This window comes from Chroicocephalus ridibundus, chromosome 1 (genome assembly GCF_963924245.1).
Source record: "Chroicocephalus ridibundus chromosome 1, bChrRid1.1, whole genome shotgun sequence".
Taxonomy (NCBI): Eukaryota; Metazoa; Chordata; class Aves; order Charadriiformes; family Laridae; genus Chroicocephalus; species Chroicocephalus ridibundus.
The window spans coordinates 21,596,462-21,740,640 of record NC_086284.1 but is presented as its reverse complement, the minus strand read 5'-3'; the positions used below and the strand labels follow the sequence as shown (position 1 = coordinate 21,740,640).

The window sequence follows — 144,179 nt, the reverse complement described above, 5'->3', positions numbered from 1 at the left end:
ACATTTGGATCGATTAAATGGATAAGGAGAGGAAAAAATCAATGCGGGTCCTCCACTCTGGGGTATGACTGTGAATGCATTACTCTTAATCCTCCAAGGACACTTGCCAAGCAAATTCCCATAAGGGCATTTCCATCTTTCACTAACTGCCCTCAAAATGAAGCCCATTCGATGAACTCAATCACAAGGCAAGATTTTCCAGGGAACCTAGATCCAAGAAAATCAGCCTGCTATAACTTCCAAGCACAAAGCACAGACATCAGCTCTGGCTGCAGGTCCTGCGTTCATCCCCAGGGTTACTTGAGATGCTGGTTTCTGCACAGAGGTTGGGTGCTTCACCCGATCTGAGAAAGAGTGGCCAATGAAAGGAACAGTGAATTTGGGACATTGTGAATGAAGCACGTTTCAATAATAGTGCTAACCAGCACCATACCCTTATGACACAAATGTTTAGACAACATCTGGTCTGCTAGAGTTCATTTCTATTAAGAAGAGAAAATGATCCTACCATGAGGTTTTAATGTTGAACCATTCTGTTCACTCATTAAGGCTAATGAAACTCTGTTTCTCCAAAAGTAGAGAAACCAAATAGCAATCAGCCATTTCTTTGCTCTGAGTTTCAAGCCTCTGCCAGTTAAACCTCAGGCCTAGAGGTCTCCCTTTTAGCTTGTTCTGGGACCTATAACCTTCCACTTTTTTTTTCACTTTGCCATAAACCTTTGGGAAAGATAGCCAGTGACATTTCTGCATTAACATGCCATTTTGTTTTAGTGAGTTGTGCTACAGAAGCCACTGTTATTTCAGCTATTTGCGTTCATAATGGAGCGTAACTCTTCCTTGAAGGTATCATGAGAGGATGTCAGCAGTTTATACCCCATCCATAATGCTGATTCAATAGAAATGGCCAAAATACCTCTAAAGAATTAGCCATAAACTTTGTCATTAGTCAAGGTGGATTGCCAGGGACACTAACCCAGAAGAAGCACCCTAACAGTCACAGAAGTCAGTCACTCCATCACAAGTGACAGCAATACCTGATTAAGCAAAACTGGTGAAATATTTTAGAAGTCTCCTCAAGACAAGCCCAGTTCCAAGTTCTGCTACCCACAGGCTTCTGAACAGTAGATTTCAACTGAGATGAAGAGTCAAATATTAGAGAGTCCTCTTTTTTTTTTTTTTCATACCAGTAAATAAACCAATTTTTAAAAATTGGGGCAGTGCTAATTTTGTTTGTTTCTTTCTTTGAACTTTGTCCAAATGCAGTACCTTTCATTTTTAAGTTATTTTCATTGTTCTGTAATTATTTTGCCAGTGATGCTTGCTTCTCTTCTAATTTATAGAGCTGCTCCTGAGTGTTGGGATCATGGTAGACAATAAAATGGAAGCGTTAGCCTTCTTTTTCACTGTGCCCTCTCTTTTTCATCCAAGAGAAATTAAACTCTGTAAGGAAACCTGTAATTCTTTTTGCAGCCATTTTCAAATGCTGTATCTCATTCAATGTTTTCAGGTGGAATAATGATTCTTTAAGAGAATGCCCAATCTGTTTATGTGTTGTGAGGTTTTAATTGGACACCTTGAAGCAACTGCGATGAATCGCAGTGCACCGGCCGTTGCACGGGGGAGCAGCAGGTCTTGCAGCCAGGAGAATGCCAGTATGAGACCCACCGCCCGGGATGACAACGTGCTGGGTGGCTCCTGGAGAGCCACTGCAGACTGCCTGGGGCTGTAACACTTTATTTTGTCTGTAACAGATGAAATGTAAAGTTCCCTTTTGCCAGGAAGCCCTTATAACTCAGGTCTGGTTTATTCATTTGATGCTAAACTGCTCTGAAGGGTCAGTGCCTTATTGCTATGTGGAGCAGAGGAGGTCGGTGTGAAGGTCATGCCTGGTTCACAAGGCTGTGTGATGGGGTTCATCAGGACCCACCAGCGACAGAGGCTCACACATGTGTCACTGCAGCACTGGCATGACACATGTCTACCAAGGGCATCGCCATCTCTGTGGGAGTGCTAACTGTTTGGCCACTTATGTTGACATATTGTTGGAAATTTAAAAGCAGATCATGCCCAAGGCAAGGTTCACCCCTGCAACAGAGCATCAGAGAGAGCCTTGAATTTGCAATAAACAAAGTCAGAGCTGCTGACCGGAAAAGCTTGTAGCGTGCAGGCCTTCTCCAAACCTTTGGAGCTTGTGCCTTTTCCAGGTTGCCGTGAAGCTCCTTGCAAATGCACCTGTGCCCACGTGTATGTCTGTGCTGCAGGTAAGAGCACGTGCCGGAGGCTACCCTTAGAGCAGCGCCACAAGTATACTTAAGAAATGGTAAATAAGGGGATGGAAGAGTCCTGGAAAATGAATACAGGAGAATAGTACCTGGGAGAGGATGCAGAAAGGAAAACAGGGTCGTTCATATGAAGAAAACATGGTTTGGAGACAAAAGCACGAAAATGAGACGGAGTTGGAAGAGAGAGTGCAAATCTGCTGCGGGAAGCAATGGGGAGCTGGGAAAGGGCATGGACAGGCTGAGTATCTTTGTAACGTGCGGTAGTAAAGAAAGCCTGGCGACACCTCTCCTAGGAAATTAAACAGGCCTGGGAACATCCCTGAGCACTGCAACTTGACTGTCTGTACTAGCCCTAGCTGTTTATCGGGGATAGTTTGCAAATGGCTGCAGTTTTGGAGGCTAAGAGATCTACCTGTAGGCCACTCTGGGCCAGCTGGCCTTTCCTTCAGAGGACAGTCCTAGGCATATTTCACTGACCAGTACAGATACAGCCTTTTTGTTTGTGATTTTTAGATCACGTGCCATCTCAAGAGGTCCTGGGCATGGCTGAAGCGCCTGCAGAGGAGTGAAGCGTTGTCCTGCTTCATTAGGCTGACAATGTAGAGCCTGGTCTCACAGCTCGTGTGAGGTGGGTTGTGTTGTGTTTGTCTGTAACACGAGGCCGGGTCTCACGGAGCAGGCAACGAAGCCCCAGTCGGAGCGTGCACAGCAGTTCTGGTCCTTGCTGCCCCTGCAGAGTGCTGGCTGGTGCATGTGCGCAGTAGAAGCAGCATCAAAATGATGCTAGGTTGGCTCAGGGATTTTTCCAAAGAACAAGTCCTGCTCCAAAGGACTTAGATCTTACTGTTTAGAATAGGTTGAAGAAGTCAGGTTGGGAAACAGAGGGACAAAGGCTGCAAGATGCTGGATGGGATAATCAAAGCCCAACATGAAGGTGTGTTCCGAGAGATGAGGGGAGCCTCAGAAGAGCCCAGAGCCACTGAAGCATACACAGAAGAACAATCAAATATGCCAAAAGCTCCATGAGGTGAGAACAAGAATGTGAAGCTCACCAAAGACTCTGGAGGTTGCCAGCCTCAATGGTGCAGTGCTGACAAACAGTAACGTAGGGGATCAGGAAAGAGCTGGTAGAGGCATAGGGGGACAGGTCTGGAAGAGCTTACAGATACACGGAAGAGAGATGGCAGGGTGTTCACCGCAGATGCTTTGTGAGAGGTCATCAGAGGCATTTTAAGAAGCAATGAGAAGATGCAAGAAAACATTTGTCTGATGATGTTGAAGAGGGAAGGCTTTCTCTGTAACAGCAGTTACCTGAAATAGCAGTGTGATACTGCAGAAACTATTCTGTCCCTCCCGTAACACATAGCCATCTGTTTATCCCTTCCTTCCTTCCTTCCTTCCTTCCTTCCTTCCTTCCTTCCTTCCTTCCTTCCTTCCTTCCTTCCTTCCTTCCTTCCCTCCTTCCTTCCTTCCTTCCTTCCTTCCTTCCTTCCCTCCTTCCTTCCTTCCTTCCTTCCTTCCTTCCTTCCTTCCTTCCTTCCTTCCTTCCTTCCTTCCTTCCTTCCTTCCTTCCTTCCTTCCTTCCTTCCTTCCTTCCCTCCTTCCTTCCCTCCTTCCTTCCTTCCTTCCTTCCTTCCTTCCTTCCTTCCTTCCTTCCTTCCTTCCCTCCTTCCTTCCTTCCTTCCTTCCTTCCTTCCTTCCTTCCTTCCTTCCTTCCTTCCTTCCTTCCTTCCTTCCTTCCTTCCTTCCTCCCTTCCTTCCTCCCTCCCTTCCTTCCTTCCTTCCTTCCTTCCTTCCTTCCTTCCTTCCTTCCTTCCTTCCTTCCTTCCTCCCTCCCTCCCTCCCTCCCTCCCTGCAAACACGTACAGACTGGAACGCTGCAGGTCTAAGGCAAGCAGATGGTTTGCAGGCAGAAAGAGATGTTCAAGCTGCCTGGCCCAGAGGCATCACTACACATCTATTCAGACCAGGGTCTATTTTGGGCCTGGCCCCCTCCTTGGCACAGTCCCGAGCTCCTCCTGTGACTCTGCCAAACTGTGAGCTGAGTCTCCTTTTTTTGACAGAACTGGCACATGTTGTTCTTCATTCACAATCTGTTTTTTAGAGACATTTTTACAGCAAATAGCCAAAGGAAACATTTTATTACATATCAAGACAGCCCAGAAATAGTGAAATGAAGGTGAGAAACGTGTTATCAGGAATTAAATTAATCATTAAAAAAAGATGTTTGAGAGCAGGTTAGCTCATGCCTTTGTGTTACTTTTTATGACTCCTACTATTGCATTGTCAGGTCCTGGCACAGCACCATGTCTGGAGCTCCAGCCTGTGCTGCTGACTGCAAAATAAGCACTCGCTTTGGAATGCTTTTCTCATTTTGTAAATCATATTTCCCAAGAAAATCAATGAATAAGTGACCCAGACAGTTGGGTTTGCTCACTCCAATGGTGCTGCAAAGCCTGGGATGTCAAGGCCTGTCTGTGCCTGACGCCTGATGCTTCCACCATGCATTTGAACACTGGTTAAAAGGAGCAGGAACAAACCCACCTCCCCCCAGCCTCCCAGCAAGGTGTGCAGGTGAGGGCTCCTCTCTAAGAAAGGCACCTGCCCTGCCGCCAGGTTTGAATGAGCCACAGCCACTCAACTGCTGATCACAGAATCACAGAATGGCAGGGGTTGGAAGGGACCTCTGGAGATCATCTAGTCCAACCCCCCTGCCAGAGCAGGGTCACCCAGAGCAGGCTGCACAGGAACGCGTCCAGGCGGGTTTTGAATATCTCCAGAGAAGGAGACTCCACCGCCTCTCTGGGCAGCCTGTTCCAGTGCTCTGCCACCCTCAAAGCAAAGAAGTTTTTCCTCATGTTGAGATGGAACTTTCTATGTTCCAGTTTGTGCCTGTTACCTCTTGTCCTCGTGTCCTTCAGGCACCACTGAGAAGAGTCTGGCACCATCCTCTTGACACCCACCCTTTAGATATTTATAATCATTGATGAGACCCCCTCTCAGTCTTCTTCAGGTTAAACAGTCCCAGGTCTCTCAGCCTTTCCTCATAAGAGAGGTGCTCCATTCCCCTGACCATCTTCATAGCCCTCCGCTGGACTCCCTCCCTGACCTTCTTGAACTGGGGATCCCAGAACTGTACGCAGTACTCCAGATGTGGCCTCACCAGGGCAGAGTAGAAGGGGAGGATGATCCATATTTCCAGCACTGAGCTCTCCAGCAGCCCTGCAATAAACACAAAAACCGCTTCCACGTTCTTGTTCTTGAATATGTGCCACCAGTGGTTCCTGAAGTGGTTGCATATCTCCTGTCAGTCTGCACTGCTTCCGCACCTCACAGATGCTCCTCTAAGTGCCTCTTGCCAATGGCAGCTTTTCCTACAAGGGTAGTCATGGAGCAGAAGGGTTGTCCTGTGAGCCCAGGGGCTGTATCTGTGCTGGCACATGGGACATGCCCAGTGCTGGTGCTGAGGCCATCACTGAAACAACAGGATGCTTGCACTGAAATGGCTTATCGGGAATGCCTCCTGAACTGTGTCCAGTGACTGGGCGTGGTGGGTTAGCTGTTCTGCTCCAAAACAATGCTGGGATTGTGCTATCAACAGGGCAGACAGCCTGGGGTGTTCCCAGGCACTCAGGTACAAACCAGGCTATCTAGCCAAGTGAAAGGGATGGCTGTGCAATGTCTTCCCTGAGTAATGGGGTAACCGGCCCCTCTGAATTTGTGTAGGGCTAAGGCTCTGGGTCTCTCAGAGCAGACCAGCTGCAGGTTTCCTAGTCTTGGCCATCCTGAAATTTTGCCCATCAGGAAACCGAAGATCTTCAATGAAGGTAAGAATGGGAAGGAGAGAGAAAATTTTCCCTCCCCAACTCATTCCTACTTACAGACTTTGTTCTGCAACAGAGAGCAGTGCTGGCATGGTGAAAGGAATCCTTCTCTTGGGAGGTTGTGTGGATGGATGGATGGATGGATGGATGGATGGATGGATGGATGGATGGATGAAGGGATGGAGGACAAAGACCAAGTGAGAAAGAATATTTACAAAATATTTAAAGGCTGTAAATACAAACATAAAAGAAAGATAAAGATAACTAAAAGACTGTCTTTCTAGGACTATCTTTTTATTTACCCACCACAAGGCATACAGCAACACCTTCTAACTTAGGGACCCCTGCCCCAGTCTCAGCAGCTCTGGCCAGGCTCCTCTGAGGTCCCACAGAGAAATGCCCACTTCCAGCAGCCACATTACACATGGCATCCAGAGCAAGCACCGCACATTTGAATTTACTTGGGTTGGCTACTACAGACTAAACCTGTTTTTCTGGAGTCTCTCCAACCAGATTTCATGCCCACCTCTGTTAGGAGCGCATTTGGTCTTGGTGCCTGAGTAAAGCACATCTCGCAAGCATCCAGCAGATGACCTTTGGGGCCAGGAATGTAATGCTCCTGGGCTTTGTAGGCTGGCTAAAGCTTGTCATACACAGCCATGAGTTTCCTCTCACCGCTCTGTAGCAGCCACCAACACACTCAGTTTGCCCAGTCTGGCTTATGGGAGGTGGCATCTTCCTACCTGAGAACCCTCTTCTAACCACAGACCCCAGGTAACTTCCAGCTATGAACATGTAAACCAGTACCAAATAGGAGCGACTACTCTTAAAGTCATGGGAGCCATTTTGCATGTAACAGCAATTATTTTTAGCCTAAAGCTTATCTTCCCTACCCTTATATGCCCATAAATGTTCTTCATAAATGCAGACACAGTCAAGTACTGGTTTTACACAGGCCTGTTTAACACATACATCAAGAGAACTAAAATCAAGGGCATGCTTTCACCTTCACATGTTTTGTGGGAAAGACTAACATAAAGTGAAGTGAGTACTTTGCAATGAGCACTGCATAGATCAAATACAACATGTTTTGTTACAGACTGACCTTGGCTAGACTGGAGTTTTTAAGAAGGTTTCAAATCTCAATGAACTGAAGAATTGCAAGGACAGCTGGAGAAATTTTAGCCTCTAATTTTCCCGAGAAGTCTCCCTACTAGGAATTCAAAGTTCACAGTTTTGCCCACAGACAGGGTGATGTATGTGGGAATTCATGTGGTATACGCTCTAGTTCATTAAAAGAGTAATAAAACCTAAATCTTTCTGCAGTTGTAAAAAACTATGTCTCACCTGAATCACCACTGTAGAAGGTTGTGAATGTTTTCAACTGAATTATAATTGTAATATAAAATGTTATTAAATCAAAATAATTTGCAACCATGTTTGACACGTGTACACCAATACATCAGCATTACCATGCATGTCTTGAATTTCATCCATGTATTTCCTTTGCCTCTCTTTCATAGAATCATAGAATCATTTAGGTTGGAAAAGACCCTTGGGATCATTGAGTCCAACCATCAACCCCACTCTACAAAGTTCTTTCCTACACCATATCCCTTAACACCACATATAAACGAGTCTTAAACACATTCAGGGATGGTGACTCCACCACCTCCCTGGGCAGCCTATTCCAGTGTCTGACCACTCTTTCCATGAAGAATTTTTTCCTAAGGTCCAGCCTAAACCTACCCTGTTGCAGCTTGAACCCATTCCCTCTTGTTCTGTCGCTAATTACCCGTGAGAAGAGACCAGCACCAGCACCAACCTCTCTACCATGTCCTTAATGGGACAATGTCCTTAATGGGACAATGTCTTTTCTTTTTATTTCTATTATTAATTATTAAAAAAAAGAAATCTAAGAAAGTAAAAAGAAGTGTTTTGATTTCATGGGACTTTGCCTACTTACCTGCAGTTCTCCCACAGCAGAAGGAATACACACTCCTTTTTCTCTCTGTCTCATGGCTTTCAGCTTTGAATGACCGGGCTGCGTTTACTTGTGGTTGCAAGGAACCATGTCCCATCCTCCTCTCTTTCATAGCAGTTATGTGAATAATTTAATTGGTGGTGGCAGGACTATTCCAACAGGTAAGTGCTGGCCAGCACAACTTTTACATGACAATCTACAGAAAAATATCCTGTGCTCAGTAGCTGGATTAAACTGAACTCTCCTCATATAAGAAGTTATTAAATCATAAAATCAATTAATGACCTTATTTTCTAACTTTGGATATTACAATTATTGCTCCTATGAAACTACTCCAAACTGATAAAATAAATTTTAAAACATCTTTACTTGCATAATTCAAACCTGAACTGATTTTTTCTTAACTTCAAAATCTACATACATTTCTGGCTGGAAATCTTGCCAGACAAATCTCTTCTTTGAGTGTTTTTCTTTATTACTAACTTATATATTTCAGAAGGTACGACAGTGTTTCTAAATGTTAACATAACCTTAACTCCAGGCTCCAACATGACATTAGAATATTTATTCCTGTGGAGAAAAGTAATATGGAAACATTAGAAAGAACCAACATAATGGCTAACTCCATGCTTGTGCAATTAAAAAAAAAAAACAAACCAAGAGAAGGTGAAGCATAAAATGCTTCTCTGTTTGCAACAGAAGCTGTCCCATACCTCAGCAAGCTTGCCTGTGGTGACACAGAGCCTTGCAGTCTTCCACAGAAGAAGTGCCATGGTGGTGGGCTACCATAATGGTCTGAAGCATCCCATATTGCCACCGAGTAGACCATGGTCAGAAGTAGACCAAGGTTTCTGTAGTTGACATGAACTACTACTGGGTGTAAGTAACCCAGGGCTGAGCTTTCCCTCAAACCCAAGAACCTACCAATGCTTCAGACAGATGGTCGGACATGGGAGGACCTGAACCTGCCTGGTCCTTTGCAGCAGGCTGCGTCCGCGCTCCCATAGCCTCCGGACTGGGCAGATCTTGTGAGCAGGGACAACACATCATGACCCATCTTTGGGACCCAGCCAATTTTACCTAAAATTGGCATTTTACTGGGGGGCTGGGCAGAGATTGCCCCACTGCTGAGCTCTTCCATGGCCTTCCTTGGTGGCACATGAAGTGACTTGTACAATCTAGATCACAAACAAGATAAGGTGAAGCCGAGCACCAGCTAGACAGGTAGCCAGGAAGGGCCTGGCCATGGTTCAGGATCTGGGAAGAAGGTGGGGATGGTGGAGGCAGCAAAGGCAGACTAAGATTACAATAAGGCTTTGGTCAGTGTTGCTTTGAGGCAGGGCTTTTCCCTGGGGGAGCTCTTCCTCTCTCAGAGCTTTTGGGCAGAAAAGTCCCCCAGTTGACAGGGAAGATGGCAGCTTCCATGCTGGCACTGGGGCTGGATGTGGTGGTGGGGAATCAGGTGCCACTCCTGTACCAGACGTACTTCTTTGCACAGCAGGAATACATCAGGACAGAAATATGTCTGGATGCCTGCAAGTCAAGCCCAGAGCATCTGCTTGTTTATCTCAAACTCTGGATGTTTTTGTTCCTTCCTCTAACATACATGACCGCATCCACATCTTCCAATGCATGCAAGCATGTTGTACTCCCACTTTGTGCACTGCTCTACAGAAACATCAGGACTGGCGTTGCTGATTGGATGTTTAGGGCAGAGCTGCTGTGCTTTAGTGTTGTGTACTGAGGCGCTGTGCTTGGAAAAGACTGGGATGTGAGAAAAAAAAGGCATTGGCTGAATCCTGCAAACATCCCACTAATCATTCACAAGGCTGCCTGGCAGAAACCCATTAACAGCCTATAGTCTAATAAAAAAGGCAATTACTCTACATCTGTCTATACGCACAAGAGACAGAAAGAAGATCCAAGATGCATTTTGTCCTACAGAAGATGAAGATCTTACATTTTGTCTTTAGTCCTGGGAGATGCTGCTCCTGTCTCTGCCGTGGTCCTGAAGTGGTAAAGGCTTAGCTGATGCTTTCAGGATCAGGCAGGTCCTCTTTCACCCCAGGACTGGATTGCTGTTCTCACGCCTCTGCGTTCTCTAATGAATTTCTTTGTTTTTAGGAACATGTTTCTCAAGTGCCATCGTGCTGGGTCTTAGCGTGTGTCTGGGCATGCAGTGTAGCAACCACAGCGAAGCTGAACAAGCAGCTTGGCAGCAGAACAGGATCCCTAGGACTGCGTGCAGCAGGCATCCCTGAAAGAATGGGAACGAACCTCACACTGGGTGAGTGGGAAAGTATTCAATTGCGGGGAAACAAGCTGAATTTAACGAATGAAAATTGCTCCTTCATTTGGATAGCACAGGCTGCCAGCTTCTCTCAGTATCCACCTGACAATCAAGTCCTGCACCCAACATCTGGCATGCCATGTGTTTTCCAGTTTCTTGACTTTTACCCCAGCCTTTGACAGTGCTTCTTGGAGCTTTGGTTTCTCTAGCTTCTGTTTGGTGTTCCCCTCTGACTTGAAAGGTGGATGCCATTTCCAAACCTACTGCCACAGGCAGCTGACAAAAGCTGAGCCTCTCTCAGACAAGCATTACCTAATAGCTTCCATTTCTTATAGCTGCTATCTTAGGAGGTAAGGGTCTGGCATCAACGGCAGAGTCTTCTCTCAAGCTGTCTGAAATGTCTCAGCCCTCCTGAACTGTGCTCATGTTAAAACCTTTCACTTAAGAGGTTCATGCAGAACGATACTCTTGGAAAAATATGTCAAAGACATAACCCCGTGATTTTTCCTACATCTTTTCCATGCATTTTCCTTCATTGTAGTGCTTCACCTATCTCCTCATACAATCCGCTGTACATTAACGTTGAAATGGAAACTTGTATAACGTATTTTCTAACACAGAAAAAAGCAACTTACTTACATTGGTACTTGACATATCAATGTGTATATCATCCAGAGAAAATGTCAATAGTTGGGACCAGCAATTTCATCATAGGGAATGAAATTAAAGTGAGTAAATGTAATTGTAGCTAATTTCCATTCTCTGGAAGAACATGCTATTGAAGTTTGTTGTAGGCGAAAAAATAGCTTAAATTGTGAATGCTAACAGGCAGCAGATCATTGAGGGTGTGTGTGTGGGCACGTGACTGTCCAATATTGAACTTTTGAATGCTGAAGCAGAAACTTGCTACTTGCTAGCTGTGACTGGGATGGTCGGCTTGCAAATTTTGATAATACGTGAGCTAAAGAAAAGCAGCACGACCTGAATACTCCAGTTAATAAAGAGCTGTGAGACAGAGCCACCAGGTAGGAGGTTGAGGATGTGCCAGGTTTCTGCACATGGACCATTCGGGTTGGTAAAACCAGGGGCTTGGCATTCTGGAGAGAAGAGCTGGTCCCAAAAAAGAAGGGTGTCTGGCCATAAGTGATCTCAGGAAGAAAAAAAACGGAGAGAAGATCCTAAAAGTGGGAGAAGATCCCAGAGGTTAGGAAGATGGGTGGAACAGAGGGCTGAGGGTGTCTGGGGACCTTGGCCAGGAGGATGCACAGCAGGACCTGACCCAGCTTTCTGCCTGAGCATCGTGGGGCAGCCACGACCTGCCTGCGAGAGGGACGTGGGTGTGGGAGGTGATGACAGAGAGAAAGAGCTCAAATCGTGTCAGGTCTTAGATAAACCCCAGTGCCCAGATCCACTATGTGTTGTTCTTTACTATGTCTCAGTCCTGATAAAGCTGTAATTAAACCTTGAGAAGGGGAGAGAGGACTCCATAGATGAGTAATGTAAGGATGTTTCATTTAAACAGGCATCTGTGGAACAGAAAGGGGAGAATGTCTGACTGGACACTTTCTTTTATAAATAAATTTTGGGTTTTTTTTGAAATGGGAAACAGTTGGGCCAACAGCTGCCAGTTATTTGACTGCATAAGATTTGCAAAGTGGGATGAGCATATTTGGAATACATTTTTGCTACACTATTAAAAATATGTTGGCAGGGAAAGAGATGCTTAAAAGTACTTTTTAAAAGTGTACAGATTTTGTTTTCTACATCTGAAAACATTCTTATCTTGAAAGAGTCCTGTCTGAATCTGAAGCAAGTTGTATGGCAAGCAAATAAAGGCAAAATGAAGAACGATAATCCTGTGTCATAGAAAATGTAGGTGTGTGAAGTACAGTTTCATTCTGACAGGTCAGAGAAACCGAGCTGCTCACACAAAATGAGGCACCCCTCTTTTCTTCTGGGCAGCTTTACAGTCAAAGAGTGTCTAGTTTGTATAAGATTATTACTCATTATTTTTGCATTGAGAAGACTTGGGAACACTATGTAAGAAGATTGGTAAGCCAGGTAATAAGATATTCCATGCCTCAGAAAACTCATAAACGTGGAAAAGGAGGCAACCAGGGTAGCTAGCCACAGCAAGCAGGAAGGATGCTGGCAATGACACAGTCACGGCTGGCATGATGATCGCCACGTGCATCTCCCAGGTCGGCACATTTCTTAAGTGCTCCGGAACATCATTCACAAGGTGGGTTGATAGTGCCTAAAGCTGTACATAGAATCATAGAATTGTCAGGGTTGGAAGGGACATTAAAGATCATCTAGTTCCACCCCCCCTGCCATGGGCAGGGACACCTCCCACTAGATCAGGTCGCTCAGACCATCCAGCCTGGTCTTAAAAAAACCCAAGGATGGGGCTTCCACCACCTCTCTGGGCAACCTGTTCCCCTGTCTCACCACCGTCATGGCGAAGAACTTCTTCCTAATGTCCAGTCTGAATCGACCCATCTCTAGTTGTAATTCATTACCTCTAGTCCTACCATTACCTGACATCCTAAAAAGTCCCTCTCCAGCTTTCTTGTAGGCCCCCTTAAGATACTGGTAGGCCACTATAAGGTCTCCTCAGAGCCTTCTCTTCTCCAGACTGAATAACCCAAATTCTCTCAGTCTGTCTTCATAGGAGAGGTGCTCCAGCCCTCTGATCATTCTCTTGGCCCTTCTCTGGACACGTTCCAGCATGTCCATATCTTTCTTGTAGTAGGGCCTCCAGAATTGGATGCAATACTCCAGGTGGGGTCTCACGAGAGTGGAGTAGAGGGGGAGAATCACCTCCCTCGACCTCTGGCCACGCTTCTCCTGATGCAGCCCAGGACATGATTGCCTTTCTGGGCTGCTAGTGCACACTGACAGCTCATGTCGAGCCTCTCGTCCACCAGCACTCCCAAGTCCTTTTCTTCAGGGCTGCTCTCAAGCCAGTCACTGCCCAGCCTATATCGATGCTTGGGATTGCCCCGACCCAGATGGAGGACCTTGCCCTTGGTCTTGTTGAACTTCATGAGGTTGGCATGGGCCCACCTCTCCAGCCTGTCAAGGTCCCTCTGGATGGCATCCCTTCCCTCCAGCATGTCAGCCGCCCCACACAGCTTGGTGTCGTCTGCAAACTTGCTGAGGGTGCACTCTATGCCACTGTCCATGTCACTGATGAAGATGTTAAACAAGACCGGTCCCAGTACTGATCCTTGAGGGACTCCACTTGTCACTGGGCTCCACTTGGACATGGATCCATTGACAGCCACTCTTTGGGTGCGGCCATCAAGCCAGTTCTTTATCAACTGAATTGTCAGTCCATCAAAGCCAGCTTTTATCAGCTTGGAGACCAGGATGTCATGTGGGACAGTGTTAAAGGCTTTGCTCAGGTCCAGGTAAATGACGTCAGTTGCTCTATGAAACATACACTATGAAAAGGAAGAGGCAGGGGAAAAGGGCTGAGGACCAGCCCATACTTAGCACACACCCTGGCATGGTACTAACCTGTGACACTAGAGCTGTCCCCAACAATGTTTGGTGGCTCCTGGTGTGCACCTGGGACATGCTCACCCTGTGCACTCTGAGGAGCAGCTCAGCTAGAAACTGTGAGACCGAGAAGATGGGGGGCTGTGCAAGTGTAAACCTCTGGCAACACAAAGTAGAAGCCCAGCAACCCACCCAGAGCACACCGGCTCTGCCGCCCGCAGCTGGAAGGAGCAGCTGGGGGAGGTTTCACTATGGTTTGTAATAAGTAAACTTGAAGAAGTGCTCCGAGCTTGTGCCAATATTTGCCTTGTGCTGGATTACAGCATCTTTTTGCATGAACTCCCAATGCCTCAGCAGCAGTCAGCACGGCATCACTGAATTTTGGAAGGTGTCTGCAGAGCGACACACTCGTGCGCTGCTGTGCCATGCCACCCGTGCTTTTTGTCTCTTGGGCACACTGAGGGGTCTCAGGAGTTGCTGGGGCAAGTGTGAAGGTAGGTTTGTATAGCCTGGGTCAAAGCCTCAGTAATGCACAACTCCTATTTACGGTGTCTGGTCCAAGCCCTCCTTTTGCTGCAGTTAAGACAGTAAAATTGTTGCTTTAAAGTTATTATCACTCTGTTTTACTATCTGCCCAATGTTTTTTTCTGTTCTCCTCTTTAAGCAAGAAGGTTTATGTTTTTAAGTGAGGAAAACTAGATCTGAGCACCAGAAAGCTCAGTTAAACTTCCCCAGGTTTTGAGGTGGCTCAAACTGCTGTTGCATTAGTGACCCCAGACATCTGCACTTTTCCCCTTTTGCTGTTGATCAGAGAGGTTGGAAAGAAGCGTTACTTAAAATAAAGATCCTGCTGCTGGCTTTATGTGCCATTTAGTCTTGTCATTCCGGATTTTCAGATGGTAAAGTTGATCTACTCTTCACGTGCTGGAAGCCCCCCAGACACCCCCAGGAAGCTCCAGCTCCGCAGTGACGAGCTTAGGAATTTTTTCCGTTTTGGTCAATAATTTCTCCTCTCTCCTCCTCCACCATTTCCCACTGCAAGGCTTATGCCAGACACAAACAGCACCGCTTCTCAAATAACTCAACTCATAGAAGGAGGCGAGCTGTCTTTTATTTTATATCTTGCTCAAATAACTCATAATCTGAATGACTAATTTACCCTGTGCTTGGAGAAGGACAGGAAATGTCAGGTTAATGCAAATAAACAGACAGATTTTGCAAAGCCAACCTTCTGGCGGGCTAGCGTTCTCCATTTGCATTAATGTCCTGTCTGCCCCCTTCTCTCACTCCCTACATCCAGTGTACCCAGAGTTTCTCTCCAGCCTCAAAATGTTTTTGCACAGCTGTGTGCCAGAATGTGTCCTGTGGGTTGTGCTTCTCCTTATGACACTGCTTAAGTGCTACCAAAGTGGTGCTCAGGCTCTGTGCTGACCCACTGCAGGGGACACCGGGCGAGTTTGCCAAGCATGTGCTCTCAGGAGCTTGGGAAACCAACATTGCTCACGCAGAGAGACCCTGCAAATCTGCTGCTACTCATAGATGCTTTAATAAGCTGGATGAATGGCTGATTAAAGCCTTTGGTTTGTTACTCTGCTCTGGTGGTGCCTTGGCTTGAAGAAAAGTGCCTCCGGCAGCTCCATGGGGAGCCCCAGCACGAAGGTGTCACGTCCCGAAATGTCAGCAGGGAAATTAGCAACGATTTTTCTGGCTCTACAAAGATGGTTCTGCGTGTACTGCCTCGTATCACAGCAGGAATGGGCAGATGATAGACAGGGCTGGTGGGAAAAGCTATTTTCTCCTGAAGCTCACAAGGCCAGAGAAATCTCATGTCACTCCAGCCAGCTAGCGTCGTGCCAGCTCCTCAGATAAAAATCAGCTCCTTGATTGTGGGCTTTGAATAGCCCTTAAAAGGCATCACAAGATGTAAGAAGATTAAGGTGCTTCATAGCTTTCACTCGCTTGGAAATCTCTTGGAGCTTTCTCTCTCCCATAAGCCGTCCAGCATCCATGGTGGTGTAACGTCTTCCCAGCAAGAAAATACATGGAGTATCTTGGAATCATTCCTTCTAACAAACACTGCTGTACATCTTCACAGCCAGATTTGACACCAGTATCTGCCCTGAAGGCAAGATCTAATTCCCCTTCGCACTTTGAGCTCAAAAATTAACTGCCTCCTTGACGTTGGCTCCAGAGTGTATCCTTCTGGTAAGCGATACTGGCTTTCTCTTTATGTAGTTTTATAGTAGAACAATTCTGTTGGATTCAGTATTGAACCTGAATTTACTTCCCCTTTAGTGAGAGAAAAGCTGCCGCTTCATTTTTAAAAATACAGCTTTTGTTTCTTGAGTTGGCACTGCATATAGTAATTAATGTTATCAGTCATTTTACCTATCCATCAACTGTACCTAGGTGTGCAGACACACACATCCATATTCAAGTGCGATGCATTTAACCCAGTGCTTTTACCCGCATACCCCTGTGCGAGTAAAGCCCTGGTAGCATCCTTCCCTCCTCGCTGCCCCTCCCTCAGCACATGGGAAGGCTGTGCCATGGAACAATCATAGAATAGTCTGGGTTGGAAGGAACCTTTAAAGTCCAACCCCCTGCAATGAGCAGGGACATCTTCAACGAGATCAAGTTGCTCAGAGCCCTGTCCAACCTGGCCTTGAATATTTCCTGGGATGGGGCATCTACCACCTCTCTGGGCAACCTGTGCCAGTGTTTCACCACCCTCATCGTAAGAAATTTTTTCCTTATATCTAGTCTGAATCCTACCCTCTTTAGTTTGTCCACAACTCTCTCAGCCTTGCTTCATAGGAGAGGGGCACCATTCCTCTGATCATCTTTGTGGCCCTCCTCTAGACCCATTCCAACAGGTCCATGTCTTTCCTGTGCTGAGGGCTTCAGAGCTGTATGGAGTACTCCAGATGAGGTTCCATGAAAGTGGAGTAGAGGGGCAGAGTTACCTCCCTTGACCTGCTGGCCACGCTTCTCTTGATGCAGCCCAGGACATGGTTGGCTTTCTGGGCTGTGAGCGCACATTGGCGGCTCATGTCCAGCTCTTCATTCACCAGTTCCCCTAAGTCCTCTTCGACAGAGCTGCTCTCAATCTCTTCATCCCTCAGCCTGTAATGATATCAGGGGTTGCCCTGACCCAGGTGCAGGACCCTGCACTTGGCCTTGTTGAATTTCATGAGGTTCACACAGGCCCACTTCTCGAGCTTGTTCAGGTTGCTCTGGATGGCATTGCATCCCTCAGGCGTGTCAACTGCACCACTCAGCTTGCTGTCATCTGTAAATTTGCTGAGGGTGCACTCGATCCCACTGTCTGCGTCATTGATGAAGATATTGAACAGTACTGGTCCCAAAACGGACCCCTGAGGGACACCACTTGTCACTGACCTCCATCTGGACATTGACCTATTGACCACTACCCTCTGGATGTGACCATCCAACCAATTCATAATGTGGTAACGAAGTGAGAATTTTGCTCTGAATGAAGACCCATTTTCTGGATGCTGTCCCCACCCCCAGCGGTGACTTGGGGCCAGCCCAGAGGTGGGCACGCTCTCCACTGCCTCTGAGGATGCCATGGGTAAAAGGCAATGGGACACGATACCTACTACAGGCACAGAGGTTGGTCCTTCACAGGGAGACTCTGACTGTGGAAGATGCTTGCGCATATACGTTTTAATTAGAGCTGGTAGTGTCTCCTGCTGATAAGTCACACCGTTTGTGGCCAGCGCAATGGGGGCAATCCCAAGGTAACACTTCAAAGCAGTTTCTACCAGGATCTAGTTCTGTTTTAACACCCAAAAGGGTAAATTTTCTTTTTTTAAATATCGAAACAAAATATGGTTCATATTTAAACAGGCAGGTGCGGTTCTCCCGAGGATTAAAACCATGCTAAAATGTGAAAGATGGTGACTGAAGTGACAGCTATGTCAAGGTGAAAACTGTGATTACAAAGATCGCTGGAGGTGGACTCAGACTCTGAGCATGGTCTACCTGCTTCTTAAGGGTAACAAGGGACACTCCTTCCCAGAAAGGTAGCAACTTAATTCACAACAGCTGATTTTTTCCCTATGACAGTATTCTTCTCTTGGCAAAGCAAAATGAAGAAGAACTAAAATCCCACCACAGCGGCCACCCTGCCCCTGTGTTGTGCCGTTGAATGTATTGTAGCAGATGTCTCTGGTGCCCTCTTAGAACATAAGGACATGATTGTTTTCAGCAGAGCTGAATCCTTAATCGGAAGAAGAGAGCACAGCGCAGTGGCTGTGGGCTTCATGAGATGGACAGAGCCAGAAACAGACTGAAAAAAGGCAAATGCCACTCCCGTCTTCACAAAGGGCAAGGGGGAGGCTGCCGGGGATTGCAGGCTGGTCGGCCTCACTGCAGCTCCCAGGAAGGTTATGGAACAAATCCTGGAAGCCACATCCAGCATGTGAAGGAGAAGGTGGTGACGTCGATCCACCCCTACTGGGCTTATCAGGAGCAAATTGTACCTGACCAAACTGATTGCTTTCTACAGTGAGATTTCTGTGGTCAAGAGGGACTTGTTAGAGATTTCAGAGAGAGTGGCAGAGCCCGCACAAAATTCAATAGAGACAAATGCAAAGTCCATAGCTGGGAGGGAATAACCCTCTATCACAGTGCAAGTGGGGGTCCACTGGCTGGAAAGTAGCTTTGCAGAGGAGGACCTTGGGAATCCTGTGGACAAGAAGTTGAACATGAGCCCTTGTGTGCCCTTGCAGCAAAGAAGTCTAATGGCATCCTGGGCTGCATTAGGCAGAGCCTTGCCGGCGCGTCGAGGGAGGTGATCCTTCACGTCTGTTCAGTCCCGACGAGACACATCTGGAGTGCTGGGTCCAGTTCTGGGCTCCCCAGTACAAGAGACATTGACACATATGAGTGAATCCAGAAGGGGCTACCAAGCTAGTGGGGGACTGGAGCACAAGGCTATGAGGAGATGCTGGGGGAGTTGGGCTTGTTCAGCCATCAGAAGAGAAGCTTGAGAGGGGCCTAACTGCATCATTAGCAACCTAATGGGGATTACAGAGAAGATACAGCTGGACTTTTCTTGAAGGTGAACACAGAAAGACAAAAGGCAATGGAAACAAGTTGCAACACAAGTAATTTCTCCTGCATAAGGAGAAAATCTTCTGAGTGAGGACGAAGATGAGAACATGGGCCTAGAGAGGCTGTGACATCTCCATCCTTGGGGGGTTTGAAAACTCATCTAAGCAACCTGTTGTAACTTTCAAGTGGACCTTTCCTTGAGCAGGTGGTGGTGAACAAAGGTAAGAGATCTTCCCGCAAAGGGGAAAAAAGTTTCAAGATTTTGCCAGGAAGATACTACAGCAAATGGGTCCTATAGTTTATCAAATAGAGTGCTAATAATTTCACCGTTAATATTGTTTGTCTCCATATTCTCAGCAATGCAGAGATTGTTAGGGGTTTGTTGTGATTCACTTGGCTAATGTTGCCAACAGAAAGCAGAGCATAATGGTGTGACTATGTGACATGGAGCTTCCTGGTTAACTCTCAATCCTGTTTTGTTTTTAAGGCAAATCCCATTTCTTTAAAAACATGTTCCTTTATTTACTCTTCTTTCCCCACCCGAGTTGGGTGACACAGGCTCCTATGGAGTTCCACATGGTGTCTGTTGTCACTAATGGACAAAAATCAAATAACACAAAAGGAAGGGCCATTTCTGCTTTGTATTTGGCTTGACCTCTGGTTTCCTCAGCCATTAGGATAACTAATGTATGAAGGAAGGACACATGCACCCAGTGTACTGACTTCACACATGTCTGACACAACCAGGTTACCAGATTTGCCCTTGCATTCAGAGAGCGACTTGGCGATGTTGGCTTTGAAAACAGACGTGGAAAACACAGATCTAGCTCTAGTACAGCTTGAAAAATCCCGTATCGCGGGGACATTTTGTACTGATGTCAAGTCTGCTCAACATCAGTGCGGGGGCGTGAAGGCGACTGTGAAGCCTGTGGTTGCGAGCCGGGGCTGCGTACCCAGAGCGCGACGGGGAGCCGGGGAGCGAACCTCCTCCTCGGCTGCTGCAGCAGCATTTCTGCACTCCTGGGGCTTGCCGCCAGCCTGCTCTCAGCTGTGTCCTGCCGGCCTCCTGCCCGCACCTCCAAAATTAAATTGACAAATCACCAAAACTAAACATGTGCAGCTTGACTTGCCTGTATGGAAATAATTGAGCATCTGGATGAAGGAGTGCATTAACCCTCTGACGTCCAGGGGTGTCTGGAATTCTGTCTCCTGCAGATGAAAATTTCCTGGGGATTCTTGGGCTGATCACGGTGCTGCTGGGCTCCAACCTATAGAGCTGAACAGGAGCTTGACTCTGGGCCATCAGTTAACCCAGCGCATCCTTTTATTCCAGTAACAGTTGAGCACAGTCTGTTTCCTATCGCACCCTGGCCAAAGCAGGAGGGACACTTAACTTTCAAGAAGGGCCAATTTAGCAAAGCTGAAAATATTTATCAGAAACATTGACTGTAAGGAAAACTGACCCAGACAAATGTGAGCAATGTGTGGAAGTTAAGACCATGTTATTATGTGGCATAAAACAGCGATCCAACAAACACATTAGACACCTATAGAGGTAGGTTAAAAAAAGCAATGTGGTGTAGAAAGGAAGAGAAAGAGAGAATAAATGAGGAAGGATGGAAGTCAATCTACCTAATTTAGACACCTGACTGTAGGCAAATACCAGACAAAGCTTCCCTTGGCAAATCCTTGAATCAACCTATTTCCCACTGCTGGCTCGGGGGGACCCTTAGGCACCTACTCCAGGAGGGTTTGTTCATTCACTGCAAACTAGGGGCCTCATCCGGGCACCCCACTGGCTCTCACTGCCAGAAAACCAGTAAATGTTTAAGAGGAAGGTTATAGCAGTGAAGATATAAGCAGCAAAGAGAACAACAAGAGAAGCAAAAAGAAGCAGTGAAGGATTGGTGTCCAGTAAGCACAACAAGGAGGATGCCCTACTGAGGCCCCTTCCCGCCTGAGTGGTCCTGTCATACTATGACCTTAAACTTAAAAACACTTCGGGGAGGACCTCAGTGCAGTGCTAGACCACTGGGACACATGATCAATAACAACACAGACAGGATGCACGTGCTTAATAAACACTTCTCTGTTTCATTTAGATGATGTTTAGCATTAGGTAGTGTCAAGGAGTTACTTTCTATCCACTGAAAGAGATGTTAAACAGTAACTGCTAGCCAATTAAAAATCACTGATCAGTATAGTTTATATCCAAAAGATTGTCTGAGGTGCGCTGGCACTGAGAGAGCAGATGTTACCCTTTAATAAATCTTGGACACTGGAGGAGGTTCCGGCACATGGCCAGAAGGATGAGGGTGATGCAGTGTTTAAGAGGGGGAAATAAACACCCGAAGGTTTGCTAACACCACATACCCCTCGCGCAAAATGATGAAATACCTGCCGCCTGCTTGCACTCTCCAAGCACGCAGTAAGGAATACAGAAATACCAGGGAAAATCACATAGGCAAAATAACTTCTGTCCCACATTGTTAGTCATAGCAGTCACCATTCCACAGAGCCAAGGCTCAGAAAACAGAGGCCTGTGGGGCTGCCTGTATCGCACAGCGGTGCTCCTGGGGCAGTTTCGGGAGCCCCTGTGTCACCAGGAGCCATCGCCTTCCTTAGCAAAACAAGGGCGTAAGAAATGACTGCAGTTTTCTTTTAGGGATATGAGATGGATCCAAGGGGATTCCTAACTGTGTCAATCCTTTTCTTCTAGGACACCACTTTAAGCAAAGGCCATGGCACAATACGACCTTAAAATAATGTTGATTTCACTTGTGTTTGTTAACATGTATTATTCCGTACTGGTAGTGCAACATTAGTTAAAATGGCCAAAGCTCAGTATTTTGGGTAATGTTCTTTCCTGGATGCCCCTGTTACTAGCTTCTTTACAAACAAATATTACATCGGTTGTTTCTTGACTGCTTTTATGTACGTGTGCGTTTTCTGGGTGTTTGTATATTTGGATCCTATTTTGTTCTTTGTGTCCATTTTTAGAAAGCAAATATACTGTTTAAGCCAAATATTTCCATATTCTCAACAGAGACATTTTAATAGTGATTTGAACAACTTTCTCAAGAGAAAGAACAGTGTTGAGGCTGTTTTATGTTAGAACTTTCAAACACAGTTGTTTAACTTCTTTTAAGTGTCAGAAATTTATTCTTTAAATAAAGGAGAGTTACAAAACCCTAATGGGGACTAGACAAGTACTTAAGTGTACTGTTTAATTTTCACCTGTTTCCATTACGCGCATTGCAAGGAATCCGTGCAGGCTTTCCAGTAGCTGTGGTTTTTGTCTTGCGGTGCCACGCGCTGGTATGACACGGGCGTGAAGGCTCCAGATTGCAGAGGAGTTACCGTGATGTTTTCTAGAAGGACGACGTGTCTTGTAAATCACAGCATGTACTTAAAGATTGCAACTGTGCATTTCGGATGTCCTCAGTGGGTCGCCAGGTAGCAGCCAGCCAACAAAATAAAAAGCAGAAAGTGCCTTCAAAGAAAACGTGTTGGGGTCTGGCCGACCTCTGTGCGGAAGCAGTTGTCCTTCCCTGCTATGCGCTCTCTCTCAGAGGGCTGCAGCCTGTTCATGGGTTGGGGTAACTCAATGTCCTCCAGTTTGTAATGGGCCCTCGGATGTGGCTTCATGAGCTGGAGCAGGTAAGACCACAGCATATGATGGGGACAGGCTTTTTGGACCTCGTCAACACACAATGCTTTCTCTCGTGGCTAGGAGCAGTTCACAAATTCACTCTGTGCACCATTCAGTCCTAAAAGCTGTGAGATGTGGGACTGCTCTGGAGAGGCAGATACAAGATGGACCTCCCTGAAAAAGCAGCTGCTCAGGGACCTGCCGGGACACCACTGCGAATGGTTCTCACCCTGGCTGCCCCACCAACAGCAAAGAGGGGTAGGGAGGACATCTACCAAGGAAGTCTAAAGTGATGAAACACCTAATTTCAAGTGTTCAAATTAAGTGCTTACATGTAGGTGAGATGACTCTGGTCAACAGTACCCTTATTGCAAAATGCAGGGATTTAAAGATGTAAAGGACATTTTCGGCAATAAACCCCATAGGAAGTAACACTTCCCATACCACAGCTGAGGGCCAGAGCAGTGAGCTGGGCTGTCTGTAGGTCTTTGCTGGTCAGGGCTCCCATCTCCAGGCTGAAAGGCTTTTTCAGTGTCTTGGTGACTTCCAGCTCATTTTGCGCAGCACGTTAATTTAAGAGCAGGTTCTCATACTTTTATTCTTATTGAGAAACATCACCCTTCACGTGCAGCCCTGTAGAGTTACCTTAAATCATTTTTGTTGTCATCAGTCTCAGTAGGTTTATCAGAGACAGAGCTAATTCTCCTGTTTATACGCTACTTCCAGTTTTAATCTAGCGGATCTGCTGACATGAGCTGACATAGGATATGATTCTGTCCTTTGTGTATGTATATCTCCTGACTCTGCAGATGCATCAGTCTTGGAAGCTCCACATACCATTTGATTTTGCATTTTTCCATGTTATCAGTGAATTTTCTCTGGCTTTGGAAAAAAGGTACCAATCTTGATTCCTACTTCCACCCCATGGCTGCTGGGGCCCGCGGGCAGGAGGCATGCAGGTCCTGGAGAAGGGGCCAATGGCTACATGCTTGCTGTACCACCGTCTGCCTGATACAGACCAAGACCTCTTGACTTCTGTAGCACACCACAAACTCCTTCTCCCCGCTCTTGCCCCTTGAGAAGTCAAGAATGGGAAGCAACGAGAGACCCTGATGTTTTTTTCCTTTTCTTTCTTTCAATCCAGCCAGTCTTGTCTGTGCTTGATAGGTTATTTTGAAAACACACTTCTGGCAAACAGTAGATTTGCCAGAAAGTGTGCCCTCACATCATCCGGTAATTAAGCATAAAGCTAAACTGAATTCACTAGAGGGTTTAACTCTGAAAAATATTTCTCTAGTTAGGGCTTCTGTAATCAGAGGGCAAGACGCCATGTCTCCTTCATCCTAGGGCTCATTGCATTCCTCTGAAATACCTGAAGTCTATAATTAGTGCTCCTTGCAGCCTGAGAGATTTGAACCCTGCCCAAAGGCAGCTGTCTGCAAAGCGTAAGGTAGGAGGCATTCAGGGGCATCCCGAGATGACGTGCTTGTTCTTGGTGTGGAACACATTTGACCAGTGCCGGGAGTAGAAAACCAAAAGCCCATGTCTCCTCTGAGCACCCTGCTCCAGCATGGAGCTTTTCTGGAGCTCCGAGGTGGGTTGGTGGGACGTGGCGCTCCCCCGACTTGGGTATCCTGTGGCCGTGGCTCCTTGTGAGGGGTGGGAGCCCTTCACTTCAAACCATAGCCTCCACTCCCAAGAGAGGGGCTGCCACGCTCTGCGAGATGTTCATCTCTCTGAACATATTTGCAGAGCCGCACCTTGCCTCTGCTGGCCAGCTGCACGGTAGAGGGGTTTCAGAGTTACCTCGCTGCGACCAGAGCGCTGCTCTTGAGCATTCACTCCTCAGTCCAAGCAGGAGAGACAGAGGCGGGGGAAGATGCATCCCTAGCTGGGGTGGGAAGAGCTGTACAAACACAAGCAGCGAGGAGTGGAGGAACAGAACTGGTGGCCCTCAACCCCTCAGTGATGGACAGGTGGGACCTCACTACTGGTCTTGGCGTTGAAGAAGTTTTCTCCTACTTACACGTGTGTCAGGGCTGCTTTATTTAATTCCTGAGGGCAGCTCAGGGGCAGGCAGCAGCTCTGGCTCAGGGTGGGCTCCTGACAGCCTGTTTGGTACCTCCTGCACCTTGTTTCTCTGCCCCACGCCTCTGAGCTACCTGCAGAAACCGCACCAGGGGTGCAGAGCAGCCCCCACACGATGCCCTGCTCCACCTGGGATGCATGGGGAAAGCCGGCAGAGCTGCGTTTCGTTAGCACCCTTCTCAGAGAAAAACCGCTCTCCATTCACCCGGCAAGGTTTAATGGGCAAAGCAATGACACCCGCGTGAAAAATAGCCGCTGGGATTACAGCGAGGTAAGCGCGGCCGGCTGCAGCGAGTCACTTCCCACACCTCTGCGACGCTGCTGACTTTAATGGAGAGCCCTCTGATTTATAGCCGTGTTGGCGTAACGAGACTCAGAGCTAACATGTCTTTATTTCTTCCCTTTGGTCTGCTCCGGGTGCAATCAGCGCTCGCCGCTGCGGTCGGTGCAGCAGAACCTCAGTCTGAGACGAACCTCAGCTCGGCGCTGGTGGTGACCAGCAGCGCCAGTTGATGTAACTCTTTCTATGGAAGCTGATTTTACCCCCTCAGCTCCCTACCCTGTTTCAAAAATATTCAAGAAAATATAAAACCTAAGGTGCTGGAATGGCAGAAAAAGCTAGAAGCCAAAAAAAAAAAAAAAGAATAAATGCCAGCTCTTCCAAGAGCTCACCCACAGCTGCCACCACCAAAAGAGAGGGCATTAAACCAAACATCTTCAGCAAAACCGTCATGCAGAACTGACCTAAGCAAGTGGCGTAAACTCCTGAGGAACCCGCCTAAAAGAAATTAAGCTCCAGCTCCAATAACCACATAAACTTTTCATAAGCAATTTAAAAAATGTTCCTTTTCCTTGTTTTGTGAAGATGACGAGCTATAAAGCTGTCTGCTACAGTAATTACTGAAAGATGGCCTGTTTTGTCTGATATAAAACAACACACAGAAACGGGGTGGAGGTGATGAAGTCACCCACAGTTGGCCACAAACACATCCCCCGTGTTGAACGAAGGAAGACTTGGGGATCCAGCAGCATCCCTTGCCTGGAGTCCGTGGGGACGGGTGGTTGCCAAAACGCCTAACAGTAAAAGAGCTCATTTCTCCCATGCTGTAACATAAACAGGAGTGCACAGGGCTCTAGGAGCTGAGAAATTGTCCCAGACCACACATTTTCCGTGTGCTGGATGACCCATAAGCTGCTTTGAGTGAAAACAAACATCAAGGTAGATGTGTTCTCACCAGAAAACAGCCAAGGAAGGAAGCACAGAACGCCCAGGAACAGCCCCATTTTGGTTATGATTTTCAGGTTTATTAAATCAAACAGGGTCCTACCACAGGCTCGCTTTGCTCCTGCAGCACCCTCATCATGTGCATGTCATTAAAACTTACCAAGCAAAGATAAAACCTGATGCTGAGGAGCCCTTTTAGCATGTGTTTCATGTAACCATATCCCTGGGAATGCCTTTCCCTTTAGATCAAAGTCCTGCCTTGACCTGTCGAGGTGAATAATGAGGGGCAGGGAAGTATTTTTAACTCTGCATCGGGAGCTGCAGGCGCATCCCGGAAGGGAGATGCGGGGTAGCAGCGGCACTGCTCTATAAAAGGGATGGCCAAAACAGCCTGGCCTTGTGCTCGTGGCGCTGGGGGCAGTGACCTGGCTCTGCAGAACCCCCCTCAGCCCACTCCCCAGACAGGGACAACGCTGCGGGGAGTGAAGGGGATGTTAATTTTCAGATGGGGAGCCGATGCAAGGCCAAAGTCAGCGGGCACTGGGGAGGTGATGTACCTTGGATGGGGTGTGGGCACGCTTCCCCTGGCAGAGGTGGTGGCGTGGGGTCCCGCCTCTACCGGAGTCTGGGAGTCAACCGCCTATGCAGCTGGTAGCCAGCAGTGACCCCCTCCTGGCACGGCAAAAACGGGGACCTAAGGCCAAACTTCCAATTTCATATTTAAACATCTGAATACATGACCCGGCAAAGTTCCTTTGGAGCTGCCTGTTACTCAGCATCCCGGAAATCCAGATTTAAGTGCTGTTAGTATGAATTATGAAATTACTGTGAATGTAAGGGCCTAATTCTTGGCACCCAAGTTATGAAAATCTAAGTTTTCTGATCTAATCCATCATGGAGAATTCTCCTTTTCAGCCTTTGCCAGCTTTCTTTCCCAGTGTGGCTACATCTGAACAATGTCATATATTTCATTTTAATTTGTGAGACGCTTTGGGGGGCTAAATGTTACTTGCTATTAATATGGAACTGAAATGCAAGGAGCATTTTTAAACCAAATATTATGAATAGGAAAAGGGAAAATGGGGAGTGAGGGAGAGAGAGAGTGGAGACATGGCATTTTGAGCAAAGCAAAAATGGAAACAGTGGAGTATATATAGTTTGTGCTGTACTTATTATTAATTGGACAAATGAAATGAACTGCAGACGCGCTTCCCAAGGAGCCCACTGTGTGAGTCTAAGAGCGCTTTACAAGCACACGCGTTTCTCATCCCCCGACATCCTGGAGATTTGGGGATCGGTTGATTTACAGCCTCTGACTCAAGATAATTCTCTTTCATGGGCTTTATTTCAGTAATACGGGTAGCACTAAATTCAGTCTAGTCATAAATCCTGTGCTGGTAATTCAGTTATAAGTGACAGTGCTTTGTCAGCGCTCTCTGCGCGCCCTCCCCAGGGCCCCCACGCCATCCCGCACCTCCAGCCCCCTCTGCCATCGCCACCCTCCCTCCTATGCAAAAACAAAGGTCCTGGGGAGGGACCCCGGCCCGCCGGAACAGGGAGGACACTGCTGCACTCACGACTCAGCTATGTTTTAGTGGAGAAATGTTTAATTACAATATCGTTCTCACTTAGCACGAGAAACAAAGTCCCTTAGGTGGGAGCAATGTCCTGAGCACGGCCCTCCAGCTGACCCTGCCGGAGCGGGAGACAGCAATTTTTTTCCAAGGGACCTGGCTGTGGAACACGTTGTAGAAGGAGATTAAGTGAATTAAAAGCTGTTCTGCCCTTAGGAAAAGCTGCAACACCTTCCTTACCATCGAAACACCACTCATCTAGCTGCAGGCGCAATTCTTCCAGCACCTTGTCAGAACAGTCGCCGTGGAAAATAATGACAAAGCAAAAGACTATGGCCAAAAGAGGGATCCCAGGCAGAGAGCATATCCTGAAGATATGTCAAGGACTCCATGAGGTCTGTCCACCTTTCATGCTTCATTTCACACGAAAGACGCTCAGCTGCGGCAGTGGTGGAGGGCAGCGGGAGGCACGGATGTATTCAAGCAGTTTTGAAGGAAACAGCGATGTAAAATGGGACAAAGTGACAGGGGCTCCTTTCGATGCCCAGTCACTGACGGAAGTGTCTCATCTAACGTGGGCCACCCAAAATGTACACCTCGCGCCTCCTGCTCCGCCGTGGTCGGTGTGGTGCCGCAGGCTCCCCTGGGGCAGAGAGGGGTTGCTCTTGGGAGATGCCCCGCTCCCTCTGGCACCATCTGGAAATGTATCTTTAAATTTATTACCTTGCCGTTAATTAATTAATTAAAGTTGCCTTTACTAAAGAGGCAGCTAACTTTTTGACATTAGATAGCAGTTCACATTAGATGAGATGAATCTCTCCCTTGCTGTGTTTAGCTCAGATAAGGATACTGCAACCCCTAAAGAGTTAATATTTACAGTAAGCTGAGAATGAGGGCTTCCAAGACAACAATCACTGCAAAAGTTTTAAGCACAGTCATACAAAGGAACGGAGCCATAAATAGAGCCGCAGACTTTCCCATTTGTGGCTGGGGATAATCTTTTTTTTTTGGTCTTAAAAAAAAAAGGAAAGACCAACACGCAACAAATTTCTTCTCTTTGATGAGATGTGAGATTACATTCCTTTTAACTTTGAATTTTATGATATGCTGCCACGGCAAAGGGGTGATGAATCTTCTGTGTACAAACTGTTCCCAGCTGTTGATAAAACCGTGATCGCCAGCAGCTTGCCCCGGCCGAGCGCTGTACGCAGCCCCTGCAGCCAGATTTAGAGGAAAGGAGCTGCTGCTTTTGTCCAACTGGGGAGGCTGGTTTTACTGATGGGCTTTGCTGGGGCACGCAGAGAACTAACTGAATTTAACCCAGTCTACTAGTTTTCTGGAGCTTAGTTGGGGTTCACCTAATTTTTAAGGCTTAATAGTTCACACTTAATAGTTCACACATTTCTTTGAACATTCTTCCTTCATGTTTTCCTTTGAAGCTGCATGAGTACAACCAAAGTTATTCTCTGCAGCCCTCGCTCCTGGTGGCTGCTCTTTCCTGGGGTCACACAGAAGATGGGTTTTGTAGCCCCTTGTTTGACGCAGCTGATGGAGAAGGAAGAGTGGGATGACCTTTTTCATTGCACTCCTCTGTTGTAGGGGCTTGGTGAAGGAGCTGTGGTGGGTGAGACAGAGCAGTGGCACCACTGGGGACAAGGGGCAGTGCTGGCTGGTCGGTTTTCCAGGGTCTGGCATGGAGAGAAACAGCATAATTGCTGACACCCTATTGCTGGCACCCTACAAAAACTTGCACCTCTGCCTGCTCTCACGCAGGGCAGTGCCAAGAAACGTCACAATTGCTTTGCACGGAAGAAGCTTCTCAGGCTGAAAGGGCATCCGTGTCCACAGGGGACAGGACAAGAAGCTCTGATGCCTTGAAAGGCATCAGGGGCAGTTTGGGCTAGACGTGCAGGGCCAGTTTCTAATAGCACAGGCAGGGAGCAGTGGAGATGCTGCCTGAAGACGCACTGGCTTGTCCATTGCTGGAAACTTTTAATTAAACAGGCCAGAGGAACATATTGGGAGCAGCAGTTTCTCTCCTAGGGCAGTGGGACAGACTAGGAGGCAGCAGAGACCACAGATGCCCAGAAAATATATCTCCATAAAATACATCACATGGTCCAGAAAACAATGTTTTTAGGTCACTAATGCATCTTTCTTCTCCACTGAGGCCATTGCAGCTGTGGGTAATAACTGTGTCTACCTAAGTAAATGACTATGCTTGATTTTATTAAGAATTGCAGAACTGGGAGGACAATGTGAGATGTAAGGGGCTGTAGTGTCTTCAGTTTAACTCCTCCCTTAAATTGCACCAGAACACATTTATGCTGTTAACATCAACCAGAAAAGCCAAATTATTTATTGCTCTTTGAGTCTTTCTGCCAACAATAAGACCACATTTCTTTTCCACCCTTTTGGAGCGATGCTCTCTTCACTTTTAGCTCTCAAGTTTTACCGGTCGTAGCTATTTTTCCAGACTGTCCAGGCCTTTCACAGATGTCTATAGGCAGGTCACACACATTTCAATGACTTGAGACTTGCCTACCGAGGGATAACTGCTGGAGATGTTTATTTTAAAGTAATAGAAGGCTGAAATTCTGCAAAACATATTAGGAGCTCAAAAAAGACGAACACATAGTACTGCCATAAACTGGTTCCTCCCATTAGTGGGAAACCAAAGCAGGCTGTATGTTGAAGTTTCTATACTACTTTTTTAATATTTTTGAACAGCAATCATATTTGCAAAACACCTTTTGCTTGCAGTTCACTAACAGCAACAAAAGGTGCGTGTGTTGTGGGTTAATTGTGTATTCTGGCCACCCTGCAGTGGACCTGACATCTCCATTGTTGGGTGCTGGGGATCTTTGACTTCTCCGTTTTGATAAATGCTTTCTGACAGGGGAAATCTGAAGTCGGTGTGTCAGAAATTCGTCCCCTGGGACTCTTCTGAGGAACAGTGGCAGAGCGGGGAGTCCAAAGTGTGTCTACGTGATTGCTGACTGATGAAATTTATTCAGAGCTCTCCAGCCTGGAAAAGAGGTTAGACATGTCATGAGAACAAGCTGTTCAGTTCTTACCCAGCTTTTGGCCTGGCCAGTAATAATATAAAAACTCTGTCTTACTGTATATAACCTTATCTAGTCAACCTGCCAAGGCATGTGCGCTGTGCTCATCACCATGGTATTAGAGTGCTTCGGCTCAGAAAAGAGTTGTGGTGGTGTCACCAGGAGAGCCTCAGCCTGCAGGGCAGGACATATAGGAAGAGATCATAATATCTTTTATTAGATCAACAGACAGAGCTGGCAAAGTGTGCTCCCAGCCCACCCCTGGCTCAGAGCTGAAAGGGGGCTGGGGTCTTCCCATCTCTTCTCTTGGTTACATCCTCTGCTCTCCTGGATACCTTTTTCTGACTGTCCGACAGATCACTATAGTCAGACTAAACCCAAACCAGTCATTCTGGACCTTCATCAGCTCCTTCTGGTGTGGCAGTCCTAAAGAAAGCTCTGGTTTCCTCAAAGCTTGTGTTCTCCAACTATGTCCATCCATCTAAACAAGGTATTAGCTCTCCCTTCATTTGCCTCAGAGGGGAAAGCCACTCCAGGCCAGAGAGGAAACCAGGGCAGAGAGAGCAACGGGAAATTAAAGTCACAATATACAGTAATATTCTATTCAGTGTCTAGACCTGGTACACTGTGATTTCATCCCCTGCCTCTACTTGCAGATCTCTTGACCTTGCAGAGAGCAGCAGGCAGCTCTTCACAACCCGACGGAGGCTTAACCTTGCCGGTGGGTAAATTCAGGGTTTGCTGGAGCACTCAATGCAGCCCAGAGTCCCACCGGCTTCATCAGCCCACGCTGCAGAAGTGGCTTCGGAGCACGTGTGGGTCTGGGGCAAACCCTACCACCCACCCGCACGCTCCCGGATGGGCAGCAGCCCCGTGTGGGCTCCGGGATGTGCCGGAGGGATGGGAAAGGCACAGACATCCCATCCCGCCTGTCCCCAGGAGAGCTGGCTCCCGCCTGCAGGCAGCAGTGACAGATGAGTGTCTCCGTGAGTCATCCCACCGAGCACCCAGATCCCTGGGAGCTTGCACTGGCAGTAATAGAGGGCTTTATTTCAGTAACCGGGTTGTGCAAGTAATTCCTCTAAGAATTCCTCTTTTCTCCTTGTCAGTTTTCAGGGTGTTTATTTTTTCTCTCTCAGCTGTTCCTTAGACTTTATCCACACAGTTTTCCCTACTGATTCAGACATGGATGCTAGGACGAGCCATTAGGAGATCAGCAGGAGCTTTCATTTTGCTACAGCTGTATTCACGTAAATGCGGTGACAAAGCACAGGGCTGTAGCGCACTGCAGTTACGCTGCTCTGCAAAGCAGACGCCTGCGCTAGTCTCTGCCAGCACAGCCCTATCAGGGAGTCTCACCCCAGACCGACGGAGCTGAGATACTAATGACAACTCCTATACAGCCTGCGCAGGCAGGACGGTGCTGTCACAAGCATAGATTATTTTATCCGGGCGGAACGGGTAGCAAAGACAGGAGAGAGTATAGATCCACCTGCTGCAGGTCTGGAGTGTAGACTGCTAGCAGTGCACTACTGCTTTTTACACTGGCCTGGCGAGAAAGTGATCCCCTTTTGAATGAATTTGCTTACAGCACTATGAAATTACAGTTATTCCAGGAATACTGCCCTGAGCTCACGCTCCCCAGGTGACACGATGGAGAAATGCCTGCGGGACCATACCAGCACCCACCACTTGGGGAGCAGAATCCAGCCCAAAGCGTTTGGGAAGCTCCAGCATGGCACAAACACCTCTGCCAGCAGCAGAAGTTACTGGAAGGACTCTGATTCCTACGTAAACGCACATGAAATTTCATTCTTGTGTATATCTGATGGCAATACCTTTATTTACTGCAGTGGGTATTGCATGCCTTGCTGGTTCCTGTTATTCCGCCAGAGGTCTGAGTTCTGTTTATCAGCATTTCAGGCCAGAAAAAAAAATGTTTGTTTTTCTGTTTCTTTATCCAGTCTGTCTGTTTCTTTAAGCATCTGTTTCCCAATTGTACCCCTCTCGTTCTGCCCTGGGAACTGGCTCAAAACTAGGTAGGAGGTTTGATAGATACATTACATCCAGATCTCTCATTGCAGAAAAAAAAATTGAATTGGGGCTTGAAGGTGTGAGCTGCCTCTAATCAAAACAGTGTTTAGAGGAGATACGGCCAAATTCTGGCAGTGCCTGTATCTGGGAGAGGAAGGATGGCTCTGGTGCAGCTGTGGGAGCTGTGCAAGATGGGTTCACTTCCCTCTTACACGTGGGTTTTGTAGCCTTAGCAGAATGCTTTGCCTCAGTGTCCCCATCCCCATCAAACGTTGGTGGGTGGGTTTTAGCATCAAACACTCATTGCCGAGATACTGCAAGACTTCATTCATCATTGCTGGCAAAGTGCTTGGAGGAGACAGTGCACCAGGAATGCGTAGATGCATCTTGAGGTTTTAGGCAGAGAAGGTAAACTGCATCGCTCTTGGTACAGCCCCTGGTGTGCACTAAGTCCTCCTGCTTCCCCATCCACCTCGCTGCAGCCAGGCAGGCCAAGATTCAGTGCAATTCTTTATGGACTGCCAAAGAAACAAATTATTATGCACTGCAAAATGAAACTGGCATTTTAAATCTAAAACACATGACATCAGCATTACATGTGGAACCAGATACCATCAAATCACACGCCACCTCATAAATACTCAGGCTGGTGGGGCAAAAGAAATGAGAGGTAGATTGCCGGCCAACAATGCTCCCCGGGGTCCACTGCTTCGTAAAAGGCTTTTGAGCAATATGAGGAGCGTACATACAGTCCGCTTTGAATAACCCACGAGGAGCTGACCCTACGGCACTTGCAGGTTTGCTTGGGAGGCTGCAAGAAGGGGACTTTTTGCATCAGAGCACTGGGGTGGGGGGGATAAAGGCCAAGAAGCCAGCGGCAGGAACAGAAGTAATATAAAGAGCAAAGTCATTTGAAATCCCGGAGCGTGTTGCTGTTCAGCAACCTGCCGGTGCGTGCGGAACTGTGTGAAGGACTCTCTTTGCTACCCCTTCCCCAGAGCATCCTTCAGAGCACAGAGGGGCTGCTCAGCTTGTCCCAAAAAGCAACACCTGTGGAACGTGCTGGAGGAGGACGGGCCTTCACGTTCGCCTCGCCAAGGGCCCAGGAAACTCATGCAGTAGTTGGAAGTTATGGTTTGGTTTCCCAGAATCAGCCCCCAGCGCAACCCCTCCCTCCAAAGCAACTTCTTGGTATTTGAAAGCTAACCTGAATAAACTTAGCATCTGATTAAAATAAAGCTCACCGATTTTTCTTTCTTTTTGGTGGCATTGGAAAAATCTTCGTTTTCAGAGAAAGAACTCATCCAGACTTCAAAATAGCTTGGTACATGAGAAATGCGATTCTCTCATTATGTCTCTGCACAACCTCCGTGAGAAACTCTATTTAACTCACATTTACATAATTCTAAGAATAGACTACTCCGCTCTTAGTATTCGTCCACCCTTAATTTATTATGGGTTCACCAAATATTTGCCCTTTCTTTCTGAATGTAAAAAGGATATGAATTCAGACAAGTCTTAAAGCATAACTCGATGCTAAGCTTATGGAAGATTTGGAAAGCATACTTATTATAAGGCACTTAAAAATGGCTCCTAAGGGTGGTGTAGGAGGGTCTTCCAGCATTTCTGTAGTAACCCGTACGCTGGAAGCAATATACTGTAGTTATAATAACTGCTTCCTAATTTTTATGCTTTACTGGTAAAGGACTGTTCCCCAAACTCAGAGAAGACAAAGAGAGAGGGGACGAATTAGGGTTTTCTTTAGTCCTGCAAGATCTCTATCGATCGCTGCCACGAGCCGTGGAAGGGAACGATCCCCCTCCAGTGCTCCTGGTCACCAAAGAGAGGTATGGACAACGTGCGTTCCCACTGGATGGGGACGAGAGGGGCAGGGTGCTGCAGCTGGGGGACCTGACTGCAGAGACCTGGCAGAGTTGTCACATCCATGGCACTCCCATGCTGTTTTTGGCTCCAAAGGGGAAGGCAGGGAAGCTTTGAGGGAGCTTTCCAAACAACGGAGCTGTGTAGCCTCTGCAGCCCGACATCTTCACGCAGGGTAAACAGTGTGTTTCCAACAGCTCGGACATTGGATGGCGAGCAGAGCTGGGCAAAAGTGTGGTTTGAGCTAAAATTTAGTGCCAGAAAAAATGTTTGATTTCACCTTGAATGACCTTGCAGACACTTCTGCTGTCTGTGTGTGTGGCTAGAGGACAAGGAGTGGTGGTACCTGATTCTGTAGTGGTGGGCAGGAGATCCCTGTATGAAGCCAGGCTCTGCTTGGATAGGACCTTTATGTGGGTTTGAGGGACACGCTTACCTGTAGAGTTAAATAAATAGCGTATGCAGCTGTACTGTGGGCTGCAGGGGAAGCCAGGGCGGAGACAATCCTCCTGGCATTGCCCACAAACCAAGGTCCTCAGGGGTGTTTCACCAGAAAGGGGTGTCGCACACAGCAGAAGATGCCCCAGCTGGAAACACTGGAAGAATGAAGGGTGGTTGTGGTGGCCCAGAGGGGACTGCTGCTGGCCCTGGGCTGGGGTGTGCTGTGCGTTTGCCGTGTCCTGCACAGCCACGGCCAGGAGAAGGGCGGATTTCATTTCACTTCTTATAAACAGCAAATTCCCAACTACAAGGATTATCTGGAAAACGCGGCCCCGCAAAGGGTCAAACACCAGGAGGCGGGAACAAGAACCCGTTATTCATAACTTTTATGATATTTAGGGCCAGCCGGTGGCTGGGCGGCAGACCCGCCGTGTTTGGACAGCTGGGGCTGGGAGCACCCGCAGCCCCGGGGGGATTCTGCCCCACCGCAACAGCCGCCTCTCCCGTTCTAAAAGTGCACTCTCATTCATCATTAATAAAAATAAGGTGATTAAGGTGCACAGCAACAAACGAGAGAAAAGCAAGCAATGAACTCACTACTAGAAATCATAGCAAGGCAAAAAATTAAGCTCTCTTCATTTACATTTTACCTTTTGGTTCACATTTAGTTGGCTTACAAGTGCGGGAAGGGTCTCTGTCTTCTTCCCACCTCCTGGTATCATTTTTTAAAAGAAAATGTTTTTCCCTCTGCTACAACCCTACAACAAACCTCTGAAGAGGAAGAGCGATTGTAAATACAAAGAGGTAATTAGATGGCTGCCAAGAGATAGAGGCCTGTGTCAATGCACAAGCTCGGGGCCGGGGCCGGGTGGGGGGAAGTAGCAAAGAATAACAGAGACTTTTACTTCTGCCTTGTTTTCTTTTATGCCGAGCTACGGTTTTATTTGTAGCAAGGGAGAGTAAGCGATTTCCAGACAGAGACATGGTAATTTTTAAATTGACAGTGCCCTTGCGAGTACTCAGTTCTATTTCTAACAAATACATTTAGCACAGATCAAGAGAATGGAGGTGAATCTTTTATAAATATGGGTTTTGCTGTTCCCACAGACCTCTGGCTTTTATCCTTTTCCCGCAGATTGAAGGATGGAGAGTTAGTGGCCTATTTTCCCTTCCCTGCTGGTAGGACAGAAACCAAAACAGAAATTTTATTTAAAGAAAAATACTAAATGGAACGGAATAATATATAGTAAATTGCCATCACATTTAACAAGCGCAGAGAGGATTACAGAGGTTAATAAGGACATATTTTAGAGTGCCTGCTTATCCTGAGCTCCACTCGCAGTCAGTTGATTAATTCAAGTGGGAAGAGCACGGCCTGTTATGATTACAGACGATTAGAAGAAGCAACAGGAGAAATGCAAGAAACAACAAGATATATGCCGTGCCACAATGGTTCTGTTTACCCTACTGCTTTATTGCTTGCTCTTGACAGCGCTTTCCAGCACTTATTTCTTAGGACACATCTATAAACTTGCTTAACCATGGTTTAGACCCAGGCTTTCCCCTTTTCCCTGCCCGTGGGCGCTCAGAGGCTGCTCAGTTCAGTTCAGGGAGGCTGTGAGCATATGATTTATGGCGGCTCCCCAGGTTGTCGCCTACTTGCTCGGGCACCGAAGCAGATGAGCTGCAGCTCATCAGGGGCAAGGAGAACATTTGGTGAGAGGACCCGTGCCCCAGAAGTGTCGTTCCTACAGGAGCAGCTTTGGGTGAAGCCACTGGCAGCGTTCATACCACGGCATGTAGCTTGCTGGGGAAGGGATCCACCCGTCTGAGCGTGGGTGATCCCCACCGGCGTCACGGTGCTGACCGGGCTGTCGGCAGCTCAAGCCAGGACCTGGCTAACCCTGCCCTTGGCTGGCCCAAGGGTTGGGTAAGGTACAGGGACAATGGCCTGCAAAATATTCCCACTTGGAACAAGGGCAGAGAAGCTTTCATGGCGCTCGGGAAACACGTCTGCATTACTGATGGTGCTAAGGGAGCACACAGCTGAAGGCCGGTGCCTGCACGCTGTCACTGGGGAAGCTGTAATTCATGACCCTGAGTATAGACGCCATTATAATGCAAAGGGACATCATCAGCCTACCCCTCCGCACACACACACGCACACAGTCTCTATTTCCAATGACTTCTGAAACAGAGAGTGTCTCTGAAAATTCAGGCGCGGGGTGAGGCGGTGGCTTCATGCTATGGCTGAACCAGTGGAACCTGACGATGAAAGGGACAGCCCGGCCCTCTGTCCCCATCCCAGCCTGTTCCTTGCTGTGGGAGAGGGGAATGAGGAGGAGCGGAGGAGGGAGAACTGTTAGGCTATTAACAGCTGCCAGGTTTTCTATTTAAGCACATCCACGGCTTGGTAACATGGCATGGTGGGTGCTACTAGAAATAAAGTCCACGTCCGTCTGTGGCAAAATTTACTGCAATACTTGTAATATTTCCATTTAGCAGTGATGACATCACACATAGGTAGTATGGAAAATGTGCTTTTTTTCCTAAATTATTCCATTGCACATTGGTCCACGGAGTGCCTGACCATTTAATACTGGTGGGAGAAGACTGCAAGTTTCACTCAGAATCTCCTTACTTTTTAAGCTACTACTAGGTTCTTAATTAAAAACATCTGATGTTCAATTGTCACTGGTCCAAGTGACCTACCCACCCACCTTTATTGAAGACTTAAATTGTTCAGATCTCCTTCAAGATTTGTTTTCATTTATAGACTCATAGAATAGTTTGGGTTGGAAAGGACCTTTAAAGGTCATCTAGTCCCTGCAATGACCAGGGACACCTTCAACTAGATCACGCTGCTCAGAGCCCCGTCCAACCTGACCTTGAATGTGTCTACAACCTCTCCGTTCTGTTTTTCACACAAGTCTTTCTTGCAGAGGATGATGCAAGCACAGGGTGAGCCCTTCTCTGGACATCTCTGCCTGAAGCACAGGGGAGTTTTTCTCTTTTTGTTGTCAGATAGAACAATTTAAATGGATCTTAGTTTGAGGTAAGGGATCCTAATTAGATCTTGATCTTCAGGATGGGTCCTTAGCCAGCTCCAGGAACTTGCCTCTCCTGTTCTAACTAGCATGGGATATATGTATATATAAAAAATATATATATATTTTATATATATATATGAGATATATTTTTATATATATATAAAGATATATATCTGTATAATATACATGATATATAATTACTATATTTTATATATTATACATTATTATATATTATAATATATTCTATATAGAATATATTATAATATATAAAATATCTATAATATCTATTATATATAGATGATATATATGAAGTATATATCTATATATAATATAGATATTTTATAAATTTTTATATTTTTATATAATATATATTCTATATGAATAATACATATAAAATATGTATATAATAAAATAAATATATAATGTATATTTATATATATTTTGTAAATTTTTATATATAAATTTATAATATATATTTTATAGAGAGATATATAAATTATATATCTCTCTATATAATATCTATATTCATATATAGATATATATTTTTATATATAATATATATAATAAATTTATATATATCTATATATATCTATATAATATATACATCCATATGTATATATCTCTCCCTATATATATACCCTAACAGGCAAAATTCTTCTAAATTAAAGAATGTTTATTGTTATTTTTGCCTGATTTCTTTTAATAAAAAGGATTTTTAAAGTATAAGATGTTGGTCTAGTAGTGCTTTGCCGTTGACTTCAGTGGGGAAAACAAAGCACCTGGCGTTTGGCAGCTTCAACAGGTGTTTTCCAGGTGTAAAAGCTTCTCAGAAGTGACAACGGCAATCGCCTGTCTTACAAGATTTTTACTTTCTTCATCAAGTGATGAGGTTGCTCATCACCTCCGTGTCTCAGTGCACCAGACGCTTTCTGGATGGAAGTTTCACATTGGGATAGCTACAAGACAAATCTCAAAATCAACTCTAGCAACGCGTGATTCATCCCAAAGCATCTCATCAGTGAAATGAATGATGAGGCACAACTGGTACAAAAGAGCTCTCTGCGTGGTTACATGTTGCCTAGAAAGAGCACAATTTCCAAAACAGTCGTGGACCTTAAAACTCCGGAGTGCTGATGTTTCTCAGACATGCTAAACTAATTACAAATATGATACCCCTTGCTTCTTCTCTTGATTTAGCTTCAACACTGACCTTCCCTTAAGAATAGGATACCATGCGTAGTAAGGGTGAACATTTTAATTCAGGGTGCACTGCTCAGGGAAGAGCCATGATTTTGAAATCCTGTCATTTGGTTAACATTGCAGCAAATTACGAGCTAATATCCGTTGTTAATGACCAATTAATCACCAAGAAAAATCAATCAAAAGGAATTTAAACTTCTATGCTAATTTTCAAACCCCAGTTGGGTTGTGCTATTCAAAAATCAGCATGTTGCTCAGCTCCAGAGCTGGACGAAGACACCTGGGAAATGGCACGAGCTTTTTGGAGTTGGCTGCTGTGAGCGTTTTAAAACTTTCAGATTCAACCCTCTGTAATTTTGGTAGCCAAGAAGCAGTCACACTTCAAACTGTGATCATTTGTCTGAATCTGAATGCACAACAAGCATCCTAGATGTAACAACCAATTCCCCAAAACTGTCACATTTTTTCCCAGAAAAGCCTTACCAGTGAGCATACCTGTTATTGAGCCACAACCCTCAGCTCCAAAATGAGTTCAAAGCATCATTATTTAGGCCTGTTTTGATAATAATTATTCACATTTTGGCAGTGGAACATTGCACCTTGTCAGCTCAATCATCGAGACCGATGGTGGCTGAACAAGTGGCAGTCCCAGACAGACGGGTTTCCGTCCTTGCAGCTTCCAAACTTGTGTCTAATAGTTGTTTCTGCAAATTGCATCCCTTCAAATTTCCATCCATCCCATCTCTCATCCTGGCCTACCAGAGGGTTCCTCAGTTTCTGTGGCTTCTGTTTTCTTCAATAGCTTCCCAACACCCACATCAAGGTTCACGATGTGACCCTTCAAGTTTGCCAAAGAGACCTCCAAAAATATTCTGTGACTGATGGAATAATCCTAATTATCCATGAAAAAACAGGTCTTCGGTCTGAGATCCTGTGGGGACAAGTTAGACTGTTTGTTTCTAGGATTATTTCAACAAATCAATCAATCCGCAATCTTTAAATTAAGACTCCTGAACTGTCAAAGTATCTACTTTGTACATTTGCTGATATGTGAAGCCGTGATTTCCTTAGTGAACCAGACCACCTCCACCGCTCCCAATGGGCATGAACCCGTCAAACAGACTTTGCACCTAAAATATTTTGAGGGAGACTGGTATACTTGGTCATCCACCAGAGATATGGTGAAGCAAAAAGATCCCAAGGATCATTTCAGCCAAAATCAGCTATCTGCTCAGTAAATGCACAGCCCTTTCCCTGCTGGTTGCATTTGGTGACTGCTTTTGGGTAAGTGGTACCCCGGCTGCCCAGCACGTTGGGTGGTGTGGGAAAGAGGGAGGCCCGCCAGGACAGGATAGGGCCATTGGAAGAGAGACCAGTGTCCCTTTCTTGCCCCATTTCTTCTTCCCAAAGTAGGTGTCCAGAGGCTGCCTTCACCTTGAGCCAGTACAGTGCTGTAGGTGCTGCACAGCTACAGTCCTACCAATGTAGGTGTGGGTTTGTTACCTTGCTCTTATTACTCTGGTTTTGGCCACTGGGTATCTGGGACTGCTGTGGAAGATAAGTGTTATGATCCATTTTTATCTGAAGTGGCTCACAATCTCTTTGCTTTTGGCTGGCACGCTGCAAATCAATCAAATCAATTGAATATTCAGAGCTGAGTGGTCTCTGCTCAGGCCAATGGTTGCTTTACCCATCCATGGGCAGAGGTCAAGTAGGCAGGATCATTTTTCTTATGTCCTATGACATTTATGACATTCTTATGTCCCATGGCATTTCAGACATTTTCTTATGTCCTGTGACTTGTATTCTTTTTGCTACTGCACAAGGCTGCTTTAGCTCTCTTGGTCTGCCTTTCCCTCTGAATTACCGGAGTACATGCAAGCAGCCTGACTATCAGAAAAGACAGATCACTGCAAAATTGATGAAAACGAGACGTGAGTCAGACCAACTGATTTGATTTAGCCTGCTTATCGCAGTGACTTCTCCTTTGGGCCTTACTTTAGATGTGACTCATGTTGTACCTGTACTTGCAAAAAGCCTGCCTTGAAAATATTTTTATTTGGTATCTCAGGTAATTGGCAGATTTCTGTTAATATTGTGTCCTGCGAGTGCCAGCTGACCTTTGCAAACACAGTTCAGAGCAGGTAGAGAGGAAAAAGAGAATTCTGATTAAATTTGCCAGAGATGAAATACATGACACCAGCTGACGCAAAACTACCGCTGTGCCTGACCAGCTCCATGTTGTGCTTCTCCTTGTGAGGACACCTTGTGCTGTAGAAACACAGCCTTTCACAAGGTGGGCATTTTGGCAGTTAACAAATGCTTGATTAAGATGAGCTACTACATAATTAATTATAAGCCTCAAATTAAATGACCGGGGAATTGATTCAGGTCAGGAGCTGTGAAGCTAAATGAAAGTTACTGGGGTTACGAGCACTGATCTGCAGTGGAAACTGTTCAGCGCAGGAGGCTGGAAATCAGCTTGGTGTGTGAGATCTGAACATAGCACACCTCAAATCAACACGGTTTCCAGGTGAACATAACTGAAATTTCAAAATGTGATGATGAAGGGGATCCGCAAGCGGTAATCATTGGCGTCCAGTGAACTGAGCTTCTGCACTGATGTCCCTGGAGCAACGCTGATTGCTGTTGCATCAAGATCTGATGCCCTGCCCTGCTGTAATCTTCATCATCCTATTTTACGCTCTCAGTTGGCGTTTCGCAAGTCCTTCAGCCTTATGAAACGACGATAAGCTGTGAACGCCTGGTTGCAGGCACCACACCCGAGGGTCACCGTGCCGCTTGCTGCACGGCACAGTGCAGGGCACGGCCACTGGCCATCTGCTTGCACTCTTTACGGGCAGGTTCTTCTTTTGCAAGGGTCTGAATTTAATAAAGGAGAGCAGGAGAATAGAATATCTGGTCTCATAGTTGGTAATCCGTTGGCCATCCAGAAAACGATGAGAAGTTGAAAGCGGTTCAATAAGCAGATCTTACCACACAGTGTTCTGCGTGGCTGGAAGACTAGTTTTATTTTCCATAACCATTTCCCCCAAGTGTCCCCAGCCTTCCAACATCTCAGTTGTTTAGGAATCATAACATGCGAGTTGCTAGGGTAACCAAAATCTGCCTGACCCCCTATATCCAGCTGCCTGGGAGACTCCATGTTCCAGGACGTGGATCAGTCCTGGAAAGAAACCTTGGCCAGATGTGCCATGGTTTCCCCGTCACAGGCTCTAGCAAGGTGCTTGCAGTGAGCTGGGAGCCGTGCATGCAGAATGCGAGGAGGAGCACGACATTGTGGTTTCTGGCCAGGGTGAGTCTATGGGACAGCAGCATTTAACATTTGCACTCCTCCACACCACAAAAAGGCATGCTGGCTCTTTCCAAATGGTCATGAGCCCACAGCATGAAGGTCTCACTCTCCTGGGTAGCACCTTGTCACCTTGTCTTTCGTTTAGGGTGATGGCTGGCAAGCACATCCCCTACAGGGAAGAGTAAGCAGGACCTGCCCAGCTTTCTGAAAAGCCTCTGGGGGAGCAGCTGATACGTGCATCCCATCAGCTCAATCCACTGTAACTTCTGCAGGGTGCTGGCTTTGGCCACTGTTTCTTTTTATTCCTGCTCTTGAATCCATTCAAGTTTTAGAACCCATAAATGTGATTTTTGGTCTGGACTCCGGCTGCTGTGCTAAGGATGCATGCTCAAGGTTGAACTGAACTATTGCAGCACTCACTGATTGGAGGGGGTGATACTCTTGACAATATTTGGTATCATTTCACTGTTTAAAATTGCACAAGTCTCTGCTACACGCCTTAGGAGATGCGTCCTTGGAGACGCTGAAGACTAAACCAGGTACACCAACAAGCTGTGTACTACGTAAGTCATCACACTGTGGAAGAGGACAGGAGACAGCCTACCAGATTTCCTCCCACGAGGTCACTGCGCCGTCCCTCTGGAAGTTTTATTGCAGCTCAGACAAACCTGCAGGAAAGGACCCTCACTGCGCTGCTGCCCGGCACCTCTCTGGTGGTGGTGGTGGTGGTGGTGGAACCACCTTGTGGTGGTTTCAATAGATAGGGGTTTTGGCCCATCCTCTTTGAGAGCTCTTCTGGACTCAGCGTGGACCTCCAGCTCTTTGCCCTGCCTCCATCACGGGGCCTGACCTCCGTGCTGCCCTCCACATACTTTCCTGTTTCAGCAAGGAAGTGTTAGCCTCATATGAGAGATGGGAACACAAATGCTGGATCATTTGCACAAGACACTGAAAAATGTCTCGTAGGTAGGGAACTGAGTGCAGGGAAATCCTCAAGTACAACCAAAATCACTGGACCCTTCTTCTCTCAGCTTCTGATCAGTGCTCAGAAATGAGACTTCTGCAAACTCAGTAGGAAAAGGCATTAACCATTGGCTTCTCTGAAGTCTCTCAGAGCTTTATTTAAGATTTCATTGGAACCATGGGCTTATTCATCAAGATCAGTATTAACCAGTACTTCTGCATATAATGGATCCCAAAGCATAGTTAGGTGTATCATCTACAGCCATTGCATAATTTTCTTAATTTATGTTTGGTTTCTAAAGCACAGATGGATTTGTGAAAAGAGAATCCTACACAGTCCCTACCTAGGAGGTACGATGCCAGGTGGCACTGCTGACCCTGCAGCACACCCATGTCACCTACTTAACCTTATAATGTGTATCTCCAGATACATCACATGTCATGTCAGACCCCTGTCCTATTATTCTGCCCCAAAACCATTGCTGTTTCATTACTGGTAGGCTGAATGCTCACATAAATTTGGCAGATAGCGGCTAGCCTTTTTTCCTGACAGATGCAAAACTAGTTGCACATGTCCTCACACCACAAAGCGTGGGCCATCTTACAAATACAAAAGCAAGTAGATGAATTTTATCCCAGGAACGTATATTTTTTTAATCTCTGTAATCCTTCCTACCATGAGCTGCTAAACTATAAGGCACAATGAACAGAAAGTTTAATTTTGGGGGGCAGAGGGCATGAGCTGCACCCCTGGTGTCGGACTGGACCCTGGTGGTTTTCGGGACCCCTTTCCTGGTTGTTCTTTCATGCATATTTGAGCTGTAAGTTCTGATTTGGTGATTGCATGTTGGAAAGTTTCAGCCTGTCCCCTGAAGATACTGTGCCCAAAATCTTCTTCTCTCTCTGATTTTCAGAATTGATGTCATCCTGGTCCCTCTTAATTAATCTGATTGCTAGTGCTGTGCTACTGCTTTCGCAGTTATGCCTATAACGGCTATTAGAAGTGTGATGAATCATTTGTATTTTCCTGGAAATGTACTTGAATCTTCTGCAGAATTGTCTCCAGTCCATCTTCTCCCTTCCTGTCCAAAACACAGCATATGTCTCTGCTGTGCTCCGTGGCTGGAAAATGTTTCTGAGTTCAGGACTGAGCTGCTCCGAGCAGAAATTCTCAGAGTTGTTATAACAAGATGTTCTTTTGAAAAATAGTCATTTCCCCCACTTCCTCCAAAAAGACGCAGTGATAACAGGAAAAATGTGAGTTCCTTGCTCTGGATGTTTGTCCTGCAGGAGCATTTCAGCAGGCTGAGGGCCCACTGCAGCAGGTATTGTGTAAGCACGGTGCAGATGGTCCTAATCCAAAGCGCTTACAAGCTAATTGCCGTGTCTCTGTACTCATTAGCGTGTGGGCACTTTTCCCGGTACGTGGTGCAGGGCTGTGCGTACGTCTGGCCAGCTGATCCAGCTAACCACACGGGTCCTTCTCTGCTCTGCTCTCTCACCGCAGCCACTCGCCATGCTGGGCTGGAGCTGCCAACCCCCAGAGCTGTCTTCACAGCTCCTCCACCGCCCCCGCGCCGCCTCCTGCATGGGGACCTGTGAATCCTCACCATCCCCAACTTCTGCTGTGATGCTCATCAAACCAGTCTTCCTGGGACTGGGCAGGCAACGTGGCCATGGGGACGGCCCCTGCTGTGCTTGTCTGACCTTGTTGTCAACAGCAAGAGACACTTGAGAACTTACCTAACGGCGTGCAGACTGGCCAGGGCAATGCTCTCTCCTGTTATTACCCCTAAAAACATGCACGTTACTGTAAGCAGTGCTAGCAGTAAATGATAAATGAGCCTGTGTTTACCTAAAAGGCCAGTTCTATGCCCATTACAGATGGAGAATAGGTTCTCAAGATCCACTTTCCCTCCTTTTGTGGCTTCCTCCTGCTACGAGGGCTGCCCTGTTTATCTCTTGCTTTTTCATACTTCTAATTTACTTTCTCAGAAAAAGATCTGCAAGTAGTTAAACGGTGCTAATATATATCCACCAAGGGGTGCTCTAAAGTTTTTAAATGGTGATTGGGTGTTTGGCAGGCAGAAGGCGAATTGCTCTGTCTTTCCATGATCTCACACGTCACATAAGGGTGAACAAGGGATTTTCTAAAGTGCAAAGTCCCAGTGCTGCTGTCATTCCGCAAATGCTGGAGTCATACATCGAACAGCTCCTATTTTTATTGGAAATATTTCACTACAGTAAAAGAGGGTTGAAAACCAGAATACCATCCAGTTTCTCAGCCCCAGAGGTGGTGTTCTCCAGGTCAGGGTTGAGTGGCTCTGGAGGATGCTACGGTTGGGGAAGTTTGCACTGCTGTGCTGGGTGGATATGATTAGCACCAAGGTCTTATATTTTCCCTTTTTAGTGAGATGTGTTCCGCCCTGCAGGGATGGAAGCTGTCACTCTTCAGTGCCTTCGTTCCGGTACTTTAAGAAAAAAAATCACACTAATAATATATAGGAATAAATAACCTCTCTGTGTTGCATAGACCAGAAAGACCATAGAATCATAGAATGGTTTGGGTTGGAAGGGACCTTAAAGATCATCTAGTTCCAAACCCCTGCCCTGGGCAGGGACACCTCCCACTAGACCAGGCTGCTCAAAGCCCCATCCAGCCTGGCCTTGAACACTTCCAGGGATGGGGCATCCACAGCTTCTGATACTGCCACACAGATTGTCATGTCCTTGCTGTCACCTGTGCTACTAAGTATCACATGCACATCAAGCAAACAGGAAAATGCGATACGTGGTGATCTTTCACGTGCTTTCTGCTCTTAGCTGCTTCCATGCCGAGGGATTTCTCTTCCTTTTTAACCTGCACTGAAATAAACTAGCAAGGAGTTGGGATAGAGTGGCTGTATTTCAGCGGTTGTGGCTGGAACAGCTTTATGTTTATGCTGAGCGTATGTTTACATTAATCATAATGACGTGTAAGACTCATACCTACAAGGAATCACATCCAAATTAGTCCCATGCATAGGAAGCCGAGGGAATTACTCATCGTGCGTAGGGATAAATGTCTCCAGCAGGACCTTGGCTGGCAGGCCGCAGGGTGCGTCGCAGGTGCAGGCTGCATGGTGATGCTGATCCAGGGCATCCCGTCCCTCCGCGGACCCTGCTGGAGCTCCTGCGATGTGGTTTTGCTGCCCAGAGAACAACCTGCAAGGGCTCCCCCACTGCCAAGGCCAAAGAAGAGCTTTCTGCTGCTTCCAGAAAGCTCTGTCTTGGGTGCACACCCAGTAGCCCATTTGCTCCAGCTTTATTATCGGCATGGAGTTACACCTGCTTCACCAGTTGCTGAGCTGGAGCTGCACAGAGCAGCACCACGAGCCGGGGAAGCTTCCTGAGAAACCTTTGCTTGCTGCAGAGGGGAGAGGGTGAGAAGGGGGAACGTCACATCAGATGTTATTTCCTGAAGGTTTACCTAAGAGTGATTTCTTGGAAGGAGGGGAAAAAAAAGAACTTGTTTTGTCTTTTTTTTTTTTTTTTTTTTTTTTTTTTGGAAATGTAATCTGGTACATAATGTTCCAAGTTACCAGTGCCTCATATTGTGTGTTGCTTCATCCACTCTAAATATCATCTCTTTCTGCAGTCTGGCTTGACATATTTCTCTTAGATTATCTCATTTTGCTGTGTACAGATACATCTGTGGCTTTACCCAAAATTACAAAGGAAATATCATAAAAATGGGTTATTCAAGCAAGAGCAACCAGAAACTAAAGTTTTTCTTTAGTGTCTAAGCACAGATTTCCCCATAAGTACCTTTGGTATTAGAAAGCCAGTTTGTTCAAACTAAATATTAAATGTGGGTCACGATTCATCAAAAGACATTCTCAGCTTTTGGTGCACGGCTGTTCCTATAGGTGTCCAGTGAAATACATCGGGATGTGCTGAAAAACCTATTGAAAACATCCAGAACTTGGGGGTGAGTGCCTTTTGTGCCCTTGCTACTTGAGTCTAAAATAAAGGCCACATAGATCACAGCTTTTAGCTTCGAAAATGGGTTGCTGCATAGCTACCTTTAGCAGGCAGGGTGCGGAAAGCCGTGAAAGCCTGGATGCGCAGCTGCAGTGGACGGCAGCTACAGTAGTCCCACACTATACAGCCTGTAGTATCACCGACACATCCTGCCAAACCCCACGCTGCAGCGTTTCCAAGGAGATATTACATCACGTTAGCGTCTCGTAGGAGTTTGAAACCTGCTCCATCTGACTTGTTATTTAATATTTCCATTAATAGAGGCTTTGTGAAACTACCTATTTCTGGTCAAATTTCTCTCAGGTCAGAGACCAATAACTGCCCTAGCACATGGATGAGAGTTTTGGTGTTTACACATTAAAGGATGCAAAAACATCTGGGAGAAAGTGGAGAAGAGAACTTCAAAATGTTTTGAGGTCGGAGAGGCAACTTGTAGTGAGAGTCCTGAGCCAACTCCTTGGCTTGAGAGGGACAGAAATGAGAGCAGAGACAGTCAGAAAAATCAGGGAAATGAATTTGTTCTCCAAGTACTTTCCATCAAAAATGGAAATGTTTTGTGAAGGCAGCACTTTGCTCATCATCGGCTTTGGAGGGAAAATGGATAAAACGTTGACTTTTGCTGTATGAAGTTCAGTTTTTATTTTCTCAACAGTGGCATCACATTGAATGGTGATGAGCACAGAATATACAAGGGACGTGCCCAGGCAGGTTAGAGAAGCAAATTCATCTCCTGAGCCCACGGGAGAGAGACGAGTGGCGCGGCAGAGCTCACCTTCACGCTCTGAGATGCTAATTCATTTTCCCACCTTTCCTTATCCTCCAGAAAACGTGACTGTGTCAATAACAGTTTCACTGGTGGGGCAGTAATGAAATCCTTACTTTGGCCTGGATTTTGACCTCGAACCTCAGAGCTCCTCTTATCCGTTGTTACATTACCCCCCTGGGGAGCAGTCTGGCACACAAGAGGTAATCAGCTAAATTTGCAGCCAGAGACACTTAATTTTAAAGCTTTCTAATTATAAGGATAGTTAATGATTTTTTAAGGCCAGGTCAGAGAAACACCCGTCAGGGATGGGCTGTATGTCTTTCAGCCTGTTTCCATGCCTCCTGGTTGGGTTGGGTGGATGCAGCCAGCTCGGCTCTGGACGCAGCGTCCTGCCCCACCAGCTGTGCTGTGTAAGCCTTTTTCTGACGAGGAAGGTGGGGAGGGTCTCCAGGTATGAGAATGTTAAAAGCAAAGGTAATCTCGCATTGTGAACAACAGAGATGAATTTCTTCCCATCCATGCCAGAACAACTTGCGTGTCACTCCATTGACTTTAATTGTACTCTTACTTCACCCTGGAGAGCAGGACTGGGTCACAGACGGTGACCGCACCTGGAGTACTGTGTCCAGTTCTGGGGTCCCCGGTTCAAGAAGGACAGAGCTGAGATGCCTTCATGCAGCTCCTCTCTGTGCTAAGGAACTGAGCACCATCTTAATTTAGATGCTGATTTGCTGGAGAGGGTACAGCAAAGGGCCACCAAGATGATTAGGGGACCAGAACACCTCTCTTATGAAGAAAGGCTGAGGGATTTGGGTCTCTTCAGTCTGGAAAAAAGACAGCTGAGGGGGGATCTTATCAACACTTATAAATACTTACAGGGTGGGTGTCAGGAGGATGGGGCCAGGCTCTTTTCAATGGTGCCCAGGGACAGGACAAGAGGTAATGGGCACAAACTCAAACATAGGAAGTTCCAGCTAAACATGAGGAGGAACTTCTTTGCTTTGAGGGTGGCAGAGCACTGGCACAGGCTGCCCAGAGAGGTGGTGGAGTCTCCATCTCTGGAGACATTCAAAACCCACCTGGACGCGTTCCTGTGCAACCTGCTCTGGGTGACCCTGCTCTGGCAGGGGGGTTGGACTAGATGATCTCCAGAGGTCCCTTCCAACCCCTACCATTCTGTGATTCTGTTATTCTGTGACTGCAGAATTTGACTGCCTTTAGTAAACCCTTTGGACTGCATGCTTGTGTCTTCCAGCCTTGCGAGAGGCTCTTGTGTGAATTACCGTCACTCTCCAACGAGCAATCTAGGTCATACCTGATAAATGTGTTTACTGGATTAGTGGGTGAGAGGGAAACAGTAGGCATGGTTCATCCAGCTGCCAGGGGGGCATTTAATACCGCGCTGCACAACAGATTGATTTGCAAGGTCAGAAAGAATAGCATAGAATAGGCAGAAAAATACTGAAAGGGATTAAAAAATGGCTTAAGGGCAGAGAAACGGCAATGTCATTAATGGGGAAAATTTTACGTGAGTTATCTTTGTTATTGGACCCCTTTTTTTTTGCTGTCAGACCCCTTGAGGAAAGTACTGGGAAAATAAAGAAGGGGGAGAATGGTCTAGCCTGGGAGGACAGCAAAGGACGCAAACACAGAGCTGAGATGCCTTCACGCAGCTCCTCTCTGTGCTAAGGAACTGAGCACCATCTTAATTTGACCCAGATGCTGATTTGACCCAGAAAGCAGAAGCTGATGAGAAGAGGAGTCAGTTTGCTTCTGTGGGATACCAAGGTCCTGCTCGCACACGGGGAGCCACAGAAGAACTGAGGTCTTTCCTCTTCACTCTCACATCTTCTCCCCAGGGCTTCCCTGCTGTTTGAAAAAGACACTTAAGCCCTTGGTTTCAATTCATCCAATAAATAATTCTTCCTTCCAACAATGCCCAAAGGCTTGTCTTTGCCACCTGTGTGGCCAGGCCGGCCAGCGCTGAAGTGCAGAAGAGTTTGGGAAGACCGTACAGAATGACCCTACACAGCTCCAGCTCCTCTGCTTTGTCAGAGCCTTTGAAAAATTGGTTGTCATCTGCCACTTCGAACATACCCGGGCTGTAGCCCTCTTTGAGGAGTTCTGAGACCTTCTTGGCTTGAGAAAAAACACAGGCAAAAAGGTGAAAATGTAGATTCCCTGCAGTGCCATCTTGCCTCATTATTACCTTTCCTGACACCACTTTCAGATCGACTTCTGCATGAAATGGTTAGGAGGCCTAATGTGGCTTTTGGAAATTTAGGGCTTTTTTTCTTTCTGCTTCTTCCTACTTTTTAGGTTTAACACATTTTCTTTTTTCAGCTATACGCTAAGTAACATTAAACTGTAATGAGAGAGAATAATTTAAAAAATAACTTAAAACAGAAAAGAGTTATAAAAATAACAAATCCTGTGGGTAGCATCCAAAAGACTTTCTATCATGCTGACTGATTAGAAGGCTCATTTAATTGTCTGTATGCAAATTTCATGTCACCAATTCCTGACATTCAGAAATCTTGAGATTTTAAAATGTAAAGGTTCACATCACTTTTATTTCACTTTCAGCTGATTTTGGGACCTGCAGGCTCCATTGTTTCGATGTAAGGACTTTTTTCCTGAAAAGCTGAGGAAAAGGTGCATTTTTAATTCTTAAAAGCAAGCTGAGATTTGCTCACGTTCACTAGGTTTCAAGAACTGTGGTCCTAAAATATTGCAAGTGTTTGGCATGCCACAAAGGCTACAAGGAGCTATAGGAGTTGTTTGTTTTCAACATAAAGAAAATACACAGATTTCAGTTTCAAAAACTCCCTTTTTCAGTATTATCGCATTTCCACCAGGAATTGGACTGACTGGCTCCCACTTGGCCAGCATTGTGAAGTGGACAGAGCTTGGTAGGAACAACAGGACACACAACACGATTTTTTAAGGGCTGCATCCTGGAGGATTTAACATCTTGGTTTCACAGTCTCCTGAAATGACTGGAAAGGGTCTCACTGCCCTCCCCTGATTCAGGTCCGCCCATCACTGCTTGTCATACACTCCAGGAAGGTGCCCCATTTCTTTACAGTAGACTTTTAGGTACTCAGAGGGTGTTGCCACCTCCATCCCTGTCCATGTCTCCTGTGAGCATTTCCTGCAAACCTGGGCTGGACTCTGTTGGCTTCTACTCAGATGGGGCCAGGAGATGGACCCTGGGGAGAGCTGGGTTTCCTGAGGCAGATGACCCCAGACACACGGTGCTGGCAGAGCTGCAGCGTGGGAGCTGGACCCCCACCATAGCGCTGGTTCCTGGGGCAGAGGCCTGAAGCTCTGTGTGGCCGCTGCCTTCAGGGAAAGGGTCTTCAGGAGCACCGTTGCTGCAGTGTGCATTTGTGGAGACCAGATCTGCCCAGGGTCAATATCTCGAGTATTATGCAGAATTGGGAGCCAACCAGTTTATCTCCTAGTTTTTTCCCCTGTAGCTGAAGACATGCGCGTTAGCCCAGGGTGAAGAGTGGTTGACAGAAGCAGTCCCAGTAGCAGTTAACTGGGACTTTCTTTAAGTCCATAGCCAAACTTTCTTTAAAAGTTTATTATTCCCTTTTCAGAGGGTTTACTTAAGGCAGGGTCCTCCTTGACCAGACAGGTGGTGTCTGAAAGCTTGAGAGCCATGTAAAAGTGACTCAAGAGGGATAGAGCTGGTACCAACCATGGCTGGTATCAACCCTGGTACCAAACACGGCTGTGGCCGTAACTGAGTTTTGTGTATACCAGCATTGATTAAAAATGGCGCTCAGGCCAGGCTCCCCTTGATAAAGAGCAGCCAGATGGATGCTATAAATCAGTTGGAAAGCCCTGGGCCAAACTCCATGCTCGGACTGATTCAAACAGCTCCTTTTAATGTCACAAATGCGATTTGTCCAAACGGAATCCAGAGCAGAATTTGGCCTTTCATGTTTGTTTAGATTAAGAAATTTGGACAGTAAAAGCCCGTTTATATTCTGGCTAGCAGGCTGGGTATTACAGCGCTCGAATAGTGGGAAGCCCAGACAGATGGCTACATGAATCACAGCGAGGCAGGTCTGATTATCTTGATATTTTCCACGCGATAAAGTGGAGGGACGTGGTGCCATATGGTGGAATATGGCTGAGGGACCCTCGGCAGCTGGGCGGGATGTAAGCACTTTCCAAGGCAAGTGGCAGAGCGAAACACCCGCTCCAGCGATGAGGGGGAGGGATGAGGACGGGGTGGCTCTCTGGGACAGCCAGCCATGCTGAGCCACTGGAGCAGCAGCATCCTGATGGGAGGATGGGAGAATAAAATGGGACAGGTTGGTCAGGTCTGCCAGGGCAAAAGCACCTCAGGATGCGGGGAAACTGGGAAGGGAAAGGTAAATATGTGAGGGTGAAGAAGGGAAGCCAAAGGCTTCTGTGGGGCTGAGTGTCTACAGAAAGTGCAAAGGGAACAGGAGAGCGGCCCTGCCCGTGGGGAACAGGTCTGCTCTCTGTTTCGAAAAGGCTGCTGTTGTTTTGCTGGACCTCACAGTTATTTCTCACAGGCTACCCTGGAATAGAAACAGCCTATGGTTTGCTGCTCTGTCTTATCCCGAGAACTGCAAAAAAAAAAGGAAATTGCATAAAAGAACTGGATTTCCACAGACGTCTAAGAGATGTTTTTCAAAGTGAACTCATGCACAGAGATCATTTAGAGCCACTTCACTTTCATAATCTGTTGACTGGGGTGACTGGTCCAAGGCTTTCCATTTTGCGTGTGGGAAATCTATTTGCAGAATATCACATTTTAGAAAAATATGCTAGCTGAAAGAAAGGAAATTTACTCTTCTGAGGTAATCAAAGGATACAATGGGTTTATCCTTTTGAAGCCGAATGATAAGAGCTTTCCAGAAGATAGTGGCCAGGGCCAGCGGTGCACCAGGGCTGTGGGTGCCGATGGTGTGGAGAGCATTGAAAAGGTGCCACAGCGCCACGGGAGCCACCAGAAATAGCTCTGCCCTCACATCGGCACTGAATCCAGAACACAGCCCTAAAAAACGCATTCAGCAGTTAAAAAAGATTTTAGCAGCAGCTCCTTGGTTAACCAAGGGAGCAAGGGGCTGGTCTCCAGGGCCTGGGCAACCAAGAGGAGTGGTGGGGGCACGTGGTGCAGAGAGATGTGCAATGCCCATCGCAGTGTTTGCCAGAGACCAGCGTTTGCCAGAGAGGATGGTTTGGGGTTTTTTTGCAGGGTCTGGCAGGAAAATCTCACATGTTTAAATTGGGGAAGTGTTGTAGATGTTGTTTGGGTCTGGTCAGGGAAATGAGGAATAAGTTTTCTTTTGTTTGGGTTCTGCGGTTTGCTTGCTGAAGCCTATGGCTGGCTGTATATTTAGCAGACCTCAAAAGTACGGTTAGATACATCATCAAGCAAGTGGAAAAGTACCGGGGAGAAAGCACGCGAGGGCTGTCTGTGAGACGCCACGTGGGCAGGCTGGACTGCAGAGCCGGGGCACTGAAGCTCATGCCCCACAGCGCTGGATCCAGACGGGGACACGAACCCCACGGGACGGAGCGTGTGAGCCCCGGTGACGTTGTGTCGGTGGCCGTCCGCCCCCAGGCCCTCCACTGCCAGGAGCCAGCCCAGCCTGGCAGGACAAACTGGAAAGGCAGCGCTGGAAACCACTTTAAGGGGCAGAGTATCTATAACTTGAGCTGTAAGAAAACAACAGAGCAGATGACCCTAGCTAGAAGTAACTGGGACAAACAGTTTCAAACCAGGTGCCTAACTTACAGTCACGTGTAATCCGGCATGCAGGTAGCTGCTCTGATTTATTGTCATTAACTGACGTTCAGCAGCACAATTCCAGAGCGAAGCCATAATTTCCACCTTTTTTACAACTGTAGACCTCTCTGTAAAGGCTGCTGGGAGTACACGCGCAGACAGTGTGGCGACAACTTTTAATGTTTTCAGAGTGGAGTTACATGTTGCTGTTTCATTCTAAGAATAGGAGAGGACTGTACCTTATTGCTGTAAAGTCATTACCCCAGGAAAGGCCTGATTGCCTCCTGTGTGCTGAGGAAATAGCAAATGTCTCCTTTTTTGCTGTTAGAAGATCAGATGGACAAATTGCACAACAGAGGAACTGGGCCCTTTGCATGGAGAAGTAGCTGCGTGCAGTAAGTGACGGCCTTTTGAGTCAGCAGACGTCTTTGTCAAGAAGTATGGGGAACATTTTCAGGGACGTACAAGTGCCAGCGCTTGGCTAGCCTCTTACCAGAGGCAGGTAATAAGAGCAGCCCAAGGGAATGGAAGTGGTGAGGAGCAACCTTGTTATGCTCCCCAGGTGCGGCTTGTGTCACGGCACACCGTGTGAAAGGTAGGAATGATTAACCTTGGTTGTCAAAAAAGCAGGATTTAGGGTGACGAAAGGGAATTGATATCAGATTTAGTGTCTGAGGCATTTCGCAGAATGACTCTGGCAATTTGTTAGCCAGATCAACATATGATTTCTTACCTGGAGAGGAAATGTTCATCTCTGCTCGACATGCCAGTGTGAGGATGGATGTTAGCCGAGACAAGAAAAAGGACCAGTTTGCCACATCTGGCCTCCTTTTCCAAATGTCTTCACTCTCAGTAGTTTATAGCTTCCATCTCCTCTGTGTAATTCAGAAATATCTCCAGATAAGCCCCAAATTCAGAGGCCAAGCCATGAAATCCTGTGCCAGCAGTGACCCAGCACGCAGCAGACTCGGGAACCGGTCGGTGGCTGGTCCTCTGCTGCTGCCATGGCCAGCAAAGGCACAGCAAGAGGTGCAGGTCTCCTACCCGACCTTCTCTGAGCTCAGGGACAGGCGTTTGAGGGATTTCGGCACACTCCCAGCTCACGGGGTCTCACGCAAACCAGCTGCCTGGCCAGGCTGCGCAAAGCCGAGCTCCGGGCAGCCAGGCTGAAATGGTTTCTTGGAAAGCGATGCGGACTTGCCACTTCGCTGAAGTTGCTGCGACTGCACTACAATGCCACGTGTGCTGCAAGCAAGCGGCAGTTACCTGGATTCAAAGCAGAGGTCACTGTCTTTACTGCCAGGGATCCTCCCTGGCCATGAGTCATGCAGTAAATACTAACATCCATCCATCCTGCGAGTCCAGCGTGCAAAGCACAGCTTCTGAGGTTTGATTTTTAAGATGCTTGCCTTTACCCAGGGACTGCAGTAGCCATTTCCTGGTGGGGCTGCTCTCCTGCTCATGCTGACTGGTGTGCTGGACTCATCTCAAACCTGTGGAGAGAAAGTTGTGTGGGTTTATGAAGATCACATTGTTTGGATGGTGTGATGGCTGGTGGATAGTTTTGATGGACATCTCCTGTCTCTGGAGGCTGCCGGAGGGCTCAGTGCATGCTCTCTTCATGGCTGGAAGCTGAGACCACCCGTTTGGCTCCTGTTGCAGCTGCCCATGGTGCAACTGAGCAGGAGGAACATGAGAAGGCTTGCTGGGAGAGTGGGTTGGGAGCTTGCACACTGGGGCCATGCTGCCTCGTGGGCAGCCAGAGCCCTCAGCTGAAAACTGCAGGATGAAACCAGAGCAGGCGGAGGGCAGGAAAGTAATGAGACCATGTAGGCAGGTGTCTGTGCACATGAATGTGCGAGGGGCTGAGGAAGGTGCAGAGCCAGAAAAGTATGCAAGCAAACCCCCCAGCACATGCAGAAAGGATTACAGTGCCTTTGATTTGCCCAAAAGGAGATCCTCCTGTTGTGTCATGGAGAAAAGAAACATGTTGTAACTGTCTTATGGCGATTGAGGTAAAAATTTGTCCATCTGCCACTGTAATGATCCAGAAAGCTTGAGCTGATCTGTGTTCTGACAGATGAAGAGAAGCGAGATGAGAAATGCCTGAACACACCATGCTGAGGAGCAATCACACCTAGAAAGGACAAGGGAAGTGGTCCTGTCTTTTCTCGTGGTGGGAAGTGGGAAGCTCACTATGGACAAGCACACACAGAGAAGTTATTTGTGAACAGCTTGCCTGTGGATGACAACAACCACAAAAACCTGGAAAATATGTGTTTCTTTAGTCTTCCACACAAATATCACCTATTTTCTTTTCTGCATTTGCATATTCATCTCATGTTCTTTCACTCACCATTTCAATACATAGGAAAGACATCACCACCACCACCAAGTATTAGACCCCACTGCCAAAATTCTTGGGTTTTACGTAAGAAGCTAGATAGTCAATAATAATCACCTTCTGCAAAGCAAATTTAAGCAGCAGAAAGCTTGTGGGAGGGGTTTGAATTTACTTTTTTGTTTGAGACACAATCTTGGATAATAAAAGCAAGTTTCTAGAGTACTGTTTTTACAGAAATAGGTTTTCGTTTGTTATCTTGTGAGATTATTTACCTCAACAGCCATCACTGAGATGAGACGGGGCTGACTCACAGCATCCCTTGTCCGGGCTGTTCCTGCAGGTCTCCAGGGACAGGGACTGCAGCGTCGCTGGGAATGGTGCAAAATGACAACTGGGAGTCATGACTACTGAAATGCTTGTGCGATACCTTAGCAGAATACTTGATATTTCGGTTCTTTCTGAAGATTAGCCAAGACAAGCCATCAGAAGGTCCATGCATTTTTGCAACTTCTACCTATGTAGCTGAATTTTATGAATTAAACTGTATTTTATTAAGTTTCTTAACTAAAGTGATCTTCAGAATCCAAAACATTTTAAACCTTGACCTGCTTGGGCTGGGTTTTTTTGTTTTAAATAATGTGTTTAGTGAGTTAGATTTCCTTCAGACTTGAACCTGATTCTCCTCAGTTACTTCCCCTCCCTTGACATCACCCCTTCATTTCATAGAATCACAGAATGGTTTGGGTTGGAAGGGAGCTTAAAGATCATCTAGTCCAACCCCCTGCCCTGGGCAGGGACACCTCCCACTAGACCAGGCTGCTCAAAGCCCCATCCAGCCTGGCCTTGAACACTTCCAGGGATGGGGCATCCACAGCTTCTCTGGGCAACCTGTGCCAGTGCCTCACCACCCTCACAGTAAAGAATTTCTTTCTAATATCCAATCTAAATCTCCCCTCTTTCAGTTTGAAGACGTTACCCCTTGTCCTATCGCCCCAATCCCTGATAAAGAGTCCCTCCCCATCCTTCCTGTAAGCCTCCCTGTAAGCCCCGGCTTGGTACCACTGGTTTCCCATTCTGCTGCTTCTGACTGCAGCCCTGTGAGCTGAACTCACTTATCGGAGTTTTACCATTTCAGAACAGAAAACAGTTTTGAGATAATTTAGAGGCTGACTCAGCAGTTTTCCACAGGATAACTTTATTTAGAGGTGGGATTCGAATTACCCATCCCCGAGGTTCTGAAAAGTCTCTCACAGGTGACTCACTCCACGTCCCAGTGAAGCCCAAAGCCTGCCTGTCCAGGCACGTGGGATGGTGATCAGTGTGAAATTCGGTCTCTCTGCAAGTGCAACGAACTCAGTTGAAAATATTTCTGGCTAAACTTACAAAAGTGCTGAATTGCAGACAGCTGCTGTCCTTGCCCACAGGATGACTGACGTAAAATATTGGTTTAGCACAGGCTTGTCTCTAGTGAAAATCCCACAATGCCGAAAAGAAACAGTTTCTGTCCCGATGTTTGGTGTGATTATTGCTGCGGTGCTGTACAGCGCGGCTCTCACATCGCCTTGTCAAGTGGATGCCACAAACTCTAAATCAAGTAACATTATCTCTGACATCTTGGCTGTTATAGTACCAGATCAAAAGATTTATATCTTGCTCAACGTAAAGTTGTTACAGCTTGTCTCCGCTGAGGAAAAAGTCACAAACGGAATTTGACGTCATTAAAAAAAATTCAAACCCTGTTTATTATGGTGATTTAATTCAACCTATCTCCTGTCCTTACCGCCAGCTGCTCAGAGATGCCTACTCAGCTTTCAGCTAGCGAAATAAATCTCTCTAGCAAGTCCCACCAGTGTTTTCATGTTATCAAAGCAAAAATAGAGACTCTATTTGAAGAAATTCAACTTCAGACATATCAGAAATACGAGCCACCCCCTTCCAAACAACCAGTTCATTTTTATGTTACATACTGAACACACATCTTTCATCTCCTCAAACACGTTTGTAAGATTTCCAAAGACAAAACGTGTATATATACATTAACCCCCCCAACTTTCATAGATATATGAAAATATAATTCATTTACTTACCCCTGTCAGTTCTCTATTATGTATATATGAGTTTATTTCCAAGCCTGCTCTCCTTGCAGTCAGTAGTAAATTATGCAGAAGTAGCCGAGTATACCCAAAGTGATCAAAAACTCTGCAGAGGGAAAATTTTGGGGTTGAGATAACATATTTAAACCTCAGAAACTTCCATGCGTATGTACTTTGCATTTTCAGAAATGTACATATACCTAAAAGAGGATCAGAGGTCTATAAAGGTTAACATTGAAAATATATTTGACAAACTTGGACTAGTCTTTGTCAACATCCAAATATTTCCCAATTGTTACCTTTTTTCTACTTGCTGGGAATCTTGGAGAATAATTTTAAAAAAATGGAAATAAATAGAAAAGGTGAAAGAAACCGGGGCAGCAAATCTCTCCCACATCTCCCCTCCCCGCCCTAAGCACGGTGTTTTCAAATTGGCCAAGATTTGGTTTACTGATTAAACCAATTTAGCTCTTTGCTAAGACTGTGGCGTGGTGGTAAACCACAGCTCTGCGTATAGAAAGCTCTTGAAACCATTACTGCATTGGCATCGCTTGTGCATTTTACAAGTATTAGATCTGCGACGCAAGTTATGAGAGCAATCTTCTTTGGTTTGCGAAAAGTAATAAACATCTGGGGGAAAGGATGACCTTCTCACTGAGAATTAATGATAAAATAAACAAACAGCCTAAACCACATGGAAAATAGCATAGCTCCCTTGAAAATGTGCTCTGCGTTATAGGAAATGTGTATATGCATAAAAAATGGTTGGTCAGGTATGAAACAAATGTGTCTCTCCCCCTCCCCTCCACGTTAATGTAATATTAAGATTGAAAATATAGTCATGAAAAATCAAGAGGGCAGCGGAATTGTGTGCAATAAGCCACGCGTTTCTAAATAAAAGATCTTGCCAGACAGTCTTGATTACATTTTATGATGGAGTTTTACCATTGCTGGACAAAGGCAATGACGTAAAGGAAATATTCTGGGATTTTAGTAAAGCAAATGATAGGGTATCTCACACCAAAGAATAATAATCAAAACTGGCCTGGAAATGAACATTGTCACATGGATTGAAAGCTGGCTGGAGAGCTACAAACAAAGTGCTATGAAGGATAACAAAACATCTAGTAGAGAAGCCTCATGAGGGACCAGCGAGGCCGGCCTTTGATTCATTCTTACAGGAAAACTGGGTCCAACAGCTAAGACCGGGGGTTGCCAACCTGCAGACTGGGGCAATATCCTGCCCAGGACAAATTATCTGGCCTACAGCCTGCTTTCTGCTGCCAGCTGTCCTCAAAGTCCTCCAGGCACAGGCAGGATGTGAGCACCTCTGAGAACAAATGACTAATGCTAGCAGCTACTCAGAAAGATGAACAAACAATAAATTGGGATGAAACAAGGGAAAATATATTTTCTTTTTACGCCTGGGAAAATATTCCTTGCTGTAGGTAACCGCAGAAAGCAAAGAGGAAGAGGTGATTATGCCGAAAGAAAACTTTAACTTTGAAATCAAGTGAAACCAAAGTTCTCAGAGGTTTTTGGATACCACCATCCGTGTCATCCCTCACATGGCGCAGCTAAGACACCAGTGACTTTATACGAGCCACAATTATTCTACTGAGTTGCACTTCATTTTTTGTTTTATAATTATCACCGTCCTGTGAGGTTTTGTAGAGTATTGTGAGAATATGAGCTTTTACTCCAATAACTCTTTGGTACCACTCAGAAATGAACATTGCAACTTTACCGGTCAATATGAAGATGGGCACTGCAGCTGATATAATGCTACAGTCTGGGACCTGTAAATTTGCAATGCTTTCTGCAGGGAGCTGAGTGGCATTTGAGCCAAGAAAGCTCCTGGTTGGGATGATGTCCACTTGACATCAGTAACAACTAGTAGACAAAATGATACCCACTCCACATCGATCAACATATAGGCCAGAAAGAAAATCAGTTTTAAAATGGAAATCCTTCCACGATGTCATTTAGCTATTAGTTTAGCAGCAGGATACTATTATTCCCTAACATGGCATTTATTTTACCACCATAGTTTATAGTATTCAAAGCCCTGAGTAAAAGAAAGAGCTTTCAGTTATCAGCCTGCTCTGATTGCTAGCCTTTCAGTGCAACTCTCTGGAAGGGTAAATCATTGTTATTCCCATTGTTATGCACATTATTCATTAGCTAATGCTCATATGCCAATTACACATCAATTCATATATGCCAATTAAGCAATAAAGCAACCAAAGGAGCGGGCCGGCAAGACAAGCTCACCTTTGTTCCTGTAGTCTCTGACAGGGAGCTCAAATAAAAACCTTTTTGGGTTGGGTTAGGCAGCAGACGGAGGCATAGCTGAGGCAGTTGTCATAGAATCATAGAATGTGTTGGGTTGGAAGAAACCTTTAAAGGTCATCTAGCCCAACCCCCCTGCAGTAAGCAGGGACATCTTCAACTAGATCAGGTTGCTCAGAGCCTCATCAAGCCTGGCCTTGAAGGTCTCCAGGGATGGGGCCTCCACCACCCCTCCGGGCAACCTGTTCCAGTGTCTCACCACCCTCATTGTAAAGAACTTCGTCCTAATGTCTAATCTAAACCTGCCCTGCTCTAGTTTAAAACCATTGCCCCTCGTCCTATCGCTACATGCCCTTGCAACAGCCCCTCCCCAGCTTTCTTGTAGGCCCCCTTCGGGTACTGGAAGGCCGCTATAAGGTCTCCCCGGATCCTGCGCTTCTCCAGGCTGAACAACCCCAACTCTCTCAGCCTGTCTTCATAGGAGAGGTGCTCCAGCCCTCTGATCATCTTTGTGGCCCTCCTCTGGACCCACTCCAACAGGTCCATGTCCTTCTTGTGCTGAGGGCTACAGAGCTGGACGCAGTCCTCCCTGTGGGGTCTCACGAGAGCAGAGTAGAGGGGGAGAATCACCTCTCTGGATCTGCTGGCCACGGTCCTTTTGATGCAGCCCAGGATGCGGTTGGCCTTCTGGGCTGCAAGCACACATTGTTGGCTCATGTCCAGCTTTTCATCCACCAGTACCCTCAGTCCTTCTCCACAGGGCTGCTCTCTATCACGTCATCCCCCAGTCTGTATTGATAACGAGGATTGTCCCAGCCCAAGCGTAGGACCTTGCACTTGGCCTTGTTGAACTTCATAAGTTTTGCTTGGGCCCACCTCTCTGTCTTGTCCAGGTCCCTCTTACTCCCCTCACCAAGTGCGGTTTGGTCTATAGTGAGCAGCGACTGCTCCGAAACCCAGGCTGGGACACCCCAAATTTTAGGGGATGGCGGCAAGGGGAGGTGGGGATGGGGTCTGCTGGTACCGTGGGGTGGCCATGGCGGGCTGGGGGGTGAGACACCACCATCAGCTCTGTTTTCAGAGGGTTTGAAAGGGTGGAGAGGCAGGCAGGGTCTGCAATAGTCTGGCATATCTTGGTTCTTCAGCAGGTTAATGAGTCTGCAGGTGACCTTGATCTGCTGCATGGTGTGAGGAGATGGGGTTTAAGTGGTGGGCTTTTATGTTACAATTTACAGAGTGGACATTAAGAGGTCAAGACCGAGGAGGCACAGGAGCGGCTCCTGCGCCCTGCAAACCACCACATCACCTAGTGAAACACCCACCAAATTTCCCCGCAGAGAGCTGCAAGGCTGCAGCACAGCTTTGCATCCGCGCTCCGGCCTCCTCCTGCTCACCCAGAGCTGGAAAAGGGGTCTTCAATGACAGGCATCTTTCATGTGATGTGAGGAGTCTTTCACACCGCTGGAGTGGTGGAAAGGGGCTGGCAGCAGATGGGAAGCAGCACGGCTCCTGTGTTTTGGGACCAGGGCGGTGGAGCAGCCAGGGCACTGGAATTTGCAGTGTAAACTCCTCACAAGATGTGATGGGGGATATTTTATTATCCTGCCAATAGAAACTTTTGAACTGAAGAGAACAGGAAAGCACTTGCACTGATGTAATTCCGAGGGTTTCCACTGATAACACTGGAGGTATGTGAACGTCCACCAGGCGCAGTCCTTGCCCCGGCTCCTTCTCAAACACGGTGCTACGCTCGAGTCTTCATTAGCGTCAGATTATAAACCCCTGTTACAGAAATGCGATTTACGAGCATCTTGCGCGTGAAGGCAGAGGTGGACGTTTCCTGGCCCAGTTTTAATGGGTTTGCATTCAGGTGGAGGAGAAGGAACAGTAAACGAGGAAAGGCCTGGGCTGCTGACGATGTCCTGTGTGAAATAACCTTCATCTGGCAGCTTTTTACTTTTCCTCATCGATCCAGTGAGGTAATTGTAAAATTATGGCATCCAAATAACATTGCAAAGCATTAAATAAAGCATAAGGCCAGAACATATTGTAGAATAAGTGGATAATGTGACATCAGTGTCAGTTCAACCTTTTGAAACTAGCAGAAAAGTTCTGAGGACATAAAAATACGTGCCATTATGTCATACTGCAAAGCATTAAAAATCCTGCAAAACCTAAACTGTACATTTATACGCATTTTAATTTCAGTTCATTGAAATGGGTTTTTTGCTGCCTTGGTTACCAAAATTGGCCTGGTAAGCACATGACTCGGCCAAACCCCATAATTCACTCATTTTTCTTGACAGGCCTCTCAGGATCAACAGTTTCCACTGACCTGAAAGTCTTCAAGCCAACAGCAAACCTCTTTAGTGCAGAATTAAGCCGTGAACCTTGAACGGCAGCATGATAGTCCTGTGATTACTATTTCAGTTTCTTTTTAATAAATGCGCAGTGCTCTTCCTGACACTAATTTTAGCCTGTTTTTTTTATTTTTGTGGCCAACTACACATCCTCACAGCCAACTATGTTTTGATAACTGCAAATACATAAGATGTGAAGCTGGTAGGCTTGCATGTCGGACTGAGAAGGTGGTCCCCAGGCATCTAATTCTAATTATCTATGCTATGTGTTTTATTTTCTCTCCCAGTGGCCTATATCGCAATTATTTTAAAATAATTGTAAGGTGTTCTTGTAGCTATATTGCTGATGCTATACTTTATGGTGACCAGCTATCCAACCCCACGCCTGGGGGTCTTCCAGAAGGAAAGCCCCCCTGAGAACGAGATCGTCTCAGTGCAATATTTAAAGGCATCTGGTAAAAAAAATAAATCATGTTCCTTTAAGAAAAAAGCATAGCTTTCACTGAAGTCATTTGAACATGCCTCACATTAATTAGTTTTTTTCCACACTGTACCCTCGTAACAGTTATAATTAATGCGTACACAATATTTATGTTGCTATTTTTAGATTGCGGGAAGATCCAGTTGTTCCTTTGCCAAGCTGATGCTGCTCCCTGCTCGCCGGGGGGGGGCCAGGCAAAGTGGTCAGCAGCCATCCCATCCTCTCCATCCAGGTCACCAACCCTCCATGTGCCCGCAGCGATCTCCGTGACAGCAACCCAGCCAAGGCCACGCGGCTGCTGGGCAGACACGCAGGGCTGTGCCCGCGGTGTCCCTGCCGCCCCCTTCTCCGCTCTTGCTGCACATGGAGTTTCTTGACCCATCAGCACTGCGGCTGCCAGCTCTGTGTCCCCTCCGCCCTTGCATCTCCTTACCACCCCTTCAGGTCCTCTCCGTGCTGCTCTTCTGCCCAAATTCCTCAGCACTCATGGCAATGAACTTTTTCCAGCATCCCAAAGAAATTTTTTGTCTGAAATAGGTTAACTATTTTTTTCCAGATTATTTTTTCCCTACTTTGCGACTGAAAAAGTTTAAATTTTAACAAAGTTTACAAAAAACAATTTTTGTTTTTAAGGGTCTAGGAGTTATTACAGTAACCTTTCTTTTTTTTTTCTCAAGCTTTAATCCTAAAATAATTCAAGCCCAAAATTATCCTATGGCTTAGGTTTCCATCCAAATGTACGCACTTCAGTAGCAATCACCTTTCTGTTAATTTAAAAGCAATAACCATTTAGCTTTGCTTGATAAGCAGGGCCCGCATCGTGCTGATTCAGGAGAAATGCTGGGTCACAGCTTTCATATTGAGAAATAAGTGTGATAGGAATATCTGCTGGAATCTTATCTAAACTTACACTATCCAAATATTTTAATAGCTCTACGTATATTTTCTGGCTTACAGCAGTTAGAATGTCATTTAGGAAATGTGAGACTAATACATTTTTCCTTGCTAAATCGCTTTCTGCGTCATGGGGAATAACAAATGTTTTTGTAAAATATTAAGGATGGACGGCCAACCTCCCCATACCCTCTCCCCACAGCTACACCTTTCTTCAGTTAATAAAAAAGCAGAGAAATGTTTGTTTTGAAGGTGGGGTGTGAAAGGAAGAGAAACATGTGCACATCATCCTTACAAACAAAACATATCCCCCTTTGGAAATTATGATTTAGAAAGGAAATGTACCAAATGGAAAGAATTCAGAGAACAAGACTGATTGGAGGACCAGGAATCATCAACTGCAAGGGGAAGCTGAAGGATTTGGTATTGTTTAGTCTAGAAAAGAGAATTGTGGGGACATAGTGTCCAAATATGTAGAAGGTAGCTTTAAGGAGGAAAGAATAAACTCTTTTCATATCCCCTGGGCTTAGGACAAGTTGTCACAGGCCTAACTGAGGAGGAGGTGGTTTTAGTCAGGCGTCAGGGAAAATAGTTCCCGAGTGTGGGGACGATGCAGAGACAGGATCACAAGGGAGGTCATGCATCCCCATCACTGCTCATTTCTAAGAACAGGTAATCCAGGAGGCCTTTAGGACTGCTTGATGACGAGGTGAGGTGATCTTCCGAGGTACTTCCTAGATCTGTTTCTTACAATTACCGTGCTGGAGTCAGTAACAGCTTGGATACACCGCAAAACCACCACTTTTTCTCTTAAAACATTGGGATGCTGGAAGTAGCGCTTGAGAGGTGGAGTGGTGGTGGTGGAGCCTGGCAGGGACCGTGGGCGCTCCTTGACCCAGCTCTCAGTGGCCGCCGCTTCCCAGCAATTAAACCATCTTGCAAAAAGCCAAACTCCATTTGGAGGTCGACAGTCCTCATTGTCCACATCAGCCAGAAGATTCAGGAATTTCAGCCCTCGTATAACAGACCATTTAACCTGTAAACCGCTAGCTGTGTGGTTAGAGGCTGGGACAGGCAGGAGAGCCAAGTCCTTGCTCGATGGAGTGCAGTGAAGTCTGGGCTCCCACCTTGGCTTACAGAAGCTGAAGATAAGTGCACCAGGTTATACTGAGTAACTCAACACTGTGTACAAGAAAAATAGAGCTGTTTTCTCTTGGAGACCCAGTCAGCGGGAGGATGTCGAGCTCACTTTTTATTCATCTGAGTCAGTTTTGAAAGCGTCCCACTCTTGCAGTGAAAAATTTTGCAGTGTGTTATGAAAGGACAACGAAAAATCTTGGCCATGATTTTTTTAATGTCTGTCATTCACAGCTTGACAGTCCCACAAGTTGTTAGGAAAAGAGAGCTCTCTATGGCGAATGGAAAATAGTAAATCCAGCGAGGGATCAGAAGTGCAATACAATCCATCAGTGTGTTAAAAACACAAACTGACAAAAAATATGGCCCTCTGGGTTCTTAAACACACTCGTAGTAAAAACTGTCTAGGTTGTGAATTAGAGACAGCGAAAGCGATGCCTGAAATGAATCCAGAGCGAGGATGATAATGTGATAACTTTTACGGATGAGCGCATGTTACACTCGAAAGGGTTCCCTGTTCATGGGAGCTTCCTTCATGTTTCCTAAAGAGCCAATGTCAACAGTCCACTTTCTGCTTGCAATAAATTTAAGTCCCATCAGCCATAAAACAAAGATGCTCTATTCTTAACACAGCCCCAATAACTTCCCATTCTAGTTACTATAAACGTTCCTGCTATGAATGTATAATTCTCACTGGGCACATATATGCCAACCTGACTCACGGTACCTCATTTATCACTCTGTGCCTCAACCCACTGAAACGGGAATTCGGCTGTCTACGTGGCCAACGCTTTGTGGAGCTCCAGGGAGTCTGTCAGCCCAACACCTGGCTGTAACACAAAAAACATTACAGGTTATTTATGATCTGTATGCTGATAACCATGCTTCTCAACCGCAATTTTGGGACAAGCATCTGAAAACACCCTCTCATCAAATTTTAGGTGATAGGGTGGGTGTCTTTTCTGAAGAATATGTTGATGAATAGAAACCAGCTCCGGTGTGGAGCATCACTGTGAGTGCTGTGGACTGTGGGTTTTCCAGGAGTCAAGTAGTGTGATGGGTACAGTGAGATCCAAGGAAGCTCAAGCTTGCACAGAAGAGATGTGTGTCCTGCACATTCCTGAACACTTGGTAGATGATTCCTGAAGTCTACCTCTCTTCTCTTAATGGCACCTCCACCTTATACTCAGGATTATGCTGCAGATTCAGTTCTGTGCATTTCCATCACTACCCACCTACTTGAGAGCAAAGTTAAACAGCTCCAGGCGCAAGTGCTCAGATTTAGTTCAGAAATCTTGCTCACAAAGGGAAGAGATTAGGCCTTATCTTAAATTAAATTCTATCCTTTCATGTCTAATACTTAGCTCCTATGTGAGGTCCCTTGTGGATGAATATCCAGTTACTGACTTTAAACTTTGCCTTGCAATTTGCAATTGAAAGGTTGAACTCTGGACAATGACCGTAAGAAAATCTTCAGCGAAGAGAAACCAAAAATAAACAATCTTCTGAGCGCATTAATGTGAACAAAAGAAATAATGCATAAAAATCAGAAGTAAGCTATAGGAAAAACAGGGAAAATGTGAATGGTAGGAAAACATGAATGTCGCTTGCTTATGGTCGGTGTTGATATCAGGCCATATGCACATTGAGGTGCTTACACCAGCCGTATTTGCTCACAAGCATCATACTGGCTTAACTACACTGATTATAAAATCAAGCTTAATTAAATCAGAGCAATGTTTGCATGCAGGAAGCATGCAGCCCTTCAAAGGCAAAACTTCCCTTTGATGCGCTGGACTGAATTTCACACAGCATATGTAATAAGGCTGAAAGGGATAATAAGAATTGGTAGGATCCTTGGTAGGTTCCTCTGTAAGGCTGGGTCGTGAAAGTCTGCCCTCATATCTGGGCGGCAGGTGGGGCCATGGGAAGATGGCTCGAGCTGGCCATAGCGGTGATACATGTGGAGCACCCAATGCTCAGATGCTCCCAGCACTTGCACTGTCCCAGTTTCTACAGCAGTGTTGTCAGCTGGGGTCCCCGTTCCATGTGGACACTCGTCCCTGCTGCTGGAAACACGCCACATGCTGCAAACCCGGACTCCACATTCACCCGGGGCCACCCTGTATTTCTGGGATAGAGAGAGCACGTCAATCTTTGTTTATTTGACAAGCTTTGGCAGAACTACCCAAGTGAGGTGTTTCTCAGCGCTTACGGAGTCTCTGAGGCAGAGCATCTGGCACAAAAGGCCCCACAAACTTTAGAGTGCGGGAAGGGACAGAATTGGGTATTTCCTGTTAATGTGAACCTATCTGCGCAAAGCATTAATAACTGCGGTGGCCTGAATCCCAGGACATTTCTGAATTCTGCTTAGCAACTACTCACACAGCGTTTAACAATTTTATTAGCAAGCTGCTATCAAAACAGAAGGGCAGGGGTCGGTACCTGGGCTTTCTTCTGCCATGGAGTGTGGAGGATGCTCTCAGCTTACTACAACCTTTTTGGCAAGGAGCAGCAGCAAATACTGTGAAGATAAGCAATGAAGGATTCACACGGTACGATAAATACCTGCCACTAGAGCTCCTGTGTTGAGTTCCAGCATCCCTTCCATCCATCCTGTTCTTCTCCAACCTTCCCTTTCAACTCAGCTTTTCTCCATCTGAGTAGCTCCAATCTGTCCAGGCTATGGCCCTATTTTTAGCTGCTCGCAGTGTCATGAGCAGCATGAGATTCTAGGTACGGGGATATTAAACCAGAAAGTCATTGCATCAGATCTCATTGAAATACAACTTCCTCTGGAGTTTCCAGTTTGTATCTACTGCTTGGCTCTAATGGCATGAGGCACTAGCGAGGTTCATAAAATTAGTGTTCAGGCAAATGTACCCTTTTGGGGCAGATTTGGTAGAATCGCATTTATTCAGTGGAAGTTCAGCACAGCTCACTCATTTCTAGCCTCGCATAGTTCCTCGGATATCATGATTTTCTTGGAAGGGAATGCCTGCTAGTGCTAACGTGTTTGGAAAGCTCATAAAAACTGGAGGTAGCTGCAGCCTGTGCATCGAGCGTTTGCTAACAGTTCACTGTGGGCTTCCCTAATGTGGCAGATTTACAGGGGTCATATTTCCATCTGGATGGGTTCGTCCATGAATAATTCTCCTCTGTCTTGTGCACAAATGTGATTTTCCTACAACACCCATATATTTCTCTGTCCCAATCCCCCCTCCATCTCCCCAGTATTTTTCTTCACACAACACTGTGGTCAAGGCAACAGCAAGAAAATCTTTCTACGAAGGCTCATGTTATTTTCTGAGCCTTGTGCATCTTTTCTTAGGGCAGGGCTCAAGCAGGATTTTAGCGGGCGGTGCTGATAGTTGGGGCAGTTTAAGGATGGTTTGGTGTGATTATATACCTGAGCTTTTCATTGTTCAGACCGACATGGGTCAGAAAAACCCAGGCTGATGTCAAAACCCAGGTGGTGTTGGTGTTGTGACAGAGCGTCCCTGCTCTGCGCTGCGGGGTGGCAGGGAATGGGGTGGTTTGGGCAGCAGCAGCCCCGTCCCCGTGGCTGGCTCTGCAAAAGCCCATGCAGGAATTTCTGCATCCCTGGTCAAACAGCGAGGGAGAGCTGGTGGTTTTCCCTTTGGGAATCTGTGCACAGAGGCAGGCAGCAGTCGGGCAGAGGGTGCACTGGGGATGCTGCAGTCTCGTCCTGTCCCCAGCCTCCATCACACCACCCATTTTCAAGGGTCTCTCAAAATCCAAACTAAAACCAATAAACAAAGTCCTGATCTGCCAGAAAGAAACTGCTGGTTAAGCTCCGAACAGTCCTTTGGGAAAACCTATTTTTCCTGTTTCCCGTTTTTTGGCAGTTCCTAGCGAGTTCGCTTATTTATTTTTACCCTTCTGAGATTAATCACCGTAAGGCGTGGGACCCGCTCGCTGCCAGCTCCAGCCCAGAGGTCTTTTTACAGGCAGGGTGCTCCAGGCTGCCTGTACATTGCTGCTGCACCCGCGTTCCTCCCTCCCTGCCGCCATCCTTCTGCTGCCTCCCAGTCACTCCTGCCAGCTCGCATCTCCAGCGCTAACCTTCCCGTCCGCTTTTCTGGCGGAGCAGGTTAAGGAACGGTACGGGAAAGTTAGCACCAGGAAAGCACTGCCACTAACAAAAACTTGACGGCTGTAATTTTGCATATGCAAACATATTTGTGGCACGCAGAGAAGAAAGCTTCTGCCATCTTGCTCACCAAATTGCAAGCTTTAAATCTATTTATCTCAGTGAGTAGGTGAAAGAGTCAGTATTCAATGAAGAGTGTAGGAAATGTGCTCATGGTAGTAGATAAAAGAACACCTCTAAGCATGTGCGAGCATTTCGGAAAGTTTATGTAACGTTTCCTTTGCAAAATAAACATATACTTACAGCCCCATTTCCAAAATGTCACCAAGAATATCATCACTTGCAAATGTTTCTGGGGAGGAGGCTTGCCAAATTGCTAAATATATTCCAGGCTTCGAATAGACATTTGGTACCGCTTCCTTTCTACCTGGATAAATCCTTTTCTTAAACCCTCTCACAGGAGCTCAGAGACCTGCCTGGGAATGGCAGCCCACCGGGTTGGGTGCCGTGCAGGAGTCACCGGAGACTCACACCCCCATTTTATAGTGGTCGCCGTGCCAGGGGAAGCCAACGACTCTGCTTTTTCTCCACTTGCCGCAGGATCGGCGCCATGGTGGAAGGAGGGGAAACAGGGATACAACCAAGGGGATGGGAGCGGAGGGATGGGAGACCCTGTGAGGGCAGAGGGGGAAGGTCCACACGGCGTGCAGGGACGGTGGCTCGCCACCTGGCCTGACACGTTGCCTGCACCAAGGGTCTTGGGTGCAAAAATTAGCTGACATCATGGCTTTTGAAGACTTGTGCTTTAAAATTTCGGAAGGTTTTTTTTATACGCTGGTTTGCTTTAGTGATGTGTGTCCATCTGTCTGTAAACTACTGCAGATACCAAGAATGCCTCATTTCAAGGTTTCTACACTTCAGCTGAAAGACCACACAAATTCAATGAACAGGAAATGGTGCAATTCACGACACATTAACATACATAATGCATACAAACCTCTGCCCTAACCTTTCATTTCTCTTTCTCAAGGATATCAGGGGCAGCCTGGTGGGCTTTCTGAGATAGGACACACAGGCACGGTGTTATCCAAGAGCCATCTCCTGCGGGCCTCACGGTCATAGATGAAAAGTTAGCAGGAAAAGTGGAAAAGTTAACAGTTGGACCCAGGAAACCCCAGCGCTTCTGCATGAGGAGGCAGAAACACATACTGCATCCCAAGCTTTAATATTTCACCTTTCCTTTACTTACACTTAAATGATTCCGCTGACTTGCAGAAATGAGGGTGCAAGGAGAGGGCAGGTGCCTACATCAATCTCAACAAAGAGATCACTGAAGCACTATCACATGGACATGCTGGGCCTAAATCATCTATCAAGGTGGCCACATAGCACGGAACCAAATATCATAATTTTACTGCTATTCCAGTCATACATGGCAAGAGCAGCTGCCACCAAGTCATGGAAACAGCACACACATTTCTGCACCCAGGAGGACCAGCCCGGGTTCTCCTGATGAAAAGTAACCTTATAAAAGCTGGATCAATTCCCAATCCAGTTCATCACAGGCATGTTGAAACTCTTCTTCTGGCAGAAGAAAAGCCGCAGGTTCGAGAAGATGCATATGAGATAGCAGGATCTCTCTTTTCCTGCTTTTTTTGGTGATCAACACGGGAGAAATTGCATGTAGAGCCTGTGACAGCTGGAAAGGCTGGAGATAAAAATATCCCTCGCAAAGTGTAGAAAGACAGGATTAGAAAGAACCTCCTGGGCGATCAGGAGTAGCCTTGCTGTTGAACACACCGTATTTAATGAGGGTATACAATAATGTATGAACACGAGAGCCATGCCAAACCACTGCCAGAGCTCTGCCTTGTGCTCCTGGCTGGCGGGGCTCCTCCACAACCTCCTCTTCCTACCATCAGTGCGATGATCAGCGCGCTTTCTTCCCATCCCCAGCCGACATTTATTTATAGGCAATTCACACCCGCTTGTTCCCGAGCCAACGCCATCCCTCAGCTCAACTAGCGCTGCCTCCTCCTCCTTACCGCTCGCGGTTTTCTGGAGCGCGATGGCATCCCCTCGGCCACCCCTGGGCTGGCAGCCTGTGCGGCCACGGTCACCTCCCGGTGGGACCCCGGCACCGGCACCCACACCCACCCATCCTCGGATGGGGACTATCCCTCGGGAGGGCTCTGGAGGGGACGGTGTCTTGCATTGACCTGCCTTCTGCGGGCGGGTCGGGCGGGGGGGCAGGATAATTCTGAGACTCCGCAGCACCCCCCCATTCCTGGGACACCCCAACACCCCCCCACCGCTGAGACCCCGCGGCATCCCCCCACTCCCGGGACCCCGCAACCCCCCCACCGCCGGGGCCCAGGGGCTCCCCGCTGCCGCCGTGTTTCCCCCTCCCTTGCGTCCCCCCCGCCGCCACCGCGGGTCCCGCCGAGCGCTGCCCCTCCTCGGCCCCGCAGCGCGCGCAGGCGCAGGCCGAGGGCGCGCGCCCCCTCCCCAGCACGAGCCCATCCTTCCGCCCCCCCGGGCTCCGCAACTACCTCGTTGGCGCATGCGCGTCGCCTTCCCCCCCACCCCCGCGCACAGAGCCGGGGCGCGAATCTGGCTGTGGGGGCGTGGCGTGGTCTGCTGCGGGGGCGTGGCCGGCGGGCGGGGGGCGTGGCCGAGGGGGGCGTGGCGCGGCGCGGCGCGCCCTGTCCATGGTGCGGGCGGCGGCGGCGGCGGCGGCGGCGGCGGCGGCGGGGTGGGTGTCCCCGCGGCGGGAGGGCGACGGCGCGGGGCTGCATGGACGTGATGTCCCCGCAACAGGAGCACCTCGGCCCGGGCCGCTCGTCCTCGGTGAGCGGCGAGAGCAGGGTCTTCGCCGCCGCCGACAACAAGAAGGTGAGGCCGCCCCTACGGAAGACCCCCACGGGAAAGCGCCCCACGGCACACCCGGCCCCCGGTCCCGGAGCCACCCCCGCGGGTCAGCGCGTCCCAACCGGGGCTCGTCGCCCTAGGTCCTGCGCCGCAGCGGGCCGGGCGACATGCCGCCACCGGGACCGGGGGGAGCCGTCGGGGGAGCTTGGGGGGGTCGTCGGGAAGGGCTTGGTCCCCGGGTGCCCCAGAGCTCAGGGGGCTCTGCCGGGTGGATAACCCCGGGGACCTAAGGGGGGTTGCTGCACGGATGTCCCGGGAGCAAAGGGAGCCTGGATGTCCATGGGTAGGTAAGGAGCCGGTGTCCTGGGGAGGCACGGAAGGGTTTGCCGGGGGGTGTTCACTGGAGCCAAGGGGCTTTGCTGCATGGATTTCCCGGTGAGCTGGGGAAGAGGGGGGGGATTGCTGCATGGAGGTGCTGGGGAGACCTATGGGGAGGCTTTGCTGGATGGATGTCTGGAGGTTTTGTATCGGAGAGAGATGGGGGGAGGTTTGCAGAATGATCATCCAGGGGAGCTCAGGGGGATCTGCTGCCCGTGTGTCCAGGGGGAGCCAGGGGAGGGTTTGCTGGAGCTGGGGGGGTTTGCTGGCTACCCTCGCACGTGCTTTGTACAAGAGAAATGTAAGAGCAGCTTCCCAAGGAAGCGCCTTGTGCTCGCTAAGTATATCACAATCGATAGCCAAAGAGCATCATCCCAAACTGGTTGTAAGATCTGTTTGATGTCTCAAATTGCTTTTCAGCATCTGACACGATCAAGTGCAAAATGTTCACTTCTGCATGCAGACAAGCACTTGTTTCTGCCTTCTATTTTGCTGTAACGAGCGGGCTGTAATAACCACATTTTTCCCACTGTGTAAAACAGGAACTCTTTTTTTCTTCTTGGTTCAGCAAGTGCTGTAGTGTTTTTTCTATCCAAAGTCGAGCCAGTACCTCCCTGCTGTACCAATTTTGCCTGACAGTGACATGTAAATGTATGCGCTGCCTTGTCTTTAGAGGTGCACAGTACTAGTGACAGCCAAACAGGCTGGCAGGATTACAAGAACTGGCCAGGTTACAGTGTCCTTTACTAAATCTGTCCACCTGGTGACATGAATTGAGGATGCGTGGTAGTACAGGCTGAGCTTGTGTCCAGTCCTGTGGCTGAGCGGTGGCTGGGGCTTTGCTGGCTATGGCACAACGGTGCAGAGAAGAATCATGGTCCCTCTCCTCCCGCCAAAGCGCCTCTTCAGGCTGGGGAACGACACTTTTCATTTCCATGAAATGGAAATGTGTCTGTGTGTGCTGTGTCCCACCAAGGGACATAGCACTCCAGCCTGACCTCAGCCCTGGGGACCTCTTCTCATGGCACCCGCTGCCAATGGTGAAATGGTTGTATGGAGAGTGTTTGGCCAAGATTTCCACCACGCTTTGCTGCAGTTAATACCTGATCGGTTTCTGAAGAGGGAGTGTGATACACCTACGCAAAGTGGTGGAGTACCTTCTGCTGCCTAGCTGGACAAAGTGATGGATACTCACCTTCTCCAAGTATTGCCATCTAAATTGAGGTGGCTAAATGTGCAGCTTTGCTTTTTCTTCTATCATTTCTTTCATTTTTGCTGAAGACAGAGTACCATGTACCTTCCAGCCTGGCAGAGCCCTGATGCCAGGCACCCGCATGAAATGAGAAGGAATGCTCAAGTACTGTGAAGATGAACATTTTTTTCTTACAAGTCCTACTTCATGATTCAGCTTTCTGAGGACAAATATTAATGGTAGCACTTGTGTTTCCCATTCCTGCTCCAAAGAGCCCACAGTCGAAGGAACACAGACCTTGTTTTTGCCAGCACGGACAAGGGAGCAGGGATATTACTTTTTAAGGATCTTGGCAGCCCTTTTGGAATTCCTCAGCGTGGAGGCACATGCGATGGGGGTACAGATGGACATGCTCCTGTGGAGGAGCGGCTTGAGACTTGAGACCCTGGCTGGGCCACGCAGCACATGGCAGCTCCACACACCGTGCGCAGCTAGCACAGGCAGCCACCAACATCCATCCAACCGCTCAGCTGCTCGTCCACCATCCTGGTGCTCCCTTGAGACTACTAGCACCCCATCTCTTTGTGTCTGTCTGGGGAAGAAGATGCCTACCTTTATGCTTGTGCAGCAGTGGGCTAATCCTAATTGTGCCTGAAGCTGGATCTCAGTGACAGTCTGACTGTTTTTTTTTACTACTTGGGTCCTATGGACTCTCTCTATACCTCTGTTTTGCCTTCCACTCAGAGCCCAAGCATCATATTTTTTTACAATACAGAAAGTCTTTCTTACTACCGGGGAGATGCCACTGCTTGTATTGGTTGCATACAGTTAAATGGAAGAATGTGTTGTCAAGAAACCAATTTTGATACTGGTGACGCAGCATGTCAAGTTGAACAATTTTGTTACAAATACGTATTTGACATCAACGATTTTACTTTCTGGCACAAATACCCCCAAATAGGGATGCTAAGTGACCACTGAACATTTCTTCCTTTTTATTATCACAACTACACCTCTCTCAAATTAAATTTATTTAGGTGAGATTTGCTACATTGTTCTGTGGTTGTCTGAACTCCTACTTCATCTTCCACTTGGCTGAAGGATCACATGCGTGACCACATCATAGGACCAGGAGACAGAAATTGTCTAGGACCTTTTTTCATGTATTTTGTGTGACCGTTTAAACTATTTTCCTGGAAACATTTCCTTTGCTTTTCTTGACATGGAAAGTGGTTTGAACTGCTAACCTGCCTCCCAGACACTGGGAGGTTCTCTCCGTTAAATGCTTACAAGGCATTCAAGACACCCTGATAAAAGGTGACTTTGCAGTGCAGTGTTTTAGTTAATGCTTTGGGGAAATTCTGGACCAGATTCCCTCCTTACTGGACTTACTGGAGTCACTGGACTATGTGTGGTTGACCTACAGAGAAGTTTTGTACTGACTGTTTAGTTTAGTAACCAATAGCAGTAAATTGATGCAACTCTGAAGTGGATTGAAGTAACATGAGTAAGAGTGATTATACTGATAGAGCTTATTTCTACAAATTTATCAAAATAAACTATGCAGCAGAGACATCTTTTATGCCCGTGTAACTGTGTCAGCAGTAGCAGCTGTGGTCATTTAACCATATTTATAAGTTCCTGGTGTTTCACTTTTCTCTTTTCTTAGAGGGGCTAGATTCCAACCAACCCTGAATATTTTACACAAGACAATATTTGGTAACATAAGAATTCACTCTTAGGATTTTTTTGCTGCCTCCTTGAAGATTTCAAGTGACTACTTATAATTTTTTTGAGGCTCAGCAATTTTTTTATGTTTACTCATACAATGTGCAAAAAGTTAACCATTTTGCACGCTAAGCAAAATAGTATTTATGGTTTGAGACTTAAAATATGTTGTTCTATCACCATAAAATGTGTTTCTTTGTGATTCTGATCACATACACAGCAACAGTTTACTGGTGGGCAAAGGGGAGTTGTAGTTTTCCCCAAAAGTGTATTAAATAGATAAAATTCAAGCGAATTAATGGCATTGGAAGAGTAAAGGTAGTCATACATGTTCTTCAGCCCTTCATCTGTCTTTCTCTGCAAAGATGAATCAAGTATGTATTTGTCATTGTACCTGATGATACCTTGATCTCATGTCCTTATATATATATATGTTTGTTAACATAAAGCTCCTTAAGGAAGAGATTTCTTCTTCCTGCGAGTCTCTGTGCTCTCTACTATGATCCTGGCTGAGGATCTGGGGGCTTGCTGTCAAAATCACAGCTGGTAATGCTAGGCATCTTGGCTGTCCAAGGAACACTTATGGCACTGTTTAGTGAAGTGATGGACAATTCCTCTCATCCTGCAGACATATCCTGTAGCAAATTTATCTTTCATGAGGACTGAAAAAGCCCCTATTTTAATGAAGTCATCCACGTAGTTGGTCCTTAGATTGAAATCACCTTGGCAGGCTGTGCTGGTGTATGGTAACTTAGTGTAGTGATGTGCCTCCTGATACTGCTTTAATTACAAACTAGCTTTAGCAATCCTTTCACTGTTTGTCCATGAGATAAATTGAAAATTATGCATAAAACAATGTGTTCTAGTTCTCGAGTTTCATAGTCTTGGGTGGTTTTTTTTGTCGCTCATGGTGGCAGTAGGAAAGAGAGGGACTTGGCATGTCATGTGGGATCTAATACCCCAGGACTGCATATATCAAATCATTGCCTGTTTACTTAATGCTGCTTGAAGTATCCATGTGGAATGGGGGGTAAACTCCTCCCCCTGTCATCTGCAAACTGCTCCTACGAAAGCCTTGCTGTGCAGACACTGAGGCGGAATCATGGCCGTGTGTTAACCTTCCCGCTTTGTGTTTGGCTTGAAGGGAAACTTTGGGCTTCATCAAAACCACCACAACCGGAGTCGCTGGTCTGAGCACTGTGGGTGCAGTGCAGCTGACAGTAGGACCCATAGGCTAAATATGTTATTCTCCCCTCCTCCACATTTTTCGTAGTCTGCCGCATCTCCGTATTTTGATGTAAATGGGTGAGATCATTTGAACACATCGGTATCAGTGCTTCCAAAGATTAGTATCCTTTGGGAGGTAGTTGGTAGAACATCTTTTGCTTGTAGTTGCTTTTGTCAGTTTTTCTTTCTACTCTGAGATGGCCTTTAGTGTCCGTTTTTGCTGTGCTCTCTAGCAGCTGCTGTTCCGTGGTGATGTGCTTTTACTTCCACTGTGTTGATAGCTCTTTCTTCTTGTGTCCCTGCGATTGTTTTCTCCCTGGTTATCCGTCCAAAAATGGCTTTCTTTTTAGGAAGGTCCTTGTAAGTAAAAGTATTCTGCCAGCATAAACAAAAGCACATACTTAGGTCACCTGCTCTGCCTTTATGGTAAATGGGCTCTCCATGGGACCTAGACATCTCTGCTGCCTAAGCCAGCAGCTCAAATGCACTCATCTCCTCACCCTGTTTATAAGGGCTCAGGGTTGTTATAGGTCAGCATAGGGCCATTTCTTGCTTTACTAAAGTGTAAAAGATTCTTGTTACTTTTGGTATTTTTAGACAACCCTATGCTGTAAGTCTAACAAATACTGGATTATGGCATGTAGGAAAAAATGATTTATTGCCTCTCGTAAGTAGCCCAGTGATGGAGGGGGAAGAGCCATGCCCAATTGTCCTGGAAAATTAACTGCTAGGTGCTGAGGATTGTTTTGATTTTTTGATTGTCGGGCAGTTAGTTGAACTTTGCCTTACGGTTTTTGGTAAAGGCTTGTCTTCTGTGCTTTGGTTCGTATCTCTGGTTCAAACCAGAAATGTATGCCACAGATAGGGTTTGTTGCTCAGACAACTAGAACAGAGTTTGCATGAGTGAAATCTCTCATGATTGTTAACTTCGATTGGGCTTTGTCAAAATCAGACTTCTTTTTACAAGAAAAATAAAGCAGTGAGAGGGAGAGCTTAGCCACTTGAATGCAGTCCTCAGCTCAAGGTATTGGCACATCTGAGTGTTGTCCCTGTCACCCAGTTAAATGTCCCAGGCACACGTCCCAGCCTTGACCCACTTCTGGACCCAGCCTGTAGATCAGGAGCCTGAAATCCTTTCATCTCTGGGGAGGCTTTTACAAGGGTATCTGCACATTGCTGAGGAGGCATTTCTGCCACCCTCACCTGTCAGTCAGGAACTGAATACATTTTTCAACTATTTCATATACGAATCTCTTAAATAGGCATCAGGTAATATAATATTCTCATCCTAAGCTCAGACCACTCTCTGAGAAGTCAATTGTTCCCTATGTTACTGAGCTCACAAATTTGTCTGTTCCCTGTCCTTTGCAAGATAGCAGGGAGAGAATTGAGCTGATTAACTCAGTTTTCTTGGTCACCTTAGTTTTCTTTTACCATCAGTGAAGGAAATCAGCACTTCTAGGACAAGATGAACTGTGTGCTAAACATGTTGTTTTCTCTCTGTTGCCTATAAAAGGAGCAGAGGGCAAACAGCTCAGGTGTGCATGTCTGAGGTTGGGTGAGAGGAATCCTCCTGCACGTGTCTGACCATCATCTCGGTTCAGGCACCAAAACCCGGCGGCGTGGGCAGTGTGCTCCCGGGGATTCATGGCACAGCCCCTGCCTTAGCCCACCTGCTGCCTGCTCCCACCTCCTACACCTTTGCAGCAGCTGCAGGCGGGTATCGGCTTATTGCACAGGTTTTCACTTCTCTGGGTACTTGTAAAATATTATAAAAACTGTATATCTGTTACTTAAGTTACTTGTCATCACAAAAGAAATGGAATTAAAAAAGAAACATATTTAAAAGAAAGAGATTTAGGTTAGATATTGGGAAGAAATTCTTTACTGTGAGGATGGTGAGACACTGGAACGGGTTGCCCAGAGAAGCTGTGGATGCCCCATCCCCGGAATTGTTCAAGGCCAGGCTGGATGGGGCTTTGAGCAGCCTGGTCTAGTGGGAGGTGTCCCTGCCCAGGGCAGGGGGTTGGAACTAGATGATCTTTAAGGTCCCTTCCAACCCGAGCCATTCTATGATTCTATGAAATAGTATTTCAGTGAAAATGATTTTTTTCACACATTCTTTATTTAATCTATTCTCTGCCGTTCTTTTTCTAAGCTTGATATAGTTAAAAGTGATACACACAAAGTACAAGAGAGTGCTTCATCTTTGATTCCCTTTTTTTGAGGACATCATGCAAATGCTGCTGTATGTTGCCCTTTTTCACAGAATGGGAATTAATATTTTAGCTTGGCAATATTAATTTACATAAATTCCATTATCCACCTAAACTGCGAGTCAAAATTAGCTGAATACTGGCAGTCAGGAATAAATTTTTCCTCCAACCAATGACTTGTGAGATACTGCTGAAAGTTTTACTGTAATCCTGCAATCCATAGGGGTTATGATTCCTGAGGAGAGACAGCATATTTTCAGTGATGGTTTGCAAGGTTACTGTCCTTGGCATGGTGGGCTGATCTGCTCATAAACCACCTACCATCACAGTTTACAAAATAGTTTTTCAGAGTGTGTGTCTGATCATTATCTGGTGTAAATGAATTCTTTTGAAATCTGTAGCCCTATGACTGTTTATACCAGATGAGAAACTAGCCAAATACTAACACGTACCACCAGTCCAACAACTGAAAAAGCAAAACTTTTTGTCTCTGTTAAAAAAGCGGTCAAGACAACCACCACCAGAAATGCAGAAAGTATGAAGTTAAACCTGAATCGGAGGTGAGGGGGGCGGGAACTGAAGCTTTTGAACGTGGGGAAGGCAAAAATAACTCTAGTTTGTCCTGACTGTTACAAAATTATCATCTTTGCATCTGGCACACTGTAAACATTCATTATGGGTACTGATTTTATGATACATTTCACATGGGTGTGACTCAGCCAGCAAGTACGAGGATGTCTCTCTCTGTGTTGACCTTTCTAATATTTACATGAAAAAAATGGAGGTTTTGATGTGGGACATATGTTGAGAAATGCTTCTCCGTGTCCCATGCTTAAATAATTGGTCATTGCATCTCCTTTTGCTCCCAAACATCTGCTCTGACTACAGCTGTCCAGGATGTATCTCCGCATTGCCAGGGTGACATCTTTGCACGTGTAAACCCAGTGAAACTGAGGAGAGCCGGCATCTGTGCCCAACTTAGCCAAAAATGAACTTGTTCTCTTCCTTCTCAAAGTAAATCAATTCTAGTTATCATGATGGTCACTTATTTTATTTTCTCAAACTCTGTACGTAGCAAAATAAAAACAAACCCTCCCTTTCTGTCCGTAGTCAATGTCTCTGTGTAATGTTTTTATTTGCATGCAGCTGACCTGACTCACTTCACTGTTGCTGTGAAAATTTTCCTTTTCCAAATCTCATCAGTGGTCTTTTTATGTTTTAAGGCTCTTTTATTTTTGTTAAGCTTTGCTTAGTAGCTGTGTTAAAAGGTTGCCTGGAGAGGCTGTGGAATCTTAACCTCGGAGATAACACAGACCTGGACTGGGGGCGGTCTGGAGCAGCCTGGTCCGACGGGTCCTGCTCTCAGCAGGTCCAGAGAGGCTGGACCAGAGGCCTTCTGGGATCCCCTCCAGCCTGAGTTATTCTGTGACTCTCTGCCAGTCATTTGAGCTCTTATTAAACTTGCTGTAGTCCTAATCTTTACTTTGGTCCTCAGATATTTAAGTCAAGACGGGAATCTCGCTGCCACAGGCACTATTCAGTGCTGCTCACCCAAGCATGAAAAAAATTGCCATAGTTGAGGGAGATTTTAAAATGCTGCATTTTTTTCAGTGGCTTCCTTTTCAGGCCTGAAAAGCCAAGGGATCTAAGATAACCAAACCTCCACTGCATTCACAGGGGCCGAGATGCTCTAGTTTTAACCACCCCTTGAAAGCCACCTGCCCAATAATCGGACTTGCAGTAGATTTCCAATTGAGAGTTGATGTTTTATATAGAGTCCTACAAAATGTAGCTTTTCTTCTGTATTATGTTAGACTGCATTGTGATACAGGTCTCTTTTTGCCTTCATATTTGTAGATATGCTGCTTTTTAAAATGCTAACAGCTTCTCAGATTTGCTAGCAGTAAGACAAACTGATTCCATTTGCTAGAAAAATTTAGCAAAGTATTTTCTTTCTTTTTTGTTCAAACCTAGCAAAAATGGGCATCTAGGTTGTTAGTAATCTATTAAATTATTATCCAGTTATTTTCTGATGAGATAGAAGACATCTAAAAGTTCACCGGCTTAATTTATCAGTCTTGAGAAGGTTATTTTTTGATGAAAGACAGAGGGAGGAGGGGATATTTTTTAAAGGTGAATTGAAATTACACATTTGAATTTATAACAATTGCTGCACAATAGCTGTAACTGAGTATCTGACAAAACAAACAAGCGTGCTCTACATAAATAAAGGGGGAACCAAAAAAATGACACAATAACAAATGCGCTGCAATGAGTAGGAGAAATAACACTTGTCAAAAGCAAGTAAAGCACGTAGTACTGTAGATTTTAATTTCTCTGAGGGGAGCACGCTGTGCACCTGCTCAAACAAAATGTGTGCCACATACAGCACTTGCATTGGCAGAAGAATCAGTTGTTCCCTAACATATCTGTTCCTGGTACTCAGTGGTTATTTTTAGTATAAGGAAAGAAAGTCTTGTTTTGCGATTAACTGAGAACAGAGACTTCATGGCTGGCAAAGGTTCACCTGTTTGTGGGCTCTCAGTGGCATAAGGGACCGCGCCAGCATTAGAAACTGTCCTGTCAGGGTCTCAGGAGGAGTTCAACCCTGGCCCTTTTGTTCATCAGTTTATTCTGAAAAATATTTGAGCTAAATAAGGTTACAACTACCCTTCTGGTGGAGAGTGAGTGAGGGGAGAGGTCATGCACCTTGGCAGCAGGCTGCACAACCGGTTCTAGAGAGCAGCTCCAAAGTTAGGGCCAGGACTCCTTAGTCCTGCTTCTGGCTGCAGGAGGGAGAGGGTACAGTGGGGAGTACATTTCTGTTCGGGGAAACGTGCAGTTTTGTTTCCTGCGGCTGCTTTTGAAAATTTCTGCCTCTGGGGAAAGCGGTGTTGTTTAGTTGCTCAGTATTTTTACTGTAGTGTTCAACTTCACTCCATGGGAATCCATGCTCCCTTGGTAGCTACTGACATTTTCCTCTCTTCCCTATGCTTTGTTCTTTTTTTTTTCCTGCTGCATACTCTGTCTTTGAGTGTCTCCTTTTTCCCATTCCCTTCCTAGTTCTGTGCTAAGAACTGCCCTGCCTCTCACTTCCCTATTTTGTCCCATACATAATCAGGAATGACAAGAAATGTCATTATTGACTACTGAGAGACACGACGTAATGCTCCAGCTAAATTAGTAGGAAAGGAAAATGCCCTCATCTCTAAAGATTTGGAAAAAAAAGGGTGGCCCAGTGCAGTGTGTAGGGTTAGGTGGGTAGAATCCAAACCTTAACTTATGGTAAATGTCCAATCTGACACAGAAATGTATCAAGCATTTGAAATCTGAACCACGATGTGAATATTTGATAAATTTAAAGTGCAATAGATTATTAAGGCACACAAAGTGGTTGAGGACAAGCTCTAGGTGTTTACTTCATGGGTGCAGTGTACCTCAGGTATCTGTGTATAGACACTAATTATCAGCTTTTCTTTATAACTCTCTTTCTGGTCGCTCCTCTTTTTCTCAATATGTGGTACTTTACAACCGTTTTTCCCCCTCCAGGGTTGCTGATGCCAGTAACTCAGCCTTTTTCCCATGTGGAGTCTGGCTGTGACAACTCTGTATGCATGCAGATACTGTTCTCAGTCTCACCTATGATTTCATTTTGTCTCTCTTTCCAAACAGAAAATGAAGAGTTTGGCCCAAAGACGCCAGTCTGCACCATCTTTGATCTTTGTCAAAGCACTTAACAGATCTCGATCGGTCTCGAGGTGAGTCAGTGAGTTTTTCCTGTTTTCTGCCTTGTACGCTTAAGCAGCACTGGGCATAACTCAGGAGTGGTTACTGTGGGATTGTACAATTTAATTTGAGCTAAGTTTCTGTCATGGACTGCTGCATGGTAGAGGCACTCTGGGGCTCTGGAAGCACCTGCAGGTTTAGGACAATGCTGTGGGCCAGGATCTGGTGGTCACAGTCTTCTCCTGTCCAGCATTAGCAGCTTGCGGGGCTGTGTATGTGGGTGTGAAGCATTCAATGTTTTTTGTCTTCATCTTCTGCCAGGATCAGCCGTTCCTCCTCCCTCCCTACACCAATGTAAAGCTACCACAGAAATGGGAGTTTCTATGGAGCTGGTCCCCTGTCCAGCCCCAGCCCTGACCTGCCATTTGAACCACTCTGCATACATAACTTTTGTCTTCCTGCACTACAGTTCATTGGACTTTAAACTTACAAAACATAAGTGTTTATCGAGAAGTGAACCATCTGGTAGGCTGTTAATGCTTCCAGCTGTGCAGAGCTCTTTACGAAGAAACATTATTGAGGGAAATTAAAGGATGGCTTTGTAAGGAATATTTTTTCCTACTCTGTGGTGTGTTAAGTAATCAGTATGTGAGCTTCGGAAAGTTCTTTGTGTTTGATCTAACTAATACCTGGTTTCATATTTGTCATCATGCAGAATTCCACAGTATTTCAGAAATCTGTGAAAGTATTCTGTGAAAACATCAGAGTTGCAAAATAGGAAAGGAAAACGAGTTGAAACTACTTGCAGGTCTTTTTGCTGGCTATGAGATAAAAGAGGAAACTTAGAAATGAATTCCTAGAGGCGTTTGCACCTTTTTGTGTAGTCTAGTGGCATGAGCCTAGGACTGAGAGCCAGCAGCATGTGTTCTGGTTCTGTCTGTAAAATTTCTTCTGTGGCCTCTCTCCGACTTTGTTTCCAGGTCTTTAAAATACGAAGAACGGGTATTTTGCAACCCCTTCATGAGAATACTGAAATTGCTTAGATTGTCTGTACTACCATATTTATTCTTCATTTACTATTATTTCTTCATTGTGTTTGTCGCTATGTTCATAACTGTGGTACCATCTTTTGGGCATAGCTGGGCATATTCATAACTGAGGTTGTGAAATTAGAGACGGACTATGGAGAGTAGCAATAACTGGAGAGTACAGGGGGCAAAAGATGCGCTCTCTCAGCCCTTGGACAGTAGGGTTTCTTGCAGTTCATACACCTATGTCTCCATAATGTCTTCCCTTCAAGCTGTCTTAAGATTTGCTCCTTGATATTAAGAGGATAAACTATATTTGACGCTTATATTTCAGTCGTCTGTTATTTGCCTGCTGGGTTCAGACATGAACATTTTTCTTCAATTATACTTTTTTTTGGTTTGTTTTATTGCCTGCTCCATAAGTATCAGAAATTGGACATAGCTGGAGAGCCACTGAGTGGGATACACACTTAGTATGTACATTCTCACCTGTAAATATGTCTTGCTTGTATAGCCCGGATCGGAATTATTTCCAGACCGAGTGTGTGGAAAGACTTTTTTTGGGAAGGCCAGTTGGCAGAAACTTTGTGGTGGAGAGGACCGAAGAAGGGGAAACGTTGCCGTGTTCTGCAGCAAGGGCAATGCTTTGCCTACCCGACGGGCCCTGATGCTTTCACAGTTGGTGGATGGATGCTGCCCCAGTCATGTCTGTCCCCTGCCTGTGGCATGCAACAGTTTATCTGCTTCTGTTGTTTTGAACTGAAGTCTGTGGCCGTAGTGAGAGGTACCGTGTGAAGTCTGAGGACCCCGGAACCAGAGCAGGTGATTTTGTAGCTTCAAAGTCTAGCAGTTAGAGGGTAACACTTTGGATGGTGTTTATTATTGTTCACGGGAGCAGTAATTCTCACCTGTGCCCGACTTCCTTGTTTGGCTGTGCGAGACACATTCCTCTTCATCACCAAACTGATGGATGAGTTTGAACTTTCCACTCAGTTTGTTGTGTAAATGCTTAACTCTTGTGAAGTGCTTTCTCTTCAGGTGAGCTGAAGAGCACCAAAATGACTTCTCATGTTTTCTAATCTCCTCCAAATGTTTTATCTCAGACCTGTCTCAGCTCTTAGTTCCCCTTCTCGTAGACACAGCCAGCCTGCAAAATCCATTATTCTCCTCTGGCAGTGAACCTTAATACTGGGACTCCATAACACTTACTTGTTAATGGTTGATTAATGACTTGTAGATAATAAAGCTCCTATCTGAAGTTAGCAAACATCTGTGAGGGATTTATATGAATCCTCTCACCTCAGCAGCTGGCTCACCTCAGCATTTGTTGAAATTAATGAGCAAGTGCAAAGTTTAAAAGGGCAGGAAATACTTAAAAGCACAAGTCAGTTTGTATTTTTATACCACTTTATATGTCAGGTGTCCTTGGTTTATATACAGGGCACTTTCATAAAATGTGATGGCACCCATTTTGGACAGACTTACTTTGGGGCATTTTAAAGTTTATTGATGGTATTTATTCAAAGAAACCACTGTGACATCTGGAGATGGCTGTTCAGCATTCAGATGATTAAGGGTTTTTAATGGTAGTGGTGTTGTGGCTCTGATGGTACAAGGATGCAAGTAAGGCAAGATTATCTAGCTGGAAGAAGCTTGTTTGTGCCATTGTCCTCTTCTTCAGTCCTGAAAGAGATGCAAATCTGAAATTCTTATGTGCTTAAAAGCTTGTCTTCTTTTTCCCCAGCTATATCATTTGGTTTAATGAAAGTTAATCCTTCCTTACAAATCTTGCCTTGCCATGTCAGTCATATAAAAGGAGTTACAAGATACTTGGCCTACAGAAGACTTGGGATGGCTGTATGGCACGGTGTTGTACAGATGTGCAACCACGCTGTAATCCCTGCCTCACTCAACCGTAACTGCAGGCAGCAGAGGAACGTAGTAAATAGTACAGGTATTGTAGTGGAATTTGGGCCCTTACTTCCAAGAGATGAAAATATGCAGACTATTCATTGCCTCCTGTTCTTGTTTCTCTTCCTTTTTTCTGTGCGGCTTCTCTTTCCTCACAAAATAGTGATGAGTAGGCATGTAAGGACTGCTTCACATCATCAGATGTCCTCTTTGGAAGCACTTTGAGCAAAGTTATTCTAGAAATACATTGGAAAAGTAAGCTTTTGATGTTTTTCTTGGCTGATACTCAGATGCAGGAAAAATAAGTTTGATTGTTAACTCCATTAATGTGTATGAAAACAGCAAAGGATTCAGGTTAGTTATATTTGGCCCTGGACCTGTTCCGTGGTTGTAATTTTCCTCTTACTTTTTCTTGGTGTCCTTTAATGAAAACTGCACAACTTACTTAATGATATACCTCCATGCAACACAAATTATGGGTTTGAAACAGAAATGTCTGAGGCCTGGATTTAAGCATCAGGTCTTGTCATCTCAAAATAATTGATATAGAATAATAAAGACTTGTTTCAAGCCAAATTTTCAGCCTTTGTTCTGCTGCCCCTCAAAACAATTTTTGCATGTGACAAAGCCCAAACTCCCAAGTTTCTCTTCTGCGTTGGCGGACTTCTGCTCGCATCTCGGCTACTTCACAGGGACAGCCAAATCCTGTGTTGCCATCGCTGGCAGCTTCTCCTTTCCTAATGCACGCCTCACCAGATCTTTGAAAGTGATATTTTTACATGCTTAAACTTATTAATATAATTTCAAAATTTCTGAGTCTTCATGACCATTTATAGATATGTGTATCTACACACTAAAGGTGCTAAAATATTGGTAATAAAATGACCCTTTCTTACAGTGTCAAGCATGTTTATGATGTTATTTTGGTGTAAGCTAGAAGCAGGGGCTGTTTTAAAAAAATTAAGCATAAATTTAAAAAGGTTTTATGAACAAATCTTTAAAGAACCTGAAAAGGAAGGACCTAAAAACTCACCCCCACCCAATTTTATTATGTGGCTTTTATAGTTGAAGAAGTTAAAGGTAAAATATGAGGATTTCACAAGTTTCCAAGGTGGTTTTTCCCTTTTGTACATTGAAGCAGTGTTGTGCCATTCACCGAGAGGCTGCTCTTCCTTCTCCCAACACACAGTAAGTGATTCTGGCATGTTATCTTCCAGGGGTCCCGTGCCAAATGCTAAATATCCCAGATAACGAAGATCATATGTGTAATCTAGTAATACATTCCACTTGGCGCTAGTCAAATACAGAGTGTTCCCGAAGTCTTGGACATCGTGTTTTCAGGGTTTTAGTCAGAAGATATGTGGATGATCCAAGCTATGTGACTAGATGAAGACAAAAATAGAGACTTTTAATAAATGTAAATTGCCAGAAGGCCTTAACTGTCTCTTTTTCACAGGGAAGATGAGTATTTGGTGTTTCAGGCGAATCCGATTGCAGGGAGGAAAGGAATGAAAGTTCATTGCAAGTAACTAACTTGTTAAGTAGGTGTTTCGGTTGTAATCGTTTTGCTCATTCTTCACTCGTTTCCATGGTAGCGAATAATTTCACCTAGCAAAATAATCTCTGCGAGGCGCGTTTGGTTGGTGAAGCTCAGCACTTCAGCACATCGAAGCCGGGGAGCCTGCCACCCTGTCTCACCCCACAGCCATTTTATTTGTCGGCTGTCACAGGACCAGGCCTTTATGGGCAGTTGAGGGCTGTCCCCTCAGCCACCATGTGCCACCCCGGGCACCATGACAGCATTTGCTGGAGTGTGGAGGGGGAGATGGCACCCACCGGGCTGAGGCCACCTCGCTACCGGGGTGCCTGTCCCCATCAGCCACCACAGAACCATGCTGCGCAGAGGAGCAGAACCCTTGGCCAGGGCCACCACAGCCTGGCCCATCAATGGTGCCATTGCTGGTGGCATGTGGGGCATGGCCTAGGGTCACCCCGCCGCAGGGCACAGCGCTGGGATGGTATGAGACAGATGACGCCTCGTGGCTAAACCTGAGGGGCCGCCACATTGTGCGTGTGTGTGTGGCCATTTTTGTGTGTGCCTTACACCTATGGTCAGGGTGGGGTTTTGCCTGCGAAGCAGTTACACACCACCAATGGTGGTGGTGTGGGGAGAGATGGGCTCCAGGCCAGGACGGGGCCAGGTACTGTCCCAGGCTCCTTCCATTCCGTTATGCAGGTATCGCAGTTTGTGTGGGAGGGGGTTCCCTTGAAGGCCGCAAAAGGGAGGTGAGGGGGGAGGATAATGGAGTAACAAGGTAACTGTAAGATTTACAGTGTTTGAGGCAGAAATGGCTGCCGGGCGAGCCAAGGCCCTGCTGTGGCCCTCACCCGCTGCCCCATGGCTTGTGAGAGGCCGACTCGGGTGGCGGGGGGGCAGGTAGCTAAAACGCTAGGCATGCACGGGCACAACTGAAACAACATCTCTAAAGCCTCCCCCAGTGCCCTCGGCCACCCAAATGGTGTGGTCACAAGAGATGAGGGCTCTTAAATGCCTTCATTCACCTTAAGAAGGGGCATGCCGTGGAAGGGAGCCCTTGCAAGGCAGTCTTTCTGAAGCCGCAGGGCTTGTGGGTTTTTTGGGAAGGGCAAGGGCTATCGCTATTGTCTGAGTGGTTCCCCCAGGTGAAAATCAAAGTGGCAGCACCCTGGGGGCAGCCCTCTGTCCTCCACTCTTCATTTTACAGGCCTTCGTCTGAGAGACCCCAAAACACTCAAGAATACAGAAAAGCCATTTTATGAAAGAAAGGGAGAAAAAGGGCAAAATCCCACAAAACAGAGTTTCCCAATGTGAGGGATTAAGTATGGGCACCGCTCGCTTTATCTTGACTTGTGGTATTTCATAGCTTTTTCCATAAAGCTCCAGCTCCGGGAGTCATGTGATTATAAAAATCACAGTTTCATTAGAAATGAAGTTTCTGGTCATCAGGATGGAGGGAAAATGCTGGTCCTAAAGACCCAGTCAACAAAGCAAATGAAAAGTTCTTTGCTTCTGGGTTTAATTTCTAGATATAATTTAGCCTCGACACATCTGGTCAGGATTTTATCTGAGATTTTCCATTTCGTAAGAAGTTCTGATGTTGTAACATTTTATGCTTAATCTGAAGGGACAGAAATTTGAAAGAATTTCCCCAAATTTCTCCACTCACTAAGTCACGTTTCCTTATGTACGATAAGGAAGCATGAATTATTTTTTTTTAAACCATTATTTTGTTTCAAATTGTTCTTCCTTTTTAATGGGATTGCACATAATTAAAATAACTTGTGATGGTATTGTACAAGTTGTAATTTTAATAGTATTTTTAATTCATGCTTGATTTAAGCTAATTATGACACTGGAGTATTGTTTCCTTAAACCACGTGCTTGAACGCAAAAGTTATTTTTACATAGTAATAGCTGGGGATAAAATTTTATTAACTGTTAACAAGGAACAAAGTGGACTTTCTGAGGCCTCAAATGGCCTTTTAACTAAGAGATTGGCATTCCTGTCCCCCCGCTGTGCTTATTCTGTTTGTTTTGTGTGTGAGCATGTGTGTGTATATGTGCATATGTTTGTTTTCGATAAAACCCATCAGTTCTTCATTTATGACATACAAACTGGCTTATAGCGGTGTTTGTACATCTGGAGATGGAAATGAGCTGCGGCTCTCAGAGATATGCTGCCTTTTTTATTAAAAGAAAAGGACTAGAGGTAAAAAGGAGGAAGGCTTGGAAGGGGGTTTTGGAGGGATTGGAGTTTAAATGAGGGATTAATTTTATAATAAATGACTAATAGTTTAACACTAGCGCTGTAAGCCGATTCCCCTTTGGATAGAGTTGTGACAGTTTTAAGGCAAGACAGTGAGGGGCACTGCTCATCGGGATGAGCGCAGGGCCCTGCTTGTCCAGATGTCTCACTGTCCACATGCGCTTTTGGCTGTGGCCCATTTTGGGGGCTTTTTGGATTAGGCCTTGAGGTCTGGCAGAATGCAGCTGTTGTCCAGCCATTGTGTATCCCTGATTTTAGACAATAAAATCTCTGCCAAATGACAGTCTGGCCAAGCAGTTTGGGCAGCGGCATACCTGAGGAAATCACAGACTGACTCGCTCAGACTGCTTTGCGGTCGTTTATCTTGTGTAAACAAGCAGAAAGCCTCTAATGATGTGCAGGCTGATGTGCAGCCTCTGGTGCTCTCACTTCTTACATGGGCCAGCATTAAATACGCATTGAACTCACCTCCTGGGTGATACAGCATCGCTTCTCCTGGTCTGGTTCCTTCCTCATGGTGCACAATACTGCTGGTGAGGAATTTTTAATCACATCACGGGAGTAACAGTCTGTCTTTAGAGTCCTTCTGTGCCCATGTCTTAAGAGTTTCAGTACTGGGGGCTAGATCCAATAAAGGATAATTAGCCTCAAGGCCAAGACATGGGAATAGTTTAGGTACCTGAATCTAAAACCGTGACTTAAAAAACATCATCTCAGTGGCTGCCTGACCTCCCAAGTGCCTCTGCTCTCTAGGCACTCTCCTACTGACCAAAGAGCTTCCCAAACACCTCAAGTTGTGCTTTTCCACATCCCAGTATGGCATGACTGTTGGCAGCACTGTGCAGGTCTGTGTTAAAGAACTAAACACTGCTTTGTGAGATGCTCACGGGAAGCTCCATCCACTAGTCCACAGACCCTATTTAACCTGCCTGGGCAAGGCCCTCACAAAAGCAGTTGCAAATGTTGATGTCTTTTAAACCTCTGTCCAAGTCCCTTTTTCTGGAGTCTTTTTTAATAATTGTTTAGGGCAGTGGTTGCCGAACATGCAATATCAGGGCTGACGTGGGAAGACGCCTGGCTCATTGGATATTTGGCAGGAAGAGACTATGCAACCAAGGTTTGTGCCATCTAGCAAGCTCAGTGTCAGCCATGCTAGGTGTTTCTAGCATGCTCCTTAAGCAAGTCCCCACAGACCACCACTGCTCTTTGTGAAACTGCTGGCCTCAAAGTTGGTGTGCTTTCGATGGATCACCCAGGTTCAGCTCTTTGCCTCCTTCGGCAATTCATATTCTGCTTCCCAGAAGAGGCATGTAACTACTAAAGCAGAGGGTAGCTGGAGTGAGTGGAGGCTTTCCATCTCCCTCCCACAGTTGAAGGTGGGCCACTATGGAGAAGGACACACAGTGTTCCTGGGACCAAAAATCTTGTGTTCACAGGAGCAAGCCTGGCTCTGTACATGAATGGTAAAAGCACTTACCTGGGAGGCGAAAGGCCTACGTCTGTTCCCAGGATTGTTTTTGCATATCACGCACTGACACATCCGTGTTCAGCCTGTCCTGTCCCCTAGCTGAAAGTGGTTGTAAGTACCGAGATGAGCGTGCTGGTTTGGACCTTCATGCAGTGCACAGACTGCATTCAATGGGAGTAGGTATCTCAGTACATCTAGGTGCATCCTTGGTCTTCATGGCAGCATTATTCAGAAAATGCAGAAAAGAATGGTAAAGACCTGAATGAATAAGCAGAGCTGAGGTGTTTTCATCCACCTTCCTTCCCTCTGCATTTTTTTCTGGTAGTGAAACTGTATCCAGTATTTTGCAGGGCATCTCATTTGTTAGCGCGCCTCCGGAAACACATTGGGTTGCTGAGCCCCTCCAACCAGGCATCCTCGCGCTCATTCCTCTCAGTTCTGCTGTCCAAGAGCAGGACACGTTTCCTGGTGAGTGGTGTGTCAAGTGTGACATGCATTTCTACAAGGAGGTCGCTAACCAGACACGGGCAAGCTCTTCTGGTATATCAAAGGCTCAAATAAACATGGGGAAAATTGTCATCATGGGAAAGGCTCTTGTGTTTCCCCCTTCTCCAGGCTGCCGTTCCTTGCAGGTAACTGGCCTGTGCCCGCTTCTCCCTTATGTAAAGTAATTACCATCAGGTGCAGGGATGTGGGGAATCCTCTAACGGCTTTTATCCCCCACTCAGATCGCTGGTGGAATAGAAACCTCTGACAAACCTGCTGGAGTAGCTATGTGAAAAACTCATTGACTATGTAGGCAGTTAGTTACAGGACAGCAAACAGGTGCATGTGGCTGTGTCCAATTTGTCTGCTGGCTGTTCAGAAGGAATCTGGGTCATTACACTTGCAATAGCTGGCAGTGGCGGGCGTATCAAGTAATCTCTTCACTGTAATAGGATAATTCCTTTGCTGTAGTACTAGTATCAAAATATGGTTTAAAGCCCTTGAGGCAAACCAAAGCCAGATTTGTTCCTGTTACATCTGGGACAGGTGCAGTGAAGTGACAATCCCGTCTTCCATGCGACACCCGTATTGGTTGTCCCTCACAGGGAAGTGGTCCTTAAAAACTTAAGCCAATATGAGGGCTGAGCAGATCCTCCCTTCACATCTGCGGTGGAGCTTTATGGAGTTCACCCCACATTGTCCCACAGTTGTGGGCATACAGGCAAGGCCGGGCAGCAGCAGCTTCAATGAGAGCTGCAGCTTGCGGAGGATAAAGCGTGGTGAAGGGGCTTATCTTTTAAAGGCAGTACTTGCAGCTATTTATAGGTCACTTTGTATGTGATTACTTTGTTTACAGTCAGCAAATTTTCTCCTGAAAAAGGGCCATCAGGGAACGGCAGCTGGTGGATTCCAGGTTTGCTTTACCTGGCCACGTATTTGAAGCCTTGCACTGTTTTGAATGCATTTGTTTTTCTTAAAACTCATTGTTACCTAACTGCAGGCTCTATCCAGGTGGCGTGAACTGAGGGGGGGAAGAGCCTGACTGAATTACTTCTTGAAGAGTGGGAAAAACAGAGGCTAAAGAGGATGACTGTTGAGCAATGAGACTTTGAGAGACTGTGAGAAGCCCCCCTGGTATTGTGTGAGGTGACTGACAGGCAATAAACCTAGGCAGTCACCTAGAAAATGCGATGTTTCCCTGTTAAAAAGACACAGTCACACAGGTGCCTTGTTCTTGCCCATCTACAGCCTGTGTAACTTGCAGGTTCAGACAATGGGGTGGGCAGATACTCACACGTGGGCTCACTGACAGCCATACATGATGGTCCAGAAGGGATTTCTAAAGATGCCCACACCAATCTTTTCACATCAGCTTGAAATAAATGACCTGTTTCTACAGAGATCTGCAGCATGTCCTGGCTATTTTTGGTAGCCCAGAGTTCCTGGCTGTTACATGACCTGTGCTGAACTCTTGTAATACAGTTTGCAAGAAGATATTTGAAACACCCTTTTGAAGGAAAGGTTAGTTTCATCCATGAGGTAACTCAAAATCAGTGGAGTTGAGCAAGGCTTTTAAATGTCCCAGTTGTGATTAAGTGGGATTAAATGTCCCAATTGTGATTGCTGCTTCGCCAAAAAGTTAAGGTAGGACAGAAACCTTACTCCTTCAGGCTACTAAAATAATACTGGATCCTCCTAGGGGGACATGGGTGAAACTGAAATCTCAGAGTGCTCCCCTGTGTATGCCTCCTTGGAATGGGTAGGAAGGAGCTGGGGTGGAAGTGGCAAAAGAGGCCTCTGTACCTCCAGACTTCTTGTAGGCCACAAGAAGCTCCAAAAGGCCCAGACAACCATGGTGCAGAACCGCAGTGCTGGAGTGTTAGTTCTGGCCTTTCTTTGCCCTCTGTTCATCCTATTTTTTTCCTTCTCCACCCCCCTCCAGCTCACTTTTTTTCTGACTTTTTTTTTCATCTGAACAACAAAATCTTTGTCTGGGTAGACAATACCTGGAACGCCATTTCCCTGGTGCAACTGGAAGGGGAGAGTAACTCAAAGTGGTGGTGCTACGCCACTCAGTAAAACTGAGTGGGAACTGCAGTGGGGAATAAAAGATTGATCCTTCCCAAAGGCCAAAAAAGGTTTTACTGGCTTCTGCACGTGAATATGTGCTCCCCCAAACTTCTCCCCTGCTCAGGGAGACTTGGACCAAAACCCCTTGCTGGTTGCTAGCAGAGCTGTATAGCAGGACTGGAGGACACCCACACTGCAAGAACTTTTCAATAGGATTTAAATAACTTGCACTAAATTCTTTTCTGGTGGAAATAGGCAAAATATGACTGAAACCTGCGCTGCTAATTTATACCAATAGTGAATTTTGCCCTTGTGCTAAATTTTCAGAGTAAACACCTTGCAGCTGTTTGTTAAAATAAAACAAAAAACCTTGGAAGTAAACCAAACCACAAGCATGTTTCCTGTCTCCAGCCACCATGCTGTAGTACATATTTGCTTTGCAGAGGATATTGTCCTTTTGGCTATGTAGAAATTACTTAAGTGTGGCTTGTTTTCAGTTAAGCTGCCAAGCTTCCATCCTGAAAGGTGTGAAGATTTTTTTTTTAATGATGCATTTTGCCCTACAGCTATGTGATATTTTACTGCAAGTCGTAATCATTAGTACTGATTTTTGGAAGACTACAGAAAAATAATAGTTACAGGCCTCGACGCTTTGAACATTTAATATAAATCATGTTGATTCATCATAATAATTTCTATTACTGATTATTGTCTGAATGTTACTTATAAGTAATAAGTATTAGTGTTATATATACTTATAAGTATTATTATGTTACTGATTATTGCTTATATTATCTGAAGGATATACTTACTATCTGAAATCATCTTTGCATGATGTCAAAATCTTATTGAATGATGTCAAAATGATGCATGATGTTAAAATCTTATTTTAATAAGATTTTGACATCAGCAAAGATCATTTCAGATACTTACAAAACAGCTTTTAGAATTCTAAAATAATTTAAGTTGGAACATTTTCTCAGTATCTTTTGAATTAAAATGTGTACATTGAGTTTTAGAAGCCGAGAAGCGGTACCTGATTTTCTAAATATGAGGTAGCCCTGCTTTCTGCCCTAAAATGTAAATTTATCGATTTATCTGGGCAAAGTTTGCTGCCAACCTCTGTTAATATTCATTTTCATTCTGTTGTCCAGGCTTGTGCTTGCGCTGCCTCTGCTGGAAGGGAGGCTGCCAGTGCATTTGGATCCAAAGGCTCTGGGACCCTGGTGGGACTCACTGGTTTATCCTGGGTGCAGTGTTTTCTGCTGCAGCTTGCTGAGGTCCAGCCGCTTGCACGGGTAGAGTGAGGACAGCCCTGTGCTAGAGGCTGTGAACTGGGGCCGACGCATGCTCCGAGGCAGAGTGCGTTCCGTGCGTTCCACAGGCGCAGTCCATGAGGGAAAACGCAGGGGTGTGAGAGGTGACTGCCTTGGATTTGTTCCAATACATTAGTTGTAAAAAAGAAGTGGCAACCAGTAAAGTACACTTGTGAAGTAGGAGCAGGCGTTTTAATACTTAGAAAGTAATTAATGCTCTTTGAAAAACTGAGCAGATCTCACTTGCTTCATTGTGCAAAAGCTACTGTACGCGATGGTGATGGCCTGGGGCACTTTAATGGAGTGCTGGAGAAAATAGACTTGCTATTTCTGGAATGCTGCACCGTTTTCACAAAGTGCTGCTTCAACTGTATAAGATTTACCATAGATAACAGCAAGCAAACATGCCCAGCATCCTTAGAAAGAAGCTCCCTTAGCATAGCGGGGATCAGGTTGACAGCAGATTTTCAGAAATGGGTTGGCAGCCCATGTGATTAAGAGAGTTTTATGCTTGTCTCTCCAAGTCCCTTCTATAAATAGTCAGTGTAAAATTACAACAGCATACTAACTTGGCGTCGGCCCATATCTTACCTACCGCCTTCCTAGAAAACACTCCTACCCTCCAGGCTGATACATTTTGTGCTTCCTTTCACCCTTCAGGTATAATTATTAGAATAAAGTGCTGCATAAATTTAGATGAAAAGCATATTCTGAATCATGAGGTGTCAAAGTGGGAAGAAGCACCAAAGACCCTGAGCATGCGGGTGACTCCCTGAGAGCGCTGGTCATGACTGGAAGGCAGTGACAGTAGTGAGTGGTTACCACCATTAAAAATGCAGAGGATTTTTTTATATAACCTGCCTGTCTAGATAGAGCTCTGAGCCTGCAGATTGCTCCGTGTGAGTGAGCCTTGTCTGCCTGGAGCCTCATTCATGGTGAGAGGAGCTGCAAGTGCTCGGCCCTGAAGCCAGCAGGTCTGTGGGTGGCCACACCAAACAGGTAGTGGGGACAGGGCAGGCTGGGACAAGCAGCTCTTTTCAAACCATGCGCTTTAATGAGCTCTCGGTATTATAGAGACTAAATTCATCAGGAGCATAAGCAAGACCATATCTGTGGTCCTGTGTTCAGTCCCAAGCGTAGGCATTTGGTTTCAGTGTACAAAAAATGGTCTTCTTTCACTTAGTTTTTCACCCTTCTCTTTTCTGATGTGATCCATTATCATGATATTTTCAGGTTGGCCAGGATGAGGTACAAGTCACGTCCAAACTATCATTTATTATGAAATTAGATACGTGTTGGAGTCCTGAAATGTTAATATTGCACTTGACTGCACTATAAGCAGCCCTGCAAAGGCAGATCAGTACTCACTGCTGTGTTACAGGTTTGGGATTTTTTTCTACTTTATCTCAGGGGAGATGGGGCTGCACACCAAATTGGAGCTCTTTTATTTTGGTTGGTTAAAGAATAGTTCTTAATACCTTATTAAGTTAATTACCTTGAATGCAAAATACCCTCCAGCCACACAATATGGGTAATATGTGTTATGTGATAAAGGATTTCCAGCAGTAAACCATCTTGGCTTCCAAGCTCCAGTTAGCAGGGCCTGCCTCGTTAGCAAAAATATGAAGCAAGCATCTATTAAGGTGCTATTGAAGTTCCTTCTCACAGGGAGTTTTAGGAGCTTAAGGGTCTGAGTAGGAGGCACGGAAAAAAAGTACAATTATTGTTACCTGATTTCCAATATAAGCTCTATTAAGAAAATGAAGGAACTTGACATCTAGATCAGGCTTGCTTTTGGGGGTATCTCTGCTGGTCACAAATCACATGTTGTCCCTGGCTGATAAATCCATTTTGGCAAAAATCTGGAATGTGGGCTGGGCTGTAGACGTTTCTTACTGTGCAGATAGCTGCTGTTTTCACTATCCTTGAAAGGGTGTGAATAGCTCCAGCTTCTCTCAGTGGGTTGCTTTAGCCCAATGCTGTGACTCAGTGATGATACAGTAAATGCTTTGCTGAGAGAGACTGAAGTTGAAAATTCATTGGCTTTATTTTTCCTGAAAGATAAATTGCTGGTTCCTTACAGCCATCCAAAACTGGCCTTTGAGATGCACAAAATAAGCCTCTGAGCACCATGAGGAGGGTTGGCTGGTGCTCTGCTTGGTGGCCTCCCTGGCCTGTAGCCAAGACAAGGTTAGGTTTATGTGGCAACCTGCAAGGTCTGTGTGTGCAGGCACAAAACTGGAAAGAGCTTCTAGTTCTCACCTGGGCTTCAGCACCGGCACAAGCATGCAGTATCTTTGCTTATCGCACCTATGTGTGAAATGACTATAGGCTAAGTTGGTCACTGTGAGAGGAATTTGGAAAGGTATTGTGTATGTGTAAGTACTAGACAGACCATGTGCAGCCCCTCATGTGTCTGGGCTGAGTCAGATTTCAGCCTTTTGAATAGCTGCCATTTTACTGCTCTGCTAATGAAAAGGTGCATTTCTCACCTGCCTTTTGTGAAGGACTTCAGAGGTTAAAGAGCAAAGTGATATTTTATTCCAATAGGTATCAGTCGTGCAAAGAGCATTGGTGCTGTATCATTAGAGGAAATCAAGTTCTATGGCTGCAGAGATATCATCAGTGGAGAGAAGTTCTGGCAGAGAACAATAACTGAAACAACAGAGTGAGATTTAGGATGGAGCATGGGCAGTCTGTGAGAGGGATGTCATATACCTGAGATAGATACCTGCGATAGCTCATTCCAGCTTAGGTACCTTGGAACAGATTGTTCCTCTGAGGCATCTTATAGCTTAACCTAAATCATAGATAGGCTGAAGTCATCATCGACTGAAATAAAGGGAAAGCTTTCCATTGGCATAAACGATGTTTGGATCATGGATTTAGTAACCATGTAACATGGGCTGTTAAACTCTCCTTTGGAAAATATAATTTTTTTCATTGTTTTCACTACAAATAGAGAATAAAGCTGAGCTCTCCATTACACCAAGAATAAACATTTTGTGGGTCATGCCATTCAGGTATTAGTTGTACTGAGAAACTCCAAGGAAGGTCTGCAGGGGGAAGAGGTAGTATCTTTTGTGCTTTTGTGGTTACTTTTGTGGTTGACAAAGTGAGCAGTGATGCGTTTGCTTTCACACTGAATACAACAGGGATGTATTTGTCAGTGTTTGGCTGACTACTTTGGATTTCAACTTCATATATTACACCTACAAAATTGAAGAGTTCTTTTAAATCATTGTGTCTTTTAAATAGGCATAAAATGCCTATTCTGATTAAATTGAAAAAATAATAGGTGTAAAAATTTAGACTCTGGAAATGCCAGAAGAAAAATCTTCAATTATCTTTCTAGTACTTTTCAGCCAGTACAGTGATTGTAGTCTTTTCCTGAATAACTCGAGAATACCTCTGTAGATATTCTCAAGTTACAGAATTTACTCCTTGGTTAAAACCACACATAGAAATTTCAGACCCCAAAATAGCACATTTGGGAAAAAATGTCCACTTGAGACTGGAGAGTTAGAATGGCAACACTATCTAAGCATCAGTATCAGCCTTGCTGATTCCACATGAAGTGGAACATGGCTGATTGCTGTCTCTGCAGGATATCCCCATCTTTTGGAAATCAGTTCACAGTTCCTTCTTGACAAACTTGGATGATGGCTTCTTTTTTTTCTGACAAATTGGAAAGATGTTATTTTGTGGGATTTTTGCATGTGCTAATCATAGAATGACTTTTAGGGGAACACAGAGAAGACCCTATATTACTTACTTTTACTTTTTAAATTATATCAGAAATCACGCTGACTTAAGTACTGATTTTTGCGTAATTCTATTAAAAGGAATTTTCAGAGTCAGTATTTGAGAGCTTAGCACTTTTTCAAAATTAGACACGTTTAACGGTCAGAAAAATCAGTGAGCCATTAAAAACTGAACTCCAAAAATACCTCTCTCATATAAATCCCTATGCCTGAGGGTATAGCTGATCTGCATTTTCTTCAGTGTAATAAAACAGGTTTCATTCATGTCTTGTAACAATGGAACATTAATTGAGAGGATCAAAAGCATGCTTTCCAAAAGGCATTTTTGTCACTGCTGGTGAATTTCCTCCATGTTCGTTCGTCCTGGGGCTTTAGAAGGTTCTGGTTGAATTAATGGCTTTGATTTTTTCCACTTTGTTTCAAAGGAAGAAAATATTTTCACTTTTTTTTTGATAAGGCTTATCAGATAAACTCTATTAAAGTATGTGAGCGTGCTTGTCAGAGTTCAGATGACAGAGAAGCTTGAAAGGCATTGGGTCAAAAGGAATCGGGTCAAAATGCAGATTTCGCTAAAATAACTGATTTATATTATTGCATTTTCCTGTTCTAAAACCAAGTTTAATTTGCTTGACCTCTGCTGGCATTAATAAACCTACTGCACCTTCCTTTGCTTGCCTGCATGACAAAGATGTTGCTTAGTTTAACTTGGGAGGTTCCGGGGCTTACAAATCAGGATGTAGAAAATGGACAAATGGGAATAATCAAACAGAGTTGCCTATATGGGGACATACGAGCCTGAACCTACAGGAAAGACAGTAGGGGCAGGCACTTTGGTATGATTTTATGAATGTTTCTGCTGATTTGGTTACACCGGTGTAACATGAAAGGGCTGTTTCTAACTATTGTTGTTACTGGGTTCAAATATAAGTGAGTATTTCCCTGACTTAACCTTTGAGGTAGAGGCCATGCATGGCTTTCACACAGATGGACTGGTCATCATTGCTGATTTCTGCTTAAGTTTCTATGCCAAGTGTTGCTAGGGAGTTTATGAAATCAAGTCCCAGTAACCTACCAGGGACTGATGAACTGGTGAATTGGTGAATTCCCAGTCTCACAGAAGTGGCAATGTAGGAGAGATGCTTGCTGTTCCCCTGACTCCTGTTGCTGGCCACACCGCATGTGTTACTGTTGTATTGGACCAAAACTCCTCTCTCTGCTTTAACCTCTGCACTCCTGGGCAACCCTTCTGCTGAGGAACGATCAAATAACTTCAGGTTTGCATTATTCCTTCTGAAAGTCATTCCTCTTCTTTATCTCTTCCCTGAAGAGGCAGGTAATGAAAGGCAAGATTAGGACATGGTTTAAGATGAATTAAGTTGAGGAATTCTGTCAAAAACTCAGGCTCCCAGACAGAAAGGGGAAACCAAGGCCAAACAGGGTTCTGCCCAGCAGGCAGAGATCCTCACCAGCTCCTTACAGATCAGTGAAAGTGTGTCCTGCTAATGTAGGCCAATCTCAGAGCTTATCCTTTCTCTCCCAGCTGTCAGGATTTCCTAAATAATTTCCTGAGTAATCCAGCCACAGGCATCAAGGAGAGGAGGGTCGGGAATCATCCAGGCTCTAAGAGAGGTACAAGAAGGTTTATGACCTTTTTTGAAGGTTTTCTCTGCTCACTCTTGTTTTCTTTCGTATCTCTCCCATTTATTTTGTGACTTTCACTATATAGAGTCCATTTCTTCTCCCAGCAACGTCGTTAGGTGTTTGTCATCCATTCCAGCGGGACCAGGAATAAACTATAATTGCAAAGCTGCTCACTTCAGCCTTTCCTTGCCAAGCTGGCCCTGCCAAGTTTTAGCTTCATTTTTCTTTTTTAACAAGAAAAAATAAGTAAATACATTTGAATAAAAATCTAACTGATTCATTCAACCAAAGGGAAATGGTTCATTTGGAGGCACCTCTAGGGAAAGCAAATAATTGAAAAACTGCATTTAAAAATAATGAGTAAAGATGCTGACGGGTCCTGGTTTTAATCCAGAAATTCATTATTTGAGGTACACCAGGGTGTAGGAGACCCAAGTTCAGTTCTCTCACCTGTCTGGGAGAATTTGAAGCCGTGTCTCTGGGTTTCTAAGGGAGAGCCTGACCTGCAGTCAGCTTCTGGAGAGCCCTAGAGGAGGAGTGTCCTCCCCTCAGACCCTCACATTCATTCAGCGTGGCAATATATAAATAGACATTTGCGCTGCAGTAACTATTCAACTACTTTATGTCATGCAGAATAGTTATATCAGGAGGGCTGAGAGAATCAGGTCTCCACCATCAGTAACCTTGGATTTCAACCTACTCAATATCTCCTTAGAAAATATCAGTGTCTTCCAGAAGGGAGCCTGATCAGCCCCCCATAGACCTGGGTTTGGATTATCCAGCAGCCTCTACACACCACAGCCACAGACCAGCATAGCCGTGCTCCAGTCACATAGGTAAACCCTGCAACGGGAGCTTACTTCAGTGTGGGTTGTGTGCTGGGAGAGGGACTGAGCTACTGCTTCTCATGTTGTGTCTAATACATGGTCTGTCTTTAGCAAGGTTCAGTTGCACCTTATGTTTGTCCTTGATTCTGAATTATTTCTGTACGTTGCTCTTGACCCCAAGTATGAGTCTCCTTCTGACCAAGGTGGGTGTGCTGTCATCCCTTTGTCATGCATATGTCTCCACTTTCTTTATGGAGAGGCTACAGAAGGTGCAGTATTTTCTCTACGACTTCAATACAAAAGGAGCTAGACAAATAGACAAAATAGAGAGGGATGTATTTAAATTTTGAGAGATGCTATCCATGTGTTTGGACTGTAATTCAGTGAAGAGAGTTCCTAACAGATTTTGTCTTAGAATCAGACTGCTGGATTATCTTTATTGTCCCTCTCACCTTTCAATAACATGTGGTCAAATAAATTGCTTTTTAGCAGTAGGTGTGGGAAGTCACTGCCTGGTTCTCACTCACAAGCAATCATCCTATTCGCTTTCCTTTATTCCCTTTATTTCCTTTTTCAGGGAAGGCTGCTTCTCCCCCATCAGCCCGGAGGCATGTCCCCTTGTGCAGTCATTCATGTGCCACAACCGAATGTTCATCCTGGATGGCCATGTGCAGCTGAAGACAGGTCTGCAAACCCAGGAGCGACACCTTTTCCTCTTCACAGACCTTCTGGTTGTTGCCAAGTCCAAGTGAGTATTGCACCTCAGGCACTGCTCCTACAGAGAAGCCTTTTTTTCTCAGTAGAGCATAACATGGGTTTACATAATGCTTTTTTAGTAGCAAATCTTCCCTAAATCATAAGGAAGCTTTTTATTTGGTCAATGGAAGTTAGTCGCCTGACCTCTTCAGGCACCTTTGAAAACCCCATAGCCATAGAGGAGTTCCAGGAACAAAATTTTAGAGAAGTATTAGATGTTCTTTAATATATTGCCTGTGTTGTATCAGCTTCCCTGCTTTGGAAGCTCAATGTCATAGAAAAGACTTACTGGTGCTTGGCTGTGTCCGTTGAGCTGCTTTCAACTGACTGTTGTGTTTTACATAGGTCATCTTCAGTCCTACGGGGTGTGCGTAACACTGGTGGCCATGTTGCAGAGGGGTTAGAGGTCTTCACACTTACCTGGAAGCTGCTTTGATACACATCAGTGACGAGCAGCTGTATAAAACCAGAGATTGCAGGCAGCATCATGGTGTTTGTCTCTAGGTTGTGCTGTGCCAGGAGGAGTGTGGGGAAGGGGAAGGAGAAAGAAAGCGATGCTGAGCAGTCTGGGTAGTGTTCATGTGTAATCAGGCTTGCTGCTGAGCTCTGATTATTCACTCTACCATTCACAATTAAATCAGATTTACAAGCTGTGTCTAGCATGCCAGCTTCATGCAGCATTTGTGGTTTAAGGCAATTTTAGACGGTGCTTTCACTTGTTGTTATGGGTTGTGGGGAAATAAAAAATTGTGATGCAGCTTCATTCTCTGTTAGGCACTGTGTTTGTGGTTTCACAGGGTGGGTGATCTCGATGTGAATCCTGGGCTTTTGCAATGTGTCTTTTCACTTAAGCAATTGTTTCAGAGGCTGCTGGGAAAAGCCAGGATAAATCTGTGTTTTCTGTAGAAATCTGAGCTGTGTCCGTTTGAATCACACATAGTAAATGTAACCCCCCCAGCTGTACTCCTTCACTTGATGTAGCGTGACAACGCAGAGGATATTTTACCCAAAAACATGTTCCGCTACGGGTGGGTGGTGAACATAAGGATATTTAGGGGGAAGTCTTGCTATTCTACTGGCAGTACTAGTAATAGCATTGTTACTGTATTTATGTATGTTTGTGTCACCTAATTTAAGCTTTCAAACGTTAAATATTTGCAACTTATCGAGGCTTCTAGGCTCCTTTTATAGTCACTGAGGGAATACCAGCACCTTCCTGCAGCAAACTCACCTGACCCTGAAAGAATGCTGATGGTGGGTGAGGGGGGTCATGTTCTTGAGGGTCTCTAACTCTGTCCGCTGGCTATTCAGTGAGCACAGTCTCACTAGCTTAGGTCTAAGCTTCTAAATTGCAGAACTAAAATCAGATGAGATGAATCCCTCCCTCCTTGGTCAGTGTGCTGAGCAGAAGCAATGTTACAACCCCAGGCTGAGCTGCACATTACTGCAGGTTTGGCTGGGTCCCAGTGGGACTATTTGCATAGTAAAGCACTACTCTGTGTAACCACTCCAAAATCTGGTCCCCAGGGAGTATTGACGGCTCTTACAGCATTTGATTTAGTGTGGTGAAGAGTCCGCAGGAACAGAACAAATTGTGCTTCTGCATGTGAAAAAGGGGGAGGGGGATCAAGTCTTTGCTAAAAATAGTAAAACAGTATTTTGAGTGATATTACTTCATGTATTTTAAAGAACTAATTGGGATGTACTCTCTGCAGCTGCCCTGACAGCAATTAAAGCATCAGAACTGTCACTGATGAATACTACTTAAAAATCAGCATTTGTAAAGATGTCTCAGACTAAAATACCATTGCTGATTCCTAGAGGGAAAACCTGAGTGGTGTGTATTGCTATGCAGCCGTGACTATTGATTGTTATTGACTTTTTAATAGCTGATGCAGAGTCAACACAGCAGGTCACCAGGGCAGAATTAGCGATACAGTTGAATCTGACTTACCTTCAGAAGGTGCTAAAAATTTGTAATACTCTTTTGTGTTAGGTAGTTTTTCAGCTTGGGGCATATGAACACCTAAGATATCTTAGGTACACCTCCACGCTGCGCTGGTGTCAGCTCAGCTGCAGGTAGCCAGTCACTGTACAAAGGGAGCTCATGTATAGACTCGTTATGATCAGCAATTGGGTACAAGTTTTTCCTAAAGAAAACAACAAGTATCTTGTGTCCTCTGAGCTTCCTGAGTAAACTCCTGTACGGCCCTGAGCTCCTGGTTAAAGGCAGCAAATTGGCATTGCTCCCATGGAAATTTGTAGGTGGTGAGTCCTCTCTACAACCCGTCTGTGTATGACTTTGGATGAAGTGCCTGTAGGTTTCTTTTCTGCTACTTTCTAATCGTTTTTTGGAATGTAGACTGTTATCTTTTCAGATCATGCATTATCCCAGCTTATAAAAAATAAGAATAATACTCACATGCTGTGCTTCCCTCTCTGCTGCCCCACCTTTTGCTGCTTTCATGTGAGCAGTAAGTCAGAAATGGATTGAAAGAGTTTTTCTCTCTAAACCAACATTAAGTATGTAAAATGTTACACTGTTTTCTATATATTGATTACCTTCCTTACAGAAAGCATGTGTTTTAATTTGGCAGAGTGAATATTTCAAGGATCTGTCAGTTCAATGATCAAGGTTTCTTACAAAAGTTTTTGTGTGGGAGGCACATTTTGTGTGTGGCTTTATCTTTCTCCTTTGTAATACATACATGCATGTATGCACGTACATTTTAAGGTTATTTTCCCAACCTCGCTGGCCATAGAAATTGATGGTTGAGTACATACATGGAACTACGGTAGCAATCTCGCAGTAGATCCATTAATGCTTTTGTCAGAGGGTCCTATTAAGGAGATTAGCAAATCTAGTGAGAAGTTAATCTTCCATCTGTTAACAGCTGCAAGGTATCCAATTGCCACTTACGAAAAGCAAAAGGAACTGAGTTTGCTCTGCAGAGGTGGCACAATTTGGGGTGTGTCAATACCTACATCACTGATGTTCGTGATTTTTCTGTGGACTCTGGATCTGGCTGATATTTACAGTGTAACACTTGCAAGGGGACTTACTTCCTTAAAATATAAATAACATCTTTGTTAGATTGTTACTCTTTCCATTTTTCACATGTTCAGTCATGAGGCTTCCTTAGTCAGTGATGATATATTAATTTCTAGAGGTAATGCTTTGTCACTTAAATAGAAGACCCACATTTCACAAATGCTGAGAACCCGTGGACTGCATAAAGGACATGGCAGATAGAGATAAAATTATACTTCAGGCTCTTTAGATGTTAATGGAGGCTACTGTTTCAGTGCCTCTGGAAACCAGGCCACTTGAATACTGATAATAGCTGAGAGCTGTGAGTAGGCATGGCAAACAGGGTAAGAATATACATCAAGCATGATTCGAGAACATCTTTGTCCTTGTGCCAATGCCCTGACGACACCCGCTACTGGCACTGTAGGGGTCTGGCTTTATGAACAGCATGTAGAGAGTTTACTGTACTGGGTAATGGGAAAAAGAAATTGAGGAGAAAGGGAGAGTCAACAGATTGATTCGGTGGAGTCAGATCAGGCATCCATTTATTAACAACTACATAAGAATTCACAGCTGTATTTTTTTGTAAATCTACATTTTCACAGTTCATTCTGTGGTCAGTCAGTTACAGTTATTTCTCTATCCTCAACAGATTTTACTTGTTGCATCACAAACTAATTTGTTGATGAGTGTGTTGAAATGTTCTATACTTTCTCTTTGATGGGGTAACAAAACATAGTAGAGTAGAGAGAGGTGAAATGTATAGATGACCAGGAAACACCATGGTACAGTTTAAAAAAATGCATGAACTTGAGATGGTATTTGACAGTATTTTGTGGAAATCTAATTGAAGTGCACCTTTTTGCCAGATGTGATATGCACTGATGGTCCTTTCTTGCCCACCACTGTAAACGCTGCTGGGTTATTAGTGTTGCTCTACCCCACTACACCTGTTGGCATAACACTGGCTGGAAACCTCAGACCAGTCAGCGTACTGCAAGTTCATCTGTGTCCACTTTAAAGCCGCAAGGTTCAAGTACTTTTATGTTTCAGGCTGTATTAGTTCAGTCTGTCCTAAATCAAATACGTTGTAAATGAGACTAATCTCAGAGAAGGTAGTCTGTGTGTATCAAAGCTCTAAGAAACTGCTTACCTGGCATATTTATTTATAGAGCACTAATCACCACGGTGTCTGGCACTGTCCCCATCCACATTTGCAACACAGTCTTGAGCTGACATGCTCTTGCTTGCAGTCCTTTGATTAGAAGGGCAAAATATTTTCAGGGAGGGGATGCTTTTCCTCCAGCCTTTCCCTGCTGGCCCAGAAGAACCGTAGCTCAGGTAATTCAGTCTGCAAGGTCTCTAGTGCAAACCTGCCTTGAAGTGAGTAGGTTTTGTATTGCTACAGAGCTGGACTGACTTCGTGAGATTTTACTTGTTTCTTATGTAGCACTGGTGCCCACCAATCCTACAAAATAAGGAGATGTGGGAGAAATTAGGTAGAAGAAAATAAAAAAAGTGAAAGTCTGTAAATGTGACCTTTACTGTATTCTAATGTTTAGTAGGATAAAATACAGGAAGGGACAAATTTTAAAAAATTGGGGAAATTATGTATCTTCCTTGTAGGTGACTAGACATTTTGAGAATGCACAAAGTCCTCGCTCATTCTCCAAAGGGTGTGGCCTTAAAGCTACTATGCAGCTAGTTCGTGGAGGTGATAGGTGACCTGTGCTGTAGTTAACACGAATGGCAGTTTTCTGCTTGTTCTTTCTTCGGGATTCCCTAATTGTCACTGCTTAAACTCACCATAGTTGTTGACCCAGGGGCTAAGCAATCCAACTATACTGTAAATTCCTCAATGGCATTAAGTCACTGAAAGAAATCCAACACAAATGGCAATCTTTGCCTCATGGTGAAATTTGGAGGGGAGCTCTAGACATGGGCAGAAGCTTTCCCAAGAAGGGGGATGCCCAGGGATGCCACAAGCAGCCTATTTATTCTGCATATAAGAAATCTGTTGATCCCATTTAGGTGAGAAATTTATATATTTTTATATGAAACCCAAATAAAGCATTGTTTTCTTTAACTAAAGCATAAGTGCTCCTTCCATCAGCTCCAATGCAAGCTTTGCTGTTTAACCTGCCTTGCTATGTTTTCATGTTTGTGACATACCTGTGAATTTCTTCTGGCAGGTCGCACTCTCATTTCAAACTAAAGTGCCAAGCACGTCTCTGTGAGATGTGGACAGCATTTTGTACAGAAGAAGTCTGTGAAGGCAGCACAGACCCAGAGAGGTCCTTTGTTTTGGGCTGGCCCACCACGAACTGTGTGGCGAATTTCAGGTAAGAATCGAGATATGTTTTATTTACTAAGTTACTTAAATGTTTTTAGGCTGACAAGTAACAAGACTATCACGGATTCATTTCAGCACCAGTGAAGGTGGGAAGCAGGAACTTACTGATTCTTAAACCAATTCCTTCTACTGCTGTGAGCAATTCACTTACCTTCCATGCCTCATCTTCTGTCTGCAAATGTGGCAGTGATACTTGCTTATCACTTAAAAATTTGAGAAAATACATGATTTGACAAAGCACGGTCTGTGCTGCAGGCTTGCTCAGTGGAAATTCTCTTTTTGTTGGATGTAATTTGACAAACACCTTGGCTAATTAATAAGATGAACTACAAATAGTAAACAGCCAAGCTAATGAAAGGATCAAAGGGACCCTCGTAGGACACTTTTAAACAGAAGAGCTTGTACTGGAAGTAGCAGGAAACATACAGTGAAATATGCACCTTGTCTTATTTCTCTTTTTAATTTAATTGTGCCAGAGAAAATGTCAAAATTCCTCTTAAAGTGGAATCTCTGAATTGTAAGAGAGTGAAAGATTTTTGGTCTGTCTTTGCAGAATTGACTGTAGGACACGTAAGGGCTGTAGAGGTAATTTCAGTGATTAGGCTAATTTTAGTCTCAGCGGGAGGGCTCTGTCGTCACTTTGGATAAGGGAGGGCACCACCCCCCTGAAATCCCAGCTGCTTAGCCACAGTAATTTGGCTAGGTCTTGGAAAATGCATTTTCCTCTTTACCAACAGAGAGCAAAAGCTGACGCATGCAGCTTAATTTGTATGTCACATTGTCAGTATCCAAAGAGAATGCTGTGCACAGACTACTCTCTGTTGAGCTGGTTGTGCTGTTTATGTTTTTTTCACTTAATAGTCCTGAAACAAAGCTGAAATTTTCTATTGATTTTCAATTGAACTCTTGCCAATAAACATGAGCTTTGATCTAGAGACAGTACATGATCCTTTATAGCTATCAGAAAGTAGTTGGATAGGAAAGCAATAGCTTCAATCAAAACAGAGTCAGAGATTTTATAGAAGTGAAATTATTTTACGTCTGGAGGTAGACAGAAAAATCTAAAATGCCATGCATGAGCCCGTAGATGCACATCCAACAGAATTGAAGCAGACAAAGGAGAATCACATTTTTAATGTTCATAAGGTGCATTCCCCTCCCAGCATCATTAAGTAGGGTTGTAGTTCTCTAAATGCCTGCTCTGAAAATTTGAAGAATTTGATTTGCAGAAGCAGCAGTGGGAATAGCAGTTACTCCATCTGGGGCAGGATTTAAATCAAGAAAGTTGAAGGAAAATTAGGTTAGATTCCGTGCACTATCCTATTATTAGCTACATTTAACTGGACAGTTTGTATCCTTGAAAGTGTAAATGAGACAGAGTTATATGAGAGAAACCTTAAAATGTCCAAAGTTAAACCCTACTAAGTGCAATGGGACCTTTTTTCATTGTGGCTTATGTGTACTTTGTAACATGGTGATGAACCAAGTAACAAATAAGAAGAGAATTAGAATAGTGAAAGTGGGAAGAAGTCTGTGTACCTGAGGAAATACCTTTAAACATTTGAATTAAGCTCTTATTTTAAAGTGCCCTCCTCTTCTATTTGGACATTAGTTTAAGAACTCAACACATTTCCTACTGAATTCACTGGTAAAGCTTCAAGTTCTGTGGTAAAAACTGGTTACTGGGGCTTTTGATCTCTGTGGCAGGCTCTTCAGTTGATTTTGCAGGCAAACAGATTTTTTGTTAGAATCTGGAAAAACCTTTCAGTTTTTGTAGGTATTTATGGCAGTTGCAACCAAGAAGCAGTCCGTTCCACCGCGGTTTGTACAAGGGCAGTTATGCTATTAGGGTGATGGCTGATTTGTCCCTTTTTTTCTATAATCCTTGCAGGTCTGCAGAACAAAAGGAAACATGGCTGTCTTTTTTGCAAAGGTACTTTATTATACAGTCTTTGTATAATAGTCCCAGTCATCTAAATCAGTGATTCCCAAGCTGTGATACCTATGCCATCATGATAGATAAGCCTTTTCAAAGTGATATTAAGAAAAAAACCATCTCGTGTCTTCTCCCTGCAGAAGATGGTATGTGCTGTTCATGGAGTGATCACTATGCAAAGAGGGAAACGCTTCCCTGTGCCTGAACATGGCTCAGTGCAAAACTGGAACAATTCCTATCACACGTGGTCCCTTCCCTATGCAGCTGTAGGAGCCTCTGCCACCATTGCTCTAACTGAGCCTGGGGCTCTTTCCATGGTGATGGCATCTAAGCAAGCCCAGCTCAGGAATCTCTGCTCTAACCTATCAGCAGATAGGTTAGAGCCAGCTCATGGCTGGCTGTATTTCGGCCTTACAAAATGGACCCCAAGTTGGCGGGTGTGGTGGGAGGGTTTGTGTAAACAGAGCTCTCTTATTTCAGTTGGTGTTTGGACAGAAAACTACTCGTAGTGGTTTTGTTTTCTGGTCACCTAGTTCTGCTGGTTGAGGTTTGTGTCTTTATCTGATCCTTCAGAGTTCCTGGGGTTGTTTAAATCATCCTTGCTGGGGATGATTTCTAGTTCACTCTTCTGTTCAGTCCTTTGAACTGGTCTGTACACTGGGATGTAACTGATTCCAGTAGGAGCCCATACAGTGCAGCTGAGGCATCACAATGATGGGTGGTTTTAGCTTGATTTTTTAAATCCGGTTTCTCTGCTGCTTACACTGATTTCTACAATTAACTTTAATACAAGAGAGCTTACTGGGGGACACAGTCAGCATCCCTTACAGATATTGCTGGATGCTTTCTTGTCCTCAGAGATATTTTTACTGCAGTATATCTTCAAACAATCTGCTTCTTATCCAGTTATTGCTTGATGGCTATTTAAATCTCCATCTTGCTATTTATGTTTACAATATTAAAAATTTACTTGTTTTGTACTTGTTTTGTCAGTCGAATAAGAGAAGAGAAGGAAAAAGACTATCCTAAAAGCATTCCTCTGAAGATAATTGCAAAGGACGTGGGAACTTGTGCATATGTAAGTGCTCTTGAGCTAAAGGGGGGTCTAAATCCGCATCACCTATGAGTGCTAGTCACCTGTAAATCCTTTGGATATTGGGAGGGTTCCTTTGGATTGCAACCTTCTTTAAGGATCCAGCCCCTTTAAAGATTCGGCTTACACAGCCCTGAAATGCTTGTTTCCTGTGTTTAATACATGAGTTCCTTTTTAAAGACAGTGTGCTTGGTAAGAAATACTGGTTCTGGCACACAAACTAAAGACTGTACAGTGTGAAGTCACAAAAAACACCTCTAGCGGAACTTATGCATAAGCATCTTCAGAAATGCCAGTACAATGTACCCTTTTTTTGCTTGTAAAACTGATCTGAAGTCACAGCTGCCTTCATTCAATTCTGCAAAGTTGCAATGTGTTTTATTGTTTGTAATGATCATAAGTCAGTAAAGCTATGTATACGAACACCCTGAAATTGCCTTAAGCACACTTTTCATCAACTAAGTGATGTTGGTAAATTTACAGGCACAAGGTAAATCGGTAAAGAAAGATCATCCACAGGGTGATTTGCACCTTTTTTACTAAGTCATTCTTAACCAATTTAAACTAAATTATTGTCTGTAGCCAGTTCTCTAGGGATACCTTAGCATTCAGTAATAATCCGTCTATTCTTCCTCTGCTTCGTGTACACTTGTCCTTTCTTTCTGACTGTGCTTTTAAGATCTGTATTTCATGCTCAGAAGCCTAAAGAGCATTCACAAGGACACAAGAAATTTTTGCAGAAGATAGATAGACTTCATTGGAGGTCTTTGCCCAACAGTGAATCTCCACTTACTTAGAATTCTGTATTTGCATAGACCTAAGCATAAAAGAGTCTGCCTTTTTTCAGAAAAACATTATTAAGTTAAATGATAATAGTTAGAATTGCCAGGTTGCTAAGACAAATATTAATAAACAGTAACAATAATTGTGATAGTTCAAAAGCAGGACTGCAGATCGAGGTGTGCTCAGGCGTAAATGTCTATAAATAATACATGCGCTCAGGTGTCGCTCTCTTGTCCCAGGGTTTGTTTGGGGTTTTTTTTAAAATGTCTTTTCTCCTTACTTATAATTAGCTTACATGCCAAATATTGTTTCCTGGTCCTGACAGTCCTGGAAATGACACACTGTAGTTTAGCTATTATCAGTAATAAAACAGTAGAGGAATAGTGGAGGAGCAGATGGAAACTTTGTGATGCAAATTGTTCTTATGGCAGTGTGGTCCCTGTGCTACAGCAGCTGGAGATGCCCAGGAATTATTTCAGTTTTGGAAGGTAACGAAGGCTGAACACAAGGCACAAAACATTTTATTATATTCTAGCCAAGAGCAAAACTTATGCAAATGTGCTGACCTACTCCTGAGAGCCAGATGTCATTGCTTCAGGCAAATGTTAAATTTTTTATGGTATGAGCTTTCAGATATGTCCCGAAGCGAGATATACAGTATTCTCACTACTTTCCTTTGATTGCCATGGCAGCTTTTTACCATCAGGGACTTACACAAATGTACAGCTCAGATCTTTTCTAAATGCAAAATGTCAGGGGGTTGTTTCACCTGATCATCCTATGGCCAGTATAAAACTGATATGCTACACAGGGTAGCAGGGTATAGCAAACTGTCTTGGGACTGGCAGTGAACATTTACATCCCGGCTCTGCCACCTTCCCTTCTTTGGGCCATTGGATGCGCCTGGGCGGTTTGTCGCAGTGGGCATGTGTTTATTCTGCCAGGGCTTTAGGTTGGCCATGAACCAGCTGCAGTCCAAAAGCTGTGTAGTAGTCTTGTTATCAGAGCCAAACTAGCACGCCTCTGAAGAGGGCTTAGTAACTTGTGCTTGATGTGTAGGAGCTGCCTGTCGGCTTGGAAGTGAGGCCAGGGTAGGTGTGATGGTGCAAGCAAAAACCACTCTGGACATGCTGTCCCCATTTGGTTTTGCCTCTGCAAGGTGATGGCAGCGGTGCTTCCACATCCCAGCGGGGCTGAGGATGGAGACATTAATCCTGGTGTGTTTGAAATGTGCTGCCCTGCGTAAGAGCAGCCCGCGGTGCGGAGGTACAGAGCACTGCCCAGCTGTACGGGAGTAATACTGGTGCCAGGCAGCAGGTGCTGAAATCTCACACTGGAAAGGCTGCCTTGTGGAAAGAGGCACTTCCTCCAACACAAAGCTTGGCATTTCGTGCTGGTCGCCATAGGTATGTAGAAAGCAGTGTTTCTGCTGATCCATGCTTTTCCGTACTGCCAATTGGCAGATTCTGGAGGATGCTGGAGAGGTAGCACTTTAACTGGATGAAAGATTACCAAGAGGAAGTGCTTCTGGTACAAAGCCAAATCTAGCTTTGAGAAATCTATATAGAATGTGGCAAAGGATATAGAGATGAAGCCTGTGTACCGTATTTTCTTGCCAGGGAGATCTTCAGTAGGAAAGGATAGAAATTATTAACAATTGATATGAGAGCCTCATAGTTCACTGAAAAAATTACTGAAATTTTTCATTTTTTCAAAGAAAACTTGCTTGCTTTTAAATTAATCAAACCATTACATCTCCTTCGTGCAGTGTCTAAAGTACGGTTAGTGACTGTGCCTTTTTGCATATTTTAATGTGGAGGTCTTGTCCCCAGTAATCATGGCCCTCTCCCTTCTGATGAAGCTGTTGGGGAAGCAGGGAGCAAATACATAAAGTATGCGACAAAGCAGAGGAATCAAACCCCGGTCTCAGACACCTGGATTTTATCTATGCAGGATAACTTATTTATCAAGTAAAATTTTAACAGGATACTCTCATTTTTTCCAACAATGAATTATGCAGAGCTATTGCATTTCAGGTACTCTTTGCAAATCCAAATTTTTAATGCCACTTCCTCCTTCTCCTTTTTTCTATTCACAGTCAAAAACCCTAAGTATAACCAATGTTGATACAGCAAATGATGTAATTCTCATGGCCCTGCAGCAGCTGGGAATTAACGTAAGTCCTTGCACCAGTTTTAATGAGTCTTTTTGTAGTCGCTTTTAGTAATCAATTCTTCTCTTGCACTTTTTCCAAGTTTTAGGATATGAACATTAATTAAATCCTTTATCATAGTAATTCAGTGTTATTGAAATGAAGCAAAAGTGCCTTGTTAATATATAGACCTCCAGAGATCATCAAGTTTCTTAAAAGTTTTTAATAAGTCTCTCATCCCTGTAAGGGATCCGTCATGTTTGAAGTCGCTTTTGAATCTGTTTTGCTGATGCCTAACAGGATATCTTGACACAAGAAGTGAGAGTTTGATACAGCTCCTTTTGCATACTTCAGTGTGAACAGGAAACCTACTGACCTGCTTGTTAGTTGGTTTCAAAATGTGCAAACGTGCATGATCGGCTGTGTCCCCAGATTACAAGTACAAGCACTGCTCTCAAGTGTCCAAATCAGCCACTCTAAATATCCACGGACCTTTAGTGTTATGCGAGATGTGAATGTAACTGAGTGATTGCACAGAATCTGAATGCACACAATTTAAGCAATGTCCTGAATCCGTTTTGGAAAAGGGCTTTTACAAGACTTACAGTAATGCAGGGTAGTGCACCAAGTAGATGCAGCGATTCCTAGTAGCTCAAGTGCTGCCCCTTTGCTCTAAACCAGGCAATGTAGTGCCTCAGGTGCAGTAACGAATCAGTGCCAGGGACAAGAATTCTGGCTCCCTTACTCTGTTTCTCTCATTGTTTTACATTGTGGCTCCAACCAACACCAATGCTCATAGAAGCTCCTGGGTGACAGCTTTTTAACTGGCCTGTCAGTCTGCTGTTTGGGTAACAAGATTTTTTTAAAATGTCTTACTCTTGATGCATGTGTTGATCTCATTGCATGGAATCTGACAAGTCTTTCCTTACCACAGCCCTGAGTGTGAAGAGTCAATATGACCAAAATGCCACTCTTGTGCTTCACTGGGGCTTCTGGAGAGCCCTAGTGAAAATTGGAGTAACCTGAGAATTTGCCTTCCCTAGCATTCATTCTGTGTCCAGGGGCTTATTCTGCTAACTTGTTATTTCCCAGGCACAGCAATTTCTTTCTGTCCATCTGGTTATGGCTCAGACATCCCATTTACACCAGGGCTGGGGCTCTGCTCTGAGCTCACGATCCACCAGTCTGTCCATTTCAGTAGCTCTGGAGTTGATGGAGGGACTGCAAGGTGAAAAGGATAAGATGTGAGTTAAAATTACGGATTTAATTGCAGATTGTCACCCCAGTCTGCATCAAAAATCAAGACTCTCTATATATGCTATATTACAACTGCAAGTCTTTATTATTATATGCTTCATTTTTACCGATTTTTTGGGTGTCATTTGCGCGTCCTCATTTTGTGTACAGAAAAAACAACAAAATGGTAGTGTTGGAAGAGAATATTTTGTTTGAGACGAGCAGGAGGAGGAGCAGGTTAGGTTTCAGCTTTGTGCTCTTTTGTATGTATCACAATCAAGCCTTTCCTCCTCTTTACATTTTTATTTTGAGTGGAAAAAGAATGAAAGCCATCTGAAAGATGTAAAATCTTGCCTGCAGAATTATTTGCCCAAGTAATATACTACATTTTTTCACTGCATCTTCATAGCATAAAGCCTTTTTCATTAGAGGCGTAAGATTAGCAATAAAATCAAACAAGTTAAATAAATTAAGCTGTAGCCTGTGTATCAATCAAGCACCCAACCCCCTTGTAGGATTGTTCTGACTGCGAGGATGCTTTTCCTCCTGTGCTGTCATGAGGTTTTTTATTTATGTTCAGAGAGAACCACTTGAAAGGAGCTCTACGACTTTTCAATGGCAATTATAAAAACTACATTTCACATGTTGCGTGATTAATGGGGCTATTACTTTGGCTGAGTTCACTCCGGTTTAACGCATCAGGGTTTTTCCCTCTGTGGTTTCTCTGGTAAAATGACAACTAGTTCGTGCAAAATGGCATTGATCATCTGTTCCAAATTACCAAGTGGGGCAGAAAGAAGAGCCTTGGGTTTCCCAGCTCTGTAGGCACACTTGCTGACTTTTCTGGGACAGTCACATTTATACTGACAAATGGCCTCATAAAGCCCATAAAGGACAACATTTGCAATCGAGAGATGAGGAGCCTGCCTCCTGAAACTGCGCCTACCAGCTCTTCCCCTTCCCCTGCTTCCCCTTCACACCAACGAACCCTTTCATATATATATCTAAAAGGAAAAGTAAATACCCTTTCTTGTGCTCCTCAGCTGTATTTATTTGCTCCTGGCTGCTTGCCCTGAAGCATCAGAGATGCCTCCAAAGTCTATTTATTTTCCTTCTGCCCCCTGCTAGCTAACTTAACAGCAGTGCTAATATGGGCCAGAAAGCTCTGTCAGTCAGAGAGCAAACTGTGAAGGCTTTTATGGAGTGTATCAGCATTACACCAGGTGTGTGCGGCAAGTAGAAAGAGTCTCAAGAGCTTTGGGGACACTGAGTGAAGGTCCAGACAATGCAGGATAGTAGGCAATTCTCTTTAAAAGGAGATAGGATTTAATTTCAGAGCTTAATAAATAAAATAAATACTGTCATGAGGCATTTACCACCTTTTGTAGCCAGAAAACTTATTTAGCAGTGTCACTGAAAAGGGATTTTAGGTAAAATAGATCACTTTTCATGCAGTGTATTTATCCACTTGCTATTACCTTTTGTCCTGAGAGTGGTTTATATTAAATGTCATTCTTTTTTTCTCTATTGTCTCACCATTATATCTGAAATAATGTACTATTCTTCAGTTAAACTGCAACATTGACTTGTATATTTATGCTACGGGCAATATTTAGATTTGCTTTCAAATCAGAGATTTTACACAGCTCTTCCCAAAGATGTTCACATTTTCCAGTCCTCTGGAAATTGTCGTCTTTGATGTAAATTTATCCTCTCCACTGTAAATTTCAAAAGAGGGCTCAGCAGTCTTAAAGCACCATCCAGTGCTCCCAAGCCCTTCCACACAAAAGGGCTGCACAAAAGGGCTGACGGCAGCCCTGTGAGGAGATTTTGGGGCAGCGCTGAGTGCCAGGAGCCCCTTGGGTGCCATCCTCACCTTGGCATCATCAGTGCAGGCTCAGGTCTCCGGTGAAGGTGCCCCTGCCCTGCTCTCCAGTGCAGGGCATGGGATTCTGTTGTTTGGCAAGCCTGAGCTCCTTCTGCTTAGAGGGAACGTAGAGGAGCTGGGAGATAGCGGAGCAGAGGTCTCCGGTGTGAGGCTGGAGGTGCCTGTGTGCCAGAGCGCGTCCTGGAGGATGCAGTTACTCTGGTTCTCAGGACAGAGCTGAAGGGTCACCTTAGCTCACAGGAACTGCCCGCTGTCTGCCACATGCTCTGCAGCCAGGCCTCCGCTTCATGCTGCTTATCTGTAATCTCTCCAGGGGATCAGACCTGTCTCTTCTTGGGGTTGGGTGCTGCTCAGCGCCGGTGGGGAGAAGTGGGGCACAGAAGGGCTGGGGGCCAGGAGCAGCACCTGGGGCAGGAGGTCCCCTCCATGCTGGGGACTGCCTCATTTCCAGCCTCCTGGCAGCGGGGAGGCATGCAGGCCAAGGACTGGCTCAGCCACATGGCATGGGGAGCTCGCGTCGCTAATGCATTGGTCTGGCCTCAAAAGCAATCCTGAGTCCTGGCAGTCTGTGACCTCCATCCCTCTGTTTCCAGGAGCACTGAAAGAACTGGGGCAAATCTCACCCTTTTCCTTCAGAAAGGACAGGTTCCTGCCCCTCTCACTGCTCAGAGCTAGACCCTGGTCACCTAAATCACATTGCACATAACAGACACAATTCAGAAGCTTTGCTGGTGGCAAATTTGGGCACTACAGGAGTAAAAGGGGTTCTTTTGACCCCACTGGCAAGGTGCAGAATACCCTTATATTGTGAGGAACCTAACACAAACCTGTTCTTAATGGCTGGCAAACTTATTCTTAATTTTGGTTTTAAAGGGCTCCGAAAAAGACTACAAGCTGTGGGTGATTTCAGGAAGAGAAGATGCTCCTTACCCTCTTATTGGTAAGTTCTTGACACGATTTTGTTTTTCAACATTCACTCAGTTTCTAGTGCTGAAGGAAGCAAGAAATACAGAGAAGACCGAAGTGCAGTTCCTCTTTTGTTTTGTTTTGTTTTTCCCGTTTTTTCTCTTACTTCCCTGTCACGCAAGTTTGCCTATTTGGGGAGCTAGTCAGATGCTTATCCTTTGTCTTGAAGAGCAATTGTCTGCTTGTGTCACTTAGAGGTTGAAAAAGTTCATTTATTTCTGCCCCAATTTTGCTGCATGACCCTCGGTCTTTCTACAAAGTCAGCTGCTCCACTCACTCACCTCTTCTCCTGGAGCTGGTCCAGCTTTACCATATTTCTTCCTACACTTCCATAACATTGTTTACTCCCCTCCTCAGCAAAACTCAGCAGAGTTTTGAGAAATGTTCTGTTCTTCCACAATTCAAGTTAACTGATTCAAGAGGTCCTTTCCAATCCTGTGTTTCTCTTACTGGCTGACAGCTCCCCTCTGATTAGGAGCAAATTATTGCTTATTCACTTTCTAAAATGCTTTTCGAAACATTTCCTCCCCAGGAATCGACCCAAAGCTCAGAAGTGATTGGATGGAGTGATTTGATTTTGGCCCATGATTCACTGAGAACAAATCCCTTCCTGTTATTAAGAACCTTTCCCTGTAGAAGCCCAGCATTACTTGTGCTGTATGAGTTCACAGATGATTAGAACGAGAAAGATCTGTGGATTTTCTGTTTTTCTCCTGCAAATCTAACCCCAGTAAATCTTAGCATTCCTTCTTAAAGCAGCCTTAGCTACAAATGCTTTGCTGGAGTCAGACAACATTAATATTTATACAATGTCTAAGTTGTGCACCCTATAGACAGTGCAAACTGTTTTGTCTTTGAAACATACCAGACTTTGTCTTTCTGACTATTATGTGTAGCTTCTTCAGAGAAAATCACAGCTATGGTTTTAAACATAGAACCAGAGAATTCAGAAATGGGAAAGGCCTTTCTAGTTGATTGACTCTCTCACTGCAAATTCAAGTTAGAATCCTTGGAAAAGAAGAATCTGATATAAAACTGATGCTGTTCTTGATATTTAGGCAAAGGTTTATTGGATAAGGACAGCTTTTATCATAGGTAGACATCAGAAGTTTGACTGTGCTTTAGCTTCCCGCTACCTATAATCTCAAATAACATCTCTCCCCTATCAGTGTTCAAGTCTAAGTGCAAATTAATTAAAACATCTTAACATTGCGCCCATATTTAATGTATTTCAACTGCCAGGTCTCTAGGCAAGTCCAAAAAATATCTTCCTGGTGGCATTTTTGAAAGCTTCTCCAGAAATGAATTGCCTCTGTGTAGTCCCCAAAGATGCTGGTTAATGCTGAGCGTAGCTCATTTGCATTAGCCCTATGATTAACGTTTCCTTCCTGTTTCAGCCTCAGACGGGAACCATAATTGTGTCTCATTTGACTGAGTTGATGGCTGTGCATGGAGAGGGAGGGAAGATCACTTTCACACTGGATTTTTTGGTTTTGCATGCTCAGCAAAAATTTGACAGATGACTGCTCCCAAAATCTCATTTCTTGCCAGAACCACGTGAGCAACCAGTACCTAAGCTTCAGTGTCACAAGTAAAGCAGTAGAAAGAATAAACACTGAATTGAGAAATTATCACTTGTATTTTTTCTGGTGGTCTTTTGTGTGATGCAGCTGTAATAGGTCTGATTTTACTTTTATGCCTGTTTAACTACAGTGAACACAGTAACTCCATATCTGCCAGTGTATGATTTATGCCAGTGTAAATATGCAGAAAAGCGTCAATTTTGAGAGTACTGAGAGAGAAAGTGCCGCAGGCCAGCATGCAAAATCTGCTTTTCCTCCAAGGCAGATGGAGTTTTGCAAGTCTCCAGTCAATCCAACACAGATTATTATGATTTGTCTTTGAACAGGACATGAGTATCCCTTTGGAATTAAAATGAGCCACATTCGCGACGCTATGCCCCATGGATCAAAGCACTGTGCCTGCCCCCGGCAGCTTCAGGGGTCCTTCTTGACAGAGCAGCTGCCCCAGGAGCTGCAGTGCCAGTTTGTGCTGAAGCCTAGCCGCCTGGCTGTGTGCCAGCAGCTGAACGGTACGTGCCCTGCTTGCCCCAGCATCGTTCGCCCACAGCCCCGCTGCCTCCCAGGCTCTGCTGTTGAAAGCGAACAGGCTGGGATGGAGGGGGCTGGTGGAAAGCAAAGAGGAACACGCAGATGTACCTTTCCAGCTGCACGGGGGGGTTTGCAATGTAGCTCTCCCTGATTTGAGTGTGCTGTTGTATGTGTGTCATCTTTGTGAGTTATGTTTTGACAAGCTGTCTGTCAAATGGTTGTTCTAAAACCGGCATAAGAAAGACAAGATCTCTCCCCTGCAATTTTTGTAAGTCTATTAGCTGAGCTTCTCTCTGCAGCCCTTGCCGTGCTCTGTAACAAGGGAGGTTTTATGGTTCAGGAGTCAAGGCTTGACTTCGGCACAGAATTCCCATGCAGCGTTTGTCAGCATCCTTTATCTCAACAAGGTACTTAGGACTGTACACCTGCCTCACTGGGACCCTCACGTGGCAAAGCTTCGGCATGTACTTGAGTACCTAGATGAAGTGAGCAAATGCAACTTCTTTATTTCAATTCTCTTTGAGTAAAATGAATACAGTAATATTTTCTTCAGCCTTTGGCTTTGATGCTGCAAATATATCAGCACCTGCTCTCTGTTTTGTACTCTGTTGTCAGTGATGCAATGACTGCTTACTGCTCATGAGTAAAACAAACAAGGAGATCTTTACAGGATTGGGGCATTAGACTAAAAACTCTGTAGGGCAAGGATGCATCACAGGGTGTGTTTTTATTGTGCTTAACACGATGGCATACTCGGCTCAATTAGAAATTCTGCCTTACTTCACCACTAATGACCATCTAATAATAAAAATAACATATACACACTGTTATCCTGTGCACTCCCCAATAGCTAAGATCTCCCACAATATATGAATAAAATCCATTTGTAATGTTTTTAGAAATTAAATATAGTGAGGTTATACCAGTGTCTATTACAAATTATTCCAGAAATTGATTGCATTTTATATAAATCAATTTCCTTTCCACACTCCTTCATCCCCCCTTCCCCAGTAATTTGTATCATATATTACTTCATGGCATATTTTAAGAATGAGGCAATCTAGCAAAGGGGTGTAATAAGGTTTACAGGCCCCGCTTGGCAGCTGACGTTGACTGGCAAGAGAAAATAGAAATGCAAATCAGGCCTGTAAAGTTCTAATGCAGATGTGTTGTCAGCGGTGCTGCGCAAGCCGCAGGAGGGGAGGAGAGGCTGGCTTTGGGGCAGCAAAAGCCTGGGGCAGCCTGCAAGTCGTGATCAGGGACTGCGCTAAGTGGGAAAAAGGGGCTTTCAGTCCGTTCGCCTTTCCTGCTTTCATCAGACAAAACCTTTTAAAGTGATGTATAGGTCTGGCCGCTTACAAAACAGATTATCTTGCATACAGTGCTGTGTGTTCCTAACTCTTTCTCACCTATTTCATTTTTGGAAAATGGCAGAGTGTACCTGTGTGCAAGCCAAGGCTATGATGTGGCTTTAGGCTCATCTACAGATCAGCAGGCCAAAATCTGTGTTGTTGTTAGGAAACCACTAGGCACACCACCGCTTACAGGGCAAATTTACAGGGAGTGGCGTCTGTAACCCCACATTTCACTGCCACATGCTGTGCTGTCCTCCCTGCCGTCACTTCCTGCAGCGATATCGCTGTGCTGGGCACGCTGCCCCTTCTGGAGGCAACAAGGGGTAGCTGCCCAGTTGTACCAGCACACACCATGGTTAGGCAGCTTTGTAGGTGTTGACAGGCAGACATGACTGACAACTGGCCATCACGTCAAATAAGTAGCTGTGTGGACGCCGGTTGTGGTGGTGTAGCTGCATCAGCTGTCCTGGCAGGATGGTTAAAAAAAGTACAGAAGAATTTACTGTGTGGAAGAACTGGAGTGTTTCTGTTGCCTGTCCTGCAGCCTTTCAGCACGTAGCAGGAATGGTCACCTACGAGTTAAACATAGCCATTAAGTAATGCTCATGAGCACATGTCTAAAAAGTATTGTACATACTGATTTGCTTAAAGTTTAACTTGAAAGAACTGATTGTTGTCAGTGGCTAGGCTGTAATCCAAATTATTATTTAATTGTCTGTTAAAAGAGAAAGCGAAATTTCGACAAGTTGGTCTCAATACAGAAAGGAGGTCTTTGGAAATTGTTTGACAGTTAGGGGTTTGATCAGAAAGGATGCTACACTGTTAAACAGATCTGAGGTTTTATTTAGAATTTTCTGATTAGTTTGCAAGAAGACGAAATGACACTTGTATGTCTGGGATACTACCTATGTATAGAAACTCCCTGCATGTAAAATATGAGCAGAATAGACAGGGAGCAGAATGAGCTCTGAGCAAGATCTGCAACCAAAGAAGTATTGCTGTTTTTCTGATTCTGCCCTAGAATAATCCACCAAAACAAGGCCCTGGTGTTTTTGTATGGAAGTACTTCTGCAGAGCAATAATTGGCATCTGTCTTGGCTGAGAGGAGGCTGGACTTCTCCTAATGTTGTAACTTTGCACAGGTTCAAGAAAAGAAAGTGTACCTCCTGCTCTTCTCATCTGCTCTTTACCTCAAGACTTCTCAACCCCCTTAGAAAGGGGGATATGACAAGGATGAGTTTTCTGGTTGTTCAGTGGACGTTAGTTTTGTAAGTGACGTGGCATTTTGTTGCCGTACATCATATGTTGGTTTCTGCCTTGGTATGCTGGAGGACACTCACTAAGATTTCCTTCCTGTCCCAGCAGAGCGCTGCAGTTAATCACAATTACCCCTTGCTCACATTGTCAGTTTGGGCCATGGCTTTTAAGAGTGGAGCAAACAGTGAGAGACTAAGAAAAGTTCCTAATTTAAAGACCAATTTTTTCCACTTCTGCTATTCCTTGTTCTCCAAAATAGCATTTCTTCTTAATTTTTACTTCCACTGAGATCTACAGGGTCGCCAGAAAAAAACACCAATTTGTATTTGCCATTGTGTGAAAAGAACTCCAAGTGATGCAAACCATATTCATGTGCTAATATCCAGCTCATCTGAAAGAAAAATTGCCATTTTGAAAGTTATAGGTTAGTTACGTTCTCCCAAAACATGATGTGTCAAGTAAAGCCTTAGACACTGCCAAGCTTATATTTCATGAAGCTTTGGACTGCTTAAAATGTATATCCTCCGTGTTATTTTTTATTAAAAGAATTTTTCATCAGGCTTTCACATTCATATGTTCACATTTTGAGTTAAAATGTAACTTTTCATCCTGCAAGCCTCTAATGAAAAGACTTCCACCCATTCCCAAAGGGAGCATGATCTAGAATGGAATGACGTATAATGAAAATCACTATTTGGGCTAAAAAACAAGTGTATTAAAGTATAGAAGAGAAAAATCTGGTATTATACCACAACCCTTAGTTCTGCGAGCCTTGCTTCTACCCTTTGCACTCCACAACAGCAGAAAGCAAAATGTTTGACCAGATTGAAGAACCAGCTAATAGAAAGGTGCACAGTGTAGATAAGCTACTAAATCAAAGCTGACTGGCTTTGAAAACATCTAGAAAAGGAAAAATATATCAGAAAAAGTTTTTTCTGGTTAGCACTTTCATCATAAACAGTCTCAACCCACCCTTAACAGTAGCCTGTGCTGTTAAGAACCATTTACACTGTTTTATGTTGAGAAAGGTCATATGAAAAAAGCCCTTTTTGTATCCTAATATCAGTATTTCCTTCTCTGTGCACTGCAAATAGGAGCTTCAATTAGATATCTCATGAAATACATTAAAATAAATGAAGACAAACCAAGCCCATCAGTGTGTTAGCAGCATGCTGAAATGCCATCTGGAAGGCACTGATTAAAGGGCAGGCCATGGTCCGTCCCTGGGCCATGGTCAGCAAATGCTTGGAGCGAGGGCACTAATGATACGCTTGCTTTGCGGGGAAGAGAGCAAAGGTGGTGACTTTTCCTGGTCTGAAAACATCTCACCCCATTAGTTGATTCCCTGGCGTTACTTGTGGGGAGAGCAGGTGCTCCCCTGCATTGCCAGAGGAACCGGGATGCCTCCGGACATCAAGCCAAGGGGGGGGCAGTGGTGTTTATAGTTTATATATTATTTTTTCCCAAGGAAGGTCTGTGGTTTTGCACCTGTGGATGGGCAATGAGTTATTTAGCACAGTCCAGCTCCGTGTGAAGCTGGCGGGCTGAGGTTTGCCATCCCACACTTAGCAATAAGTGCTGATGCTGTGGTCCAGCAGTGCGGTGCAGATCCTGGTGATCCTCTTAAGAGCGTGGGTAAGGCAGCACATTCTATACACACACACACACACACACACAGGTATGCGCATGGTGGATTAGGCTGAGCTGGATGCCAAGGAGTTGGTTGAGTTCATGACATTTTTTCCTTTGAAACCATAGCAACCACCGCAAAACAAATACTGGAATTAGAAAAGAAATGCATTTCTTCTAATAAACACCTTTCTCTTTTCCCAGACTTAAGCCAAAAGTCATTTAAAAGGAAAAGATCTATCATAAATTGGGCTTTTTGGCGTGGCCCAGGCACTCACTTGGACAATGCACCCCTCTCCTCAACATCTGCTGCTCCTGGGAAGCTCTTTGGCCTCTTGCTAACAGCCATCTGTGAGGATGACAACCTGCCCAAACCCCTCTTGGTGAGTCCTAGGCTCAGGGCTGGCTCTTACAGGGGTGGAATTTCTTTGTGTAGTGAATGAGAACATGGGGACACTTTGTAAACAGGGCACTGGAATTACTGAAGCAGAGAAACCAAAAGGAAACCTCATTTGTGGTTCTCAGCAAGAACTTTGGTTTTTAACATATGCTGTGGTCAGGCCTGGTTAATAGTAAGCAGCTTGAGAAATATATGTGATCGGTCTGCTGCTGTGGACTATTTCTTTTTTCTAGCCCACGCTGTAATGCTGGTTCCCTAATCCTCACTTACGCAGTGTAAATAAATGCCATGTTCGCACATACTTTTTAAACCACTCCCAAGATCTCCGTAAAATCCCCAACTCCATAAATGTGGCATCTACTGTCCCATATAGACAGCCCACGCGTGTGTACAAACGCTACTTGCCCTTAAGTAGACAGTTTCAGTGCCTTTCTTGAAGGCATCCAAGGACAGGCAAGCACTTTGGGTCCTCATTTTTGATCTGACAGCACCACTGCAAAAAGAGGTGGGCAGACAAAGGCTGCAGGAGCATCTTTTCGTCCTGTCTCAAGGGAGTGCTAGTGCTGTGGGTGCTCTCCAAACCCATCCAAGAATATGAAAAAGGTAGTCTTAGAGCGCAGTCCTAGCCATAATTAAGGCAGAACGTGTGGCATTTTTGGTCAGGACTGAGGGCTGCCCTGTTATTGATGCAGCGATTGAAATCTTTACAGATGGGGGGTGAGCTCTGGGCCCCTTGTCCTAACAGCCTGACTTTCGGCTGGAACAACTGGCGAGAACCCCACTGAAATCAGCGGGGTTACACCAGTTTACAGGAAGAGATGGTTTGTCTCCTGAGCTTGTTCTCGATGTGCAGTTTTATCACTGCCTGAATAGTGAATCATACCAGGACTTTTCAGGTCTTTTAATAGTGTGGGTTTGTTATTTTCTTTTCAGGGGGAAGTGTACATTTTTATCATTTAGGTTATTTAGATAAGCCCTTCAGAGATGAACTCTGTAAGAACCTGGTCTCTCATACTTTTTGTCTGAGACATAAGCCAATTCATAAGCTGCGTTTCAGAAATTTCTCCAAAACATAAATATTAGTAAATTTTTATCTGAAAAAAGCCAAACTTACTAAGCACAGAATCACAGCTTGGTAGACTTTGTGCTTTGAATCTTAAACACTGTGGGTTTGTGCCACAAAATATAACTTACTTTTGATTTCATGCAGCGTCTCTAGAGAATGGAATCCTGCGTCTGAGGGACTGTGTGGGATTTACCTGCAAGAGAAGGAAAATATCAGGGATGAATGCTGCAGGCATGTTTGATAGCTCTGCTTCAGAGCTTCAAACTTGCTTTTACAGCTGTAGAGCTCTCTTTTAGCCATTGCCACGCTGGATTGTCTTATACCATTGGCTTCATTCATGTAATTTTGTCTGGGTTGACTACTTCAAGACGGGCTTTCCAGTTTTATCTTGTGGATATTTTATTCAAAATATATTGCTGAAGCATTTGTTCATGCAGTAAGATCCTGTGCTGTGGGACTCAGCCTGTTTTGACAGCAGAGCTCTGAATCCCTGCAAAGAAAATGGAAATGCTGACACAAATCCTGCTGTCATGAAAGGTGCTCCTCCAAAGTGTCTGCACTTACATGAATGCTTGGCTTTCAACTTCTGCAAGAGTGAGAAAGAAATGTTAAAGAAGAAAAGTAAAAATAATAGTTTCCATTAGACTCATTTGCATTGCTGTGTGTCAGGAAGGACCTACCTTACAGCCCAGACTAGGAAAGTCACCAAAAGCCAGTGCTCAGCCATTACTGTTACAGTAACTTGGTTTAATGATGACAGACTCTCCCCGAGTGTCCATTTTCTTGCCATTTCTTGTGATAACTCGGTCCTCAGACCACTGTGTGCATGCAGGTAATTCCAGAGAATGTCTGTCTGTGTTTCCCCCTCGGAAGAGACAAACATGACACGTTCCACATCACTTGGGGAGGCCTGGGGAGAGGTGACCAGCATGTCTGAGACATGAGGAAGGGATCTGCTTGTTTTTTATTCCCTTTTAAATATCTCATGTAGTGAGCTGCCTACCTGTTTACTCTTTTGCAGCCTCGTTGGCTTCAGAGGGGCCATAAGCCAAGCTTTAGCCCGCTCTGGGTGACCTCCCAGGTGGGAACACCATGCCCCAGAGGTGGTCCCACTAACAGCCCTGAGCTGCTTGCAGAGTGTGATACTTCTCACAAGAAGTAACAAAAGGGTAAAAATCTGATTCTGATTTGCTGTAGAAGTGCAGATAGATATCAACAAACAAAGCACTTTCCAGATTAGATAAAATCTCATTTTTTTCAGACATCGGGCATGGAACAGAAGTCTTTGTCTCTGGTCGATGATAATAATAAACACACTGATGAGCAGTGAGGGTTTCATATCTTCCTGCAAGGTGGTGTCTGGCTGAGGCCACTGTCAGATGCAGAGCGTTGGATTGGGTAGACCACTCTCCTTTTCCCATACCGCATTGCTTATATATTTATATGACTTGGCTAAAACTTGCACAGATCCTGGAAGATCATGCAAGAGGTTAGTGCTGAGCAGTGGCAGCACAGTGTTTCTGAGGGGATGTTTTCTAAAATCAGAGCCCCAGATCACAGCTTTGCTGCGCAGTTTGGCGTGGTTTGGAGGGTGAGCCTTGACTTGTGTTTGATTTGTGAGGCTTTTTAGGACTCAGAGGTTTTCATCTGCAGCAAAACTACATTTTAATGGCACTAGACAATAAAATACATTTCTGAGAAAGCATCTCTGCCCTTTACTTTTGTTTAGGACATGCTTTCGCTCCTTTACCAAGAGGGCCCTTCCACCGAGGGTATATTCAGACGCTCTGGAAGTGCAAAAACCTGCAAAGAGCTCAAGGAGAAGCTTGATTCAGGCGCTGAAGTGGACCTAGCCTGCGAATCCATATTTGTGACAGCATCTTTGTTTAAGGTATGTGAAGAACGTTCCTTTCCCCATTTTTGGCTGAGAGCAGTGCAGATCCCAGGCACAAACAAGTAGGACTTTTCCCCAGGGACAGGCCCAAAGAGGACTGGGTGGGCTGAATTGAGAAGAATGAGCTGGCACATTAACGTTGAGAGGATCTCCAAAAGAGGCTACCACTGAATCAGGACGGGGAAGAGGACTAGCCAGCTTGTGTTGCTGCCAGCTTTCCTGAGGTCTCAGCTACAACCTGGTCCTGTTATGCCCTTTATCTCTGCTTATAGTCAATGAAATACTAGAAAGGCAGGTTTGCAGAGCTGTTTCCTTACTTGTCAGTAATACCCTACACTGCAGACCCTAGTGAATGTAGTGTTGCCCAAAATATTTGGATTAATTTTTCCATGCATTATCTTTTCTTACAGACTTGTATGTTAAAAACAACGTTCCTTGTGCAAAAAGCATCCCAAGCCTTCAGTAAAATTTCAGCTACAAGGGACATCAGCCAATTTCTTTTCACATTTTAGTACAGTGCATCTGTTTATGTGTAGTTGTTGCTTAAAAGAAAGAGTAATCTCCATTCTCAAGCAAGCATTGCCTCAGTAGAATGTTTTTATTCCAGATAGCCATTCCTCTTGCATGCGAGAGGTTTTCATGGGTGAGACTTACACAATTACTTTCCTACTGGTGGATTTAGGGATTGATTAGGGGAAGGAAGGTAGGGGTGCCTTGGAGTGCTTATGGTCTGGTGGTATTGGAGCTTGTCAGCTAAGGAGACGAAACGGGGACTACAGATGAAGTTAAGTGATAAGTAAAGACAGACATAATGCAGCATCAAAATAACTGGTCCCACTGCAGATTTTTTAGTTCAGCAATAGCAGATGAAGCATCCAAATACCCCTATTTTGACAGGAAAGGGTGAGGAAAGGGCAGGAAAATATTCACTTTAAGCATAATCCAAAGTACTTTATCTCAGATGATTTTCTGCTGGTTTTGGTTGCTGTGTGGAACAAGGTGCTTGTCAGCTAGTGCTGTCCCATTGATACATCCTGTTGTATCTGCATATCTTATTCCTACTCCCTCCTGTGCTCCAGAACAGCTGTTCACATGTTTTGTTCTTCTTTTCTCTTGATAAGGATTTTCTTCGCAACATCCCAGGCAGCATTTTGTCATCCCAGCTCTGTGATAAGTGGGTCTCTGTGATGGATCAAGGAAATAATGAAGAGAAGATAAAAAGCATCCAAAGGTAGAGTTACTTATATTCTCTTTATTCTTTTCCTATAAATTTATATCTCAGAGTGCAGAATCGCAAATATTCAACTTACAACTTAAAATTAATTTTTTAAAAAAATATCTGTGTATATGACAGAGCATTCAAACTTACATATATACTTAAACAATTGCCTGTATGGGACAATTTTCTGACTCTCTTTTGTCCTGCTTTTATGCCTTTTGTGGATACCAGTAAATAAATAAAATACCCTTTCATGAAAAAAAAATATTTATAGTATTTATAAATACGCTGTCCAAGACCTGGATTTCTGCCTGATAATGAAATGCAAAATCATCTGCAGGGAACTTCGGGGTCCTGGGTGAAAGGGTAGCTGAAATCAGTTCCTAATCTATTCCCTCTCATTCATCTCAAATTTTAGTGACCATTTTGAAGCCAAGAGGGAATTGTAAATGAAGTACTGGAGTGTAGTGGCAAGGGAAGTCTCCACCCTTGCAGGTGATATAAAGCAAAAAGTGGGCAAAGTTTATGTCATGAGAAACAGAGCTCTGTACACTAGCTGACCTCACGCATACTTACATACATACATTCTTATGGCAACTAGACGGCATGGAGTGAAAACTGAACTGTTTGGTTAAGTGAATAGTGAATTATCAGGCAACTTAGGTGAAATACAGTTTCATGTCATACATTGTACTTGGTTTCTTAGTTTGACAGAGTGTAATTTTGTGTTAGAGTGTTTTCTGTCCTCCCAGAAAACTGTTCAGAGATGTGTCACAGTGAGGGAAAGCAGCCGAGCAAGAACACGTCTTTGACACACTCTGATTTGTTTAGTGGACCATGTTACCCTGTTCTGTATTTTCATTACCTTGACACGTGTGTGTCTATGGAAAATGGTTTTATTTTGTCCAGTCACTAATTTGAAGATTACATTTGTGTATGTTTTCAGGTTAATAGAGCAACTCCCCAGAGCTAATGTTGTTCTCTTACGTTACATCTTTGGAGTACTGCATGGCATAGAAATGCGATCTGAAGAGAACCAGATGAATGCATTTAATCTGGCTATCTGCATTGCACCTAGCCTGCTCTGGCCTCCTGTTTCCTCCACTCCTGATATAGAAAGTGAATTTACAAAAAAGGTAAGAGACACTGCAGTGCAGTAAAAAACCAAATGGACCTTCATCCTGTTCAAACCAGGCTGTTGGTTACAAACATGAAAACAGTCTGTACCTCTTCAGATCAGGACTTGTCCTCTTATCAGGGCTCCAGAAACATTCATCCGTCCATTCTCATAATCTGCCTGGAGGAAGGTGAGAAGATCATAAAGCAATACCCAGTGTCTTAGCAAAGTGCTTCTCTCATCAAAAGGATCTCTGGTTGTGGTGACCTTGGAATAGGAGTAGAAGTGGAAAAGACATAAACAAGCATATATACGGGGACATTTTAGATGGGCCTGGCTGTTTTCCTCAGGCCCGGCAGATCAGAAGAGGAGATCCTGGCTGTCGGGGGGCACATCGTGAATGGGCAGTTCGCTCCCATTCCTCATCTGTATGGTGAGCGTGCTCTGACTGAAATAATGGAAGATCTGACAAGACATCTCTCTCCCATTGTTTTGTTGCAGATTTCTAGTCTGGTACAGTTCCTCACTGAGAATTGCTGCAGGATTTTTGGAGAGGAAATTAACTCCCTCTTTGGAGAAATACTGATGACATGCAAGAGAGAGAACAGCTCAGGTAATACGGATGATTTTTTGATCCTGTTAGACAGCTAAACTCATCCAGCCAAAAGATCGGTATATTCCACAGAAAAATGCTGTTCCCTTTTCATGTGGTGTTCCCAGATAATGCTGTTCTGTATCTTTTGCCCAAAGTATTGGTGATAATCACTGATTCTACTTACCATAGACCTGAACTATGTCACAAAATGCTCTCCCAAAGAATCCCTTGCTCCTATTCCAGTCATCTGAGCCACTATGTTAAAAAACAGAGGGGAGAGAAAACAAAGAAAAAGAAAGAAAAAAAATCTGGAGAAAGAAAAAGAAAGAAAATAATCTGGAGAAGGTTTCTTCTCAAGTCTACAATTTTTGCCCCAGCCTATTTTTTCCCAGAATATCAGGAAGCCAGTGGTCATAATACAGCTGTCACACCATTATATTAGGGTAGGGTTGAAAGCATCTATTCTTCATTACCAAAAGAGAGAGATCTCCAGAGTTTCAGTGGGACGTGCAGATTTTGCTCCTAGCACAGAAAAATCATGGAACTGGGGACTGAAAATGTCTAACAGACTAGTTGGCAGAGCATTCCAGAATATTGTTAATGCTCTTTTTCTCTCCAGCCCTGTGATAATGTTGATTTTGACTGGAGTTTTGGGTCTCTCCTTAAAATATTTCTAAAGCAGCGTTTCTGTAAAATAAATTCTGTCACAGTTGGCCTGTACTGAAAGTGGTGATGGCACTTGCTTCGGCATGCCAGACTGACTCAGTGTGGCTGTCCCGAACTCCTTATGCTCTGCCTTCAGTGAAATTTGGTGAAATCCTGTGAAATTTGGCCTGTCTCCTTCCCAAGAGTGGAAGCACGTGGGATCTGCCGTGCTGGAATGTGCTGGGACTGAAAGCTCAGACCCACGATAGGTTACGGCAGCTGAGCAAGTTTCCAGACCTGCACTGAGGCATGGTGACTGCTCATGCGTGAGCTCTGTCTCCTGCAAATGTGAGATAAGTCAGCTTAGCATAGCCCAGAGCAAAAGAGATTTAATGTAATTCCAATTATCGCATATACAGAACAGGGCCCAGGTGCGTGCTGCTCAGTGGAAATGAGGTGACTGTTTAAACCGAGACTAGAACTTTCTTCATAGTGTTGCTCTTAAAAATATTGTAAGACTATGAAAGCACGAAGTATGCCCTGTTTTCTTCATTCATCTAAAAGAAGGAAAGAAAGATTAAATGTTGCTTTCAATATTCAATAATGAAAAGAAAAATTCAATAAATTACTGATTTAATATACTGTGTGTAAATTCTTGTTTGCAGCTGGGTTACCTACTGCTAAAGTTCCCCACTTAAAAAACCAAAACCCAACACAAAAGACCCAAACCATTATTTGTGCCATTATCCTGTGCCTCTTGACTGAACTGCAACTTAGCATTCATTTCACGTTTTCCATTTCAAAATCAGAGAGTAATTTTTTCTGAAATTATTGGCATTTATGCTTGAAGAATCTTTAAAGGGCGAATGCTCTTGAAAGGAAACGATACTTGCCAAAAAAAAATAATAATGCAGCTGCTTGTCTGCAGGGTGGTGCAGTCACCGATGTGTTAACACTTGGTTTGTCCTTGCAGATGCTGCCTCCCTCCATCTGAATGACTCTTCCTACGACAGCCTGGAAAATGAGGCGAACGATGAAGCCGACTCCTCTTCCAGCGACTGGATTAAGAACCGAGATCAGGATAACAGGAGCAGGGAGTCTGTCTTCACTCTGAGCGACGGTGATTCGGAGCAGACGGAGGTAGATGAAATCCAAAGTAAAACCAAATCGAAACAGTTGACGATTTCTGTTGACGTACACCATAAGTTTTCATCACAAGAAAACTCGGAGAACGAGTCTCTCTGCTCCAACGCCCTGGGCTTCTCTTCAGCAGCTACCTCAGGCACTCTCAAAGCCTTGAGGAGATACAGGCGCTCCTCAGAGCCAGCAATTGGCCTCCTTGCACCCAGCTTTGCCCGCATTCGTGACGGTCATGAGAAGGCAACACGCAAAGCTAGCTGTGACATTGTCCTGTCTCATGAAGACGAAGACTATCTCCGTCAGCTTCGGTCATTGCAGATGGAAGGGCAAAAGCTTATCAATCAGAGCTTGATTATAGGGATTAACGTTGGTAAAAGTGACAACACAAACCAAAACGTTGAAAAGAAAGACTTGTCCCACTGCCTCCTGCCTCCAACGCCAGAGGGATTAAATATTTGCTCAGGATTTAGCTCTTCTAGCCTGTCTTCTCCTGCGACGTCTCCGTCTGTGTCGTCGATGAGCTCTCTCGACAGTGCTTTCTCTCAGTTTTCAGACCAATCTGTGTTTACCCCAACTGAAACCTCCTCCCCTTTTGATAGCACTTTTCAGTCACTAAAGAAACACGAAGACACTGCTGCTGAAGCGGCTGATGACTATTTGGTTACACCCACCAAGGTGCCACCATCTCCACAACCTACCGAGGCTTTGGCTGAGGGGGGCTTGCTAGAGCCCAACAGCAGGCCAGTGCCCCTGAAACCTACTGACGGAGTCGACGGCTATTTGATTAAACCTGACATTCAGCCATTACCTCTGAAAGTCGTAGGAAGAGACAGAGTTCATGATCCAAGGTCAAAGAGGAGGTCTAGAAGAGCATTACAGCAATCCAAAGTTTGAAGAGACTGACCAAAGCTTTTTTGCGGAGGAATCTTAACGCTTAAAATAAACACCATAAAGAAAATGCCTTTGGTGTTAATGTGTGTTCATTTTAAGTTTAATAACCAGGTTGTTCAAATTTAATTGAGCAGTCCCCAGATTCGCAGGTTTTCCTTTTGTAGGAAACTGTCTGAGTAATGTTCCCACATAAAGCTTTGCAAGAACATTGTAAGAATAATAAAAATTGCTGAAAAGCAAGCAAACAGAAATCTCACGAACATCTGGAAGGGTCCCAGGAGGTGACTAAGAGCAGCGCCCTGTTCTGTGAGCCCGCCAGGGCAGCGGGGGGCCTGCTGGGCCTCTCCCCTTGACCACTCATGTGTTGAGCCTTGCGGATGTGAGTCCCAGTCCTTTGTGGTTTTGATGTAGCGTGAAAAGTCAGCATAGATTCCATAACTGTGGTATTAAACTACTGTTCTGAAACTGATAGGTATTACCTTCATTGTCCTCCAAGGAATAAGTGTATTGTTTTCTGTATGTTTATAAGGTATGTTCGATAGGTGTAGTTATTTCTTTCACACGTCAAAAGAAAGAAAAAAAAAATAAGCTCAAAAATATGTAAGGAGAAACGCTGAAGCTTGTAAGTAACACCTCGCAACTCTGTGTGTTTCATTTATTGTGCTTCGTTGGCTGTTCTGTTCGTGTTTAAGTTGTGAATAGTTTCTTAACACTGCTGTAAATGGCATTATGTATTATTGCAAGCAGAACACATGTAATTTTATTATGCAGCATCTAAAACATCATATAATATATTAAAAGTAATGCATTATCTAAATGCTTTGAGTTTGTATAATATATCCTGATAAATTTTGCTATTATATATGTTCTGAAAAAAAATGTGTATTTTTGTACTTGCAAAAAACTGCTGCTAATTTTACGAGTTCTGTTTTGTTGTTACAGCACTGGTATTGATGTGTATGCATTCAATGCTATGTATTAAATATTATTTGTTATGTCATAAATTCCATTTATATTCTGTGTAATTTTTTTTAGGTGTCAGTTCTACAAGCTATTGCTGAAGCAAAAGTCCCAGTGATGCCACTGCAGAGGGCACTGTGAGGGGGGACTGCAGCATTTTTCCTCCTCTTTGGGTGGCATCGTTCATACTGTATGTCGTATCACAGAATCACAGAATCACAGAATGGTAGGGGTTGGAAGGGACCTCTGGAGATCATCTAGTCCAACCCCCCTGCCAGAGCAGGGTCACCCAGAGCAGGTTGCACAGGAACGCGTCCAGGTGGGTTTTGAATGTCTCCAGAGTTGGAGACTCCACCACCTCTCTGGGCAGCCTGTTCCAGTGCTCTGCCACCCTCAAAGTAAAGAAGTTCCTCCTCATGTTTAGGTGGAACTTCCTATGCTCAAGTTTCTGCCTGTTATCTCTTGTCCTGTCACTGGGCACCACTGAAAAGAATCACCTTGTCATCATCTTGTTAACTTTTGTAACTTTGGTAATATTCACACCAATTCCTACCCTTTTGCTCTTCGTCTAGAGAGAGGAGGATGTTTTCAGCGAATGGGGTGAAGTTAACGTGGAGGTGGGGATACAGATGATATGGAGGAGCAGAGAGATCTTTGCTGGTAATAGATACTGGGGTTGGGAGCAAGGAAAAGAGGGGAGCAAGACACTGGGTGAGAGCAAGATTAATACAGGGTTACAGAGAAGGCAAGAAGGAATGGCAGGGCTGAAGTGAGCACCCCGGGGCCTGCGTGCGTGCACACAATGCTGCTGAAATTGCGTGGGTTCATTCGTTTGCTTTCCGTTTTCAAAAGCCCTCCCCCACCCCAGTTAATACTGGCCAGTACTGGAGTTTCAGCCCCTGTTCCGCTGAACTTCGCTCTGGTAAAGGTGATTATGCTCCTAAGTCACTTCGATTTCCGACGAATGCAAACACTGTCTGGTGCACTAAGCCATTTCCACGTATTATCAGTGTAAAAGGGTTTTTAGCTCTGTATCAGACAGGACGGATACTCCCCAGCAGATTTGGAAGGGGGATGATCATAGAATCATAGAATAGAATCATAGAATTGTTGAGGTTGGAAGGGACCTTTAAGATCATCGAGTCCAACCTTTAGCCTACCCTGACAAGAGCCACTTCTATGTGCGTTAACAAAGTTAGAAATACTCTTACTTGAAAATATAGAATCAGAGGGTTATTATTTTGGGGCTCGATCCCTGCAAACGTTGTACCTTTAAGCAGAGCTGCATCTGTGGAGACCCACGTAACGCAATAAGCCCTCAAGCACTCAGCACTGCATCGGCATGTATAGGTGAGTGCAGGCTCAGAGACTTCACTGCAATTTGTTCTTACTCATATTTCTCGTATTTGGCTATTTCAGTAAAAATGGTAATATGGAAGAATCTGATCTGTACTCGTCACCTTCCAAAGGTAAAATCCTTTGTACGTATTTTGAGACGTGTCACCTAATAGCCCTACACATGCACCTCCTTGAAAACCAACTAACACAAAGATGCTATTTTGAAATAGAACAGCCACTCTGCACTTCTTTTCGAAACGGTAAAAAGCGTGTTGCCGTGCTGCCAAGATTACATCAAGTAGCAAACGCTGATTCATTGCAACAATAATAAAGCTTTAGAAAAATCTCTCCTCTCTGCAATATAAATGTTCTGTCCTACAAATGCTGTCTTCCAGCAAGTCATTTATCTCTGCTAGTCTGAAGGAAAAGTGTATCCAAGAGTGCTTCGAGGTGAAACAAATTATGCGTCTGCTGTTGAGCTGTAGCTAATGCCGGAGCACTTTCCTCTTTAAACATATGGCCAACGAGCTGGATGGGGACCCGGTGCAATTTAAAATGCATTTCTGCCTTAGAAGATGTACACCCCGCTGCTGCGCCAGGCGCATTCCGTGACAATCGCCACAAAGGAGAGCGCTAATGGAGAAGGTCAGTGTCTGCAACCACTCGCCGAAGGAATTAAATGCTGTTAAGAATCTAAAATCAGTTATATTGAATATTTTCAGAGTGTCGGATGCGACCCTGCAGACTGCAGTCTTCTGACTCCAAGACGGCAGCTTGAGGTGCGCTGTTGTTGGCAGGCCAACATTTAATGTCCCTGCTGCTCCCTTCCCCTGGCCACCTCCACGGGCTGGGGCGAGATCTCTGGCCCAGGGAATATTAAAAATAAAGAGGTTTTGTAACTTTTTTTTATAGCTCTGCTGATGGCCTGTGAGAAGGTGCTGGGGTAAGGCTGGCTGAGCCCCTCCTCCTGCTCTGGGTGCCCCAAACGCTGGGGTCCCCGGCGAGGTCCTGCCCGGGTCCTGGCCACCGCAGGACACCACATCTTCCCCAGCCACCCACTCCCCTCGACTGGCGGTGGAGAGTGGCTGCTTTGGAGGAGTTTTAGGGACCAATGGCAAGTGAGACGTTTTCCTCTTTCCTGGAGCAGCAAAACCTCACAGAAAAATAATGTAATAAAAAATGCCTGACTTTGGGGAGAAACAGTGGCAATGACTCCCTGTTCACCGCTATCAAGCACACAAAATGGCAGAAACTGACAAATTACCTCTCCCACTTGGACCTGCTGTCCCACAGGGGTTCATGACGTCACCGTTAACGAGCATCCTGCCTCTGTTTCACGAGGAGTAACCAGCGTTCCTTTCAGGTAATTTCAGATATTAATATAATGCAAATTTAGAGTAATTTGTTCTGAACCTGCGTTGAAAGTTTTTGCCTTTTTTTTTAGCCCTGGTAAAGGGCATATGTGCCTGAAATTTCATCTTTCGGGTTTTTTAGTTGTTGATTTATTTTTTTTTTTAATGGGCCTTTCCATTTTTCTCCACCAGTCTCGTGAACGCTATTGCTTCATCCCTGCAAGCTTTATCTCTCCAGCACAGCCCAATTCAGGAAGCAGGAAGGCATGTCCCATCTATTCTCTGCTTAAAACAGTTTGTAGAGGTCAAGCAAAATAGATTATAGGTCCCGGGGCCGAAGCACAACCTTTAAACTGAAGGTTCCCCTCTCTCCGTGCCTCCAAATCACCAGGTTTCTGTTAGTACCTGCTGGTCCAGCTCCTTTCTTGTTCTGGGGACATGAGCGGCTCCAGGACCTGGTAGTCGACACCTCATTTCCAGCTCTGCTCCTGAGCTGCTGTATGACATTCGGCAAACTTATTTGCTTCCTCTGCTCCCTGCTTTGCACCATTAGTTTTTTTTCTCTAAATATCCCAATTTTCTGGGAGAGGCTGGTGGTTGCTGGTGTTTGCACAGCAGCAGCACAGGGCAGGGAGCTGCACGTGTGGGGCCTGGACAATGGTGCTGCTGCACAAGGAGCAAGGTGGAACCCGCTGTGTTTATTATGACCACAGTGACCTCTGCTTTAGGTGGGGAACTTGCTAACCAAGTTACTTGGTAGCATGGAGCTGTTATTTAACTTTCTACTGCGTCCACAGCCCCCTCCCATGACTACACCCAAACAGAACAGGTTGGAAACGGTTTCCCAGAGAGGAGGTAGATGCCCCATCCCTGGAAACCTCCCAGGTCAGGTTGGATGGGGCTCTGAGAAACCTGATCTAGTTGAAGATGTCCCTGCTCATTGCAGGAGGTTGGACTAGATGGCCTTTAAAGGTACCTTCCAACCCAAACTATTCTATGATTCTATAACTATTCATCCATGCATAAGCAGATGTGATGGAGATTGGGAGCTCAGGAGGTGTCCAGTGCTTTTGGGAAGTGCACACATACGTGCACTCATACGTACATGCACATGTTGAGGCTGCCATGACCCAGGCACACGGACTTGCTTCACATGCCTTGCAGGCTGACCTGGGCATCTACAGCACGTCCAAGACAACATCAGTGAGCCGAACAAATCAACCTCACAGAATCACACAGAATCACAGAATGGTTTGGGTTGGAAGGGACATTAAAGATCATCTAGTTCCAACCCCCTGCCCTGGGCAGGGACACCTCCCACTAGACCAGGCTGCTCAAAGCCCCATCCAGCCTGGCCTTGAACGCTTCCAGGGATGGGGCATCAACAACCTCCCTGGGCAACCTGTTCCAGTGCCTCACCACCCTCACAGGAAAGAATTTCTTGCTAATCTAATCTAAATCTACCCTCTTCCAGTTTGAAGCTGTTACCCTGTGTCTTATCACTACACTCCCTGATAAAGAGTCCCTCCCCATCTTTCCTGTAGGCCCCCATTAGGTACTGGAAGGCTGCTATAAGGTCTCCCCAGAGCCTTCTCTTGTCCAGGCTGAACAACCCCAACTCTCTCAGCCTGTCCTCATAGCAGAGGTGCTCCAGCCCTCTGATCATCTTCGTGGCTCTCTGCTGGACCCGTTCCAACAGGTCCATGTCCTTCTTGATTTGAGGACTCCAGAGAACCTCCTCTCATTTTCATCCATAAAACCACAGGAACACAGGATAATTACAGCTGGAAGAGACCTCAGGAGGTCTCTGGTCCTTCCTCCTCACACAGGTTGGATGTCCATGTAACTCATGTCTGGAAAAAGGATAGCAATACCCCAGCGATTCACTGCCATTCTCCATGGATGGGGAAATTTAGCAAAAAGTCGCTGGCTCAGGCAGCTAAATAAAATCTTTTGGAACAGATGATGATGGCGATTTTTTTGAAGAACCCAGAAAACGTCTAAGAAACCAGCAAAAGCTGTAGTCTTACACCCAGTCTTGAAGATCACTTTTATATTAGGAACAGAGACTATGATAATAGGTTTTCCCTCAGCATTTAGCATCTCCCCATATCCTGGATCCAAAATACTTGAATAGGCATAAGGAGATAGCCTTGGTGACACCACTGGGCAAATTTATGCACTCACAGCGTTTTGAGGATTTATTTGAGGAATCATCGAGAGGAGGACCCAAGGCACCGGCCACACTTTTCCCTCGCCAAGGGCTGATGCGGGAAGAGGCCGAGCGAGCGGCCGCGTTGAGCCTCGTCTTTGGCATTTGTGCAAGGCCACTTCCCCTTGGAAGAGTCCTTCGCTCCTGCCAAGTGTAAGAGGCGGTGGAGCATGATGTCTGCTGGCTAAACGGAGCCCTACATAAACACCAAGGGAAGCCAGCCAGCTCCTCATTCACAGAAGCGCTTGCATGATTTCACTAACTCTCAAGATTATTTACCAACGTCTCTGTATTGAGGCCACCGCCAAGCTAAACTGATTGACCTGCTAGTGTCCAAAGGGAAAGACTCTTTGGTTAAAGGTGTTGAATATTTCTGCTGGGACATGATTGCCACACAGGACCTAAAGGTTTTGGGCATCACTTGTGTTTTATAAATATGCACAGTGCACTTTCCTTCATACTAGGTTTGCTCCAGGCCTCATTTTGTCTGGGTTTTGCGGTGGCTTCACTGCAAATGTCAGCAGTTCCTCGAGGACAAGCGCTCCGGTAGCTGCTGCCAGTTGCATTAAGTTAAATATTTCAGAATTTAGCCATTCAGTGACCCGACATCGGAGAGGTTTTTTCAATACAGAAATTATTTCTCTGCACTTGATTCTCTTGTCACAAACTATTTCTATCAACCCACTACAAAACTGCTCTCAGATGCAGCCGTAATTCTGATGTGACCATTTAAGGCAAGACTGTCCTCCTTCTCCTCCTCCTCTTCCACCTCCTCCTGCTTCTCCTGGGTAGGGGGAGCTTCTGCAGGGTTTCCTGCTGCCCCAGGGGCCAGGACGGGCAGGGGGTGGGGGTGGTCTGACAGCCGGGGCGGGAAGGAAGGGGCAGGACCACGCTGATGACACACACAGCTGGGTCTACGGCATCCCTGCTGAGGGTCTAGACAATGAGCCCCCCCAGTAAGAGCTGGTGAAGGGAAAGCGACCTGTGGAGGGCACCTGCTGGTGGCTAAAGCCTGGCGGTGGGAGCATGAGGACCCCCGAGGGGTCAGAGGGCAATGGCCGGTGCAGGATCCGAGGCACCCACCTGCGCCAAGGGAGCCCCAACCTGCTCCCTGGGACCGTCGGAGGAGAGCGGTCAGATCATGGCTCCGGAGTGCATCCCAACAAGGAGCCAGTGGGGCCACCCCTTCCCCAGGCTGACCAGGGTGAGCCCCTGCCAAGGAGAGGGACTCACGGGGGGCTGCAGGGGACAAGCATTTGGGGACGTTGTACAATTTCTTATAAGGTCTTCTAAGAGGGTTGTGGGACTGTGCAAGATTTGTCGTGGGACGTTTAGGGGAAGGATCAAAGGCAGGGAAAGGGGGGGGATCCAGGTGGGCTGGGGAGGAACCAGCATGAGAAAACAGACGGAAAAGGGGATAAAAGGGGCTGATCCTGGGTAACAGCTGGCTGGTCAGTACGCTCGTCTGACCGAGCCCTGCACCCCATCACCGGTCCATCCTGCAGTCTTACTAAGTATTCTTACATCATATCAAGGATAATTATTTATTACTACTAATAATAATAATAATAATTACTCTTACTGTCTTTCCATACACCTTGTGTGTATGCACTCCCTCTATTCTGAGCCCGCGTGAGAGACCACCAATGACGGAGGAGTGGGCAGCAGCACGAGAGCCGTCACCCTCAGCGGGACCACGAGCCTCGGGGGCTGGAGGTGCCGGCACTGGGGAAATTGGGGCCTGAGGCCGCTCTGGGGCAGAGAGAGTGGCTAAACGCAGCTACCAGAGAGACCCATTTTCCATCTGTGAGTATTTCACTAGCAGACGTTAATTATGACCATCCGGAGAGGAAGAGGACCTGCCGCCTGCGCTGTTCACGTCTGTGTGTGTAGCTACCTTACAACACAGTCAGCAAACAGTTCTGAACAAGTAGCATTTTCTTAAATGTCAAGTGTCCCATGGACAGCTCGCACAAAATATGTGGTGTAAAACGTATTGCAAGGACTTAGGGCGGGAGAGAGATGATTCCCCACCCCCGATTCAGCTGGAGCCACCAAGGGGTCAGCTGCCTTTTGCTACAGGGACCAGCTAGTGTGGACCCCCGACCTCACAGCAGGCAAGAGCAGCTTTGTTAATGCAAGTAGCCTACTTAAAATGTTTTACCTGAACACACCAGTTTTGTCTGAAACACCATTGAAAGCACCAAGAAGACCTGATCCCCTAGCAGAACTTGGGGGCTGGCTTGGTGTTGATGGTAGGAAGGAGACAGGCCTGCGCTCAGGTGCTGTATTGGCCCATCTGCTTGGGAAAAGGGACGTTTGACACCATCAACCCATGTCCACAAGCGTCTTTGACTCGAGGAACCTGAGGTGACCAGGAAGCCAAGGAAGACCTTGCCCCAATGTCACCTTTTGAGCAGGACTTGGTCTCCAGGGATGGTTGGCATTGAAAGATGCCCTTCATTGCTCAGGCCCATCTGAATACTTCCATGGCAATGCTACTCCTCTACCAAATATCCAAATACTTGCAGAAATGTGCAGCATCTGAATGACGTCATATTTTCCATGGAGAGATAGCATGAGGAGTCCGGAAGGTCAACTTCAGGAGAGCACCTGGGCTTGGGCTTACCTTAAATGTGCAAATAGAACCAGAGAAGTCCAATTAGATTGTTTATGTGCTTAAATTCCTTACTGGGCTGGAGCCCATGTGCCTATTTTCTAAATAAATTAGAATATTTAGATACCATATGTAACCATACCAGATGTTCCTGCATTGCCTGAACAAATGCTCCCTATCAAGTTTTCATTTCCAATTTTAATTTCTATTACAGAGATCTATCTATTATTTTATAAAGTAGAGACTTTGAAAATATTTTTTCATTGTGTAAGAACTAAGAAAAAATATTCGGTACTTATGCGTCCTGTCTAGATTTTATAAAAAGAAATGAAGAATTTGCCCAATAAAATGTTTGGCAAAGCCAAAGTCTGCATTTTTTGCATTTTTTACCTTGGGATATGAATTTACAATATACTTGTCTGAGGTGTGCAAATTCAACAGTATAGTAATTGGTTTATTACACGGAAACTGAAGGCTCCAACTTTGCCAAGAATTTTTACTGTGTAAATTCTTCACTTTTCTCACCTCCAAGAAGGCCATAAAAGCCACAGCTCTGCAAACGGATCTTGGTGAACAAAATCCCGGCCCTGCCTCATGGTCAGGAGACCCACAGGGTGCGGGTGCAGAGCAGATCCCATTGTAAAATGGGTTGTTAGTCCAGGCCCATCACTTCAAGGTATTTATAACCTTAATATAGGCCCCATATGAATTTACTTAGCTTTCTGCAAGGAATGCATAGGCTCTCATCTCGTAAAGGGAAGGCTGCTCTCAAATCTGACTTTCTTCTGACAGAATCAGGCCCTGAAACCTATTTATTTTAAAATAATTTTATTTTATTGAGGTTTATTGCAATGGATCTCCCAAACGCCGTGGATGGCACCTCTTTGCTCTTCAGGTCTGAGTCCCCAGCTGGACTGTGAAATACCTCCCCAGGAGGGACAAGGGAAGGACAACCCTCCAGAGCACGACAGGGACAACCCAAAGCCTGGATCCACATCATGAACAAACACTGATCTGCTTCTCCACCCTTGAAGCATCCCAGAAGACCTTTCACTGATTGTTTGCAGCAGAGAAACGGTTCAAAAGCACCTTCTTCTGACTTTTTTTTCTAAAAAAAGGAAATAATCACACTGCAGGTGACAATTCCTCCAGGACAGAGCGTCAGACCAGGAGCCAGCACACAGGGAGGCTGCATCCACACCTCTGTCTGACCCTGCTTCAAGATGTCAGGGGCTCAGTCCCCTTCCCTGGGGCTGTTTCATGGCTGTATTTTAGATGTATGGTCCATGTAGGATGTAAAGGAGAACTGGCCTACCCTACCCTGGTCTATCCTCTCCACCTATGTTTAGACAGCTCAATTCAGCAGACATGGGCTCTCTCCAAAAAGCTTTAAGGCCACTTTCTTCTCTTCATGGCTATAGAGGGAACGCAGGTACTATCTGTGGGAGGAATGGTTCATCAGTCTCCCAAAATCATGAATAAAGAAGAAGCCTCATCCAAGGGAGGGACTGGATCCCTTCTCCCTTGGAGGGAGAACCTGTCTCATAGCATGAGGATCATCTACCTCGTAGACAAGAGTGTCCATCACACCTGGAGCCACCAGTTAATAGTGGTGTAAACCACCAGCCCCTGGTGCTTCTTGTGACAAAATGGCTCTGATATCATGTTTGTCACCTTCACTGGAAGAGCCCACCGCTCTTTTGTTGTTGGAAGCACCCTGTTGTTTTTGTTTCTGCCAGTCTCTTGTCCTTTGACCTCCTACCCAGGTGACACCAGAATAACTCATCCCCACCACGTGGCATGCGCCAGACCCAGCGAGTTGGGGTTCGGCTCCAGCAGGTGAGAACATGGGGAGAAGCGCAGCCATTTTACCGTGAATTACCACAGATCTGCAAGTCAAAATAAATAAAAATGAAAACATCTCTCATCCTACAGGGGTGTAAAGAAAAGGGACTTCAGGAATGAAGCACGTTTAGGAGGCTCATTCCCAGGATGGAGAAACCTGTCTCCTGCCATCTCCTGAGCATCGCCTCCCTGCTGGACCCCAGCCGAGGTGTCTGAGTGCTTTCCTCATGCGGCTCTTGGAGGGCGTTTGGGCGAACACCCAACAAACCCAAGGGAACACATCGGGTTTGAGGCAGAGGCTGGATTACTTTGATTTATTTTCCTCTCAGAAAATGTGATTACAAAACAGGTCAGCCCAAATGTTATGGATTCAGCCTGCTCCCTTGATGATGTTTGATTTCAGCTTTTTTTACGTGGGTGTTATTGATTACGAGGAACTGACAAAAACATGCGCCTAAGATTTCTTTTTCTGTCAGCTTAGCTGCTTCCAAAGAAAAAATAATTGTGTAGAATGATCTTTTTAAACAGAAAAACAAGCCCTTCTTACAAAAGTGACCTTGTTCTTTGAAAGAAACAAACAGACAAACAACACTGAAAAACAGCAAGCAAAAGTTTTCCCTTAAAAGCTTGGAAATTCATGATTTTCAGTAATGCATTTATTTACCATTAAGCTTAAACTAGAGATTTAGAGACATATTGCCATGCACCCAGTGTTTCAGCTGTTGGCTGGGGAATTTCCATTTTCAGCCCAGCTCTAACATCCCCTATGGGCAGTCGTCCTTGAGAGACTCCCTGGTGGCCACCAGACCTGGGTGGTTCTTTGCTCATGAACACACAGAAATACACCAAATACTGACAAAATTCAAGCTTTTGACAAAATTCCCCATAACAGCAACTCTTTCCAGAGGTGGGAAGGTAAAGACAGGGCTGTCCTGCACCCACTCGG

General features: G+C 45.2%; 1 protein-coding gene and 1 long non-coding RNA gene across 4 annotated transcripts; one reads left to right on the top strand and one right to left on the bottom strand.

Moving 5' to 3' along the window:
• Positions 1-55,091: 55,091 nt before the first annotated feature.
• LOC134517431 (uncharacterized) lies at positions 55,092-72,376 on the bottom strand. 3 transcript variants are annotated; one of them, XR_010071639.1, is made up of 4 exons: positions 72,294-72,376; positions 66,355-66,457; positions 58,458-58,569; positions 55,092-55,519 (listed from the first exon to the last, which is right to left on the bottom strand). It is a non-coding gene; the product is annotated as an uncharacterized LOC134517431 (long non-coding RNA). The 3 variants fall into 3 exon arrangements; XR_010071635.1 differs by lacking the exon at positions 55,092-55,519 and adding an exon at positions 57,560-57,706; XR_010071628.1 differs by lacking the exon at positions 55,092-55,519 and adding an exon at positions 57,746-58,054.
• A 49-nt stretch (positions 72,377-72,425) lies between these two features.
• Positions 72,426-133,865, top strand: ARHGAP20 (Rho GTPase activating protein 20). Its single transcript, XM_063330674.1, has 15 exons — positions 72,426-72,636; positions 83,026-83,111; positions 101,974-102,144; positions 107,376-107,525; positions 109,428-109,469; positions 110,466-110,550; positions 113,447-113,524; positions 117,498-117,564; positions 119,500-119,682; positions 124,147-124,325; positions 127,138-127,299; positions 128,424-128,533; positions 129,468-129,657; positions 130,140-130,251; positions 131,852-133,865. Exons 1-15 carry the CDS (start codon positions 72,538-72,540, stop codon positions 132,910-132,912), a joined length of 2,775 nt encoding a protein of 924 aa, XP_063186744.1. The 5' UTR covers positions 72,426-72,537; the 3' UTR covers positions 132,913-133,865.
• The last annotated feature ends 10,314 nt before the right edge of the window (positions 133,866-144,179 follow it).

Coding starts and splice junctions, on each gene's coding strand:
- ARHGAP20 (XM_063330674.1), top strand. CDS start 72,538: ATGGACGTGATGTCCCCGCAACAGGAGCACCTCGGCCCGGGCCGCTCG. Junction 72,637..83,025: donor CCGCCGCCGACAACAAGAAG/GTGAGGCCGCCC, acceptor CTTTCCAAACAG/AAAATGAAGAGTTTGGCCCA. Junction 107,526..109,427: donor AACTGTGTGGCGAATTTCAG/GTAAGAATCGAG, acceptor TAATCCTTGCAG/GTCTGCAGAACAAAAGGAAA.